The following is a 115,214-nucleotide window of genomic DNA, read 5'->3' as shown; positions in this document are numbered from 1 at the left end:
TAGAACAACTCTCGGCCGCCAAAGATAAGTGGCAACGAGAACGAACGAAATATCTAGATTTTCTCAACGAACGTATCAGAAAACAAAATGCCTCTAAAGAAACATTTTCCAACGTAGACCGAGCGTTGCGTTACTACAACGAGGTGAGTGGACAATCTACCAAACTACCCGTAGGACTGCAACGCGAACCCAAACTCGAAGATTTTTACGAGCCTAGCGACCAACAAATAGAAAGAGAACTGGCGTTTATCGCGGGAGGAACACTTTTGGTGGGTTTCTTGGCTTACAGATATCTTTAAATTTAAAACTCGTATAAATAAAATGAATGCGTACGGAAAAAAGCTCAATCCCAGCAGGCTATTAAAAATACCCAGATCTATCAAGGGTGAGAGAAAAGAGGTGGTCATTACCCACAATCCCAGTAGTATATCGGCGGGGCAAACGCTGAGAGTTAAGTTTCCTCAATTGGGCGTAGACGACGTGATCGTACCCGGCACTTGTAAACTAGCTTTTAGTTTAGAACTCGAAGGTGGAAGCGACGACAATAGAACCATTTTTAGCAATTTGGCCAGAAATTTAGTCAGCGAAATCAGCGTCAGGCTTCAAGGTCACGAAATCGTGAGTTATCGTCACGCCGACGTGTACCACAACTTTAAAGACAATTGGATCAACAGCTCGGCAACTCGAAACATGGCGTACTCGGGCATAGAAAAAGAAAACGTGTCTAAACTAAGAATTGGGGCTGGAGATGCTAACGCGGGCGCCAACAGCGGTAAAGATCAGGCTATCGCGGATGCCTATGGTAACAGATATTGTATTCCCCTAGACATTGACATACTGACTTCGCATCACCCTTTTTACCCCAGCGGTTTAAAACAACCTCTGACGTACGAGATAAAGTTTAACGATCACGAAAAAGTAGTCAACAGTTCAGATACGGCGGCGATGTATTCTATCTCAGACTTGTCTCTCGAATACGAAGTGGTGACCAACAGAGACCTAGCTATCACCATCAGGAATAAACACAAGGGGTTAATGCAATATCTGTTTGATAAAATCCACTCGCTAGAAGTTAGATCCGTCAACAAATCGGACACGCTTTGGAACGTCAGCGTCAATCAACCCATCAGGAGTCTCAAGGGTATTTTGTTTTTGTTTAAAGATCCCGCGGTCAAAAACCCGCAGCGATTTTACAATCCAAAAATAACCAAAACATCAGTGACCGTAGAAGGTAAACCCAATCAACTCTACAGTCAAGGCATGTTTCAGTATCAACACTGGAATGAAATTAGCAAGTTCTTTGGAGACAGCGATACCGAAAGCGGGCGCGGAGTAGCTAAAGACTTAAATTTGACGGGTTTTGACCTCGGAGACTACCTAAAAGACAAGTACGGTCTGTGGCTCGATTTTAGAAGTAACGACGACAATTCCGCTCACGGATCCGGTAGGAAACTCGGAGACGGAGGAGGCATCAACATTCAATTTAACAGAGAAGCCGAAAGTCAAGGTGACCTCACGATGTACGTATTTTTAGTCATGGATGCTCAATTGAACTTGGAAGACGGAAATTTTAAATCTCTGTTAAGTTAAAATGACACAACCGCATTGCGCTTTAATCGTCGGCAAAACAAATTCGGGTAAAACCAAATGGATTTTGGATCTGTTAGAGTCAGACTATAAAAATACATTTGAAGCGATAGTCATCATTTGCCCTACCATATTTAAAAACAAAACGTACATCGAAAGAAAGTGGATTCAAGCAGATCCCGAGGTATACCTCTGCGATCCGGATTTGTACAAGATGACGCTCAACGAAGCGATCGATTTTTACAGTAAAATATTCGAAGGTGTTGCCACGCTGTTTATCGTGGACGATTGCTCTTCGGATCAAGAGATTAAATATCGTAAAAAGACGTGCGCGCTAAGCAAGATGGCGTTTAGCGGAAGACACATAAATCACAGCTGTTGGTTACTGACCCAAAAGTACAACAGCGTTTTAAAAGATTATAGAGAAAACACGGCTTGGTTGGCGTTATTTTACTGCAAAGATAAAACATCGTTTGATCAAGCGTTAGACGAAAATGACGTCGTACCCATTGAAGAACGAGATTATATAAAACGACGTTTGAGAGATGTGAAATATAGTAAATTGGTCGTATACACCGAACCTCCAGTTAGTTACGAGCTACTTGAGTAGGTCAATAACATAGCTCATCAACAAATAGGACCTAGCTCATCAACAAATATGACCTAGCTGCTTAACTAAAATAACCTAGCTGCTTAACTAAAATAACCTAGCTGAGTAATAACCTATTCAACAAGCTACACAGGTATTACAATTTGTTAATCAACAAACGTCAACAAAATACATTTTGCTGTTAGTAAATGATAGCAATATTCGAGTATTTGCAGTTTTTGGCTATTATCGTCATATCGATTAATTTATCGTTTTACACCTACGAGTACCTTTGCCTTTGTAACAAAGTTGCAACAGCCACAACAAAATTAAACTCCTTTCTAATTAAATGGAAGACCTAAAACTGACTTTAACGAACGAACAAGATCACAACGCAGAACATAAAGATCGTTTGTGCGGTGTCGTAGCAGCTGGAAACTCTAGAAAGTACTTGGGAAAGGAATACACCGTTAAACAAATCGAAGCTCTTGACAGTAAAGAACTCGACAAATTATATCATCTGTACGAAACTAAATTTGGAAATGAAATTGTTAAAACCGTTGGTAAATACACTTTAAGTCTATTTTCGAGAGTGTTAGCCGTTGTTACACCCGTACAAGTTTTAGGCTATAACGTCACTATAGATTCTGAAGAAGAACTCACCAACGACTTGAGTTCTGATCCTATTATAAGCGCGAGTATGGCTGGTATGTTGAGCGACGTTTGTTACAAGTACGGAACTTTTATATCACCCCTAGTTGCTACGATTATCACAACAAAACATTTGAAATTTAATAAACCTAATATAATAAATGGAAGATCAACAAGCAGCGATCACAGCTCAACCAGCAGAAACAGAGACGCCCCAACCGATAAAAACAACGTCGTCACCGACGGTAACGAGAGTGACCAAGACTAAAAATCCTAAACGAATTCAGCAGGGTAAAGCGTTAGCCGAGCACAATAGACAGATGAAATTAAAATTAGCAAAAATGGACGTAACATCGGACGAAGCTACGAGCTCACCAGACTACAACTCTTGGGCGATGTGGGGTGCAATAGCGTCCATAATAGGAGTGGGGCTGCTGGTACTAAAAAGTAAGGCAACTGCGCCGGTAGTACAGCCAGTGCCGGTAGTCACACAACCCACTACACCCAGCGCCTCCAAAACGCTAGACATGGAATAAACCAGCAATTTAAAAATTGTTATATTAAAAACGATGAGTAACTTTGACACAAACGGAATAGCTAATACGATTTATCACGGAGCCGTCATATCGGGTCTTTCGATGGGATACGCCATGGTAGGAACTAAACTACTCAAAATGAAAGCGCCGGATTTAAGCAAACTAAGCGTAGAAGATGCGGCTAAATTGACGGGCATTATAAGTGGAGCTCTGGCCACGCAAAATTGGTTGGTGACACAGGGTATACTACCGGGCAGTATAATGAAAACGGCATAATTTAAATAGGTTTATTAAATAAATGGATGAGGGAGGATTTTATGATCCAGACTACGAAAGAACAGATGATTATGACGATGATGATGTAGCAGAGACCAATGTAGATGACGACTTTGATACTACTACACCACCGGTAGACACAGAAAGCGTCCTCGGCACGGGTACAATAAGCAGTTTATCTATAGAACTAATAAAAGAAGATGTTGATTCATTTTACAAAAAAAATAATATAGACCCCGCGTTTATCGACCCCAACGATTTTGAAATTGGTAAAGACAGAAATCTATACGTTAAAACATATAAAGGTCGAGAACCATTATCTTATAGACGAGGTGGTCAAAAAATATATTACAAATTAAGTACCTTACAAAGTAAATATGGTACCGCATTTATTCGCGACACCCTCAAAATCGCTGACTATAAACCAACACTACTTGCCAAACTAAAAGATAAACTCGAAAAAGTACAACCCGAGAGTATCCCCTTGACAGAACTACCCAGAGCCACCGATGAGGTAACCGAGATTATACACGATTTACAACGCGACACCGGTGCTCAAACGGAGGGGTTAAATTACAGAGAACTCCAGGGTTTAGACAAAAGTCTTCAGACGTTAAGAGGTAACCTAGAACTTAATTTAGCGCGTCTCACAGAACTAGACCAAGAGATATTTGATGCCGAACATGAATTAGGTGATCATAGGATCAGCGAAGAAGAACGACGAGAGTTAAACGATAAATTGAGCGACTTAGACGCTGAAAGATCCGCCAGATTAGAAGCTGCAAAAACCAACGAACGAGGGCTCAAAAGTCAGATCGCTAGAATCAAAGAAACGATTAATAAAATATTAGGCGACGACACGACTCTGGCGGAAAAGATTAGAACTCTGTTTAGAGAACAAGGTGTGACCGTAGTGAGTATTTTAGCCGCTTTGAGTTTAGCCATCAGCACGATAGTGAGTAGCATCGTCGCTAGCGTGAGAGGTGTGGGTGCCCCACCCGCGCCATCGCCAACACCTGCACCAACACCAACACCAACACCAAAAGGCGGTATCAAAGAGTGGATTTCAAAACAACTCGCTAATTTTGCATCTGCTCTTCAAAAACTCGGAGTGAGCGCGTTGGGTGCTCTGCCTGGTATCATAGGCAGCGTACTAAGTTGGATATTTAACGCGCTGAGTAAGACCGTATCGTGGTTAGCCGAACACGTGTGGGCTTTGTTTTTGGGTGTGGGAGCCTTGGTGTTTGCGTACCTGCAAAAACGATGGTAGTAATAGTTGTAATCAAGTTTAAACAAAAAAAATAAGCCTTACCAGCACAAAGTTGGTAAGGCTTATTTTTTTTGGTGAGATTAGAGTGTGACTTATCGCGTTGCCTCGTAAGCTAAAATACCCATGCCAACAATAGCTAATATTCCTACCGTCAACGATAATTTTTCGTCTTGGTGAGTTTGTAGTTTCGTGGGTTCTTGGGTTAAAACTGTAGGTGTTGGTGTTGGTGATGGTGATGGTGTTGGTGTTGGTGTTGGTGTTGGTGTTGGTGATACAACATCGGTCATAGGCTCTGGGGGTGTTGGTGGCGCGACGTCATCGGTGTCATCAAAAGAGTCGTCCGGTTGAGGTTGTGAGTTTAAATCTGGCACCAAACCAGTTTTCATAATCTGGGTAGCGATTTGAAGATTGTTGTTATAGCCGTCGTGCGTTCCAACCCTCAAGTTCATATCCGATGGAATTAAATACAACCCTGGTTTCACGACAAAATTTAAAGGCGTTCTGGCATACTGCAAAGAGTCTTGAAATTGATTGATACTCGTTTCCATGTCGTCTACTGCATTGATGATATCTTCAACGATGACGTTAAATTGTCTCTGAGCGTCTAATCCGGTGCCTGGTGATAATACGCTCGTTTTTGTTTGAGCCTGCGCACCGAGTAAAGCGTACACGTAAGATCTGATCGATTCGTTGATCTTTATGATTCCCGCGGGGGTAAACGAACTCTTGGCGGGTATAAAATCTAACCAAGCCTTTTGTACCGATTCATTTTGTTCGATAAAGGCTACGGTATAATCGCTGTAACGCCCCGAACCCTTGGGTGGATCGTCCAGACCAAACCCCATTTTAGTTCCACTCATCATATCTTTACGATACTCACTATACTCGAGATTAAGGTCGGTTGTATCATAATCGTTTCCGGGTACGGGTACGTAAGACGTGTCCCAGTAATAAGCTATACCTAAACCGTTAGAGTTTGTGTCTCTCGTCTGTTTAAAAGATTTATTTTGATCGATGCCAAACAACAAAGAGGTATCGGTAAATGCTCTGAGATTATAACTGTTGTCTAGAGCTTTAAATGCGTCATCTCCCGGTAAAGGAGCGGCAAAGTCGTACAGGATCTTTCTAACCGTAAAATATAAATGAAAGTTAAAGATGGCCCAAACGTAACGGTTGCTCGCGTTTAAAAGATCGAATCCAACACCGCAGCCCGTAGTAGCGCAGTAGATCGCAAAATTTAACTGATTTTGATAAAACGACATGGGGTGTGATTTCCAACGATCTACATCCTCATCCGTTGTGATGCGAGGCAATTTATAGTCTGAGGTTAAGTCGGGGAACAAGGTTAAAAACCCGTTGGTATTATTAACTATAACTTCCAGTTCACTGGGTTTAGTGCTGTTTAAAAACTTTGCTTGGGGTGCAGCTTGATGCTTTAGCTCGGTTGCCTTGGCTACATTTTGATTTACTTGTTTCGTTACCTGATCGGCTATCGATTGTATCTGCTTTTTTAACGACTTAAAATCACTCATTATTTTAGTTTCAGTTTTAATATAAAAAGACTTTAAAATAAATGCATTCGTTTCACTTGTTTCAAAATGAGCAGACGTTTAAATTAGAAGACGTCGTAGATAATTTAAACGGTCAAAAATCTGTACGCGTAAAAAGGCTAATGTTTAACCCCGGATATTTTAATATTTCCAGCGCCACGGAGATTGATTGGTTTACGCAAATAGATGGGAGACCCGCGTTTACCACAGATAAACCTCCCCCCATACCCGCGGAGTTTCTTTCAGATGTACACATAAGAACGCCAGATAGAGATTTTATAGAGCGATTGTTACCCGATATACCATACCACTTTTTAATTAACGATGAAAATGTTTTACAAAAAACTATAAACGATCTTATAAAAGCGTACGAAGACGATAGACTAGAATCCGTTTTAGAATCAAACAAAAGAAAAAGAGCTATTATAGCTGAACGGCGAGGGTTGATTTTAGCCGCCATGTCTTCAGAAATACCAAAAACTGAATTAGAACTTAATACGCTTCAATCTTTAGTAAGAATATTATATGTTAGAGAAAGGAAAATCTTTGAAGGTGAGGAATTGGCTTCAAAGTTTATTGAAGGAGAAATGGGTGCGAGCGAGTTGAGCGAGTTGAGAGATAGTAGAGAAGCAGGGGTAATTATAAGGGGAAGTCTTATCGTGACGGGTGATGATTTAGATTTTATTCCTCCGAGTCATTTAGCGCCGTTACCACTCGGAGTCACCGGTTCGGTCATCATAGCACCGGGGTGGTACGACGTCGATTGGTTCGATTTCATTTTAAATTCTATACCCGGGGTAAGTTTTCGAATATTTAGAGAATCTAAAAAGGTGACATTGGTGATAACCGACGTAAATCTCAAATTGCGCTTGAACAGAGAAGTATCTCGATTACTCAATTTACCCAAAGGAAGACTGGTACCCAAAGTGGTGTATACGGGGTCTTACGACGTTAATCCGTTTAAATTTTTGTTTATTCGCTGCCCGCAATTAAGTACGAGTGAAAACTTTTTTAATGGTCGTCCTTCTGACATCTTAAAAATCGTACCCGTGGCTACGCGCAAACCCGATATTGATAGAGCCGAGGGATTCAAAAATCTTAAAAACGGTATAATCGACAAACTGACATTTTCTATCAGCGGTGAAAAAGGACAGGTATTCAACAATAAGGGTGAGGGTATCATTATCGAGTTGGAGATCTTTTAATTTTAAAATCTTTTTATATTAAAAACATGAGTGTAGATGGTAAGGCGTTATACCCCGATATTTCTGGAGATGTACTCCGATTAAATAGTAACGAAGAAACAAAAGTGTACAGACTTAAAAAGATTGAAGAGATTCGATCTTTAATCTTGAAAGAGAGAGACCACCGAGAGCGCACTTATAAAAAAATAAAGAGAGTGATCGACACTATTAATTACGTAGAGATAGGATTAGAAGGATTGGGGGCTATAGCGGGGGCTGTCAGTATTCCCGCTCTCTTGGGTGTTATATCAGCCCCCGTTGGATTGGTGCTAGAAGGAACGTTTATAGGCGCTTTTGGTGTAGATATTCTGCTTAGAATCGCGTCTAAGCGATTATCCGCCAAGCTGAAAAAGCACGACCAGATTAAAATATTAGCAGACTCCAAACTTAACACGATTGAAGAATACGTGTCTCAAGCCATCAACGACGGAGATATATCGCACGAAGAGTTTATATTGATTACGAGAGAGCTCGCAAAATTTAACGAGCTTAAACAAAAAATTAGAACAAAGACCAGCACAAAGCTTCAAAAAATTAAAAACGATACAGACTTTGAAAAAGAAGTTAAAAAACGGGTAGACGAACGGCTGGCAAAAGAAAAAAAATCTCTTATCGAAAAACTTACAAGTTCAAATTCACGGTAAATAAACATTATGAAAGCGATCCGCCGAGTTATACCTCTATTTTACCTCTTGGGGTGTTACCCTCGGCCCCGCCTTTATTGTAGTGGTCATCGTATCTTTTTAGTGCTTTATTAAATTGATTTTGAGTCACTTTAAATAAATCTCTAACTCGTTCTTTGTCTATTCCAGCTACATAATAAAAACACGCCGCTATTAACAAGCGTTTTACGCATCCGTTTCCCCTCAATGTTTTGTAATTAACGAGCTCGTTATATTTATTGATTGTTTCTTGGACATCTTCTAAGTCTTGCTCTGGACACACCGACAAAATAAGTTTTTCCACAGTTTTTCTTTTGTTTCTTTTTAAAATTGACCAATTGATACGATCTTCTTGCGCATTTTCTGCCGAAAAATCAAAATAACATGAAACTATTTCACCGCACGTTTCACAAACTAAAAAACCATTCTCGATGATTATATGATGATCGCACTTATCCCCAAGTTGTGACGTCCCAAAGTATTCCATCTATTTAATAAACTTTAAATAAAAATGATTGCAATTTTAAATAAAGAATTAAATATCACCCTCTGTTCTTTATATAATTGAAATCAGATCTCTTAGTGCCCGTTAATAGCGCCCTCTGTTTTTTATCGGTACATGAACTCCTTATCATAAAATTAAATACCGCCCTCTGTTTATAATACCTCACCACCAATGAATGGCGCCCTCTGTTGATTTCTTTTATTATAATTGCACCTGGACTCGATAAATCGATCATTTATTATACCACCCTGTTTATATTATTTTGATATCCATCACCACACAGAAATAGCGCCCTCTATTGATTTTACATTATAATTGAACTTGGACTCGATAAAACGATCATTCATACATTCTCTTTATTTGATATTCATATATTATAATTTATACAGTAAAAAGCCACTCTGAGTGGCTTTTTTGTTGTCATTCAAATTAGCTCATTTAAATAGCTTTTATTACATCTTAATATATACAGTAAAAAGCCACTCCGAGTGGCTTTTTTGTTGTTATTCAAATTAGCTCATTTAAATAGCTTTTCTGGCATCTTAATATATACAGTAAAAAGCCACTCGGAGTGGCTTTTTCGTTGTCATTCAAAGTAGCTCATTTAAATAGCTTTTCTGGCATCTTAATATATACAGTAAAAAGCCACTCCGAGTGGCTTTTTCTTTGTCATTCAAATTAGCTCATTTAAATAGCTTTTATTACATCTTAATTTATACAGTAAAAAGCCACTCCGAGTGGCTTTTTCGTTGTCATTCAAATTAGCTCATTTAAATAACTTTTATTACATCTTAATATATACAGTAAAAAGCCACTCCGAGTGGCTTTTTCGTTGTCATTCAAATTAGCTCATTTAAATAGCTTTTCTGACATCTTAATATAAACAGTAAAAAGCCACTCCGAGTGGCTTTTTCGTTGTTATTCAAATAAGCTCATTTAAATAGCTTTTCTGACATCTTAATATATACAGTAAAAAGCCACTCCGAGTGGCTTTTTCGTTGTTATTCAAATTAGCTCATATAAATAGCTTTTCTGACATCTTAATATATACAGTAAAAAGCCACTCCGAGTGGCTTTTTCGTTGTCATTCAAATTAGCTCATTTAAATAGCTTTTCTGACATCTTAATATATACAGTAAAAAGCCACTCCGAGTGGCTTTTTCGTTGTCATTCAAATTAGCTCATTTAAATAGCTTTTCTGACATCTTAATATATACAGTAAAAAGCCACTCCGAGTGGCTTTTTCGTTGTTATTCAAATTAGCTCATTTAAATAGCTTTTCTGACATCTTAATATATACAGTAAAAAGCCACTCCGAGTGGCTTTTTCGTTGTCATTCAAATTAGCTCATTTAAATAGCTTTTCTGACATCTTAATATATACAGTAAAAAGCCACTCCGAGTGGCTTTTTCGTTGTTATTCAAATTAGCTCATATAAATAACTTTTCTGACATCTTAATATATACAGTAAAAAGCCACTCTGAGTGGCTTTTTCGTTGTCATTCAAATTAGCTCATTTAAATTGCTTTTCTGGCATCTTAATATATACAGTAAAAAGCCACTCCGAGTGGCTTTTTCTTTGTTATTCAAATTAGCTCATTTAAATAGCTTTTTGGTTTGTCATATATCAAAAGGTTTTTGCATTCTTTAACTGCTGAGTCAAATCTCCTATTTTGACCACGATCCATTCACCCACCGTGTTGACCATGCTGTTTGCCAATGTGACGAAATCTTGCCCGTATGTAACATCTACTACACTAGATGGACAGTTCATCTGAAAAAAAGGAGAAATAGGCCTGAATAAGTAAATGTTGTTACACACAAACATACAGTAATGATAATTTGGGGCCTAATCATCCTTACTCGCATCTGGCATACTAAATTGCAAAAGACGCAACTACAACGTGTTCGGGGCCGCTGACAAGTAAAGACGCCTATGGTTTTCGCCTTTTACACACAAATCACCCTGACATATTGGACACCTGATGTATAAAAAATACACGTTATAAGCGTATTATAATTACCTTTGAAAGTTGGTCTGTTGGTAGTTTAGCTGCTCGTATTCGGAAATGAAGCTATACAGTTCAGTGCTGTCGAGTCTGGATATGATTAGATACCACTGAACTCCGCCTTATAAATCCGACTGGCCATCCGCTGTGAGGGTATCTGGCTTATATAGGAACTAAAAATAGCAACCATTGTTTGCTTCTGACGTATGCGATGAGTCATATCCTGGCTGCCCCAACTAACAAAAGCAATTCATCACGGCCCATTGAATTTCAATAGATGTTTACCCCCAACTGCAAAAGTGTGTCACCGTGACCCTGAGTCACTTCATATTTTGCAAGTCAGGGTTGGAGTAGACTTGTACGAGTCGTATTTAACACAAGATCAAAAATGAAAAATATAAATATAGAGGGCCTGGCCTTATTTCGAGACTGAGATATTGAGAGAGAGATATTTGGGAGGGAGATCATTGGGAGAGGGAGATTATTGGGAGGGGGAGGGAAATCATTGGGAGGGATCAGGGGGTGGGGGCGTGGTCAGAGGGTGGCGGAAAGGGGGAGGGGTAAAGTCTGGTACCTGCCCCTCTCCCCACTGGCCCTGTACTACCCCCAGACCTATGGCAAAGTCTGGTATCCGCCCTTCTCCCCTACTTGACCAGTTTCATCTCGGCGAGGGATTCCGATCGATGAGAAGCTTAGAGCGATTGCTTCTTGCAGGGATGAATATAGATTATCTGCCAAATGATTCTTTCTCGGCACTGCAGTCTCTGCCGATTACGTATCTGGACCTCTCCTGGAACAGCCTCTATTTGATAGGTAACGCTGCCTTTTATCCCCTCACAAACCTTCGGCAACTAAGCTTGAAGAATACGTATTACAATGCCCTTGATAAGTTGCCGTCTGAAATTTTCCAGTTGGATTTAAGCGGGTCGTTGCCCGATGTTGTGCATAGCCACACTCTCTCGGTGCAAATCGTTCGCCGTCTATCGCAGTATCTGCCTAATGTAACCTGCATCTCATTCGCAAAACTGTATATAGGGCGAATTCAAGAGTTGGCACTAGGGTCATTGTCAACTCTCCAGAAACTTGACTTGAGCCATAACTTTCTTGGGTCCCGAACAAAGGGAGTCTTTAAAGGCTTAGATGATCTCCAAGAACTGGATTTGTCTGTGAACTTTTTTGAAGAAGTGCCTACGGATGCGCTGTCTGCGTTCAATGGCACACGCTCCCTCAGAATTCTCAACTTGGCAGGGAACAAGTTACGCAGGTTGAAAAAGGATGACTTCACATCTGTGACCCTTTTGACTACTTTGAATCTCGAGGGGAACCAATTGTTCAACTTAGCAGAAAGTTTGAGGTTACTTCCTAACATTGAGCGCCTGTACCTCGCGGTCAATAACTTTTATCGAATTCCCCCGAGCGGTTGGAGTACTGCTCTCCCGGCTCTGCGCGTCTTGGACATCTCACGAAATGAGGGCGGGGAGTATCTTACAAACACCCTCAGTTACTTGGCACCAAACCTCAAGGAGCTCCACGTCAACAACATAGAAGTCAACTTTGAACTCGCTGTTTTGCTGAATTGCACTTCTCTAGTCACCTTGGATGTTTCACACAATGAAATAATTGATGTAGCTTTTTATGATTCGTCTGGGTATGGGTGGACAGCGTTGAATCTGCCGCTTCTGGAGACCCTTAACCTTGCAGGGAACCAACTTACTTTCCTCTCTGCGAGTGTCTTTGACGACAACCCTCGCTTTCGAAGTGTCAACCTCAGCCAGAACGCATTGGTGACTGTGAGTGAGAGTACTTTCTCGAACTTAAACAGTCTTGAGGCGTTGGACCTTAGCTACAACGTCCTCTCAAATATTTCAGCTCTTACCCCTCAGCTCCCGCGTTTGAAAACGGTTACTTTCTCGGGCAACAGAATCACATTCGCGGACGTGAAGCTCTTCGCGGCTAGCCAGCAGCCGGCTTTGCGAGTGGTGGACCTGAGCGACAATGCATATTCATGCACCTGCGACGTTGAGGATTTCCGAGACTGGCTCTTAGAGGACACACGAATGCTTTTACCATCACCGTCAAGGTACAGATGCAGCTCCCCAGAAGAGCTTCAAGGGGAACTGATCGCACTCCTTACGCTGGACTTCTGCGTGTCGTACCTGGCTTTGTACCTGGGCGTGGGCTTGGCGTCAGGTTTGATAGTCATCGTTGCGGTTGTCACCTTTTGCGTCCGGTACCCCTGGCACATGCGCTACATATTCTTTTGAGAAAATGGTAGACACAAAAAAATGGAGGCTACTTTTAGTGAGTAAATTTGAGTAGCTACACATAACATTCTTTTCCACTCCAACTAGCACCCAGATTGTGCCAACCATATCTCTAAAAGGCTTACGACTTTATAGGGGTTCTGTTTGCAATTAAAACTGGCGCTGGAGGGGGAAATGTTCAATAGCTTTAACATTTAAAAACGCATTTATTGCCTAGTTTCCACCAAATTCTCGAGCGGGGTGCATTGAATCCTGAATTGACAATGATACTGCGGTTTACTTACTATAATAGGCAAAAACAGCAGCGTCGCACCAAATTAGGTGAAACTTCAAGGGGCACACTGAAGGCAGCCGAGGTTTGTTTTTTGGTGCAAGTCAAATTTCAAATGGGGTGCACGTGCATCTTCAACCCCCCCCCCCATAATGTACGCCACTGCAAAACAGTCCGAATAATGTACAAATTTCATTCTTGTGTTGTATGCTTTTTGATATGCTGCATTTATAATATGCACATTACTAACTATATGTGATATGATTTGCATTCAAATAAAATGACTATACATCGGAACCAATGAATTTTTGTATTATACATAGACCGTAAATTACACGTTTCAGCTCAATACTTTGAGAATTTTTTTTTTTAAAGCATCCTACATTTCGTCCCCGCTATAGCCACGGTATTCTTCTCCGTGTGTGTCGTAAGACGGTAGTCAAACCCAGTCCGGCCTTATCCGTCCTCTTTTGACCTCGTGGCAATACTTAACTTGATCATGAACACTTCCAAATAAGGACTGACATAATTTCTAACCAATCAGATTGCTCTTTACAAAAGCTGACCCAGAAGTGACCTCCTATAATACCAAATGAAATGGCAGCACGAAGTGCCGTCCAAAAATAAAAGCGCTCTGCTACTGGCTAACAAAGATGACCCTATAATTCAACATCACTGAATATTCAATGCGAAGGAAAACGTCACGAAGTCTACGCAGAGAATCTGATTAGCTGGCGATGAGTGTCAAAATAGTCAGCTAAAGAGGATGCCTACATCTCATCGGTAAAGTGTACATTTTGGTAATGCCATATATAATGAGCATTTTAACTTGTAGCTTTAATTTCTCGAGCCAGTACCAGACCTCTCAAAATCATGGGGGGCATAACTTCGATCAGTCAAATTTACATACCCAAATATGCAGAGATCCGTTCAATTGGACTATAGCGCCCTCACATAAAAGTAATCAGAGTGTTTCTTGTGTCCGAACAGAGTAATATTTTAATTTCCCATTCTGAAGAAAATACATCTACATTGATCCCAAATAATACCTGAACAGTAATGTGTACGTACTTTATTATTATGTACGGCCACTTTTACCCTAATAATTGGCCAATTTATGTGTAAGCCCCGAAACAATACAGATTTTTGTAGAAATACAAATGTAATTAACTCTTGGATGAGACGTTACACGAAAAGAAAAATTCGGCCCATGTTTAGAATAATGAAATAATCAGTCAATGAATGTCGAATCATTAGCGGCCCGAAAATAATTCAGTGCTCGCAATTACTATAGACTCTTTCCCGTCCATGCATATATCAGAATCGACAAAGTCGGGTCCATACTCTCTTGTTTCAAAAGAGTGAAAAGTCACTGTATAGTATCCGACTGAAATTCAGGACAAATCGATTAAGCGTGCAATTCATTCGAAACGAAAAGATCGAGTATCCCCTTCGAGTTTCGACTGGGCGAATCTGTTTATCCGAGAAAAACGTACCCAAAATAAAAGCGTTTTTTTTTTTTTAAGACGCCCGAAAATAAAAAGTACTTATTTTTTTGTCGAGAACAAAACAATTTGAAAAATCGTTTCGAAGAAAATATTCTTTTGTTAAACATGAAGGACGGTACGTCTGTAATCGTTTGTACATTCCTTGCAGCATATTCATGTATATTTGTCCCAAGTTTTGGATGGATTTACTTTGTTCAAGCATACAATGAAACACTGTAGGCCTACGGACCTCTTGGCTGATCGCGGGGTGAAAAGAAGAGCACACAATACAAAAACAGACAACAAAAAGTTGCATACCCTGTTTTTTTTTAAAAATCCGAAAGACTGTCCAAATTGTTTGTTTTGTTTTGTTTTAACGAAAAACAAAAACACCCATACTCATATTTTGGGAATCTGCAACCCTCTGAAAAAGGCTTTCCTTTCGTGCACAAATTCACCCATCCTATCAGCCAATGATTCCAATTTTGTGAAGAAATGATTCAATAACTAGACGTCGATGGATTTTTCCGTTCTATGCCTTATTAGAAAGTGAATAACTTTGAAATTTCTAGGAAAAAATAAACACAAATCAGATCTTAGTTTCTGAGATGAAACTCGAAAATAGCACGGGGAATGCATATTTAAATAAAACAGAAAGGATCATCTGCTCATAAAGCTGTGGAAATCGACAAAAGCAAAGACATTTCATGTGTAGGCCTAATTGTCGTATTTAGGTCTGTGAATGGGTATACTTCAGACTTCGAGATACACAACTCATTATATTGTTCGTCTGTGCAGATGATTTTAAATAAGGCTGGATGAAACAAGAAAAACCCTTTCCACCATTTTTTTTTTAACAAATCAAAGTTAGCCGGTATTCCAGTCGGTAGAGTACCGTTCTCAGATCATCAATTTGGGGGTTTGAGGTCCGAGCTTCAGGTTGTCACCAGCGACGTTTATGTGTTTTTTTTCTTGGAGCGCAGGAGGTGGGAGAGAGACTAACGGCAACACGTGAGTTTTGACGTCACCACCCTTTGCAACCGCAGGTTTGTATATATTATTAATTCCCAGCATATTAAGTGCGAGCCGGTAGCAAAGTCGGTAGAGTGCCATTCTCAAATCATCAATATTCGGGTTGGAGGTTCGAGCCCCAGGTTTGGAACCAGCGACATTTACTATTTTTCCAGAGAGCGCAGGGAATAGGTGGAGGGACTCACGGGGACTCACGACGACTCGTGACTTTTGACGTCATCACCCTTTGCAACCGGAGGTTTATATATATTATAAATTCCTGGCTTGAGTGCGAGCCGGTAGACCAGTCGGTAGAGCGCCGTTCTCAGATCATCATTCTTGGGGTTGGAGATTCGAACCCCAGTTTGTTACCAGCGACATCTATCATTTTTTCCTCAGAGCGCAGGGGGTGGGGGAGGGACTCAAGACGACACGTGACTTTTGACGTCACAACCCTTTGCAACCGAAGGCTTATATAATTATAAATTCCAGTCTTGGTATGTTTGAGCCGGTAGCCCAGTCGGTAGAGGGCCGTTCTCAGATTATCAATCTAGGCGTTGGAGGTTCGAGTCCCAGGTTGTCACCAGCGACATAACTTTATTTCCTCAGAGTGCAGAGCGCAAGGAGCGGGGGAGGGACAGTCGACGACGTGTATCTTTTGACGTCACTTACCTTTGCAACCAGAGGTGTATATGATTAAAATTTCTAGACTTGGTAAGTGCGAGCCTGTAGCCCCGTTGGTAGAGTGCCGTTCTCACATCATCAATCATAGGCTTGGAGGGTCGAGTCCCTGTTGTCACCAGCTACATACATTTTTTTCCTCGGGGGGGGTAGGGGGAACTCACGACGACACGTGACTTTTGACGTCACCACCACTTGCAACCGGAGGTTTATATATATATTATAAATTCCCGGCTTGGTAAGTGCGAGCCAGTAGCCCAGTCGGTAGAGTACAGTTCTCATCATGAGGTGGTTCGAGGTTCGAGTCCCAGGTTGTCACCAGCGACATTTTTTTCCTCAGGGGGTTAGGGGGGACTCATGACGACACGTGACGTTTGACGTCATCTCCTTTTGCGACCGGAGGTTTATATATATTATAAATTCCCGGTTTGGTAAGTGTGAGCCGAAAGCCAAGTCGGCGGACTGCCGTTCAAAGATCCTCAATCTTGGGGTTGGAGGTTCGAGCCCCAGTTTGTCACCAGCAATATTTGCTTTTTCATCAGAGTGGAGGGGAATCGAGAAGGGGACTCACGACGACACGTGATTTTTGACGCCACACCGGACGTTTAAATATATTATAATTTCCCGGCTTTTTAAGTGTGAGCCGGTAGCCCCGTGGGTAGAGAGCCGTTCTCAGATCATCGATCTTGGAGTCCCAGTTTGTAACCAGCGACATTTTTTTTTTCTCAGAGCGCAGGGGCTTGGCGAGGGACTCAAGACGATACGTGACTTTTGACGTCATCACCCTTTGCAACCGGAGGATTATATTATAAACTCCCGGCTCGGCAAGTGCGAGCCGGCAGCCCAGTAGGTAGAGTTCTCAGATCATCAATCTTGGGGTTGGAAGTTCGAGCCCCAGTTTGTCACCAGCGACATTTTTTTCCCTCAGAACGCAGGGGCTTGGCGAGGGATTCAAGACGATACGTGACTTTTGACGTCATCACCCTTTGCAATCGGAGGTTCATATATATTTTAAATTCCCGGCTTGGTAATTGCGAGCCGGTTAGCCCCATCGGTAGAGTGCCGTTCTCAGATCATCGATCTTGGGGTTGGTGGTTTGAGCCCCAGTATGTCACCAGCGACAATTATTTTTTTCCTCTGGGGGAGGGACACACGTGACTTTTGACGTCATCACCCTTTGCAACCGAAGGTTTCTATATATTATAAATTCCCGTCTTGCTAAGTGCGAGCCGTCGTGCTAAGTGCGAGCCGGTAGCCCAGTCGGTAGAGTTCAGTACTCAGATCATCGATCTTGGGGTCGGAGGTTCGAGCCCCAGGTTGTCACCAACAACATTTTTTTTTTCGTTAGAGCGTCAATCATGAGGTTGGAGGTTCGAGTCCCAGGATGTCACCTGCGACATTACTTTTTTTCCCTCGGGGAGGGGGGGGGGGGGCTCACGACGATACGTGACGTTTGATGCCACCACCCTTTGCATGCAAGCGAAGGTTATATTATAAATTCCCTGCTTGGTAAGTGCGAGCCGGTAGCCCAGTCGGTAGAGTGCAGTTCTCAGATCATCGATCTTAAGGTTGGAGGTTCGATCCCAGATTGTCACCAACAACAGTTTTATTTTCGTCAGGGCGAATGGTGCTGGGATTGGGGACTCAAAATGACACGTGACTTTTGACGTCACCACCCTTTGCAACCGGAGGTTTCTATATATCCAGTCTTGGTAAGTGCGAGCCGGTAGCCCCGTCGGTAGAGTGCCGTTCTCAGATCATCAATCTTGAGGTTGGAGGTTCGTTGTCACCCTGCGACGTTTTTTTCGCAGGGGGAGGGGAGGGACTCATGACGACACGTATCTTTTGACGCCACTTCACTTTGCAACAAGAGCTAAGTTGATAATTTATATATTATAAATTCCCGGTCTGGTAAGTGCGAGCCGGTATCCCAGTCGGTAGAGTATTGTTCTCAGATCATCAATCTTGGGGTTGGAGGTTCGAGTTCCAGGTTGTCACCATTGCTGATCGTTCGTTTCGGTGTTGGGTCACCCGACATGCAGGTTTTGTGCACAAACATGGATGCGCCCAGCAGGCACCACTTTGTACATGAGTCAGCGCTCTAGTAATTTAATATAGCTCTTGGAATTTGATCGACATACCTTCATCTGTTATTTTTATCGACACCATTCTTAACAAACAAGTCGTGGTCTTTTGTTTGTTTTTTTGTCGTACAAAAAACCTCTTCTAAAACACAATCGAATGTAAGCACTCAACATGAAATATAGTTCAAACAAAAACTAAGTTAAGTGAATAATTTAGACTCAGTAAATTATAGGCAGACTTCTTGGACGTATGGCATATTTTGTTTATTTATTTTTATGAAGCATGCACCTAGCTCCCTAAGACCATAGTTGAACTCCGTCTACATACATTGTACATGTGCGCCAGGGTACACGTTGTAAAGGAGAAAGGAAACATCTCAGCTTGCATTTCCCCTGTGTAAATCACGTGGCATGACGGTGCCTGCAAATCAAGGTGAAACTCCGCGGTAATATTGCGTGATCTGCAGAGAGCAGAGGACTGGTAAACAACTTGGGATATTTGGGGGGGGGGGGTTATGACGTGCAATTTAAAAAATGACACCTGGACAATATACTTTTTGGGGGCCGGATTTTTCCTGTATTTTTTCCTGATATTTCTCAGGCTTGCGCAAAACACTGAACAATGGGTGTCAGATCATGGGTCACATCGGTCACAGCATTGAGCTTTTATAATGGTCACAGAAACGAGCCACCTTTTCAGGCCATCACTTCCTCATTTTCTTTTCGCACAGAGAAAAGAGGAAGCGAAACTGAACAATCCACAGCAAGCTACCGTGTCACGAAACAGTTACAAAAGGCTTGCACAGGTGAAAATCCTTCCACTTACTATAACCGTTGGTGACAGTTGTAGTACGCGCCCAACCCCCGAGTTAGTGAGCCTCACTCAAACTGACCACGTACATTCTGACACCATATACTCATTATTTTTATGAACTGGTACAGCACAAACACAGATTTCTATCTGAAAGCACGTATATGCACTTTGTTGCATCACTGTATGATATCCAGCATGGCTGTCTCTTGTTTAAGTATCGCGGTGCTGCATTTGTCGGTGGTTTTTGGTCTACTTTGTGTGCCTCCGTCAGAGGGTGCAATCACCCAGCTTCCACCAAACACTGCAAGTCAGGTGCTACCTTGTAAGTTCTGGAACTATACCATGCTGGACTGCAGCGCGCGGAATCTGTCTTCAGTTCCAACCGAACTCCTACCAATCGCATCGGCTGTAGATCTATCTGCAAATGACATCTCTCAATTGACCGAACACTATTTTACCAACTTGCCACGTCTGAGATATCTCAATCTATCCATCAACGTCCTCCTCACTATCGGTAACAACACTTTCCGCAATCTGGTCTTGTTGCAGACTCTCGATCTGTCCCAAAATAACATAGAGTCGTTGGATTCCAATGCATTCGCTGGGCTTCTTGAACTGGAATATCTTGATCTTTCCAAGAATAGTATCATTTCCGTCCCTGCGGCAGCATTTCGAGACCTCGGAAATCTTCGCCAACTCTCCCTGTTCTACAATTCGATGAGCGTGCTACCATCTGACGCTTTGGTGCCTTTAAGGAAGGTTCATACGCTAGACCTGTCCTTTAATTTGCTGGAAATGACTGACAAGTTCCACCTCGGCGAGGGATTCCGATCGATGAGAAGCTTAGAGCGCTTGCTTCTTGCAGGGATGAATATAGATTATCTGCCAAATGTTTCCTTCTCGGCACTGCAGTCTCTGCCAATAACGTATCTTGACCTCTCCTGGAACAGCCTCTATTTGATAGGTAACGCTACCTTTTATCCCCTCACAAACCTTCGGCAACTAAGCTTGAAGAATACGTATTACAATGTCCTTGATAAGTTGCCGTCTGAAATTTTCCAGTTGGATTTAAGCGGGTCGTTGCCCGATGTAAAGAGTAGCCACACTCTTTCGGCGCAAATTGTTCGCCGTCTATCGCAGTATCTGCCTAATATAACCTGCATCTCATTCGCAAACCTGTATATCGGGCGAATTCAAGAGTTGGCACTAGGCTCCATGTCGACTCTCAAGAAACTTGACTTGAGCCATAACTGTCTTGGGTCTGTAACAAAGGGAGTCTTTAAAGGATTAAACGATCTCCAAGAACTGGATTTGTCTGTGAACTGTTTTGAAGAAGTACCTACGGATGCGCTGTCTGCTTTCAATAGCACACGCTCCCTCAGAATTCTCAACTTGGCAGGGAACAAGTTACGCAGGTTGAGAAAGGATGACTTCACATCTGTGACCCTTTTGACTACTTTGAATCTCGAGGGAAACCAATTGCTCACTTTAGCAGAAAGTTTGAGATTACTTCCTAACATTGAGCGCCTGTACCTCGCGGTCAATAAATTTTATCAAATTCCCCCGAGCGGTTGGAGTACTGCTCTCCCGGCTCTGCGCGTCTTGGACATCTCACGAAATGAGGGCGGGGAGTATCTTACAAACACCCTCAGTTACTTGGCACCAAACCTCAAGGTGCTCTACGTCAACAACATAGAAGTCAACTTTGAACTCGCTGTTTTGCTGAATTGCACTTCTCTAGTCACCTTGGATGTTTCACACAATGGAATACAAAATGTAGCTTTTTATGATTCGTCTGAGTATGGGTGGACAGCGTTGAATCTGCCGCTTCTGGAGACACTCAACTTTGGAGGAAACTTGCTCAATTTCCTCTCTGCGAGTGTCTTTGATAACAGCCCCCGCCTTCGAAGAGTCAACCTCAGCCAGAACACATTGGAGGCTGTGAGTGAAAGTTCTTTCTCGAACTTGAACAGTCTTGAGGCGTTGGACCTTAGCTACAACGTCCTCTCAAATATTTTAGCTCTTACCCCTCGGCTCCCGCGTTTGAAAACGGTTACTTTCTCGGGCAACAAAATCACATTCGCGGACGTGAAGCTCTTCGCGGCTAGCCAGCAGCCGGCTTTGCGAGTGGTGGACCTGAGCGACAATGCATATTCATGCACCTGCGACGTTGAGGATTTCCGAGACTGGCTCTTAGAGGACACACGAATGCTTTTACCATCACCATCAAGGTACAGATGCAGCTCCCCAGAAGAGTTTCAAGGGGAACTGGTCGCACTCCTTACTCTGGACTTCTGTGTGTCGTACCTGGCTTTGTACCTGGGCGTGGGCTTGGCGTCAGGTTTGATAGTCATCGTCACGGTTGTCGCCGTTTGCGTCCGGTACCACTGGCACATGCGCTACAAATTCTTCATGGTGTTTCGGCGTGGGCTAATCAGGAGAGAGGAACAAGACGAACCTGCCGAGCAAGGGAACAACAACAACGTGCCAAGGTTCGACGCCTTCGTGTCCTACAACGACCATGACCGGGAGTGGGTGATGCAGGAGCTGCTTCCTAATCTGGAGGATCACAGGGAAGATGTGGAGAGGTTCAGTCTATGCCTAACCGACCGGGACCTCCCCGCAGGAGACTCCAAGATGGATGTCATCGTGGAAGCCATCCAGAACAGCAGGCGTACTATCTTGGTGCTGACCGACCACTTCATGGAGAGCGAGTGGTGCTACTATGAGATGCAGATGGCCCACCTGAGGCTTTTCAACGAGGGCCGGGACGTGCTGGTTCTAATCCTACTAGGGGAGATCTCGGACCACAAGATGACCATGCTGCTGCGCCAGACCCTGTGCAGAAAGAGCTACCTCAAGTGGCCCAAGGACGGACTCGGCCAGCAGCTCTTTTGGGATCGACTGAGAGAGGAACTGAAAATATCTCCCACCGTGAATCATCGTCTGGATGTATAAGGTTGGAGTATAAACAAATGGTGTAAAGTAATTGAAGAAGTAAAAAAAACTTATTTGGCGCTGCTGTATGGGTATTTCATGCCTGTAAATATCCCTCTTACCAACTATTTTATCTCTGTTCATTTTAAAATTGCAAATTCGACGCGAAACGCTCCCCTCACCACAACAGCCTGTCATATAACCCTCGAGCTCTTGCATTAAATTCGTGTTTTCTTCCATAATTTTCAAACCTTTAAGTCCGTGTGTTAGCGCTGTATTGCAAGTGAAAAAAAAAACAATTCTTTGGAATGTTTCACAGTATCCATCACATTTGCAATATGACAGGCAGCCTATAACTTCACATTTTACCGGTTCTATCTTGAAAGGTCAATATTCAGATGCTACCGATTGTCTATAATCCTTCAGAGGACGAAAGATTTGGCACGCTATCTGTATAAGCTGACAGAAAAGAGAATACATGTCTTACATGTTATTTGGTAATCGTGTCTCAAATCCTAATAATTAATGAACTCGCTAATTTGGGCGTTTTTTTTTTTTTTTTTTTATCAATTACTGCTTGATCTTTTACGGCAATGTCCATGGAAAAAGTTCTCATGAGTTTACTGCACAGTTTAACTCGAAAGGAAACTCCGTGCGTGTAAACAAATAGGCGACATCCTTCGGAGGGTTGGCCCAAAACCTGTTGATTTCCCAGATGTTCCAGTAACGGAAATGAAACAATTACACTCGTACAGCTCACAATATTTTAACGACATTTAAAACGCAGACCTTGTCAGCTTTTGTCTATAAAATATGACAATGCTCAAAGCGTACCCGTGAATTTGCATGATGGGCCAAAAGGGGGAAAAACGCAATTGGCCACCCCACCTCTAGGGGTGGAGCTAGCAAGATTAAATAAGAAACGACCCAATTTCAGTGCGGTCACTTGGCATTGACAACCTAATTACATGTATAAGGACAATATAAATACAAGATGTCCCACAAAAAAAGTTGAATCGGGCATGTTTTCAGAAAAGTGTGTGTGTGTGTGTGTGTGTGGGGGGGGGTGGTATTCAAGATCGTGTCTAATATATTGCTTAGTAGAATAATTGGTCTTCCAAATGCTTTTTAGTTGGTTTCACTAGGATGTTTTGCTCAAAAGATACAGCAATCACAATGCGGGACTTGTAAAACTACTTGGGCCACTTTTTTTATTTACCAAGTTTACAGATCGAAGCCGGTAGAATGAGTCACACGTTACTCTTAAACAAAGGAAATAAATCCTTTGTGTGTTTCTCTAACTGCGTGTTCTCACTTTCAAGGAAAGTGACCCGAGACGAGTTTCAACCCTTGAGTTCGATGAAACACTGCGTTTGTTCCAATGCATCGATTTGAATGAAATAATTAGGTTATAAAAGGTAACTTGAAACTATTCAAGAAACCCACATGCAATGTATCTTTGTTAATTGATTTTCGACTTTTAGGTTTAGTGTGTGATCACCTTTAATAGCAGTGTTCACCAGTAGTTTTTTGCCGAATTTTCGGACTAGTTGATGAGCACTTCTATAATTTATACGTTCTTTACTTGCTTATTGGTACTGCGCAGCACCCCATTTTGTCTTTAATCATAATTGTATATGATCCAAACAGCAGGTTTGAACAAAATACAAAGTACATCATAATGTTTTTCAAAAAGTATCATATATTTTTCAAAATTTCACAATTTATTTTTTTACAAATGTCTACTTTTGTTCAAAATTACATTTACTTCAAAAAATAATATAAGGCCAAAACAAAAAAGTTTCCGGTTTCTGGTATGCGCGCGCGTCGCCGTAGCCATGCGCGTCGGCAAAATTAAAAAGTTTTTTTTTTCAATAAAAGATGATGTCTCAAAACCGCCAAACTCACTGGTTTGACTGAAATCCTGCTGCTGCACATTTTAACGTGTTTTTAGATGGGGTTATGATCGAGAATAAGCTTTATGTGGCCTCTCCGGACTCCCATATATTTGCACTAAGTTTAGTCGGGCACCATTTGCAGTCATCAGCCAACATTTGAAGCAAAAAGACAGGTAAAAAAAAAAAAAGCCGCGTCGCCGCACCACTTTTTGGGCAAGCTCCATACCAGAAACCGGAGACTTTTTTTGGGGGGGGGCCTAATACACTCAGATTACCCACTGAAATTGTTGGATTCCAATAGCAACGGTATTACTCGTGGAAGATTTTTTTTTATAACAACAAGTATAACCTTTGGTAGACACTTAAAGCGTCATAAGTTATACCTTTGGGAGACATGCGGAAGGGAGATATTTCAATGTCTCTGACCTGATGACCTGCATTTACTGACCTGCATTTACAGATGCATGCCCCGTGCTCTTCAAAAATGTGATTTGTTTTTCCTCCTAACGAATTTTCAATTTCTTTTTTTCCCCGAACAATACCCTACTGTATTCCGATTTTGGGCGTCCGTAATCCTTTGAAAAATGGCTTTCATTTTGTGCACAAAATAACCGACCCTGAAAGAGCTGAATCATTGTCCAGCAGCCAACAATTAGAACTTTGTGAAGAACTAATTCAACAACTAAAATCAATGTCGGTGGATTTTTTGTGTTCAATGTCTCATTTAAAAGTGAATAACTTTTACACTGCTACGAAAATAGCAAAGTTCTGAAACAAAAAATGTTATTTTCGAGGTGAAATTCGAAATTAGCAAGGGGTATACATCTTTAAATTTATGGCTATAGGACAAAGGACAGCCAACTGCTCACAATGTTTGGGATCAAAACTCAAAAATGGAAAACAAATATACTTGCTTAGTCGTTCGAGGAAAAGACTACTAAACTGAAACTCATCGGTGACGTGTTTATGTTTACACCTATTTTAAAAATAACAGATAGCATTATCGTTTGTGTACTAATGAAATTACTCATCTTGCTACATACAGGGTGAGTCCAAAAAGCGAAACCCAAATGTCGGGACTATTGTTTAAGTGAAGCACTTTCAAAATCCAGGATATGAAAGCCCAATTCATAAGCTTTCTTTGGTACAAGAATATTTCAAATGTACTTTTCAAGTTTAAACACAACCACTGTTTTAAAGTTCTGTCCACGGATCACAAAAAAAAAGTGTGCGTTCTTTCAGCAAAACGGAAACAATTCACACACATCCCTATGTGATTTGATTTCATTTTGCTGAAAGAACAATTACCTTCTTGTGATCCGTGGACGGAACTTTAAAACGGTGGTTGTGTTGAAAAACTTGAAAAGCACATGAATGATTTGAATGATTCTTGTGCTAAAAGAAAGCTTATGAATTGGGCTTTTTTATCCTAGATTTTGAAAGTACTACATGTAGAAATTCACTAAAACAATGGTTCTGACATTTGGGTTTCGTTTTTTTTTAATTTTTTTTACTCACCCTGTACACATTACTCACGATTGACCCTATCGAACAAATCTTACGTATGTGTATTCATTAGGAAAAAAAAACACTGTTAAAATGTACTTTTACATTTGTTATAAATCCTATAAAATAATATTAGTAAAGAAACTACAGTAGATTACATACATGTACTGTGTTTCCTTTTCAAGTGCATCTGTCTTCCAATTTCTCTGCTAGCTTACAGTATATATTAACTGCTTCATACAGTACAGTTTTGTAACGACACACAAGCAGTGCTCATGTTTATTCCATATTAATACACAGACCATCTGTTTACAGAGAGCCCACTTTTGTTGAACATTTAAAACCAGCTTATTCAAATCAAAATCCGCGCCCTGTGTAAATAAAACTGATGTTGAAACAAAGTCAAATTGAGGAGATAGGGCACAGAGGGAAAAGACAGTGCTTGGGAAACGAATCAAAATCAAAACCTTTAATTCGTTGGTTTTTTTCTTCAAAAGGACTAGGAAATGAAACGCTTTTCGCAATTCAACAGCTTTCGAGATTTGGTTTTCGAACAGTTGTAACTTTCATCATGGTAGTTATAGCGTACAAAATTAAAGTTAATGCACATTTGCAAACATCAAAAACCCAAACTAAAAAATTATTATGAAATACCTTACTTGACTGTAAGTGAATAATAGTCTCTAGCATTCTGTGAAATCATGGCACCTGGTGTGCTGTCATTTTCAAGAAAAGTGGAATTTTTGAACCAATTTCCAATGACGGTCGGTCGATTATCGTTGGAAAAAACCTGACTTGTTTTAAATACTGCCCCAATTTACCATATTTAGTTAGTTCACATTTTGTTTGCAATCGGTTTACACATCCGTGAAGTGCAGTGGTGCAAGCCAGCTTGTCTGGTTTCCTGACCTTACAATTCCCATACGACCATAAATTGCTTCGTTTCGTCTGAAGTATAGGGTCAGGAAGCCAGACTATCAGTATAGGAACACCATTTGTTGGTTTTGGGGGTTTTTTTCCCCCGCATCTATGATCACAAAACTTTAAACGGGTCAGTGTAACAATGTTTGCTATAAAATACTAACCCTCAAATCCATCCATTTCTGAAAATTGCAGCAAAAGCAAATGTTGTGTGTTCCTTTAACATTTTATTCCGAAATTGGAATGATCTCTTTTTCTACAAGCGTCCGCAACAGACATACATTTAACAGTGAAATCCTAATTTCTATAGAGGCACATGTATCGCTAAAAACAAAACCAACAAAGTAAAACAACGCAGTCTGACTACATTAACATTATGCAACAGTTAACTGAAAAAAAAATATAATGAAAATTCATGTCTAAACACAAGTTATGTCGTTTGGAAAGATAAATGACTACAACAATTTCAGATAAAGCCAGAAAAAAATGAGCATTTAAGGGCGCCATATTTGAAACATGAATGTTATATAATTCACGAATAAATATTTATGTATAAACATCCAAAATTTCTTATGCTTTAGCATACTTGCCACTTTTGTGGGATGAATTGAAGGCATTTGATAGGAAGCTACAAACAGTATATTTAAGTGACAACATTCCCTTGCCTTTGCGCTTGGTTCAATCGAAGTCGCAAACATGAAAAGTAAAAACTAGTAATAAAAATATGTGTACTGAAACAGCAGATTGTATCATTTTCTTCACAGATTACAAAAAAATAAATTAAAAAATAGGGCATTTCAGGACAAACAAACAAACGGATCGACATCATGCATACTTTTTCGTTGCATCCATACTGCCGGATCAATTACACGTCTACAAACTAGCTATAATTTAGCTAAAATACAATGTAGTAAAATCAGATAGTAAAATACGCTAATTAAACGCTAATTAAAAGAAAATCGATACGGCTTACAGCAGTGCAACGTGATTTAGCATCAGGCGAACACATGTAGTTGTGCGTATTAGCTATTTCATAAGTTTCAGGACAGCAGCATACAATCGTAATATTTGTAAATAAATTCAGAATTCAAGTAATGTAGGCAGAAAGTGAACTCTGTATATTACAAAGTAGCAATAGAGAATTGCTTTTACGTGTACGATACAAGGGACGCTTAAGGTTTACATTTTGAAATTTGGAGGCAAAAGCAAATACAAGATTTGAATTGTAGTACAATATGGTACTTGTAAATTACATGGGATTTAAAAACGGTAATCGGAAAGTAACGAGTTAAAATTGAGAACCGCCACAGTGGTTCCAACACATACTGTGGCTTTTCAGTTCCCTAGGAATACCTTACAAATACTTACATCCCGGCAATTATGGATGAATAAGCACCATTAATTTAGTCACTTGTGTCAGTGAAAAAAAACTTCAAAGGGTGACAATTAATTGAATTTGTAATACAAAGTATACATTTTGTTTTCTTTTACTCAAAACTCAGCAAGTTGGATGGTATTCTCACACATTCAGATATCAAAGTGACCCATCTTACATGTGAGAGATAACTATTTCAAACAGGGCCTTAATATTTAACATTTCAGAAACATGCACTTACTAACTCTTAGTCAATGTGTGCCATTTGCCAAAAAAACCCACATGTTTTCACATTGAGCCGAATGCATTGTTATTTTAACCCTTAAAAAAATATCAATAGATTTACATTTCACAATGTACAATGAATTGGAGGTTTTTTGCATATAAAGTTGCATCAAAACTTGTTATCCTTTCTCCTTCATAAGGATTATTCACTGGATTGGCAGAAATACATCAACATTTCTGTATTTTCGATGAACCTGCCTTAAAAACAAAATAAATGTGACTTAATATTTCAAAAACGCTATAAGCTACTGACTACGCAACACTACTAAACGCAAGTGTGTAATTCCTAAGAAAAGGGAGTTCTTACTGATTTCCTGGTTGAGTTTCAGTGAAACTACAGATGTGAAACGCAGTTTTCAGTTCAACTGTTTTTGAGAGTGCCCTTTCTTGGCATTGCAATAAAGTTGGGGAAGCAAAACATGAAGAACTTACAGGAAGTACAGTTTCCTTCCAAGGCCAACCTGCACTACCACATGGCATGACATTACTCGTACAAAATACATGTATATTGTTCTGAACAGTTGTCAACGCATCCTATTAAATATTCCCAGACGGAAACAGGAATGCATGTGTTAGTATTGATATTCTTTATCAGTCTGCAGAACTGTTTCATACCAAATAACTTGAATCAGCAGCAACCTCAGATAGTTTAATTAAAGGATAAACTTGATAAAAGAACTAAGAATGGATGTACTCAGTTTTTAAAATTTAAACATGTTCAATTTTTTTTTTTTTGGGAAGGTTTTCATCATGGGTGTTTCAGTGTCAATGAGTAAATATGTCCTCATTTCGAAGACTACTCTTTACATGTAGTTACAGTGATGATGCATTTTGGGTTTATTTTTGTTTTATAATTTTATAATTGTGTAATTTCTTATTTTCAGTGACGCCTATGGGAATAATCTCAGAAGTCATTGTTATAAACCAAACTGAATTGAATTGGATTGAATAAAGTGTCATAACATGAAGTTTTCCGAGTCTGCTCCTTTTATAAAACATGTGTTAGTTGTGGGCATGCTTATGCAAACCCAAGTGAGTCGGAACCAACTTAATCAGGTTTAATGCGATCTTGGTCAGAAAAGACACCAAGGCTGTTGATTGGTTGATACCTTGTAGCTATCAGCTACGTGTATCACCTATTGCCAAATGTAAAATATTTTGCAGCCTCTACATAGCTATTGACTTCAAGACATGTTGACAAAGGAATGTGTTTTCCGTCTTATCCAGTCCCTGAACACACATTTCAATGTTAACCTAAACTATTGGCTATATGCTGGCTTTACTCATCTCATGTGCACTATCTGTGCCAACCAATGCACTCCAAATCAGTCGAAATAGTACATACATTGTTCTACCTACAGTTTCTGCACCCAAGTCATGGTCATTACAACTAAATTGTATTTGTTATGGCGATAGCACAATTTGTGCCAAAGAGGTTTTTCAAAACATTAAATGTATTCATTTCACCCAATTTTGGCTAAAAGTTCAGAGAAAATGGGGTGGGTTTATTCATTAACATGTATATATAATGTATATTATTTAAAATACCTAAAATTCACACTCTCAATAATAAACTATTTCAATTAGAATGCACACATAAAAAGGGTTGAAAAATATCACACTATTCCAGAAAGTGGGTTTACATCTAAACGTCTTCCTTTGCATATCCTCAAATCACATGAAAACTGACATTCAAAATATAAATTTCTCTCCAGATTAATTTGCTACGGAAGCTTAAAGTGACCATGCATATTTCCCCTTTGCCAAAATAAATTGTCACAGAAATAAGATGTCTTTTTAGTTGTGAAGTTTCTTGCGTTACTGATAAATCCTCTTGGAAAGATGCTTTCCAAGATGTGTACTGATAGGTTTCAACATAAAAGATCGCCGAAACACTGAGATAATTAAGATGTCTTCTGCAGAGTTGATAATGACTCGAGTCAGTGACTCGAATGGAGTTCGACTGGAGTCACAATCTTTGGTGACTTGACGCGACTGGAGTCCCTTTAGAAAGGAAAATGACTTGACTCGACTCGAGTCACTGCTAGCAAATGACTCGACTCGATTCGAGTTCCTCATCAGAAGACTCGACTCGACACGAGCGAAGGCTAATAAGACCCGAGTCCCAAAAATAAAAGCAAAACTTTGCGAAATATACTTGCAATGACTTACAGTGCAAAATTTACGTTCATGTCACTTTACGAATACAGTACGGTACAGCGGTTGCTTGTCATGTACGAACATACATGTACAATGTGTCACAGACTCCCACCTTGTGGTTCTGGAACGCACAAAATACTATCCTGGAACCGGACTTTAGCACATTTTCCAATTTATGGTTTCATCATTGGCTTTGGGCCATTTCTTATTAAGCTCTTGGATTCGAACACCGGCTAATTGTGCCCTCCTTTTAAAAATTAAATAGTACATGCCCACTTTTAAATAATCAGAAACAGTTTTGTTTGATGCAATTTGGTTTTGATATTGTCAGCGATAAGCAAAAGAAGACAGCCTGTAAGATCACAGTTTCACTTCTTGTTTACTGTCAGTGATACAAATGACTTTCTCTCTTGTCTTTGTTTGTTACATAGTGTTCAAATATTCCAGGCATGCAACTGGGAATTTAGAAAAAATGAGGAAATTCCAAACTACACAAGACTTTGTACAGTGTTTTTCAATTTGTAATGGCATTCCTGAGAAATAGAAACGAGGAAATCAGCGGATCCAAGAAAAGTTGCATGCCTGATATTCGTGACTCGAAATTGACGAGCTAAATATTGGACTCGACTCGACTCAACTCGACTACACTGTGACTCGACTAACCCTTATTGACTCGAGTCACTGCTTTAAAATGAAATGACTCGAATCAAGTCACAAAAATCAGTGACTCATTACAACTCTGGTCTTCCGAGATAACATTTCAAAGAAAGACGTCTCTCTGAGATGTAGCTTCAGAGAAAGACTTCTTAAATTATTTCAGCATTCCTACCATTCCATCTTTACGTGATAATTTATCACGAAATCTCAGAAATCAGGATGGTCACTTTAAGCTTCCGTAATTTGCTGATATTAAATTACATCACTTCAAAAGTGTCAGATTATCACTAACTTTGGTAAGTTCCAAAAACAGTTACTCCAGCCATGATATTTGCATTACGATTTATATCCAATAAGGCAAATGGTGGGAAAGACCTACACGTACAGTCACCAGTAACAAAAAAAAAAAAAAATCGATTCTCACATCACATTTCAACCTTTTGAACAAATATTGCTTCCACGGAAGGTTTTCGAATTTGACAGAACTCAGTTCAGAATTCCAACTTCGCATGTGTACATCAAAATATGACAATATTTTAGCTTACGCTAAAATACGACAGAAAAAAATGTACATGAGTTTATGTCGGCAGTAGTGGCCAAATATGCAGTCTGCAATTTTCCTTGTAGATGGAATAAAGTCCCTACATAAGTGGAGCAAGATTTTTTAGCAGTTTACATACGCTGGAAGGAATAAAATTGTGGGGTCTTGATGTACACATGCGCAGCAGAACTGATTTATGGACTCGGTGCACAAGCCACTTCCCAACAGTGACAGAGGAAGTAAGACAGGCTCTTGCAAGCTGGGTACAGTTCATGCACGGAGCCCTTGGACGGTTAAAATTGACAGTACCTGAAGTACCTCTGCAGAACCGCCCCTCGCTCGTGATAGCAGTGGCCTCTGTACAGCCCCTCATTAAGGCTTTGGTAGGTGGTAGTCTGGAGGCACGTAGCCCATCCTCGTCTCACCCAGCGCAGCACAGATGATGTTGACGGCTGCTTTGGATGTCTTCTCCTCTTCCATCTGCGAGCCCAACTCTGGGTTGACCTCCACCACGTCTATCATGTTCACCAGACCTATTGAAAAGATATGGAAAACAGGAAAGGGGGAGGTCTTTATGATGTTGTTCTATTTGGGGGGGGGGGGTTAAGGGATTGTCAGGGTTTTCAATGGAATAAATACAGGGCGAGTAAAACAAAACCGAAACCCAAATGTTGGGACTATTGTTTTAGTGAAGTTCTGCATGTAGCACTTTCAAAATCTAGGATATGAAAGCCCAATTCACAAGCTTTCTTTTAGTACAAGAATCGTTCAAATCACTCATGTGATTCAATCCCAAACCAGGCAGACACGTCGATTGGGTTTCAAGTCCCTTTCTGATTCCATGGGTTTCCATAAAGGTTTCATCCCATCTCTGAACAATTGTTCATGGTCATCTCCCTCTATCTTCTTCAACGTTTGCGAGCTACACATGTAGTAATCCTTGGTGTCATTACCAGAAAGAATTGAACTAAATCACTCCCTTTTATCCTAGTGCAACTGTGCTTCGATATGCATGTAAACACAACCAACCTGTTGTTCCTAGCTCCTCTGCAAGATACAGGCCTTCCCTGTATGTCAGACCACCAAAACCTGAAAATGTTGAACAACAAAATCACTTCAACTGATCATGAAATATTATCATCAACATCGTTACCAAATATTGCCAGTATGACCATTTGAACTCATGCAAAAATACACTGCACCAAAGAAAACTTATGGGCAATTCCACGGTTACTCACGTTACATTTTTGATGTACTTTTGAGTTTCCTTGGGCTGTAATTACCTTACTGAAAAGGTTTAATAACTGTTATCCCCATGGTAGATAGAGTAGACCTTGACCTACCTAAGCACCAAAGATGACATCCAGAAAAATGTGTTATGTATGATACACAAGACGCACAAAATCGGTTACTCAAGCTACGAAAATGTAACGTAAATAACCGTGGAATTGCCCTTATGACAAACTATTGATGAAATCATTCTGTTTGACATACTGGCTGACTTTGCTTGACTGCAACAATGAATTCGTGTAAAAAAAAATAAGACCGTTGCCAAAGACCGATAATGCAACTATCAGACAAAACAGCACAAAATCATGCACTGTACAAATGAGTGTGATGCTGGATCCGTCCCATCAGCGTGCTCATGCATCAGCATAATTCCACATGATTTACATTGGATGTGTACTTACATGGTGTTCCTGTGCTTGGAGCTACGTGGGGGTCAAACGAGTCAATGTCAAAGCTTAGATGAACTGGTCGATTACCCCTTAAAATATAAATAAAGCATACATGTACAAAAACTTTTACCAATCTCAGAAAATATTCAATCAGGATACTTATGACCCAGCGTCTGACTCCAATTGTGATTACATCAGAATGTCACATTTGGTGTGGATTTGTGACCAGCATGGAGCTATATTAAAATTACTAGAGCGCTAACGCGTCATTCTGCACGCGGAGACGCATTGAAGCCGTCTTGGGCGCAGACATTTTGAATTCATGTGCGTGTTTGTAGAACATGTAACATAACGAAATTAGATGGATTGAATTTTGAAAGTGTACTCTACATGCAATGCGCAAGTATAGAACATGCGCAAACAACTTAAGCACGTCATTGACGGTTCAAAAAAACGTGACAGCAAAACGCATCTGCAGCGAATACGCGCACGCGTTGCGCTGTTTGCGTACAGCAAAATGACACGCTCATTTGCTGATCGTGCGTTTCGGTTTTGGGCGTATTGGCTTCGAAAACACACCGGTATGGAATACAAACGCAGATATGCAAATAGCCTTACAAAAGCCGTACAAAATTTCTATGTCTCCATAGGTTTGTGCACAAACATGGATGCGCCCAGCAGGCATTACTTTGTACACGAAGTTAGCGCTCTAGTAATTTAATATAGCTCTATGGTGACCAGTCAGAAAGAAGTGAATGTACATGAGTATGATGAAGTCACAGCAAAGCTGTTACGATGTCCTCACAAGTCATCCAGTCTCAAATCATGTAAAAAAAGTAACAGTGACAAAGGCATACTTTTGTCAATGTTCATCTTGTGTTACTTATGAACTTACTTGTGGTTTCCTTGTAATATAATAATACTAATTTGGGGGCCAATCATCCTTACTCGCAGCTGAGAAGTTTAATTGCGAAGGACGCGGCTACAACGTGGTTGAGCTGAAGGCATGTAAAGGCACCTTAGGCTGCAGCCATGCATGTCTGACCCATGCTGTATGGAACATCGTACAGCGGCATGGCTTTGATGCCGTCCATCACAAATGCGTCAAAATATGGCTTTTTCGTCAAGATTTAGCGTGTCAAGATGAAATAATATCGTGTGTATATAACCATTATATTGTGCAGGTAAATGGCGTGTGTAACACATGTATTATATTGTGCGTATCGGGGGCTGAAAAACTATACTGCGTGAATCATTATACTGTACTGACACAGCTGGATCGGTTACTTCTCCCACGTGGTCTGGGTAAAATTTCCCGTTTCGCAAGTCCAAGCACGGACGGGATCACATTTGACCATTTTTCAGTTTACCATCGTCTCAGTAAAACCTTCCAAAAAAAAGGCCAGTGCAGACACGGCTTAAGACTCGGTTTCACAGATTGTCACCAACATTTATGCTTTCGTTAGTTGTTGACAAATGATGATCAAATAGATTTAGTATGCTAAAAATGTTGCATTTACATCCAAGTTCAAGCCTCAAACACAGACATGACAGAGGGCAGAAAAAACCTGAATGACCATCACATATAAAAAAAGGTTGCCCCTGAAATTTGAAATGGAACTGTTTACCAGTGTTGTAGTCGAGTATTTTTTCCAAGTACCGAATACTGCCGAGTACTTAGGTTGCCGAGTAACTGTACTCGCATATGGTCCGAGCTGGGAATCAAACCCAGGCCACATTGGTGGAAAGGCAAGCACTTTACGCACTAGCCACCCATGTCACCTGTGAATACTTCAACTCGGTTTCACAGCTTGCCTCCGACATTTATGCTTTTGTTAGTTGTTGACAAATGATGATCAAATAGATTTAGTATGCTAAAAATGTTGCATTTACATCCAAGTTCAATCCTCAATGCGGAGTGGAGGAGCTATGTGCTGTGAGGGGAGCGTGGCGGAAAGCAGTCCATGAGGGAGCAGATGCGGCGGAGAAGAAGTGGCGCAAGGAAGGACGGGCGCGCCGAAAACAATCAGCCCAAGGAGCGGTAGCATGATCCCCATTGGATCTTATGCGGCCAACGTCGTAGTTGTTGACAAATGATGATCAAATAGATTTAGTATGCTGAAAATGTTGCATTTACATCCAAGTTCAATCCTCAAACACAGAGGGCAGAAAAAACCTGAATGACCATCACATATAAAAAAAAGATTGCCCCTGAAATTTGAAATGGAACTGTTGACATGTCCAACCCTTTTTTGCATAAAAGTCTGCAAGAGCCAGACATAAAATACTAATATAGGTATGATGTGTACTTCACTCAACACTACATTGATCCAATTGGACATAAACTGGGATTCTTTTCACATATGTGACTATTATTGTTATCAGGTATATTTGCCAGTGAAACCAAAATACTTACTTTGGGTTGATTTTCTCTAAGGAGCGACTTAACGTCTCTGCCACGCCTATCTTCTCCACGTCATGCATGGTGAAACATGTGATTCCTTTCTGCTTCATGATGTAACTACAAACAAGGACAAATATCGATAATGAAACATGATTTCAGATTCTCCATGCATTTTGGGTTTTTTTTCAAGGGAGAGAGGAGCTGGATTGACTTGCTCTGGGGCCGAAAGTTATCTCTATAGTGGCTCTGTGGTAAAGCCCCTGTCACATAGTAGCGAATAGGGCTAACTTATGCCTAGAGTACTGAATTTTTTTCTCGAAATTTGGCAAAGTCCAGATACGCTCAAATTCTCGGCCAATTTTTTTTTTTTTGCGAACTCCTGACGTATAAGACAAATGGCCAACAAATGAGGAACGGATGCTGAGCATATAACTAGCGTCCATAGTAACGAATGACAACACATGCGTAGCGTCCATCCAATGAATGCTGAACGTACACAACGAATGGCCAACGTATGCCTAGCGTGCTGCAGCTGGTCACATGACGTGTCTCCGCTGACCCATAAATACGCTCTCCAAGTCCACGTCGTCACACTCGTTAGCCATTCATTAGACAAACTCTATACATGTATACGCTGGGCATTCGCTATTATGACAAAGATCCTTGGGTTGGATGTACATGTCCGAACAGCTGACGAAGAAGCAACCTACACCCAACGCGCGAAACGTTCACACAGTGAATGCTCAACGTATACATAGCGTATTGATCACTACGTTGTCGCCACTCAAAATTTTCCTAGACCCCAGCACACCTCTGCGAACCCCTACGAACCGCTAACGAATACAACTTATGTCAAACGTGTCACGAACGAATGACAACTTACACGAACGTACACCCAAATTTCAAAAAACGTCAGGGCACACGTTAGCTGTATTTGCAGCAGTGTGACAGGGCTTTTGATGTCAAATGTGAGGCGTTCTGGCAAAATGAGACAGAACTGGGCAAAGGTCAAAATGAGAGTTTGCAGGTAGCAGGAATGAGAATAAAATTCCCCTTCCAACACCATTTGTTGCACTTCAATCTGACATTCAGATGACAAGTTATGGCTGATTAAAGTTTACATTTATCGACGTGTAAAAACAAGTAAAATACTGAGAAAAAGCCTACAAAGTCTTGAGTTTTGGAGTCATGAAAATGAAAGGTTTTCTTAAAAACACTGAAATAACACAATTTTAATACTATTTCTTTACAATGTGTGTAGTAGATATATCAAACATTACAAATATCAATAAATGTGATGTCAAAAAAAATCATCCCCATTCGGATTGTTTGCATATTTTTCCACTACGACCTGTGCCCAGTTCCGTCTCATTTTGCCAGAATGCCTCACATAAATGTACATGTATGTTTATGTCATCATTATCCAGGTCGAGCCACTCCTGAGATATTTGTCGAATGTGAAAAGGCCTTCAAAAACATGGTCCAATTGCTAACTATTTAGCAACTGTTTTGTCTCATATAAAAGTTGATCAAATGAGGGCTCTAAATTCACCCTGCTTTCCTAGGCTTGTGTGCCTTGAGGTAATTTAGAACTGAATAGAATCATTTCCTAATATGGAGTGTGAATTGCAACTCAACAGCGGATCTAGAACGTCCACGATTGAAATTTGTGTACAAAACCAATGCAAGCTGTTGAGTACAAACAAAGGAATGAGGATTAGGAACAATGGGGGGTCCACGATTGCCGGTGTTTACGAAGATGGGTGAACGTTTAAACACTGCATTATGGGGTACCTGAACAACGGGAGGTACCTCACAAGGAATGCCCACCGACTTGCGGGGTACCGTTTTGGTACCCCACAAGTTTTTCACGAAAGAGATATATGGATTTTACTCAAAAACTAGGAATTTCCAAGGTGGGTTGATCCGTCGCAAATGGAAGAGTTTTAGAAAAGGGATATTTAGTCCAAATTTCAGCCCAGGAAATTAATTCTGGTTAAAATAAGAGCATTTTGAAATTAGTGTGCCACATTGCAAAATTTTAGTACATGAGAACAAAGGAAATACCCCTCTTCTATGCCTGTGTAAGGGTGAGTATGTAAACACCGGCAATCGTGGACGTAGGACAAAAGAATTTGGGCGCAAACAATACGTCCACGATTGACCGAACGTCCACGATCTCAAATCGTGTACAAAACCAATGAGAGCTGTCGCTAAAAAGTTAGAGTACAAACAAAGGAAAGAGGATTAGGGACAATGGGGCGTCCACGATTGCCGGCATTTACACACGTGTGTGTGTGTTGGGGTGGGTGTATTTGTTTTATGGCACACTACGGTATTTTCGTAGGCCCTCAAATTGTTGGTAGGCCCCCTATTATTTGTAGGCCCTATGCACAGTGCTTACTGTGCCTATAGGATAATCTGGGCCTGCCCAAATGTTGGAGTCACCCAATTCGACCTGCCTTTTTTTACATCTTACCTTTCGCACTCGTCCAAGTCTCGGATCCCAATATAAGCAATGTCGTTGACCGACATACACGGCTTGACCCATTCAAACCCTGGTATGGTAGGCATATAGTCCCTCAACTCATACACCAGGAATGACAGCACCATACCGTGGAGATTTCCCGAGGGGGATACCTGGGGTAGGTTGATGTCGGCATGGGCGTCGATCCACACCACGCACATATCGGGCTCGGCCTGGGCGTGGCCGTGCAGCGATCCTATCGTGAGACTGTGGTCCCCGCCCAGCGCCACACAGGCCTGGTCGTGGTCTTTCATGATGCTGTAGACAGTGTCCGAAAGCTGGAAAGGTAAATTGTTGAGAGACACGATGGTCACACTAACGCTGTGTGACAAATCACCTTGAGCAAAGACTATGGCACCAAATATAGGTATTAAAAGATAATTTGAAAGTCGCGTTCCCTGTGCTATTTTTGATTATCATTCCAAAAAAAGATTCCTTTTCTAAATTTCAATTTTTTCTAGCAATAGGCCTACTTATTGGCTTTCCAATGAGACATGGACTGAAATGCATATTCAACAAACGCCGGTCTGAAATGCATGTTCAACATTAATCCAGTTGAGCATACCGAGTGCCACCATAGCTGATGTTGAACAGTAATGTACATGTATGGCTGGGGCAACCAACTCTGCTCAGCAGTCGAGGGTCCCCCACCAGGCACCAGCCATTTACAGTGTATCACTCAAATGAATTTTCACAATATTGGCATGTGAGACAGAATTAAAGGGAATGTACAACATTTTCTTTTGCTGCAATTTTCAGAAATAAATGGATTTGGAGGATTAGTATGTTAAATAAAATATTGTTAAACTGACTTGTTTCATGTTTTGGGCTTGTAGACATGGTAGATGTTGGAAAAACCAAGAAAACCTATCATGTTCTTGTAGTCTGGTTTCCTGACCCCACTTAAGATGAAACGAAGCAATTAATACACTTTGGGGAATTGTAAGGTCAGAGAATCAGTCTAGCAGGCTTGTACCCCTTCACAGGTGTGTGATCAATTGCAAAGAAAAGTCAGAATAACTAAATATGAAAAATTAAGAACAGTTTTTGAAAAAAGCCAGTTTTCTCCAACGCTGGTCGGCAGTTTTTCTTGAAAATGTCCGCCCACCGGGAGCCACGATTTTAAGGATGCTTTAGACTGTCAGTCCCTAACAATTCAGTAAGGTATTTCGTGATAATTTGATCATTTCGTTTTTTGATGTTTGCAAATGTTGTATTTTCCCTTTAAAGGGAATATACATCATTTGCTTTTGCTGTAATTTTCAGAAATGGATGGAATTGGGGGGTTGGAAATATAAAGCAAATATAGTTACACTGACTTTTTGGAGGTTTTGGGTTCGAAAGTGCTATAAAAACCAAGAAAAACGATCATTTTCCTGTAGTCTGGTCCCCTGACTCCATATAAGAAGAAACAGAGCAGTTTACACACATTGGGGAATTGTAAGGTCAGGGAACCAGTCTAGCTGGCTCGTACCCGTTCATAGGTTTGTAATCGATTGCAAACAAGTGCAATGGTCAATTGGGGCCAGTATTTGAAAAAAAAAGCCAGTTGTTTCCAACGCTGATCGGCCGATCAGCGTTGGAAATTGATACAAAAATACCACTTTTCTTGAAAATGACAGTATACCAGGTGCCATAATTTTACAGGATGCTTTAGACTGTCATTTACCAACATCCTATTAAGGTATTTCGCAAAAACTTGGTAGTTTTATTTTTCGATGTTTGCAAATGTTGTATATTCCCTTTAAGTGATGCACAAACTCTACCACATGCTTGTGAATACTGAATGCATAGAATAGGTTTTCAATATTAATTATACAGGGCTCTTTGTGTGTGTGTGTGGGGGGGGGGGGGGGGGGGCTGTGCGAGGTCATTTGAGGACAGGGAATTATTTTTGGCAAATAACACTTGAGAAAGTTGTCAACTCCTAAATGCAAGTACACATTAGTTTCTACAATATGTTGAGAGCAGTCAAAACAGTGTCATAGGAATTTATCAGCCCTTTCATTGATGCTGGCAAGTGACTTAAGGCAAAGATGCCTCAGGCACAAAAGCAAGTTGTCACTCAACAGCACCATCAACCACATCACGAACCACACTTGTTTTAAATCGAGATCCCCTGCGAACTTTATAAGTGAACCCCTGACCCTAGCAAAGTGCATTCCATTCCATTGACCAGCAAAGCCCATCAGACTGAACATGCGCAAAAGGCTTGATTGTGTTCTGTTTACCAAAACCATCACCATGAATGCTCCATAATATTATGATCCACAAAACTGATCAAAATAAGTGAAAAAATAAGTTGCATGGTGAATTGATATTATCAGGTATAGAACTGGAGAGTAACAAAAAGAGGACATTCCAAGTACAGGTGTATGAGACATTACACAATATTTTTGTAACGACAAAATCAGCTGAACCGAGGAAAAGCTGCATGCCTGTATTATTGGAAAACCTTATGTTTAAAGGGAATGTACAACATTTGCTTTTGCTGCAATTCTCAGAAATAAATGGATTTGGAGGATTAGTATGTTACAGAAAATATTGTTAAACTGACTTACATGTAATTCTATTCTATCATATTCTTGTAGTCTGGTTCCCTGACCCCCACTTAAGATGAAACGGAGCAATTAATACACTTTGGGGAATTGTTAGGTCAGAGAATAAGTCTAGCAAGCTTGAACCGCTTCACAGGTGTGTAATCAATTGCAAAGAAAAGTCAGAATAACTAAATATGAAAAAGTAGGAACAGTTTTTGTAAAAAAAGCCAGTTTTCTCCAACTCTGGTCGGTCGACCAGCGTTGGAAAAATACAGGTTTTTTTTAAATGACAGCACACCAGGAGCCACGGTTTTAAAGGATGCTTTTAGACTGTCATTCCCTAACAATTCAGTAAGGTATTACGTGATAATTTGATCATTCCGTTCTTTGATGTTTGCAAATGTTGTATCTTCCTTTTAAACATGAGGCTCATAATAAATTAAATTCTTGTTTTCTCTTGTTGACTTTATCATTTCCTCAAGTTCCTTTTTGGACAAAACCACATTTATGATACCTAACCAAAAGAAGAATGGAATTAAATGTGGCAATATGCCACACTGAATTAGACTGAGACAAATATAAACATGTCTTGGACGCAAACCTAAACGAAATGTATTAGGCCCCAAAAAAATAATCGGTCTCTGGTCAGACCTAAGTTCCGGAATTGATGCGGCGACACTTTTTTTTTTTTTTTTTTTTTTTTTCAAAGCTTGAATTGTACAGACAAGGTGGGTACTATTTTGCTTTTTTGTGTCCTCATTATACATTGGTGTCCTCCATAATTTGCCTTGGTGCCCTTTATCATTTGCCTTGGAGCAATTTCCCCATTCCTTGGTGCTCCTTGGTACACAAATTTGAGGTGCGGCAATAAAGGGTGCTGTTGTTGCTTCCGTGTTAATTTGAAAAAAAAAAAAAAGGTTGACGCACATGATTAAAATCAAGGCGCGCGCTGACCAGAGACCGAGGTATTTTTTTTTGGCCTTAGCTTATTATTCAGGATGCAGTCATCCAGTTATCCTTCGCATGCCAAATTTCAGAGCAAAGAGGATGCACGGCTGATTTGATGCCAGTACATGTAACAAGTATTGAGAACTTTATTAGCAAACATTAAAAATGAGTGGAAAAAAAAAATAAAAAATCCCCCCCGCCCCCCATTAAAAAAAGACATGTACATGTTTGCTGGAGGAATAGCTTTTGATTAGGCTTTCCAAATTTGGAAAACGCACAGACATCAGTATTATAATAGCTTTTGGTTTTGAAATCATATCCGATTAAATCTGATTCCATCCAAGGTTAACTGAATTGGCCAATATGCAATTAGCAGCAGAATGAGTAGTACATGTGCTAGTCTGAAAATTTGGGACTCTCAGCACTGTGTACTTAAGAGAGTCCCAAAACGTCAGATAATAAAAACATACAACACAAGAAAATAGACTGGCATATGAAACAACCAGTCCAACACACCTTTAGTACTGCATCAATCAACTACGTTAAAAGAAACATCCGGTACCTTGTCTCTATTTCTACACATTCTCCACAGTCATTTCACCAGACTACTAAAGGGTTTATCTTTTCAAAAAGTTGGACATGCACCAGTCTAGTCTTAGGCTTCAAATTGAAGTCACTTGGCTGCACTCTCAGGTGCAAACAATTGAAAAAAAGTCTCCTTTAAAAATTGAATTGAGACCTCAAACTTGGCGGTGAAATACTGATCACCCTTGTCTTCGACTCATGAAAATTTGTCAGAATTTTATCAGCTAAACAGTGAGTAAAGTTTGGCTGAATTTGTTTTGTATGGTTTTTTTTGGCACTCAAGGTCCCAGTCTGGGGTGATGCATACCTTGTGTAACGCTCCTCCTAGCGTCCTATTACTCTTCAAGACTCCCGTTTGGACCTTGTCTTCTTGGACTGACTCGTATTTCAAATCACCATGATCTACAACATTCAACCCTGGCAAACACAAAGAAGAAATAAGAGGCAACAAATTTAGACATTGAAAGATTGAATATTTCACTTAATGCGATATAAACTTGGCATTCATATTTTTTTGCTAGGTATAGGCCTAGTGGAGCTGCTAAGCGAAAAATCGTGCACTTTGTGGTAAAAGCATGAAATTTGGCATGTGTGGTCAAAATGGGCTAAAAATCATTTTAAGATCGGGACCCATCCTGGATCTTGCCCATTTTGGGGGCGGAGCTTGATTTTTCAAAAAAGGGGGTGCAAACAATACAAACTCATGAAAACTGTATTTAACATCAAATTTCCTTGTTTTTTTACGCTTTGAAATAAACTTAAACATGAAATAAGACATTCTAGCATTCTAACACCTGTTAATTTTCCACCCATTTTGTGGGCGTGGTCTAAATGTTAAAAGAGGCGGTATATATTAGCAGTTTGGTTCTAATATGGAAAACGTCATTCAGTTTGGTGGTAAAATTCTGAAAATTGGCATGTCCAATTGAAATGGGCGAACATAATTTTTTGAGGTGAACGCATCTGGGATCTTGCCCATTTGGGGGGCGGAGCTTGATTTTTCAAAAAGGGGAGTGCAAAAAAAGAAAACTCAGAAAACTGTATTTTACATTCACTTTGTAAATTCTAACATTCTAACGTGTTATTTTCACCCTTTTGCGGGCGTGGCCTAAATATGTAAAGAGGCGGTACATTAGAGCAGCTTGACTCAAACTAGGGAAAATCATCATTTTTGCTGGTAAAAACACAACTTTTCTATCGGTTAACTATGTTTACCATACACTGTAAAGATAAGTTTAAACGGTTGCAAGACTAATTGTTGCCCTTTAGGGGTGGAGCTACATTTTAAAGTAGGCGGCTATAAAAAAAATCATATCTAAATTGGTATGATTGTCTACAAGTAACTTACACAGGATGAGTCAAAAAAAGGAAACCCAAATGGCAGGACAAAATTTTTTAATGAAGTTCTGCATGTAGCACTTTCAAAATCAAGATATGAAAGCCTAATTTATAAGCTTTGTTTTAGTACAAGAGTCATTCAAATCACTTATGTACTTTGCAAGTTACAGAATTTTAAACACAAACACCGTCTTAAAAGTTCTGTCAGCAAAACGAAAACAATTCACATATAGGGGGATGCGCTGGAATTGTTTTCGTTTTGCTGAACGAAGACACACCATTTTTTGTGATACGTGGACAGAACTTTAAAACAGTGGTTGTGTTTAAAATTCCGTAACTTGAAAAGTACATATGAGTGATTTGAATGATTCTTGTACTAAAAGAAAGCTTATGAATCGGCTTTCATATCCTAGATTTTGAAAGTACTACATGCAAAACGTTATTAAGAAAATGGTCCCGTCATTTGGGTTTCCTTTTTTGTTCACTCACCCTGTATACTTACAATGGCGGCATTTCCTAATTGTGCATGTATTATAAACACTATGGGGATCACAAGGAGAGGGAGGGGAACTAGGGGCGGCCCAATGAAGGATTTCTTGAAAGTGCTCTTCTAATATGTTTAATATATATATATATATATATATATAGGCATATAAACATAAAAATGTGCACAGAATATACGTCCATTCAGGCGCGGTTCTAGAACCAATATTTTTTTTGGGGGGGGGGGGGGGGCTAGCACGGTGGATCCAGAACTTTTTCAGGGAGGCGTGCTGAAATGTTGAACGGTTATTTTTTCCAGACACTTAGGCCTCCGAAAATCAATAGGTGGGGAGGGGGGGGGGGGGGTTCATGCCATATTTTCAATGGGGAGCGCCAATAAAATCCTAAAATCATTCACGCTATATTAACTAATGTACCCTTGTCACAGCTATTTCTTCTTTAGGGGGAGACCGTTCGCATGTACATCACAATCCTTCTTTATGCTAATGCAATTTCTTTTTTTACGGAATTTATTTTTGGGGGGCTAGCGTCCATTCCTTGCAGTGTATACTGTTGGATTTATATTAGATGGATGTTGGGACTTGGGGGAGTAATGTGTTACTGACTGAAAAGGAGGGAATAATGTTGGGTTTTTTCGAGAAATTATGTAACTTCTTAAATAATGCATTAGCAATGTCACGAAGCCTCACGAAGTCATTATGTTTTTCTATATAATATCTAAGGGTAAGTTTGGTAAAATTTGGATGAATGGTTTTTAAATTAAAAATAGTCTAACTTTCTTTGACGTGCTAGGGGGTGCCCTTTCAGGCGTTTTTATGCCCCGTGGCGAAGCCGAAGGGGCATACTGTTTCCGCCTTGTCCTTCCGTGGGTGGGTGGGTGTGTGAGTTTGTCTTACATTACCTATGTGGACTTGTGAACAAAAGATGTCCACATAATGCAGGTTGTGTTAACGTTATGTGGACTAAGCCGTGTCCACATAACGTTTTGCCCTTTCTGGAAAACAGGTTTAGAGGCATTTTTGGGTTAGGTTTATCCGTAGCAGAATGAAGAGAAACACTATAGGGAATCATAGAAAAAAAATTGGGTTGAAAGAGTTTTCACAGTTTAAGTAAAGTTATTTTTTGTACCGAGTTTTCTTAACTACACGAAAACAAAGGAATGTCCACACAAGGTATGTAGCGTAAACCTGGGTGTGTGTGTGTGTCCGGACAAATCTTGTCAGCGCGATACCTTGAGAAATACTTAAACATATGAACTTCAAATTTGGTTCGTGTATTGTTCTTGGTAATCCTAAGAAGCCTATTGCATTTGGGACCAAAAGGTCAAGGGTCAATGTCACAGTGGCTGAAACAATAGAAATTTTGTCAGCGCGATAACTTGAGAAATACTTTACATATGAACTTCAAATTTGGTTTGTGGATTGTCCTTGGCAATCCTAAGAAGCCTTTTGCATTTGGGGCCAAAAGGTCAAGGGTCAAGGTCACAGTGGCTAAAACAAAAGAAATTTTGTCAGCGTGATAACTTGAGATATACTTTACATATGAACTTCAAATTTGGTTTGTGGATTGTCCTTGGCAATCTTAAGAAGCCTTTTGCATTTGGGGCCAAAAGGTCAAGGGTCAAGGTCACAGTGGCTAAAACAAAAGACATTTTGTCAGCATGATAACTTGAGAAATACTGTACATATCAACTTCAAATTTGGTTTGCGTATTTTTCTTGGTAATCCTAAGAAGCCTATTGCATTTGGGGCCGAAAGGTCAAGGGTCAAGGTCACAGTGGCTAAAACAAAAGAAATTTTGTCAGCGTGATAACTTGAGATATACTTTACATATGAACTTCAAATTTGGTTTGTGGATTGTCCTTGGCAATCTTAAGAAGCCTTTTGCATTTGGGGCCAAAAGGTCAAGGGTCAAGGTCACAGTGGCTAAAACAAAAGACATTTTGTCAGCATGATAACTTGAGAAATACTGTACATATCAACTTCAAATTTGGTTTGCGTATTTTTCTTGGTAATCCTAAGAAGCCTATTGCATTTGGGGCCGAAAGGTCAAGGGTCAAGGTCACAGTGGCTAAAACAACAGAAATTTTGTCAGCGTGATAACTTGAGATATACTTTACATATGAACTTCAAATTTGGTTTGTAGATTGTCCTTGGCAATCCTAAGAAGCCTTTTGCATTTGGGGCCAAAAGGTCAAGGGTCAAGGTCACAGTGGCTAAAACAAATGAATTTTTTTCAGCGCGATAACTTGAGAAATACTTTACATGTGAACTTCAAATTTGATTTGTGGATCGTTCTTCGGTCATAGGCCTATCGCATTGGGGGTCGAAAGGTCAAGGGTCAAGGTCACAGTGGCTAAAACAATAGAAATCTTGTATTTATTCTGAGATCATAGGGATTAGGGATTAATTCATATAAAACCTACACGAACGTGTTTGCTTAATTTTCATTCATATAGATGCGAGTAAATGCTTCAAAATTGGAAGTAAAAGCAAATGCCATGTTTTACTCATACGAACATGGTATCATTTGTACTTTATGAACTTTGTTAATATTGTAGCGGAACAGTTAATATTGGCGCGCTAGGTTCACCGTAGTTTAGTTGGTTGGTACGCGGACTTCTGTCCGTTGTACAGCGCGCGAGTAGCGTGGCTGGTTGGTACCCAGCGCGGGTATATAAGCGCGTGTCGCGCGCGCACTCACTCTCTTCCATTTCACTCGTCCATGGATTGCACTCTCCCATTGCACTGCTCACGTTGTGTGCTTTAGCTGTTAATTGTGGCGCGAAGCGTAGCACAGTTCCCGCTCAGAGACTTGGAGTTGCTGGAGCGTGTGTAGTACAGCTGTGGTCAGTCTCTCACTCAGGTTGGTTGGTACGGGAAGCATTCCAGTTCTTGACGATTATTGGAAAGGGGCCAATTCTTACAATTGAGCAGGACACACCTAAGTAGGACGCACCTAAGTAGGACGCACCTAAGTAGGACGCACCTAAGTAGGACGCATCTTATTGGGTCTCCAAGTGGTTATAATAAAGCAGTGAAGCCCTAAATACCCGAGTGTCTGATCTATTCATTGGACGTTAACCCTTCCCCAAGTGTGTTCGTGAGGTTTGCGGGAGAGCGCGAGTGAGTGTGTTCCATGAGCGCCTGGCGGTAGACTGCCCCAAAACGGACCTGTTCCCCTGGCCTTCCCCACAGCCGCTCGTCGGGTCGGCAGAGAGCAATATCCAAGGCATCGTCGACACAAGACCGCCACAATATTAATTTTTCGCGATTAACATATAATAAATGCTGTAGCTTTTGCGCAGAATTATTTGCGCAGAATTATTATAATTTCAAGGTTGCCCCAACCCAGCCTTGTGAATGACAAGTGCATATTTAAAATCTGAAACATTTACTCCTTTATATTCATACGAAACGTACAGATGGGAGTAATGCAAATGCCAGTTTTTATTTATACGAACTACCGTATGGTATTATTTGTACTTTTTCACGATTAACATTAATAAATGCAGTAATTTTTGCGCATAATTATGTGCTTTTATATTTTCAAGGTAGCCCCAACCCAACCTTGAAATATGACAAGTAAATATTAAAAATGTGTAGCATTTACTCCCTTTATTCATAAGAAACGAAGTAAACGCTTATAGTGTAGCAAAAGCTTAAGGTAAAAGTAATTATTTTCAGAATTTAGCAAACGGTTTTTAGTAAAAGTGTTTGCTTAATTTTCATTCATACAGATGCGAGTAAATGCTTCAAAATGGTAGCAAAAGCAAATGCCATGTTTTATTCATACGAACATGGTATCATTTATACTTTATGAACTTTAATAAATGCAGTAATTTTTGCGCAGAAGTATTTTACTTTATAATTTCAAGGTTGCCCAAACTAGCCTTGTAAATGACAAGTGCATATTTGAAATCTGAAGCATTTACTCCTTTATATTCATACGAAACGAAGTAAACGATAAATAATTTTTTTCTGGTAATGAAACCAAGGATCCTCAAAAGTGCATGCCCCAGGCACTGTAGCTCGCAAACCCCCCCCCAAAAAAAACGTAGAGAGAAGACAATGAGAAGAAATTACAGTTTTAGAAGTGGGAGGAAAACCCCAGAAGAATAGTCTGGGGAAAACCCACGGAATCAGGTAGGGACTGAAAACCCAATCCACATGTAGACCATGGGTGCCGATGCACAGCGCATTGTGCACGTAAACGGCATTGCGTTCGTCGCGTTTGATGCGCTTTTTTTGTATCTGTCCTCCAGCACGTGACCCTCCCCGGTGCCGCTTTCCGTTTCGGTTATGATAGTTTTATTTTCTGCAAACTTATAAACATGTAAAGCTTTACATTTTGCAGGCCATTTACTCAAGAGCAAATGGTTTTTAGTAAAAGTGTTTGCTTAATTTTCATTCATACTGATGCGAGTAAATGCTTCGAAAGTGGTAGAAAAAGCAAATGCCATGCTTTATTCATACAAACATATATGGTATCATTTGTACTTTATGAACTTTAATAAATGCAGTAGTTTTTGCGCAGAATTATTTTGCTTTATAATTTCAAGGTTGCCCCAACCCAGCCTTGTAAATGACAAGTGCATATTTGAAATCTGAAGCATTTACTCCTTTTTATTCATACAAAACGAAGAAAACGATTATTAGGCCAAAAAAGGCTCTGGTTTCTGGTATGCGCGCGCGTCGCCATAGCCATGCGCGTCGGCAATGTAAGATGATGTCTTTCAATGTAAGATGATGTCTCAAACCACCAAACTCACTGGTTCGACTGGAATCCTGCTGCTGCACAATTTTAACGTGTTATTTCTCATAAAGTTATTTCTCATGTCTAAGTTTATTTCAAGCATGAAGAACAAAGGAAAATGGATGTTAAATACAGTTTTTCTGAGTTTTTTATTTTTTGCACTCCCCTTTTTGAAAAATCAAGCTCCGCCCCCCAAAATTGTGCAAGATCCCAGATGTGTTCACCTCTTAAAATTATTTTCAGCCCATTTTTAACTAGACCTGCCAATTTTCAGGATTTTACTACCAAACCGAATAATGTTTTCTATATTAGAACCAAACTGCTAATATATACCGCCTCTTTTGTACATTTAGGCCACGCCTACAAAATGGGTGTAAATTAACTGGTGTTCGAAAGCTAGAATGTTATATTTTATGTTTAAGTTTATTTCAAACCATAGAAAAACAAGGAAAATGGATGTTAAATACAGTTTTCATGAGTTTGTATTGTTTGCACCCCCTTTTAAAAAAAATCAAGCTCCGCCCCCCAAAATGGGCAAGATCCAGGATGGGTCACGATCTTAAAATGAATTCTAGCCCATTGGGACCCCATCTGCCAAATTTCATGCTTTTACCACAAAGTGCACGATTTGGGCCAAAAATGGACCTAAGCAGCTCCACTAGTAGTAGGCCTATTCCTTCATCTGTAGTGTAAGCAAATTAAAAACTCAACATTTTGTAGTGTGAATCATAAGCATGAACACTACTTGCAGCGACGGATCCAAAGGGGGATGCAGCCGGAAAAAGCCCCCCTTTGTTTTTCACCATTTTTTTTTCTTTCTTTTTAGGAGGTACGTCTTGTCTTTTTTCTTTGTTTCCAACCTTTCTTCTGCTGTCAACTGGTTATTTAATTACTTCAAAGACGGAAAGTTTCACCCACATGAGCAAATATATTCTCCGCTTGAATGTTTAGGTTTCGCCTCCATTTTCGGCAAACAGCCCCCCCCCCCCCTTTTCCCATAAATGCTGAAGATTTGAAGTGTTAGCACAATGTTCGAATTATTCACTACAGTACAATGCTGGACAGAGCCCACTGATTTGAAGTTCCTTATTTGTGGTCACTTGTATCAGATGCTCAAATTGAATGGTAAAACCAAACAAAATGTTAATCTTTAAGAACTATTGTTTATATCGGTTTTTGTTACCGCATTATCTTTAGCAATAAAAGGCCCATGTTCTTCACTTTACATTTTAATACCTTTTCAATTCAAACAGCAAATAATTTTAAGGTTTTGTTTTTGCACCAGTCATGGAAAAAAAATTGCTTTTGTAGTTATACTTTTTGATCAAGGGAAAATGAAATCTAGGTAGAAACTTTCTTGAAATTTGAGCATTGAAGCATCTATAGGCCTACATCATGAGTCAGCGTGATGCTAAATATGTGGACTGTGTACTCACCCATCTGCTTAAATCTTGACATCAAGCCAGCCTCTCTTATAACTGATGGTCCGTACATTACACCCATGTGGCCCTACAAATATAAAAGTCAATGTAAAAATTTCATTACCCCTCAGAATTCTTTTCCTTTTTTGTTTGTTAAACATTATGCTTATGTTGTGGCTCAACCAAAATTTATGTCCATCATATGGTCTCTATATGCACCCTGCAAAATGCAACAAGATCCAACAGAAGAGAATAAGAACCCTGTTGAATGCAACAAATATGCAATGTCCAGCACCTTTTGTTGCATTGTGCAGTAACCCTAACTGCCCTGAATCCTTCAAAATCCTCTTTGCAAAAGTGGAGGAATTTGGAGGATTGAGGTTACATGGCAAAAGTGCGTTACTGATTTTGTAGGATGAACTTTGTCAAGGTCTAGGGCCGGACCTTGTGTTGTTTTTGCTCAGCCATGCATAAATGTAGGCCTGGATTATGTTTGAAATCCTCCGTACTGCTCCAGGATGTCACTGCAGGCCAAGCCTCAACATATTGACAGTCACTGTCAATATTTTGCAGGATTCAGGCAGTGGTCTCCCATCCACGGACCATATTCAAGAAATAATGGAGGAATTTGCAGGATTGAGGCTACATGTGTATGTTATTTTTCCATGAGGCCAATTGAAGGAATTTGCAGGATTGACTCTATATCCTAGCAAAAAGGACTAGGGAGTTAGGGTTAATAATTACCGCACTTTGTACAATTGTAGTTTAGGCCTATACATCTACCCTGCATGTACTGGTGTTGGCTGGTACATGAACGTAGCTTGAGTAACACCAGCCCTTACGCTCCCGGCACTTGGAAATACCTACTATACTCGCTAATTTCCAAATGCCACGAGCACGATGAGTGTTGGAGCTAGAGTTATTTGGTTACACAGGGCAGAATTGTTGGGTTGGGGTTTTTTTTGGGGGGGGGGGAGGGGAAGTGGTATTGGGAGCCTCAGATTTTCAACGATAAGTAGGATGTTAACAAGAATTTGACCAAAAGTAAACCCATATTTGGTTCGTGCACATTCCTCACAATTCATGTGACACAATTTGCCAATTTACCATAACATGCATAAGGCTAGCTTGTTCTGTTTCATGTCGATCATTTGCTTCGTGAATGACTGCTGCATGGTACGAGGTATGTTTAATCTCATCTGGGTTTGGCTAATAGGGGACAGGACCATTTTAGTGGAGGCCAAATTTGATGGCCTCGGCCGTTTTTGGACCCTGGATACAAAGTAGATTGACCTCCAGCTCTAAATGTCGAATTACCAATGAGCGTTGGAGCTGGAGTTTCTCAAGCTACCATAAAATGGTCACCTGACCAATGTGGTCACCTGACGAATGTGGTCACCTGACCAAAAGTCATGCCTCAATTGGTCAATGCGCAAAGTTTGATTGACAGACACACATGAAAGGGTCCATCCTCTTATAAAACCGAAGATTTTTGCAAAAGCCGCTAACCTGTCCTTCATGGATGGGCACACCAACAACCCCGATGTTCTGCCTGGTAACGTAACCTGAGCTCAATCTTGTCGAGGACCGGAAGACATTGGAGTGTATCTTTAGACATCTGTGTTTCAACCCAGTACTTTTCATCAATGCAGACCTGTGCATCGCTGTCTTGATGCATGTGGTGCTGCAGGTTGCACGGTTGAATGCTGCGATAGAGATGCTGGCCATGGTAGTTACAGAGTCCTTCAATTTGGTATCTTATTTAAGTAGCACTGATAATCACTGGGGAGAAAATCAATACCCAAATCAAAAGTGCAAGATCTTATCTGTTTTAGCTTATTTTTTAATGTGACTGCGCTCTTCATGAAACTCAACAGCTCATTTAAATTAAATACAGGCCCTTGTAACCCTTTCTAACCCTAACCTTCCCAAATCCTCTAAAATCCTCTTTGCAAAATTGAGGATTTTGCAGGATGAGGATTTTGCAGGAAGAATACATATGGCAAAAATGTGCAACTGATTTAAAGGATGCGCTGTGTCAAGATCTTGGGCCGTACCTTGTGTTGTTGATGCTCAGCCTAGCTGTGCATATATTTAGGCCTAGATAATTCAATATTAATGTACTTGAAATCCTCCGCACTGCTCCAGGATGTCACTGGCTCTGCCTCGACATACTGACAGTGGTTGCTGGAGAATTTTGCAGGATTGAGGTAGTGGTCACCCCTCCAAGGACCACATTCAAGAAATAATGGAGGATTTTGCAGGACTGAGGATGTATTTAAGTTTTACATGGAGGCCGTTGGAGGATTTTCAGGATTGAGGTTGCATCCTAGCAAAAATGCCTGGGGAGTTAATAGGGTTAATAAGAAATACATGTACAAAGTTTTGTCAAAGGCAGCAGGAGCCTGTGTCCAGTTCCTTCCCCTCAGATTCATAGTCATACATGTGGGTCGGGGTTGGGCTTACGTCATCCGGTGAAAATATCCATGTGTATTCATTTGCACACCACTTTTCATCGGTTGCTATGTTTTACAATTTCGGACTTTATTTCCCTTTAAAAAAAATCCTCCAGAGCCACGAATCAGAAAAAGTAGATAAAATACTCTGCGATTAACTGTAAGATTCGATTTAAAACAATAAAAGAAGACAATTTTTATTTTTGGGACACAAAAAAATTAAGTTTCAAAAACATCAGTTCACGCTGGGACTCGAACTCGAGCAGCATTGCTGCGAGGCGGGTGCGCTATCCACTACTAGCACTACGCCATGCATTCGCCCGACGAGAAATGATAATTTAATATCTTATAATGGTGTAGGCCTCCTCGATCGTTCACATGAGCAAGGGTGCTATACAATCAATACAATTTTCTTTTTTAGGCCTTGTTTATTTATCAATTTTATTTTAACATTTAGTTTTGATGAACCCCCCCCCCCCCAAAAAAAATCTAACCTCAATTTCAAAATTTTAAAGCTCCTATCTAATACTAGGCTTAGCCAGCTGCACTTGGTAGCTCCATGGAGGAAACAATGAATTCATAAATTAATCACAACCTTGCTTGAGGCTTCATTTACCAATGTTTACAAAAAAACAAGCTTACCAGTTTTGCAGCGCACCCTACGCAATTACGACTCACTTGATATTGCATCACCAGACATCACGATTCACATGTCGCTGTGTAGTAAAAGACATGAAAAACTGAGTGAAAGAGACAAACTAACGAACTCTGTTGCAAGTATGAAACTGAATTAAATCACCAACATTTTACACGTTACTTATACCAGTCGCAATTTTTTTTTTGGAGAGTCACGCGATTCAGAACATGACCACACACCTTCATAAATTGACCAATGAAAACATCAAAATGTGACGAGCCTCTTGCCTTGGCTATTATAAAAGTAAACAGATAACGAATAAAACAATGCATGTATACGCGGCGACCAGGGTGACCGTAAGGTCATGGCAAAAGTCTGCTAAATGCACTTCAAAAATCTGTCAGATTTATAAAAAATCTGCCAAATTCCCCAGAATTACTCGAAATACACAATAAACACTTAAAATCACATGCAGATGTTGTAGTATTGCCTTAATTAAGGTTCAAATTACAGTATAAACAATCTATAGCCACAAAAAAATGATGTTATGAAATTATTGCGTAAATTTCAGGCAAAACAGGCGTCGATCAGGACGAGGTCCGGTTCTCTGTGAACCTCAGCACCTAGACCAGCCAACCTGTCCCATTATGTATAGGGTTTGTTTGAAAAGATTAAAAGTTTTTTATACAAATGTACCATTTTTTTTCAAATTTGCTATGGTTTTCTGTCAAATATCCATTTTTGCAGACTTCTGCCAGAAATCTGCCAAAAATATCCATTCTGTCAAATTTTCTGACAAACTCGTTTTTAACCAAAAAAATCTGTCAAAGTTAGCCGAAAATCGGCTAAAACGGTCACCCTGGCGGCGACGAACCGATGGAGCGGCACCTGTCTGATATGAATACAAGTTACCTAAGTGAACGCGAGAAATTGTGGTCTGGTTCCCAGTACATAAAAAATAGTGCACGTTCAACGTGTTGGACAGGGTGGCGATATTTTTTTTTCACAACTATCTGGGGTACTTTGTGCGCTTTCCTATGGGGCTTGGTTTTTATAACCAGGCTTGAGTGCAGGCTACTATTTTTCAACTTGGTACGGATTTCGGACTTTATTTCCCTTTTTAAAAAAATCCTCCAGAGCCTCAGATCAGGAAAAGAAAAAAGGAAATTGCTGCTATACAAGTAGTATCCGACTGAAAAATAACGTTTTTAAGATTCATCTTAAAATTGTTGAAAAAAAGAGCAAAATCTTTATTGGCAGAGCGAGGAATCGAAATCGAGACCTCCGATCTAATATTAGCCAGCATGCCTAACCACTAAAGCAACGGCGGTGCTCGAAATATCCCTGCAATTCATAAATTATATACTTTCACACATATGTGGAGAGAGTATACGCGCGCGCGCGTAGGTAAAAGGTAGAGCGCCGCTACGCGGCGCTCTACAATCCTATAACCGTGATTCAAGTCGCCTGAAAAATGGGTACCCCAGATAGTTGTGTAAATAAAATATTCGCGACAGGCGGTTGCATGTACTAGTCTTCATCCAAGACGAGCATTGCGCAGAACGACTTTAGTGTAAATTGAATTTTTGACCTTTGAAGATAAAGTCACTTTTGAGATTATTGGGGCGTTATTTCCATGGAACGCTCATGTCCGTAGTGTGACCCTCCGTATCAAAGATAGCGGGATGTACTATAGGCGCTATCTCGTGCACGTTTGAATCAGTTATTGAGCTGAGATGGTGGTACAGCCTGCGTAAGTGTGCCGGACGTAAAGGATAAAGCATATGCGTCTTTTTGCCATCTCATCATAGAGTTACGTTTTGCGTTCAACGTCAAAGTGCCATAATATTGCATTTGCAGACGTTATCTTAAGATGCACCCTTTTACTGAAATAACTTTTTTATCATATTTGTGATATATATCATGGTAAAATGGTGCACCTGCAACTGGTTTAAAATTCCTGTTGATTTCAGAAATCAAAACAGTACTAATGACATGAAACAGAAATCATATTATTTACAATCTGTGGTAGAAAAAAATTGGTTCCGTAAAAAGGAGAATTAAAAAAACAGGTCTTCAATTTTAAATCTAACTTTTTTTCAAAACTTTTTTTAAGATAGGCCTTAGTACACACCGGCGTGACTTGATCGCTGCACAATGAATGTAGGCCCTCAGTCAACGTCAAACTACTTTCTTGTGACGTCCAAACGGCGGTTGGTTGGTGACGGAACCGCGGGGAAAACCGCAAAAAAAATTAACACTGGGATAAACTTATTAAACTTGTATGCATAGGCGTGAGTGCTTAGTGGCAAAAGTGCAAATACAGACACAGGTAGGGTAATACGAGATAATCGACTATACTAAGATTTAGTTTAGATCAAGGGAGTCGTGCGCCCCTTTTTTAATTGTTTACGGAGATGGGGTTCACAGGCGCGGTCGACCCCCCCCCCCCCCTGCTGTGACACCCCCCCCCAACGGAAAATTATAACAATTAAGTGGTTTAGTTAATTTTCATATTTTTGCCTTTGTTTGCCTTTTCTTTCCAACAAATCTGAACTAGAGCCAACAGACGTGTTTGTGATAATCGAGAAACGGCATTTACCACAGCAGTCTCTGATGAAGGCCATCGATGTCTTATAAATTGTAACAAAAAGCAATCATCGTTATGTTGAATTTTTCCCCCATTTTGTTTTGAACATGCTGTCTCGATTTAAAGTATATTTAATCCTGTAGTAATTGAAAACCAAGTTATCAACATATGTTTTGGAGCATGCTGTCTTGATTTGAGTTATATTTAATTATGTAGTAATTGAAAACCAAGTCATCAACATATATTAGTTTAAATATGTTGTCTGGACTCGAGTTATATTTAATTCTGAAATAATTGAACACCAAGTCATCAACGTATTATTGTCAGTTGATCAAGGGAAACTTTGCAGATTTAATTTTAATCATCTCTTTGGAAATCGTATTTTAAGAAGATCATTATTAAAAAAAAGTCTCATGTAGCGTGATCAACTCCCCTTTAAATGCTTTAAACAGTTTTGCTCAAAAGTTTGAAGTTTAAAAGTGTTCAAAAGTTTGCCGTGTTGGATGATGATGTTTGTAATAAAATATTAAAAAGTAGTATTATTTAAAGGTAGGCCTATCCCTTATTTAAGCATTCAGGCGCAAACACCAACCATTGGTCAACAAAATTGCCCTAAAATTGAGCAAATCTATATAATATAGTACCCAACATAATGACTCTTCTTAGTAACCAATAATTGGGAAATACTAACCAACAACTTGTCAAAAATTATTGACCATTTTTCAAATGATGGCTTACCAACAATTGGTTCTTAACATTTACCCAACTAATGGATGATTAAAAGTACCCAACAGGCTTCCGTCTGTAATTTTTCGCAAGTTTCAGGTAAACGTGTTTGCCCAAAGGCCGCTGGGCATTTTTCGCTCGAAAGATGTGGATGTTGACTATTGTATCATCGTTGGGAACAAAGTTGGGCAAAATTTGACCATTTCTTTTGCAGTGTATATAAACTGGCTATCTCATAGTTGATCCTCATGTTTGAACTCGCGCAGGCGCATCTCCTTCCAAAAACGGCGGCAAATTCGATCCTGACAACGAAACAGCAATGATTTCCATCGCCGTGCACTGATAGCCTGATCGTCTGTGTGTAGCATCCCATTGTGTTGTAGGAATTTGTCCAGGTGTATTGATCATTCTGTAAACCCAGCTCCTTGTTGGTATAAAACCTGACGCCGGGGTATCTTCACGCATTTGAAATACAGCGGTCCATGCAACACTATAATCATCGAGATGTCGCGTGTTTTGGTAGCCCATCGGCCATCAGGAACATGGGCTGCGAGTAAGATTGGAGGATATTCGGTCAAGATCGTCAAACAAGTCCAGGAGAAATCCGAGGTAAATCTTTTTTTCGTGTAAAGTCACCATGTAGTTATCACATTTCATGTGCTTGGTATAGTTGGACAAAGGTCTATACATGTAGTCTATTATGTGAGGGGTTGTAGTTGGATAGTTGGAGGGGCTAGGTCCACGGTGTAAAAAAAACCTCTTTCCAAGACCAAAACTGATACACGCCGGCGTTTGAACTGAAATTCTGCGCGGCTTTGAACCGCCGGGTTTCCTCAGTAATATAAACTTGAAAACACTGAAATTACGCTGGAGTAGACTAGTTCTTGAGCTTTAGGAATACGAGGGTCAACTTGTCCTGAGCCCACGTACTTACAAATGATTTTTATTTTGCATGCATCAAGAAACTGCAGAAGTCCATTCTCTCAGTTGCTACCAAACGTGACAGTGAGTTGAATTCGAACCAATAATACTTGGCCTTCTCAGCATCATCTTTTCAGAGACGTAACCAATCTTCAAGCGCGAGATGCGAAACCACTAGACACCAAAGAGCGCTCCTTCAGAAGCACCAAGGCCTGTGACATCCGGGCAAACCCACCCAAATGGTGCTCCGAGAATGTGCCACCGTGTGTCAGTGATAAGACTAACCATGGTAAGCTGGTTGGCCGAGCAGGTAAGGTAGGCAAATCGAAGGAGGCAACGGCACCCGCAGTACGACGGGGAAAGAGAGACGACATCCAAGATACAGAGCACCATGGCTGCTTGGCACCGGCACGGGAACAGTGCGGTGCGCCTCCCTTCGGACTGCACATTGCACAAGATGGTAAGGCCATAATTGAGCATTAAAATGTTCTTCGTAAAGCAAGCTTTTGCTAAGAACAAAGTGAGTTTAGGTAGTGGTGGTGGTGGTGGTGGGGGAGAGGGTTAGTCTAGCCCCAACCTGCATTGTGTCCCCTCCCGAAAAAAAATATATTCGTTATTTTTCGAGAATGTATCAAAGGTTGTATTTTAGTTTCATCAACTTTCATGTGGTTTATTATAGAACATAATGTAGAAAAAGAATGTTGCATCCTGACGCCACGTTTTTCATCATATTTTATCTCAATGAAGGTCAGTCATTGCAAAAAAAATGTTGAAGAGAGATGAATCTGGGACTGAGAAACGTTTCGAATTTTGTTACAAAATACTTTGAAAATGCACTCAACTTTCCATAGACTTTGTACACAAAAAGAAGCGGCGTTACATTCTTTCCATCCCCCCCCCCAATCGAATCGCGCTCCCCCATCCATGGCATCTCTCAATTAATGAAAAAAAGTGTAACAATGACGAGGTCCTTACAAAAACTGCCAATATTGTTTTGTTTCAGTCGAGCCAATGGAATTCAGTGCTCTCAAGCTGGAGTTGGATTGCATGGAGGAGATTGCTAGCTCAGAATGCCCAGAAGCAGAACCAGAGAATGATCCCATGCTCATGTCCGAGTATTCCACAGAAATCTACAGATACCTACGGGTAAATGCATTTGAAGTCTGAACTAAAACAAACTCAGTGTCGTGACTGTGGAACCAAATAATTATACAAATGTATACGATTTTGAAACCCAAGGACTCCATGATAATTTATAAAAAGACTTTTTTTCCGGATGAAAATCGATCAAGTATTTTCAATATCAGAGACGGATCAAGGAGAGGGTGCTAATATTTTAGATCAATAAGACGATTATTGCTTTGGCACGTGCTCAACATTCGGGCGTGCGTAGCGCACTCATCACAGAGGCAAAGTAATGTCACAAATTAAAGGGGTGGTTTTCAGCGCCCATCTAGATCAAAACAGCGCAGCCCGGCCTTATACGCAGTAGCTAGAGTTCGAAAGAGTTTCCGTCCTGAACCCAGAGTGTGCTTTTTGTTTTATATGCATCGAACTATGATCCTGCACTAAATTAATTGAAGCCACTATCGATCGAGTATAACATTGCTTTGTTTTCCGAAACAACCATGCATTTATTTTCAAAATGAACTATTATATAATAACAAAAATACCTCGCTGGGGTCTATTTTCGACTGAATCAGTGAAGACCGAAATCTAACGAAAGCCATATCTAGGGGATTGAGCGATGAGGCGATTTTTAATCTAAAAATTATAATCCGGATTACTCGACAGCTCGGTTAACTCTCGACAAGCGTTTATTGCCAGGTTAATTAGCCCTGAGACTTCAACAAAATTGAAACAAACAAGTTTGAATGTTGTGTTGCATTCCACAGAGCATGGAGTATAAATGCGTGGTGCCAACCAGCTATCTAACAGGACCTGCTGTAACCCCAAACACCAGGGCTGTCCTTATCAATTGGCTCGTCCAAGTTCAGGTATGAAAAGGATTTTCTTATCAGTACCATATTTTAGTAGCTCATTTTTGCCAAAAGGACCTTCCATACTATAAGCTCTGAACTTAATTACTCTCTAAATTCCAAAGAGTGAAATTAGGGACAAGACGTTTTAGAGTGAAAATCACTCTCATGTTTGATTGAAATAGTCTGAAAAAAGAACCACTTCAGACGAAGCTCGAGTGAAAACTCGATCTTTACAATTGAAGGAATTTCACTCCAAAACGTCTAGTCCCTATATTCACTCTTTGGAATTTAGAGAGTAATAGGTGTAGGTCGACTATATAATTGGCTCGTGCGAACTGTAATAATAATTGATATACCATTGAGAACAAAATACAACAATTGAGAACAGAACAAAATTAAAGACAAAAACAGTTAAAGTCTTGGAGGCGCTTGTCTTATTGTTTACGTTCATGAGTGACATAAAAACAGAGGTTATTTGATAAATGCTTGTTCCACAAAATCAAGGACTAAATTGCACCACGGTTCTGTGGGAGATAGCAGTGATGTAGTGCCTTGATGCTGGGCCTTGGCCTTAAGGCTGCCTTAAGGCTGGATTTTAGGGCCTTGGCCTTGGCCTCGAGGCTTGAGGGCAAAGCCTTGGCCTTGAGGGATCACGGCCTTGCAATTTTGAGTCAAGGCTCTTCAAGGCCCATAGAGTTTTGCATTTTCCAGATAAATCTGTTCGAAATTTTGCTGTTACCATTTTAATCGTATTACCATGGAGGAGGGAAACCCCTTGTAGATTTGTGTGTTGGGCACACTTCCACTTTGATAGCATCACATGTTGTTACCATTGTAGTAGATTTGCTGCAAACATATTCTGTACGCTTGTGGGGCTAATGAGATGATCACTTAAATTGCATACAATTATGGAATAGATCTGATTGGTTGTATGTCTCCCTGATAAGTGCTAAAGATTTGCATGTATCTGTTTTAGATAATGCTGATATTTCTGACCATGTTGGCCCAGCAAATAAAAATTTCCCAAACCAGTTTCTTGGATCCCCCTTTTGTTACACTCGGGAGAATTGTGCGTCAATAGAAGTAAATTTTATTTTGTTTTAGTTAAACCATATTGAAGACCTGAACTTATACTTTAATAGATCTAATGCAGTCATAAAACGGTTTATGCGAGCATGTTGATTGCAATTTAAGACATGTTGTTCTTCTTAATGGGCGATTCGTGATGATGTGTCATGTGACTATAATTAGTTCTATATCAGTGGTCATTTTATTAAACAGGGCCTTGGCCTTGGCCTTAGCCTTGAGGGTTAAGCCTTGGCCTTGGCCTCGAGGCTTGAAGGTCTAAGCCTTGGCCTTGGCCTTGGCCTTGATGGTCAAAGCCTTGGCCTTGAAGGTTTAAGCCTTTGCTCCAACACTGGGAGATAGTGATGAATTATTTCACATTCTTATTTCACATATCTGTGTGTAGGTTCACCTGGAGCTCTCTGAAGAAACCCTGCACCTGACTGCCATACTCCTAGACCGGTTCCTGTCCCAGCAACCTATCGGTCTGAACCTTCTCCAGCTGCTTGGGGTGTCGTGCCTGTTTGTTGCAAGCAAGTACGAGGAGCGATCTGCACCCGAGGTACATCAACTGAAAACGATATATCACAACGCCTGGTAACCTGTCAATACCTCTTTTCTTATGCCAACCCAAGACTTTCTAGGGTCCGGACCTTTCTGAAAAAGCTGACCAGGCACTTAACCTTTGCTTCCTAAATGAGCTATATAGCGTGAGGTCGCAGCTCTGCGAGTTTTACAAGAAAGTGCAAGTTAGTCCGGATCTCGTGATATTTAGTGTTTCATACTGTTTTCTTGCCTTATTTCAAGGTCTAGATCACAGAAAGCCCCATTTGTTTACGTCAGACATCTGTTTTGGGTTTTGGTTTTAGCTCTAGTTCTTGTCCACTATACACCCACGAAAAAAAAGATACAGAAGGATCAAGCTTATACTAGAGCCCCTGTCACTGCCACACCTAATTTAGCGCGCAGCAAATAACACTTGGTTTCGCAACGTGCGACGTTGCGTCCGAAACCAATGGACTTCGCCAGGCAATTGATGATGTATTAAATCCAGAAAAAGATTCATTTGATATCTCGTCTTTACACTACTGGATGTCTGAGAATATACATCAAAATTATGTTAAATTAACGCTTCGGTTTGTCTGCGATTTTTTTTTTTTTACACCTGTTCAGGTGGAAACCCTGTGCAAGTTGACTGACTACACATACACCCATGATGCCGTGTTGATGATGGAAAGACGTATTCTCCATGTCCTGCAATTCGATCTCTTCAGCCCCACACCGATGACGTTCTTGGAACAGTTCCTCAAGGCGGACACTGATGAACAACGGGTAAGGTTAAAAGCAACAAAACAAAAAAACCTAAATAAATCAAAATTACAATGTATACAAAACAATGGGGAGCCTCATTTTTTGTTTTCCGGGGTTATAAATGTAATATTCGGAGTAACCAAGTTTCCAAATAAAGTCAAGATGAGACAGATAATGGGTAGTGAATGCTTCTAGGACAAAAGTGCTCCGCCAGGTACTCGCTGAGAATTGTTTTGGGTCTATTGGTATTCGTTTCTTTACCACACCAAACCAGCCAAAACGTGGTAGTCAAGTATTCAAATATAATATTGCTAGCTTACTGCTTGTTTCAAGGACAAAATGCGCAAAATGCATCTCAGTCTGATGAAATCGTATGACATTTCTACGTTAATTTGTAATCATAACAAAACTGCATTTTCGATATATTATGACTGGAGATTTTGTTCTATTGCTAGGTTGAATTCCACTTTGCCAACTACATCCTTGACTTGGCTCTGACCGACGCCTCGCTTCTCAAGTACTACCCGTCCGAGCGGGCCGCGGCGGCAACTTGCCTAGCCCGCCACCTTGCGGGTCCGTGGGTCGATGAGGACTGCTGGACCGCCGATCTTGTCCAGAGAACGGGCTACACGGAGCAGCAGCTTACAGCGTGTCTGGCTGGAATGGCGAGGCTTGTCAGTGAAGCTAACAAAAGCCCGTACAAGGTGTGGAGATGAGTCGCACGAATATCTGACTTTGCCTTATAGGGGCTAGGGATGGGCGCAGCAAGCATGGGCGTCGCGAGGGGGGGGGGGCAAGGGGGCACTTGCCCCCCCCCCCCCCCCCCCGGAAAAGCAACCAAAAAAAAAAAAAAAAGGAGAAAAAAAAAAAAAAAAAAAAAAAAAAGAGGCGCGAAGACAAAGTGGTGTACATTTAATGAGTTGCCCCCCCTCTAAATCGAGAATGTGTTGAGAAATACAAGCATTTTTTGGCAGACAATTTTTTTTGTGAAGGGTACAGCAAAGTACTCATATAAGTGACCCTTCAAAAGGACGAAATGATTCGTGCACGCGAAATTATTTATTTCCAATATTTATTTGAAATTCCATTCATGCACTTTATGTATATTGCTACATCTCTCAAAAAAATCTGGAGTCTAGCTCATTTCATTCGACTATGTTAATAAAACTTGCCTTGAATAATTATGCCAAGCCATAGTCAACTGATTAATAATTCTATATTTTTTTGCAATTTCTTATTCAGGCTACAACAGAAAAGTTTTCCTGTCCAACCTACGATTCTGTGAGCTGTATTCAGGGGCCGTGCTTGATCAAGGCAGAATTTCTCTCCGATCTGTAGCCATATAACGGGTTGGTTCAACTGGGCACCGTAGACCCGTTTTGTTGGAGCCGAAACGCTATTTTCAAGTCACGGTCGAAGTTTCAACACAGTGATTCGATACAATAATACACATATTCCACTGGCAATGACCATGAGATGGTTAATTTTGTTCATCTATGGATGCGATTTCATTTGTCGTGCTGTTCTTTTTTTTTTAACTTGACAGGAATTTGAAGGAAAGTTAAAATTACGTCGGCACTGTTCCCCGAACGGAGATGATTGATTTCAACAATAGTTTTGGGACATATAGAAATGTCTTTTGCCTTCAAACTTTAGAACATCCTTTCTCAAAACATTCTTCTTTATTATTATTCTAAATTATTCTTTAAACAAATGTCTTTCAATGGTGTAGACATAATTTGCCCCGAAGGAATATACATGTATTAGTTTTGTGACGATGAAGCTGTTTTGCTACAGTTGCAATACAAGGATAGAGTGAGGATGGAGTGAGCGAACCGTGTTTTCAATTCAGATTTTGAAAATGTAGAGTATTTATGATTATTTTTTCGAGATTATATTTTGTGTAAAAGATAGTTCCAGATATATACTTGGTGTTTCGGGGAATGGGGGATGTGATCCCTTGAATGAGGCACATACAATCGGGCTACACTGCCTTACTCCCTAATCGTGGGCCGTACTGTGACGGTCAGCACGTGTTACACGCACGGGAATCATTTAAATTAAGAAAATTATAATTTTTGTTGATCGTATTTCGTTTGTTATGCTACAGGCTGGACCTGTCCAAAAATAAAACAAAACAAGAATTGTTTACAGTGGTTGTTTATAAAATGGATTACATTGAATTTGCTTTAATGTCTATCAGCAGTATTTAATGAATGTTTTGACCTACATTTAAAAATCCCTGATCAGCCTGTTGATTTAGAATCCCGGTTCTGTTTGGCTTAATAATTTTTAGGGTCTAAAATACATTTTTCCGGGTCGACATGACCCATTTGACAAAAAAAAAAAAACTTGGCAAAAGTGTCACTTTGACTCAGAAAAATTGCTCTGAAAACTCGGATTCCGGGTCAAATCTACCAGGAACTTTTTTTCCCAGGCCCAGAGTTTACAGCGCGTCCGAAAACTACAAAAAAAAATTGAGGAGGTTCTACCATAGATTGCGACCACTTAAAATCGAACAAGGAAAAAACCTTTTAGAGAATAAGTTTCCCTCCAGCTCCACTAATATTTTGAACCTATAAAACTGGCAAGGAAAATATCAAGAACTTCATGAAAAAAATACGTCCTCGCAAAAATGTTCTCCTCCACTGCAAATAATATTTAGTGGGACATCGCAGGAGTTATCTATGGGAACGATTTTGCTGTAACGGTAGTACCTGGATAACTGCTCAGCGGCGAACCCAGTAGGAGACAAATGGTGATATCGTGGTCACCTACATGAAGAATAAAAGGGCGCATACTACGGGCCTATTATGGTGCATATTTTGGGTATAATGGAAATGTTGACCTTGGATCATATGCTTACTTGTAGTTCAAGTAATTATCACATCACAGTATTTCTCTTTCAAGTTGGCAAAACTATGTAGGACACGCGAAAATTGTTTTTCGCGAGCGCCAACTTAAGTAATGCACGCTTCTCCTGGTTACCTGGCTCTTATGAAAATGCAATAGCGCCATCTACAGTAATCACAAATTTGTTACTGTAATATATAAAGCGCGCAATGGGCGCAAAAGTTAACCTGAACCTGGTTCATTTCACTAATACCTTTTGTATCACAGACTTTTCAAAGGGCAGGAGGTTGTCACATAAAGTTCCAGCTGAATCCAGGATTTTCCCGGGGGTTGAGTGGATGAGGTGTTGAAGTCAACAAGTTCAGCCAAACGGTAGCAGGTCATCTCGTACCTTGGACAACTCGTACCTTGGACAACTCGTACCTTCAACTCGACATCGTTATACCGAGTCGTACCTTGGACAACTCGTGCCTTCGGCAAGTCGTACCTTCAGTTAAGACGACTCGTACCATCACGAGTCGTAACTCATTGAAAGTGGACTGCTTATTGTTAAAATAAAGGCGAATCTCTTTTTGGTGTGGGCTCTCTTCCCCCCCCCCCCCCCCCCCAAAAAAAGAATTTATTTATCGCGAAACTGCCGGCCGCTGCGGCAGGTTACTCGCACTGTGTGCGCAGCATGCACAGGCCCACGCGGTACGTTTGCGGTCAACCTACGGTAGCCATTCGTGCAAAGTGACACGGTTCTTGTTGGGCCGCGCTGACCTGTCAATATGGACGTCTGTGCACGGTGACATTGATGCAGTCTGCCGATACATTTAGAGACTAAGGCCGTGTCCGAAACGGGCTTCCAGAGCTACGGCTACGTCTATTGTCAGCGCGTCTCCGCGTATTTCTAATGGAGCGAAGACCTAGACCTAGCTCTAGACAACAGATTCGGATGCAGCCTAAGGCTGCATCCGAATCTGTTAGGCTGCGTGCAAATATTATGGAACTGATGTTTTTATCCAAGATTCACGTCTTACCATCATTTTTGCAATGAATGACCTTCATTGAGATGATATATGAAGAACAAAGTGGCGTCAGGTTGCAACATTATTATTATCCCAAACTATGTGTTTACCGCAAAAAAGAAGAAACGAAACCAATATCCTGTTTGGTGTGGTTTCAGCGGTAGCATAAAATGGCACGACAGTAGAGCGCGTGATGAATATGCATGACTATGACGTCACTAGAAGCTCATGAGTAATATATCACGCACGGTACTGATAGATATACATGTACATGTAGATGCACACTGTATGTGCTGCATCCCACCGATGATATCACATTTAACAAGTCCTCTTTCTACTGTCGCGCCGCCATCCTCTAGTGTCGTCCCACTCACCGATGATATCACATTTAACAAGTCCTCTTTCTACTGTCGCGCCGCCATCCTCTAGTGTCGTCCCACTTACCGACGATATCACATTTAACAAGTCCTCTTTCTACTGTCGCGCCGCCACCCTCTAGTGTCGTCCCACTTACCGATGATATCACATTTAACAAGTCCTCTTTCTACTGTCGCGCCGCCACCCTCTAGTGTCGTCCCACTTACCGATGATATCACATTTAACAAGTCCTCTTTCTACTGTCGCGCCGCCTCCTCTAGTGTCGTCCCACTTGATGATCATCGGTAAGTTATGCTACCGGTTTCAGCGGTTTCAGCGCGTTGAAACCTTCGCTCGTACACCCCGCCCTGTTTGCAGGGCGGGGGGGGGGGGGGGGGGGTACGAGCGAATTAAGTTGAAACCATGGAGGAAGGAAACACTGACTGCTTTGTCTTAGCGTGAAGATGAAAACTGCCATATTTGTTAGTGTAAATTCTCGTTCACTAGCATTAACATTTTCAATGATAACGAGAGTTTTTTTCGAGTTACAACCGTAACTCAAATCGTAAAAATTATTTTCAACCTTAGGTGGAGGAAAAAAACTAGTGCACAAACAACCAAACAAGTGGCTACAGGTTGTTGTCGTTGCATTGGGCTGTGCAATATGTCACGGTCACTCCTTATAAAAGGGAAGAACATATTCTGAATTTACAGCCACTGAACCTTGCTCACAGAAGTAATATAACACATTCTGTAACAAAAGTACCATTTTTTATTTGATTTATACCAGTATGATAATTTCATATGAAGAGATTAATAGTTTGGGACATATATTTGTATTGCCGACCGGCGATAACAAAAACAGTAAGTGTGATTGATGTAACAGCCAAGCTCCCTGGAAACGGTACGCTGTTCAGTGTAAAATGGCGCCGGACAGTACATTTGCAGACAGATGATCATGATGGATGGGCAATATTTGTCTTGTTACTTGATTCATTGCTTTCATCTGGACATAGCCTGTGTGGATTTACAGAAATAGAGCTCGTCACCATATAAATCACAGACATGAAACGTAAGTAACAAAAGTTAGATCTTTCTTAATCTAATTTTCGTCAAGTTGAGATTGAGAAGTTCGCTTTTTAATTTCCCAGCCATGCATGCCAGCTGAGCTAGCTGAGAACGAATGTCAATCACTTCGGGTCGCTTTGATGTGTTTTATAGCTCCATGTTTTGATTCACACTGGTTTTATTATGCAGCACAAACATTTGCACGAAATGGATACCTTAAGTTTTGGGACTCCAGTCTCATACACAGTATTGAGAGTCCCAAATTTTTGGACTACCCTTATCTCTGAACCCACACAGTCAACCTCATTAGCATAATACTGTAAATAAAATGTTTCAAAAAAGGCATTAAGGCATTGTCTAACGAAGCACAGTGGTGCTATTAATTGGAGAAAAATCTGCTTTTAAAAATAATGTTACATATCTGCATGAGTTTACCAGGAAAAAAATTAGTTTGGCGGCTTTGCATGCATGGGAAAAATCTATGTAGCGCGCAAGTTTAAGCTTGCGTGCACAATTTGTAGCAAGGAAATTAATGCACGCGCAAGTTTAAACCTGCGCCTGCGTGTGCGCAGGTTTAAACTAAACTTGCACGGGGACCCAAATTGTGCTCGACAGGTCTTTTCCTCGCAAGTGCCAATTAAATAACCGTGTGCTTTGCGCGGAGTATAGTGAAACCATCCACCAAATTGTGGGCGAATCGCGCCGCCAGGCTTCACCGTGCGCGCGTGACACATGTATACACCGGCACAAAACTATTTAACCGTCCAACGGACGGTCACGTTGACTGGCGGAGAGACCTGTGCGTACTCCTAGAACTATGAGGCTCCACGTGAGCGGAGCCTCATAGATGTAGAAGCCCGCAAAATTGTCTGCAGCACAAAACACTAATAAAGTACAAAAACGTCCATCAAAATTGCAGACATTTCACACAGAACCGCTGCACAGTTTGCCCCTATACTCCGTACTTTACCTCTTGACATACTCACGTATCTGGGGCACAACTAACATAAGTGGATTCTGTCGGTTTTTAGGCCAAAATGATGAAAAATATGCCCTTTCCGCACTGAGCCAACCGAACACTTGAAACGTGCACGCATATGATCGAGCGATGATTTTCGGTTCGCTCGGAGCGCGCCGCGGGGGGTACGGTACATGCACTTGTACGCATGCACATACTATCATTTCGCCTGTACCGTACCCCCTGCGGCGCGCTCCGAGCGAACCGAAAATCATCGCTCGATCATATGCGTGCACGTTTCAAGTGTTCGGTTGGCTCAGTGCGGAAAGGGCATATTTTTCATCATTTTGGCCTAAAAACCGACAGAATCCACCTATGTTAGTTGTGCCCCAGATACGTGAGTATGTCAAGAGGTAAAGTACGGAGTATAGGGGCAAACTGTGCAGCGGTTCTGTGTGAAATGTCTGCAATTTTGATGGACGTTTTTGTACTTTATTAGTGTTTTGTGCTGCAGACAATTTTGCGGGCTTCTACATCTATGAGGCTCCGCTCACGCGGAGCCTCATGGTTCTAGGAGTAACCTGTGCGTACAAGCCTGGTCTGCTCATGTTCCCTAAGCTCCATGGTCTGCAACACACGAAAACATGCTGCGCTTTATCGGTCAGCGGCTAAGTGCAACATTCTCGTCAGGCACTATTCTTAGGTGCTGAGTTGGTATTTTACAGGTGTCGAGTTGGCGGGTGCCGAGTTGGCAAGGTGCCGAGTTGGCAAGGTGCCGAGGTGCCGCGTTCCATACTGAGGAACGGGGAGAAGTTATGCGTCTATCAATTGTTTAGCTCCCCCCCCCCCCCCCCAGGCTGCCCCAACTTCGGACCTGGAGTAGCCGGGGGGGGGGGGGGGGTCATTACATTCGATAGGCGCATAAATTACCAGAATCGTTCCAGCAGCAGGTGTGGGCTGAGTGGATGGTGAGAGATCCCGGGTTCAAAACCCTATTCTGATTTGTGGCATTGGACTCTTGTGGAGGATTTTTTTTAAGGAAATAAAGTGCACATGTTTCAGTGCTGTTGTGGCTTAATCATTTACTAAATGAAAGCTGGCGCCAGCCAAATATCCATGCCTAATTTGAATGAAAATACAGTATCCTGACGCAACATTTGGAAGTTACTTTTAGGGTCCCATTCCTATAAAAAAAAAAAAAACATTCTTATGTTTTGCACTCATCCAATAAGCTGGCGAAATGCTAATCTTATGTTTTTAGAATTATCTGGACAGCTGGCAGTGATATCCCATAATATCAACAGAATGTATTGTGTGGAAAGAGGGCAGGGTATTGATTTGTGAGGGAAATTAGGGGGTAAACCACAGCGATGATGACAAAACATGACTTGAAAAATGGAGTTGACGATAACGTTTCAAAGCACTTCGCTGATTAGCAAATGATTTTGTGACATGATCTCTGATTGCATGGTTGAGAAAGATGGGGGTTATAATGTAGGCTAGTCCTACAAAATGGTCTTAAAGGGAATATACAACATTTGCAAACATCGAAAAATAAAACTACCCAGTTTTTACGAAATACCTTACTAGGATGTTGGTAAATGACAGTCTCAAGCATCTTGTAAAATTATGGCACCTGGCATTGCCTGGTGTGAAGTCATTTTCAAGAAAATGGTATTTTTGTATACATTTCCAACGGTGGTCGGCCGACCAGCGTTGGAAAAACCTAACTATTTTTCAACTACTGCTCCAAATTAACCATTTTTTTTCAGTCCAAATTTTGTTTGCTATTGGTTACATGTTTCATGAACGGGTGCAGGCCAGTTAGACTGGTTCCCGTGCCTTACAATTTTCCATCATCTATAAATTGATCCATTTTATCTTTTGTGGAGTCAGGGAACCAGACTAATTAAACATTTTTGTTTTTCTTGGTTTTTCCAACCTTTTCGAACACAAAACTTCAAAAATGTCAGTGTAAGGCCAAAAAAAAAAATAAGTCGGTCTCTGGTCAGCGCGCGCGTCGATTTTAAGCATGCGCGTCGATCTTTTTTTTTTCAAAAATGTTCCGCGGTAGCTCCAACAGCGCCCTCTATTTCCGCACCTCCTCAACTTTTTTTTCCAAAGAGCACCAAGGAATGGGAAACTGCACCAAGGCAAATGATCGAAAGCACCAAGGCAAATTATGGAGGCCACCAATGTACATGAGGACACCAAAAAAGCAAAATAGTACCCACCTTGTCTGTACAATCCAAGCTGAAGAAAAAAAAAAAAAAAAGCCGCGTGGCCGCGTCAATTCCGGAACTTTGGTCTGACCAGAGACCGAATATTTTTTTTTTTTGGCCTAACACTATTTGATCTATATACTAACCCCTCAAATAGTTCATTTCTGAAAATTACATCAAAAACCAATGATGTACATTCCCTTTAATTGGCAAAAGTAATAACACCAAAACAGGGTGTATCAAAAAAAAGAAAACCCAGTTGATGTGAAAAAATCTAATAAATATTTTCAAATAAGTAAAAGATCATGTGAGAAGCCAATGTGTCCTCTTTCCAGTCAGTGATACCTTGATTGTGTGTCTGTGGCCACGGATGACTGAGCATTCGTTGTTTATCTTTCAGGGGTCAAAACCACATACTGGGCCAAGTTTTTTTTTGTACTTTACGTAGTAAGTACTGATTCATCCCCTTGGAAGATTTTTTTTAAAAAGGGAAAATAGCACCCTCTTTTATCCCTTCCTGACTCAGTCCTACTTCGTATCCCCTCATGTTTTTGCCCCGTATCCGCGTAGCCACTCCAGGGGAATTACTTTGGACTTAAGACTTTTTTTCTAGCTCCTTTAACTGCGTAGCCACTGAATTTAAGGGGGTGATCTTCAAGTGGTGGGGTATAACCAGGGTGACCGTGAAGGTAATGGTAAAATTCTGCTTGATGCACTTCGAAAATCTGCCAGATTTAGCAAAAATCTGCTAAATCATCTATTATTACATGATGTACATTGTAAACACTTATACTCACATGCAGATGTTATAAAATTTCCTTAAACAAAACAAAAATCATACAATTTCCTTTAAAAAAATTAAATAATAAAAAAAAATAATTTGCATATCTCGCTATGCGGCACTATAGGATCTTTCGTAGCTACCGGTAGCCTTGGTCAATGCTCTCGTCGTTATTCGTGCCGTACGCGGTCAATCGTCGGCATATATCCTCACGCGCTATGCACATGCATGTAAAAATACAGCGCGAACAGCGACCTCACGCGGCCACTATATTTATGCAAATTAGTTGGAGACGATGTCGAGCCTTGGTTCAATCGTCGGCCAAAGCTTATGTTTTTCTTTACTTTGCGCTAGATTTCCAGCGCACGACCTCGTATGCGAATACAGATAATGTAGGCGGGGCTAATATGTGGAGTGTCCAATCACACCTTGGTAAATCTGGACGTCATCAAATTATTTGCAGCTATTCCGGCTTTTGCGGACGTGACAGGAACCACAGTTTTTGTGCATTGGTGCCGTGTGCAGAGACACACAATGTGGACGCGGACGCGTGTATGGATTACGTACGGTGCCACGTTTCACTATGCAAGTTTCCACGCAACGATCGACCAATAAGAAAACAACATTTAAGGTCAGCTAAGGCTATTAACATAATGAGCACCACCCCCAAAACCTCACATGGACGATTGAACCAAGGCTCGACATCGTCTCCAACTGATTTGCATAAAAATAGTGGCCGCGTGAGGTTGCTGTTCGCGCTGTATTTTTACATGCATGTGCATAGCGCGTGAGGATATATATGCCGATGATTGACCGCGTACGGGACGAATAACGACGAGAGCATTGACCAAGGCTAAGCTACCGGTAGCCTGGCTTGCAATGGTCTAAAGTACTTAACTTTGTTCTAATACACTTCAGGGAACCTGAAATTTAAGCTTTTTTCAAAACTAAAAGCTATATTTTTCTGCTAAAAAAATGCATTCTGCTAAGGTTTCTGTCAAATCTTTTTTTTTTTTTTATTCTGTCAAATTTAGCCGAAATTCGGCTAAAATTGTCAGCCTGGGTATAACTGCAATTACTCCATGTGATGCCTCTATCTAGCAAAAGTTCTTCACAAGATAATCGCATTTGAAGTTAATCCTTTTTTTTCAAAATTACATTTTCAACCAGTTTGCAGCAGATTTGAGAAATGTTTGCATGTCCAATAACTTATGATTTGTTTTTGCTATAAATGCATGCTTGTTTGTAAAAAAATATATCTTATTTAAACAGTAATTCATTAATAAAAGTTGTGAGAACATCAATACGCTGAGGCCTTCATTATTTTTCCATTACTTTATACACAGTTTTTGTCACTTCCTGGGAACATACTATATTTTTGTTACTTTGTGAGAAATAGTTACTTTTATGAGTCATACATACTGTGTACAACATAGAGTAATTTTGTTGAGCATCTGTTCTTCAACATTGTTCGCGCACGCACGTCCACACACACCCATCCTGACACATGAAAATCCATGTACATGTACATGTATGTTCCCTCTGGCCCTAGCGAGGTGAATTTTGTCACTTTGTAAATTTGTTTAACACTTCGTAACCCCCCCCCCAAAAAAAAAAAAAACCCAGGGGAAAAAAAACACATTGGCCGGGTTTTTGGGTTTTTGACTAATTACAATAATTAAGAAAGTAAACAATATTTCCTTTTGAAATTTGGTCAAAATGTTCTTTGAGACAAATATAATAAAAAGCTAGCAAAATTCAAAATTGAAAAAAAAAAAAAATTTCTAGTTTTTTGGCATTTCGTGAGATAACAGCGACGATGTATAGGCCTACATACGTGTAGACATAATAAATGGAAATACAGCAAGCAGTGAGCAGTTGTTTATTTTGGAAGAAATCATGGATGTTGCACAAACAAATGTAAGTTTATCATGTTTATTATCATGTCACTTTGCAACTGATGGTTTTTGCCCAACAGCAATCAGATAGGCCTATTATTGTGGAAAACAAACAACGACAAAGAAATTGTATACAAAACCATACATACCGGTATACCGCGGTATTAAAATCAAATTTTGTCTGGAAAATTTTGATAAATTATTGTCTGAGAACTCTTGATGATGCAGAAAAATCACTTGCCAGATGGAAAATGCTGATTAAACTTCTTTGTACAAATGTCACTTTTCACAAGGATAACAATAATTCTATGTACTGTGTAGAGCCTGCATGACCACTTCCCATTCCAACTTTTGAATTCAAGTGCAGCCAGCTCAGAACACTGGAGCCCACAAGTACAAGTGCAGACATAGTTGTGTCATTCCCTGGCAACTGCCACAGACACCTGTCTCTATTTATTAAAAGTTCACCCAGTTTTTGTGCACCTGTGATTGCACACGTTTTTAACTTTGTACTTTGAAGTGCAGAAACGCACACCTCAGCCTAGCTATCAAATAGCTATATCGGTATCTGCATGTAATACATTAATGCACCGAATACCACTCGAGTTCCGTCCGGATAATTAGCAACGGAACTTCTTGAACCGTTTGCACAAAGTGTTGATTTTCTTTATCACGAGATAAGTGATATGCGCACTGCAAAACACACGGTGAATCGGAAAAATGGAGTTAACTGAAAATACCACATCACCAGCAACTGCTGTCTCGTCAACTTCAAGTACCGGTACATATGTCCTTGTTTTTGTTTTGTGTCCGTCGTGTTTATGTGTGGTAATCTACTGAACTCTCAAAATATACCAACCTCCAATTGATGTAACAAAGCAAGGTTAGCCTACACCTGTCTACACCTTTTTAATTGATATTGTATATACAAAATTTGTTAACTTGTTTAAAATTCTTTAACTATTGTTTGATTGACAGCCATTGAAGTGAGTGAGGAGAACTTTGAGGCTCTTCTTGTCTATGATGATTTATTCCTGGACTACTTCAATGCTTTCCTGCAACTACCAGTAAGTTTCAAGTAACATATTTTAAGAGTACAGTCGAGTCTCATTAATACAAACTCGTTTGGACCTAGCCAAATTGTTTGTTATATCGGAATTTTGTATTAAGAGGAATATCAGTGCCATTCATTGTGCACATACATGCACAGTCAGGACCGAGGCTTTATGTTTGTTATAACCAGAATTTGTATTAACAGAGTTTGTACTAATGAGAATCGACTGTATATGACTTACTATTTTCGGGGTGATTTGAACTTTAAAACTAAAACACAAGTCATGTAACATGTCTAGGCTATAAATGTGTATGTATGCGTAATGATCATACCAGCAATATTTCTTTTCTACATTTTAATTTATTACCAGTTTGTCTTTTATTCTGCAATACACAATTAACTTTGACATGTACACTGCATTGTTGTAGTCGAGTACTTTTTTCCGAGTACTGCTGAGTACTTAGGTTACCAAATCAAGTACTAGTACCTGTACTTCCAAGTACAAGTACAGGTCTCCGAGTACGAGTACTTGTACACAAGTACGAGTATGAGTACTTGTATTCCGAGTACGAGTATGGCATGTATGAGTACTTCTATTTCCGAATACGGCCATACGGCAAATGATTCATTGTGCGTAATTGGCCCAGACCGAGATATAGACCCACTCACGGCTAGCTGTTAAATGTGTTTGTCCGGACGTGCACAGAGAAAAATCAGGAAACTTTTATTTCTCTGCAAGCCAATCAACCATTTCGAACTGAAAGTATCGATAATAAAATAAGGCTGTGGTAAGTCACGCTATACAAAATTTTTGTACTGCTATTCGAGTACGAGTACTTTGATGATCGAGTACAATTTCATCATGTCGAGTACGAGTACTTTGCTGCCCGAGTACGAGTACTTTGCTGCCTGAGTACGAGTATCGTCATCTCGAGTATGAGTACTTTGACATTCGAGTACGAGTACTCTAAAAAAAAAGGACTCGAGTAGTACTCGAGTACCAGTACCGAGTACGACAACACTGGGACACTGTATGTGACAATTTTCTTTATTGACATTAATTGTGTTATACAAGTTCCTTTAAAGCCTCACGTTTCTTTTTTGTTATTTTTTTATTCTTCAGGCATTTCCTCAACCACTGTATTACAATCGTCTGACGGGAACCTTTCAAGAAGTGGATGACGATGGCCAAAAGACAACTTCTGCTCTGGCGTCCATCGAAGAGGGCATCCCAGGATCACGGCTGCGATTGCGTCACGTCGCGGCGTATGCCCCTGGAGACGAGGAGAGAGAACGAATCCTTGACTGGGCCAAAAAAGAGAGGCTACCACTTTTTTTAAGGTATGTGGATCGAACTGCTAAGCTTGCCCATTCCATTTGCTTATCACAATAAAGTGCTACCTATCAGCATGATCAGCGACTTGTACCAGACAAAAATTACCCAAAACTGGGAGTTACAAGTAATGTCATTCCAACACGCTTGCAAGATTTCAATCTAACGAGCACAGCAAACCTGTTTATCTTGTGCCAAAAAAATTAGAAACTGAAATCTCAAGTTACGGGTGTAAACAGCTCTAGATAATACTGGTTAATCATAATTTATCAACTTCAAAATATGTTTGCATATTTTACTCCCATTGAGATTTGTTTGAGTGCGGCAGAATATAAATAAGGGACCCTCTGCCTGATTTATGCCCAATTTAGGACCAAATTCCAATGAATTTTCCAATAATTTACTCTCAAAGTTATAACTATCAGAAAATAAAACTGAATGAGTTCAAAATTCACCAACAAACATGTCAAAGATTTTTGGCAACAGTAGCATTTTCACATGATTTGCACATTGAGTCCATATGAAACCCCCTCTGATTATTTGTAACCTCCACCTACAGAACAAAGCTCTTCCTAGAGTACAAGCTATGCAAGCTGCTGCTGCGGCCGTTGGATGAGCGCCGGCCGGCCAGCCGCCAGAACTCCTCCCGTGACCTACGAGGTTACAGCCGACAGACTACCAGCTTCACGTCCACCTCAGCCAGCTTAGCCCAGAGCCGTGAGCCGTCCATGTACGACAACGAAGGCAGCGAGTATGCGTACTGGCTGGATGAGAACGAACGCATGGCGATGTTTAGATATCTGCGACCGGGCAGTCGGTGCATCAGTCTGCCACCCATGTTAGACATTGGTGAGGCTCGATGCCATGTCATTGTTTTTACAACAATTGAGCAGATAAACTTGCGTTCAAACGTTAGATTTTTTTTCTGACCTCTTACCAAACTCGTCCAAATAAAACAGATGTGCCCAGTGAGAATTTGATGCTCTGTATCTGACAGCTAAAACTTGATTGACCTCAACGAATGGGAGGTTTGCGGTAACACCATGTGAATAATATCGCTCAGTGAGTTGTGTGGTTCTAAGAAGAACCAGTTGGTTTAACTCGACGTTTCAAACAGTATGCTCTGCTCTTCATCAGGAGACTGGTGATTGATGGGGCCCAGGTTTTTTTTAGGAGAAATTTTTGTAAGGCCAAAAAAAAATAATATTCGGTCTCTGGTCAGACCAAAGTTCCGGAATTGACGCAGGGACGCGGCTTTTTGGGGTTTTTTTTTTGCTTTTTTTTTTTTCTTCAAGCTTGGATTGTACAGACAAGGTAGGGTACTATTTGCTTTTTTGGTGTCCTCATGTACATTGGTGTCCTCCATAATTTGCCTTGGTGCTCTCGATCATTTGCCTTGGTGCAATTTCCCATTCCTTGGTGCTCTTTGGTAAAAAAAAATTGAGGAGGTGCGGCAATAGAGGGCACTGTTGGAGCTACCGCGGAACATTTTGGAAAAAAAAAAGATTGACGCGCATGATTAAAATCAACGCGCGCGCTGACCAGAGACCGAACTATTTTTTTTTTTGGCCTTATCTTATTTTATCCACTGACAAATGGTTGAACATAAAATTTGACTGGTATGGGATATTAATTTGCAACGTCTGTAACACTGGAAATCAAGCTCTAGTCATTTTGAATTCTTTGTGTTAATCTATATTTGTAAGTGGGTCATTCTATAAATTGAGAGTCCAAAGTGTGACATTATTCCTGTCCCTGTGACCTTGGTACTTTGTAATTTGCCGTTCAAGTATCATTAAAATTACGTCAAACTAATTTTTTATTTTGTTGAATAGTTTGTTTGCTTCACCTGATCACACTTGGGGGCAGAAATACAATTAAGGAGTGCGTCTAGAATTACAAAATCATAGATGTCAGATGTTACAAGGACAGGAAGAAAATGGACCCAGATTCATAGAATGACCCATGTGCAATTTAACAGTTTCCCAGTATGGTTTATTTGAAAAGATACTGTTAAAAAAATAGATTTTGATGTTTCAACATTTGTTCTCATAAAACATTGAGGTGCTTGCTAAGTTAGTTGTGTCTCTTTACATTTATAAGACAATAGAGACATTTCCCGCCATTTTTCTCCACAGGCCCAAGCAGTCCTTTGTGGAGTAATGAAGTCCACTCGGACGTCCCTGCTGCAGTCAGGAACGTCGGTCACCGCGATACCGCCGTAACCAAACCATCCAGTAAGTCGGCATCAGGCCGGCGCTCAGTCAGCAAAGTGGTCCAGCTACCTCCTAGCACTCAGCCAGAGCCAACTGAGAATGGCTGGGTGGCAGACAACATGTCAGAGTTCACGGAGGACGTCCAGCGGAGGTTGAGTCTCAACGGGGATGCTGAGAGTAGCTCGAAACACGAGGGAGGGGCAGGCAAGTTGCACCTTGTCGCTTGTGACGTATGCACATTTAATGGAAAAATAATCAAAATCTGTAGAAAAGTGTTCACCAGGACTACTTGCTACCACACAAATATTAGGCAGCTGGAAGCCTTTGTAAAGTGTTGGCTTTGTTTAATGTTGCATACAAGTAATTGAATATTTACCATGTAACTTACTGAATTAAATATTTTTTTTCACATCTTTTGGGGCTTTGGAAATTTATGATAGAAATTATTGTAATCAAGTCGGTCATGAGTCAAGTCAAGTCAAATGTTACGGATGATGACCAATACTTTTGTCAGTTGATAACAGACAGGATGACTTGTAATTGACTTGTGATGACTTAATTTCAACTAAAGGTTGCCAACAATTTTGTTGAGCGTCTGCATGCCTTAAAACCAAAATTACTATGCAAGAACATTTTCATTTAATTTCTCTTTCCTGACATCTTTTATGACTTTAATAATGACAGAAAGTGCAAATAAATGTCTTCATTTCCTTGTCTGGATTTTGTTATTCACGTTCTTAGTCAGTAGAAAGAGCGCCCTCAGGAGTCCAGGAATCAAAGGACTATCACCGAAGAAGAAAACCACCATCATGATCCCAAGTACAGACGACACTGTCAGCCATACGCTGGAGGAATCTAGCAGCACCTTCCAATTCTTAGACAGGTACGACAATTTTGAAATAAGATTAAGTTTGTAAACTTTGTAAATCAACACTATTGTACCTATCGTGAACTGTATATTGTTATGGTGCGTCAACTTGACAAGTATTTTGTTTGATTTCAAAAGGGCCAATGTGCTCAATGTACCATTTGCAAGCAGTCATTATAGGAGTTTAATCACTCATGATTAATATGCATATTAATCAGCAACTGTCATATCTCTGTGAAAAATTGAAGTGCCGCTATACTCTATTTATATTGGTTTATTTTTATTCAACTCGTGGCCCTCAGACCAAGAATGTTACAATATAAAAACATTAAATATTACACAACAATGTAGTTCAAATATGAAACAGAAAAATGGGCAAAAGTAATGGTCCATCCAAAACAAAAAAACATAATGAAAACAATTGCACACACTGGAATTAAGTAAGATTGATTGATTCAATTGACCTTAAAAGATGACACAGCCACCAGGAATAAGATATCGCATAATTAAAGCACACTGTAGACCCAGACATATTATGAAAATCATGTACACACTGTACTCTAAGTACAGTCTAAGGCTCGAGATTCCACATATGTATCTTTTTATTTCACCTTTGCAGATGCCGGATTTCAATATGAAACCAGATTTTAATAAGGGAAACCTATACTTGGGATATCTCGAAAATTGGAGTATATTATCCATCGAGTTGAATTCAATAAAACACAGGTCTCATTAAAGTAAGAGGTTGTGTCTGTGTCCCAATAGGCGTATTAGCAAAATGAGTTAATAATGCGAGTTGTAAGAGTTGTGATCAAGTACTCACAAGTCATCACAAGTCAGTCACAAGTTATCCGGTTGTTCGTACGCTGTACTTGTCACCTGACCTGTGGCTTGAATTGTAATTTTAACTACTAGTGATTGACTCAATTCCAACTCTACTGGTAAATGACACAACAAACTAAAAAAAAATTAATCCTTAATAAAATAACTCAACTTGTTGTCAGGGTTCCTTCTCCTTCTGACGATTTCCCTGCCCAACCTCCGGCCCGTAGCCCCACCTACCAGACCTCATTAGAGCAGAGCCTGCTGGCTGGAGATGCTGAAGATGAAGAAGTAGATGAAGAAGAAGAGGAAGCCACGGGAACGGCAAGTGTGATTGAGTATGATGACGAGGAGGACGAGAGGACAGAGTCTGAGCTGAGAGAGATGGAGGGACGGCACCGAGTCACCTTTCAGCAGCTCAAGGATCACATGATTGGCAGTGTGAGTCTGCAAGCTGTGTGATGTCATATACAGGGTGACCCAAAATAAATGCAACCCTAAAACATTTGCCTTTTTATTTCAAAAACGTCATCGGTGAACTTTTATGTTTTGGATATCAGATTGAAACTGAGAGCTTTTTCTTTCAAATACTGCAAAAAATCATGAAATCGGCACATTGGGTTGCTGACAAAATGCTAATTATGTATAAGAAGTGATTTTTTTTCATCCTTTCCAAAAGTGCTTCAAACAGTTACAAATGTTACTGTAAGCCCACTGTGCAATTGGCTTTCATTTGGATAATTTCTTTAATTTTTTGACATATTTATGATGCTGAAATGGTTTAAAATACAAACTAAAAGGGATATTTCATTGTTTTTTTCAATATTTTAAAGAAAAAGCTCTCGGCTTTAATCTTATATCCAAGACATACAAATTCACAGATCACGTTTTTGGAAAAAGGCAACTGCTTCAGGGTTGCAAATGTTTTTTTGGTCACCCTGTATTTTTGGAGACGTTCACAGTACTGCACTCCACCATGCATTAGCTAGTCTTGGATCAGGACATTGTTGTATATTAGATACGCAATCACCTGCCGCAAGAGGGCGTAATCACATTGATTGAGTATCTCCCACAAACTGCTATCACAACAACGTCTTGGGAATCTTGTAATATCTCCTGAATAATTGGGGGAACTAGTGCGCATGCGCTGCTTCTGCAGGCAAAGGGCCGTCATGAATATGCACAAAAGTCATGGTAGCATGCTACTGGCTGAAGTTTTGGAGTTTGGTTCACAGCTAGTATTCAAGGTGTTGAATGCGAGCTGCATGCGTTAGGCAAAACAGGTGTGCGGACATGACACGACCAGTACAAGATTCCCAAGATGTTGTTGTGATAGCGGTTCATGTGTGAAAGCAGTTCACTTTGATACACCCTCTTTCAGCAATGATCGAGCGTCCAATATAATACAATAACACCTTGACCAAAACTAAGTATTTGGCATAAAGGGACCACTTTTCAACTTAATCAGTTAATATGCACGTATTATCCTTGAGTTAATCACTTGTCCATTCTTTCCTTGCAGTGCTAGACAAACACAAAGGCAAATGTTGCTGTTCACAATTAAAAAAAATCTGACTTAAGTCCATTGTGCAAAATGAGACTATGTCCAGGGTTGTCGATATGGACTTTTGTGCTGCAACCTTTCACCCTATTCACTGTTGACAATTTTCATATTTTGGGTGTATCATAGTCCAAAAGGCAACAACATGCATGTAATTTGTTCAATTCTTGTAAAATATTGTGTGTATTTGAATATTAAACCTTGTTCTTCTTTCTCCACCAAGTTGGAAGGCATGGGATACTTCAAGTCATTCCTGAGTGGCACAGCTGGGGAGGACATGATGAATTTTTGGTTAGACTGTGAATTGTACAGTGACAACGTTCAAGCCATACACCTCGGGGAGACCGCAACAAATTCAACCATGACCAGGTTATTTAGGTATGCATAAAATAAGTGAATCATTCATTATTCCTTACTTGTGCCGCAAAAGCAAAAAAACATAAAAAAGCACTATGTAGTAAAAAGGAAATTACATCAAAACACTGTAAATAAGTTTTTGAAATTAATCGAATAAAGGGGATATTCCTTCTTTCTTCTCTTCTAACGATTACTTATTTGAGTCTAGAGATTTAGTTTTTGTAATGGGGATAGCACATTTTTAGAAGTTGACATATTTGGGTTTTTGGTTTTCCATTTTTCCACTTGGGTGAAATACACCTGTCAAAACAAATTCTGCAATGAAGGGTTTTTGCATTGAAGGAAAACAGACTTTAATGTCAAAGAATTGATCTTACAAAATCAGTTCTTGGTTGTTGGTGATTCTTGTTCAAAAACGATGTACTGTATAGCTACTTTGAAATTTCAACTGCAATATTCCAGGCTAATTCATAACTATTCAATGCATTATCTATTTACAAATTTACACACATTGTCTCGGTATTATAGTCTTGTTTATGTATTTTTAAGACATAAAACGTTTGCGATGACCACTAGACACGTCGTAACTTGCGACGTGTTTTAAGCTGTTGTCAAGGAACTTACGACGCGTTCAACACATGGCAAGTTTCATGTAATGGATCATATGAAGTATTACACGTGGTAACTCGGGTTGCGACGCATCGCAGCGCTTTGTGAAATCGGGTGCTGCCTGTTGTCAGGAGACTTAGTTTAACAACAGCTAGACATGTTAAAATGTGAATCCCTGCCCCTTTTCTTTATAGACCATTATCATGTTTTGGCCATCTTGATTTTTTCCCATTCAAATCAACGAAAGCGAGGCTGGAAGGAAAAATAGTCTGGTTCCTTTTTGCACAAAAAACATCATTCGGTACTGTTATTGCATACCGGGAACATGACAGAGATGGTGGCAGCATGATAAAGGTCTCTACAGAGACAGGTTACATTTTCGTCAGTGGTGAACATTTCGAAACATTTCTAGTATTGAAATTAAGTCATACCAAATTAAACTCACACAATATGTAATGATTGATACCGACTTTATGTGAATAATATTGCAGGGACATACAGGATAAGTACAAGTTCAACTTGACTTCCGACGCCAAGGAACAAATCAAAAGAGCGCAGGGTAACACGGGGCTGAGTGAGTCGGTCTTCACACGGACCCAGTATGATGTCCTGAGGAGGATGCGCTCATACTGGGTGGCTAGGTTTGTCCTGCACAAGGAGAGAACGGGCAACCTAAGGTACTTCCATTGGTTTGCTGTCATGTGTAGCGGGTTCGACTGGGTTAATTCTGGGTGCTAGGTTTATCTTACAGAAGGAGAGGTGGGGAAATGTAAAACACTTTTAGTTGGGTTCTGGGTATGGGAGTGAAGTTGTACTACTGGGTTAATTTAGGTGGCTAGGTCTTTCCTGCATAAGCCATGATAAGGAGAGAATGGGTAACATAAGGTACTTTCAATGGTTTTGGGGTATGTATAATGGGTATGGACTGGGTCGTCGGGAGTGGCAAGAGTTTTATGCACACTGAGTGAATGGGTAACACATGGGTACTTACATTATTTTGCTCCTTGTAATCTGCATGTGTACAAACATGTATCGTTGGTTACCTCTTCAAGAGTCTCTCCCAGTGGTCCCTCCCAACTGCCTCTTGTGACCATGGAGGAACACGTGTGTTCCTCAATTATCCAAAACCTTTCTTGACTTTGCAGCTCTGAGAAGCACCGTTTGCAAACCTCCGACATGGACAATGATCCCAAGAGTCCCCAGCTCTCCTTCCTGCCCTCCATCTCCCTGGTCAACAGCCTCCCTGTCCGTCCGTCCTCCTGCGTCCGACTGGCTTCCTCTAGCCGAGACTGGAGTAAAGTGGCCATGGGAGGGCGCCGTATGGAGGATGTGGTGCAACCGGGTCGTCTTGTAGACCTGAATGCGGTGCCGTACGTGCCCAGGCCGCTGTCAGCCAGATTTCACGTCGGGCTGGCCTGCGACAGAGAAGCGGGGAGGCCCTTCCAGCGCCACTTGGAAAGGTGAGTTTCACGACTGCCTCTATTTTTGATTAACCCCTATTTATATAACCCCTAACCCGCTTAAAAAGATCTGTTAAAAAGAAAATGTTGAAGTATGTCAGAAGGATCAACGTACACATTTTGTTCTGAGCAATTTAAGTCACAAAATTTAATTAAAAAAAACAAGATATTATCTGTATTTATTCGTTTCAGGCAAGTGGACATGAAGCTACTTGCCAATCTTCTCTTCTGGCAAGATGTGACAGATTACGGAGCTGCAGAGGACCGTGCTGCCGATAGACTACTGCGCATGGGACACGCGTGGTCTATATTCAACAAGTTTATCATGGATGGGGGCATGTGGAACATAGGTATGTAATAGCTCTGTTGGTTGTACACTACTTCAATGCTCTGGAGGTCACAGGTGCAGCCCCACTTCAGTAAACGACTCCTTGGTTAACTTCTTAGATGTAAATTTACTGTTCTGCTCTGCCCTCTACTTGGTAGCCTCTTTCACGGATGGATCAGCCGGTGTTCTCATTGCAGCAGTCAAATATCAGTCGCCCTGGACAAAATGAAAAAGCGGCACTTGTTTTCAATAAATATTTACCCGATTGGAAACATATTTTTCGTTGTTGACTGCTAATGAACTATACTCTTCAAATATGTATCGATATTTACGATGTATTTTTTTAAAAGCTGTGAAAAAGAGGGCACTTTAAGGGTTCGGGTTTTTTTTTGAGGGGGGGGGGGGGACACCTTGTTCATCTGACATGGTCAGCTGCCAACCTTTGTAAAGGTGATAAACACCCTCTTTCATGCACTCCGTTTTCCCAATAACATGGCCTATCCCCCCTACCCCAACAGGTTTAGATCCTTATGAGAGAGACAACATCCACCGCCGACTCTTAATGACCAGTGACTTTGTGGAGGCGTCCACCTTCAACCGTGCCAAGGAATATGCAGTGTTGATGCTCCAGAGGGAATGGTTAATGTACCTGAAGGAGGACCTTAGGGAATTCTTACAGTAAGTCTTGACCAGAGCTGGGTCGTAGTGAGGTCGTCACAAGTCGGTCCCAAGTCCATCACCTGTCATCCAGTCTTAAGTCAAGTCATAAGATATTCAAGTGAGCTGTAATATGACAGCAATCCCAAGTCATTATTTATCCTGTACTACTTTTGACCTGATGAGTTTTAATGGAGTTGTGATTTGACTTGTGATGGACTGTATAACAGCAACTCTACTCTGAAATAAAACACCCCAATGGAATGCCTTTGTCAAAACTCATTGGAATAGCTTGTGATTTGAATTGGGATTGGAGGACTTGTGAGGAACTTGCAAGTACTTGTGGTGGACTCGACTACATCCCTTAAAGCTATAGTCCATCATTTGTAATTAGTGCATTTTGTTCGTTTGAAGCAACAAAAGTGTTCAAAATCTAATGAAGGATACTGAACAACTTACTTGATGAAGTTTCAGCTCAGCTTCAGCTTCATATTCCGAGAAAAACAGCATTCTAGGATCTCAATTTAAAATCAAAAGTTGCTAAATCATGTTTCAAATTGTTTTGAATTGCAGCTTTACGCGATGTTGCGCACTGATCCAACGAATTATAGCAACCGCGCGCGCCTGTGCGTCGTTCCAATGCTTGTGCGCGCTGCGCCGAATAACAAAACGAACTACTAATTTAAATTTTCCTACGGTGCTTCTTAAGAAGCACCGTTGGAAATGCCTTCTTTCATTGATTTCTTCAAAATGAGAGCTTGCCAGAAAGGATAATTTCACAGGGAGTTTAGTCCCCTTACTATCTTTCAACCAGTATGTTTTTCAACAATAATTACGCCGGTTACTTTTTTGGATAGCTGCAAATGATGGACTCGGGCTTTAAATGCCTGTTCATGTTTTGTTAGGAAGCCAGAGACAGTATACATTAACCCTTTGACACACATGCATGACAGGGCAGTCGTTAGCGCCCCCAAAAATATAATCTGTACATTATAATGCAAATAATCTGTGCACCAAAGTGTTCAAACAAAAAAGGTGTCCCCGGTACAGTGTAATGATACTGTATTACAGTTTAGCCCCTTCTGAGAGCTTTCGTGATAACATTCATGTTTCAGTGGCGCTGACATGGTGATCCACTTTTGAAAGTAATGATTTCTGCACCCCCCCCCCCCCCCACTGCACCTGCACTACCAAAGTGGAAAATTCATGTTTGTAAATCTGAAATATAAGAAGAGCCTAATTTAAAAATTCAAAATGATGATGCATGTCTGCGTTATAATATACATGCAAAACCATCATCTTTGCACATTCTGTGTATAGGTGTAGGGCCAGGCCCGAGGACAGGTTTTCCTCCAGAAGTTCCCACCGTTCATCTGCCAAATCCGCCGTTCTTGAGAAGGCACAGTCTAGTCGGTGAGTTAACAAATGTCACTTGACCTCTGACCTTATGATTTGGGACTGAAGATTTGTTGGTGCATTGGTAATTTATTCAAAGAAGAAAGGCTCCATTTTCACCACGTCAAGTTTGCTTTATATAGGGGAGCTTTTAAAAGAATTTTTTTTTGACAGTTGAAGGGAATAATGCAAAGGTATGTATTTAGAAAATGTAAAGTTCCGTTCCCCGTGCTCTTCAACAAATTCAATTTTTACTTAATTCGAAATTCGAAAAGTTATTCCAATAATTCAGTGACTGAACTTGGGCCAATTTTTTTCGGTCGATGTCTCATTCAAAAGTGAATAATTTCTGTATTGCTAGAAAACCAGCAATTTAGAAAAAAGGAATCTATTTTTCGGGATGAAACTCAAAACGAGCACAGGGTACCCAAGTTTAACACTCAGGGACTGCTAATATTTGCACTTTTCACTGTTAAAAAACTGAAGACTATTTTGATGTGGATCGAGATGTATGCCCTACTTGTTCATGCAGCACAGCTATAAATATTGTAATAGCAATCATGTATAGGATCTTAATCACATTGGCCAAAAAGGTAGTTTTAGACAATTTTTTTTTCTCATATCCATTTGCTGCTCTTCACAATAAGTGAGCTTATTTATAGATTTGTACTGCACAAGCATGAAACGCAAAGTAATGCAGATGAAAGTTTCCTTTACATAAATACACCAGCTGGCATCAGCAAGCGACATGATTGCGTAATGAGTGCGTAAACGGCAAGCATAAACCATACAATTTATCCTCGGAACATGGCTTCTCTTAAATGCATTTTACACTTTTACACATGTACTTGATCAATTTTTGTCTTATATTCTTTTACATGTAGAATTGTATACGCTGTGAATAATTATTTCAGATAACTGTTTTCTTTTACCAATTTCTCTGGTTATTTTTAGCCAAGTCCATTTTAGGTTAACTAGAGCCAGGTAAACGCAGTCTTGTCACATCGGTTTCAAATCTTGTTACAGTTCCATGTAGATATAGTGCCACTCATTCATATCATTTGTGTATACATGTATACAGGTATCTAACTAGCCTTTAGTCAAGTCCCACGGGCCTATACCCGGACCATCCGGACACATAACGCACCCCGGATGCTGGCACGTAAAAAGACTAGCACGAGCGGCGAAGCCGCGAGGGCCTTTACTATCTCGTGGAACTAATCACTTATTCATTTATTCACGTAAATATAAATCAATCAATATAAACCAATCATCTAACGGTGGTTGGCGGTTACCAGCAACAGCACCCGCTCCATGGCGCGCGTGCTGTCTAGCGCCAGCGGCAGATTTACGTTAGTAATTCTGCATTTTCATTGGTCAATTCACAATGGGTAAAGCATTATGCATGTCTACCAAATCGGTAGACAAATGTAAAGAAAAACATAAGCGTTCTCCACGAGATGGTAAAGGCCCTCGCTGCTTCGCCGCTCGTGCTAGTCTTTTTACGTGTCAGCATCCGGGGTGCGTCACGTGTCCGGGTAAGCGCGTGGGACTTGACTAAAGGCTAGTATCTAACAGGCGGATGTCCGACTTCATTTGCAGGAATCTGTTGCTGGGTGTATAGCAGAGGCGGCTGCTAATCATTGCTGCATTATAACGTGTGGCAAAAATGCAGTTGAGCAACTATGCATAAAGCGGGCATTCTAATACTAACAAAGAAAATAAATCACGCAAAATTCACAATCAAATAATTCACAAAACTAACAACATTCATTTCAGCTGGGATAAGTGTTGCCAGTTTGTGGCCTCATATTCTACATGAAAATGTGACGTATATTATTTTTAAATTGTCTAAGTATACATGGTATATGCCCATTCAGTATTTTTTATCGTTCATATTTCCTGACCATTGTAAGCATGCATATCTCTAAAAGATACCTTATCTGTAACAGATTTATCAGTATGACCGGAAATGAGTACCTTTTAGACAAAGAATTAATCTTCGAACCTTATAAACTTACCAAATTTTGTCTTCTTTCAGGAATATTCAAACTTTCATAAATATATTTCAAGCATACATCATGTACATGTACATGTACATGTATAAAAAGAGAAAGCCTCTTTTATGCTCTTTTCAATGAACTGAAAAACTTCCACGTTCAAGTTTATGACATCTAACTAATTTACGAAACCGTGTGGTGTATTTCAATTCAGTGATTTCCATTTTTCATTCAAGTCATATTTTTGTCTCATCCTTCGCAATGATTCATTCATCAGCTCCCTCCCTCTATGTGATGTTGTACACCATTCTCTCACACTGTCTCCATTATCACTCATAGACCAAGGTATTAAAACGACGATCCATCGTGGTAAAACAAATGTGCATGTTATCTTCACTGCATGAATCAATGTTGTTTTGTGAACCACACATAAATGTTGCATGTGTGTTACTGTAATTGGACTTGAGTCTGTTTGAAGCCACATTATCCAGAAACATTGTTTAGTTTTGTTGTTTTATGAAAAGTACGCACTGAACATAGACATCAAATGCACAGTAACTGAAACCGGCCGTTGGTGTAGCTACATAATGAACATGTACAGTTGTGTTTCATGGGTGAAACAGATATGTACATCTAGCTGTTATTGTCCAGTTTTAGACATGGCTAATATTCTCAGTTTTGTTGAATGTACTCATTTGTTTTAAGGTTAGAGATAATAAGGTGCAAGTTGCAGAAATTGTGAAACTCGGTTTTATGTGTCCGAGACTGCATTTGGTATCATTGCAGTTAATACGAACAAAGTTTGGATCATATGGCCAATCATGCCAATTGTAACCGGTACTAATAAAAAAAAAGGTGGTGTTAATTCATCCATGTCGAAAATGCAGTGTTCTCAATTTTTGCAACTTGAGCCTAGTTGTCTCAGACGCAGGAACATTTTACAACATGATTAATTCATTTTCATTATTCAACTGCTTCTTAGTTGTGTATTGTGCTGCTGCATTTATCTAATGCTGTTTTGTTCAGCATGCTGCTTCTGCAAATTTTTTTGCATGTGTTTGAGCGAGCTTTTGCATAGCTTTGCATCAGAAATAATACACTCACCCACGTGAAATTATTTTGAATTTGTCGATTATCAACTGAAATGGGAATAAAATGATGTTGCAGTTCGCTACATCTATAAACCCAACATTGAAAGTAGATGTGGTAGGTATTGTTTCTGATGCGACATACATACTTGTATGCTGCCATGGTATTATTTTGTGACTTTCCACTGTGCCAGTGGACAAATAAGTGCTTATTCCAGATGATCTTTTCCAGTATTTGCCAGTTGTGCATTTACTTTTGCAAGTTGTATTACTACCAAGGTGAAAATTCCAGTTGAAACCAGTTGAACTGGAAATTAGTGACTGGTTTGGAACTGGTTTGACTGGTTTAAAACTGGTTATACCAGTTCCAGCCAGTTCATCCAGTTCAAAACCAGTCACCAATGTCCAGTTTAACTTACACCAGTTGAAGCCAGTTGAAACAGTTGAACTGGGTCCAATTTCACGTTGCTGCTAAGCACAAACATTTACTTAGCACAAAAAAGTCTGGCTTATAAAAGCAGGTTATCAGCCAAAACTCCTTGTGATTTTGATGCTAAGCAAACAACAGCTGAATACTAATCACGAGCAATATACATCACGACACATGGTGTTTATGCGGGTAACCTGCTTTTATAAGCCAGACTTTTTTTGTGCTAAGCAAATTTTTGTGCTTAGCAGCGCCGTGAAATTGGCCCCTGCTTTCAACTGGAATTTTTACCTGGGATATATACAATCCTACAAGTAGCCTTTGCTGCATTAGTAGCCCGGTTACATGTGAGGAATTGACATTGTAAAATTGTCCACTGGGATAAGCTCTTAATGGTCCACTCACTGCTGCTTGCTTCATTCTTGGTTGTTTTATCTCTCTCCTTCCTGGCCTTGTGTTTTGTAGTGATGAGGACAGTTACAGTGAGGAAACAGAGTCCAGCGATCATGATGATAGCAGGTGAAATGATTGCTGCAGTTTGTTCCCCGTACCCCTTCACTCACCCCCTCCCCCAACCCCACCTGGCACAATCTTCCGGAGTTCATGTCCAAACAGCAGGCAACAATTATGTGTTGTCTATTGGAGAGAAAAATCTACAATGCTAGTGCTACAGAGTACTAGTGTGAAGTATGAAGTCGGTTGACAAAACCACTTGCCTTTCAAATTAAAAGAAAATAGTGCTGGGCATTGTGAAAACAGCTGCCTTGTGTTTTTACAGTGTCATTTTTAACTGGATCAATTTGCATGACAACTCTTAATATGGTTCTGAACATACGCATTTTGTACTTCTGTTACCATGAAAATAGATGTAGGTAAAGTATAACAATATTGTATCGCAGCCTAGCCCTGTTCCTGTGTCCTGTCCCCATGAATATGCTTGAAGGCCATGATGAGCCATGTTTATCACACATTTAGGTTATGAGTTAAATGTATCCCATGAGTACAAGTGGAAAACAGAATATCCAAATGTCTCAAGGCCAAAAACTGAGTGGTACATGGAACACAGATACACTTCATGTTTTTCGTGCTCCACAAGCGAGAGTAAGATAACAAATTTATCTTCAAGCAAACTTGACGCACAGTACAGATGCGAAGTGTACGCTGTTGTAACATTTCAGCTGTTATTCATAAGATGGAATTTTGCATCGGGGTGATGTAGATCAATATTAGGTTTTGCCCTTCACCGACCTTTAAACACTGTATACTTGGTGGTGTAACAAAAAATCAATTGTGTGGGACTCAAACCCACGACCTCCTGCTTTCTATAGTGCAGACGTCTAACCACTCGACCACCGAGATTCAAAATTTGAGATTCAGATTTGAACCAGCTAACCGATCCTGTAAGCTCAGTTTCTGCACTAGAAAGCAGGAGGTTGTGGGTTCGAGTCCCACCCGAGTGATTTTTTCCAACTTTCACTCGAGAGGTAACACACTGAGTATACGGTGTTTAAAGATCGGTGAAGGGCAAAACCTAATATTGATTTCAGCTGTTATCCCAAACCTGTGTACCTCAGAATACTGGTAGCACGATACGTGCAGTGCGATGCCATGGATTGACCAATCAGAATTCAGAATTCAAGTTTGCTTGAAGATGAAATAAGATAAACCATCACTGAATGTGGCCTCGAAAGTAAAAAAAAAAACACCCCACAACAAACGATGGAATGAGTTGGTCTGTTGTAAAGTTAATCATGCTTTTGGCAGTGGAGTGGGAAAGCATATAACTGCACGACAGGTTTCTTAATAAAACATTTGTTACGGCAAGGATTTAATTCACAAGATAAAGTAGATGATGGACATGTTTGAGCATCAAGTTGTTCTGTAATCTACATCATGACAAATATACGGTTGTTTCATTCACTGATGGTATATCATATGATGCCAGTATGGCACTCTTGTCTTGAAGAGAATGATTGAAACTAATCTAGTTGCTGTCTTGAGATTAACCCCAAAATTTGACTGAGCGCAGTGATTTTTTTTTCTAAAAGTTGGACAATACCTTTTAAGAAATTCATTTCTAATTTTGTGTAATCGACACGAAGAAGAGTTCAGACAAAAGTTCTGGTTTTGACTTCAACTTTAAAAAATGCGTGATGATTTATACTAACTCTTTACACGTAGAACTATATTACTTGCATTTACAGCATGCTTGCATGTCAAAATCATTTGTAGACGAATCTATCTTTACGGACCTTTAGTAGACGTAATTTTTTTTACAGTGTTGCCTGATGAGGGCTTACGAAAAACAGTTTCACAAGCTTGCTCGGTTAATTGGGACTAGAACCCAAGACTTTAAGAGCAAATATCAATATCCCCAGCAAACTCGGATTTCGAGCAGTAAGACATGTGCACTTGTAATCAGTAAGTCGTGGGTTCGAGTCCCACCGATATAAGCTTATGAATGATTTTTGCAAGCCCTTGGACAACACTGAGTATATATTGTTATTGAAGTTACGTTGGTGAATGGCTTACCCAGTTGGCATGGTTGGGTTTGACCAGTTTACCTGCTGAATAATTGATAAGGACTGACTTCTTTCTGCATATTGAAATGCTTGTAACAGCACAACTGATGCAAAAAATGTTGGTACTAATGCATTATATGAATAAAGATATAGCTTGCAGTTTCCTCAACTGTGTAGGGCCGTAGGTGACTGTTTACTTCTAAACATGTTAACAGTATGTACACCGGAACACTATCACTTGCTTGCTTTGAAATGATTTTGATTTTACCTGGGTACGGTACATCGTTGGTCATAACTTGATTCATTGGTTGAAGTATAAAAAGACTTATTTTTATTTCAGTTTTTTTTTTGCATGTCACAACTTGAGCAGCGTTGAGAAGAACGTGTTTTCTCAGTTGGTTTGCTGTTCCCACTTTGTATAACATTGTTGCACGTGCATGGTGTTGTAATCTGATTTCAGAATTGTTCTTTAGTAGCCTTGGAAAAAGGAAGTTTTAAAACATTGGCATATGTTGTTGTACATTCCCTGCTTTCAGTTCAGACCGAGTCTTGTGCTAAGACACGTCAACAAGATTACTGTATTTTTTGTATTTTTGTATTGACTCATGTTTTGAAAACCACTTTGGTTGGGCATGGTTTGCAGTGGTATTCTACATGTATTTGCATGCTGTTGCAGTGATATCCTATTTGCATGTGTTTCGTTTTCTCTGCTGTGTGCCTTCTTAACAAAAATATATCATCACAAATAATCGCAAAGGCAAGGAACTGTTAGATATACATGTAACTCAAACTTTGTTCTTTTTTAATAGTACCCCAACGAAAATACCCAAACGCCAGCCGCGTAGCCAGCGCCGTCAGTCCAAGGCCGGCCAAGCCCGTCAGAAGAGTCGAGAGCTCAGCCCTGCCTCCAAGAAGAAAGCCCAGCAGAAGAAACGCAAGGAGCAGCTAGCCATGCAGAAGAAACTGCTCCGGCAGGTCAAGAAAGCAAGAGCCGAGGCCAAGAAGAAACCGGGGGTGAAATTTCAGACCGACCAGGACCAGGGGAAAGGGGACGGGGCGCGGGCTGGGGGGAACAAGGGGACCGGGGGCAAGGGGAAGGAGGAACAAGGGGGCACCGTGCCACAGATACAGACCTACCAGCCGCCGGATGTGAAAGTGTCAGAAGAGAGCAGAGAGGATGCCACCTTCAAGAAAATGGCCAAGAACAAACAGTAATAACAATTCAATCATGTATTGTGAATCTTTAGTACAACATTAGGTTGGGCAAAGAAAGTAACTTTGTAGCAGTATTTAACCCTACAATGCAAACATAAATTCTGTGCCAAGTTGTCCTTGCAGTTAAAATCAATCGAGTGACTGTTTTCAACCTGTATGAATTCCCAGCCCACATAAAGCAGGATTGACTGGCTGGGACTGATTAAGTAACTTGATACAGCTATGCTTTGACTCCCAGGTGAGTGATAAAACAGCAGTGACCACAACTTGCCTGCTTTGTCTGTTGACCCAGTGTGACTAGACGCAGTGCTTGCTTGACATATGATCTGACTGCTGGTGACTAGCCTTTGTTAAAAGTTTAGCAGGGGAAGTGGAAGTGAAGTTTGACTGTCCGTGACTGCTTAAATAGCAGGAGGGTTCTTGTAACCTGCACATCTTTTTGTCTTAATCACTTTGACAATAGCCCTCAAATACAACGAAGAATGTAAACATGTCCCCTTTTCCACACAACTACCATAGTCAATTTTAAGCATACCTTAATAATAAGTTCAACCTTTGCTATAATAGATGCTGCTGATTTTTAAGAGTCTCGTGAAGAAAAAAAAGTATTTACTTTATTGTCTATTCGTTGTGTGAAGGCTGATGAACTTGTTCAAGAATTACATGCAAGAGATTGAAGGCAAGGAGAACCTGAGTGCATTCAACATGTACTTTGACATCGAGGCAGCGCTTCGTCTTCCAGACGCCCACGCTGAGAAGCGATACAACCTCTCAAGACAGATCTGCAACACCTATTTTGATCCCTCTTCAAAGAAGTAAGAATTCTTCTGCTGTGCAGTCTTTTTTTCTTTTTATAAATATTGGTTGACACTTTTTTTGCTAGACCTGACTTATTCATGTCGAACAAAAAATGAGAAAATGTCAATGCCCTCATAATCTTATTGTCGCTATGCAATTTAAAGGGCCCATGCAATATAATTTTTTTGTTTAATGCAATCTTTGAAAATGCACCTTTGTATCACTTTTAACCTTATTTTAAATTTTTTCGTTTTGCCATTTTCAAGGGTATTTTGGTGCCTTTTTATTTTTTATGCTAATGTGTATTTCCATATTCATGAGCAAAACTGTGATGTCATTCCGGGCAGAAACCTCAGTGTTACAAGCCATTTCAGCACAAAAGTTGGTAGAATTTTGGATATTTTGCTGTCATAAATGTTCTATTCTCTGGTGATTTGTTGTGTAAGTACATGGCAGTAGGGCAATAAGCAACCCTTTCCATGCTTTCTCACAAATGTTTTCAATGAGCAAATTTTGGGTTCACAATTTGAACAGAAATCCCCTAAACTGAACAGTGTCTTTCTAAAATGACATCACAGCTACAACACCCTCCGTTGGCTTGAAAAGCATGGACAATTTTAAATGTTTAAAGAAGTGCACTTTTCAATAAAATTATCGAAAGGGGATATCAAATAGTTTTCATACATTTAAGAGGAGTAGAAAGTTAAGCAAAATGTGTTCCTGAGAATTTTTTTTATCGCATTGACCCTTTATAGTGCCTCCTCCCTTCTAGTTTGATTGGTGAGTTTGCCCAGTATTCTTAAAATGGCTTCCTCCTAAACTGTGTTGTGATGACTCTTGTCTAGGGCTGTAGATTTATCCCACGACATCTTGAATCGTCTGAGTAGCGAGGGAGACAGACCCAACGTCAAGACCTTAGAGGCAGCCCAGAAACATGCCATTCCCAAGCTGGAACAGGTCTTCAGTAACTTCTGGATTGTAAGTTGACTTCTGTATGTTCTTACCCTTGATTTTCCTTCTTACCATGGTATCCACTCAGGAAACTGATTCTGTTAACTCTAAGTCAATTTTTGTTGGTTGCTGTCGTGATTTAATTATGATGAGTTAATTGTAATCTTTCAGAAGCTAACAGTTAAGTGTGGCATACAGTTGGTAGAAAATGAAAATTGTCAAGAGATACATGTAGTCTAAAACTGGAAATTGCGTTAAAGATCTTCAAACGATTATTGTTTTATGTGATCCTGTCACGTTTTGACAAGACCCCATCTTAGAATTAGTACCTGTTAAAAAATTTCAAAAATAACATTCCCTCTTAAATGCGTGAGGGAAAAGGAGACAAGGACAATTCCGTTCTGCAGCATTGAAGAGACACACCTAATGTGTTAGATAGTTGATGATTTTGGAGGCAGTGTTGTAGTCGAGACCATCACAAGACCAGACACAAGACCAGCACAAGACCATTCACAAGTCCAGCCACAAGTAACAGGGCACGAACAGTAACAAAGGAATGCCTTTGTTGCAGTTCATTTGAATAGCTTGTGACCTGAGGTCTTGTGATGGTCTTGTGATGGTCTTGCAAAGTCTCGACCACAACACTGTTTTAGGAAGCACCTTTTTTTTTAACAGGTAAGGCAAGAGGTGGACACATAGTACTCAGGTGCATTTCTTAGGTACATCATTCTTTTGGTGACTCCATCCATGTTCTGGTGACAATTTAACAAACCATTGAATCCCCCCGCAACAGATTTACCGTTCCACTGTCTATCAGACTGAGGCAGACAGTGCTGGTAAGACTTACCTCACTACCGATGAGGTACAGATGCTGATGGTTCTTACTTCAAAGGTATTCAAGAGAGAAAAGCTCTGTCACCTGTCACCGCATACCATTGATCTTATGGCAGACTTAGAGTATACGGGCATTTAGTATGAAAGACACAAGAGTCATATGCTGCCCTTAAAACAGGATCTTTACAATTTCAGTAAAATTACTGCTTTAAGAATATTACAAAAGATCAGTGACTTTTTTCTGAGACACAGTCGAGTCGGGGTGGAGAGGGGCTGTGTATGGTCTCTGTGCGCCAAAACAAGAGTGCTTTTTTACCACTTTTGAGAGCACTGTGGATAGGACACTGCGTGTGCGTACTGGTTTGCACTCGTTGTAGTGCGAAGTACACACAATTTGTTTCTCCTCTATATGTGCACAAAGCCATAATGTCTTTGCGTGAGCGTCATCAGGCGTTGTTGGCAATGCATTCGAATGTTTCTCCCGATGGTCTCTCTCAACTCTTCTTTTCTTGCCGGTGAGGGGGCACTTGTACGCAGAGCCCATACATCATGTTTTCATTTATGACAACTTTTGGCATGGGAGCAATAAGGGGAAAAAAATTTGACACTGTAACTAAAAAGTTAAGTAAAATTCAGTAAAAGAAACTCCTTCAGAATTTTAAAATTTGCTTCATTTCTGACACTGTATCCTCCTGGTGTCAAATTTCAATAAAAAAAACCCACAAAACTTTTTCAGAGTAAGTAAAACTGGCAAGACATGGACTCTTGTGTTTTGGAACGCTTTCATAAAGTCATTTCGTTTAAAACAGCTGCATCTGTTGTACTCTTGTTGGCACTGTCGCACCATTTTTCATTGTGCACTTTTCGATACATACATGTATGAGTTGCAACATAATACATGTAGACTTCATTAGAAACAGTGTTCGTCAACAATATGTGTGATTTTGTCTGTGTATCGGAAAATGTTTTACATGTTTTAGGTAATGTAATACAAAAATGTATACATTACAAATAAATACATCAACAATTGAACTTCATTTTGAAGTTGATGCCTTGCATACAGCAACTACTAAAGGAAGTAGAAGTTTTCCCTTGGTTCTGGTAGGCCCAAAACTTGTCGCTTACACTTAATGTTTAAAATACATGTTAATGTCAATTTGCAACATCACTGACGATTATTCATACTCCTGTAGATCATTGTTAAAGATAATATAATTGATAATGCGTGTATACATGAAGAATTATATAAAGTTATGATGACACCTATACACATAATTCACTTTAAAAACAGTCACCACTGTTGAAGCACTAGTTAAAATCGAAGGGGACAACCACAAACTATGTACCATATACATTGTTTGTACAACTGGATGTGTAATAGGTTTGCATAGTTACTGCAAACAAACTTTGTTGTGGTTCAAATCATGGCACAATAGATAGAATTAGATAAGATCAGCTTGTTTGAATGTTTGTTGCCACCATTGTAGTTTTCTGTGACCATAAGTAATTGTAATTTGAGTTTTGGACTTGGTCCACGACAGTCATATTTACCATACTGGTCAACACCATAAATTCATCAGATTGTGGTGAGTATATGCCCATGGTTGCCTAACTACTTTGGCAACATATTGAATCATTGTCAAGGTCATTTCCAGGAAAGTGAAGTTTCAAGTGTTTAAGGTTATCTCTGAAGTTAATAGTTCACAGGTCTCTTGCGTGCTACGTACCTGTACATCTTGTCAAGTCCAGTGTCAATACTCGGGGAAAGTCCCAAGTCATACGGGCTCAAGTGTCAAGGGTGGAATTGATTCTCAAATTTTGAGACTTGGCCAGCCAACCCTGCCAGGGTGGTCGATGAATTTCATACACAGTAGGTAGTTGGTCTCATTTCAAAAGTTGAAGTTCCATTTGAACCAAACTGGGTCATAGATGCAACATGGGAACCTTCACGAGATAATGATGTCAAAGGTCACTCACACCAAGGTCAAAGGTCACTCTTTAAAGATAGTCGCAAAAGCAGGCGAGACGCGCAGTTCGAGAAATGACTTGTTATGTAAAGAAGACATCCATTTTAATATTGGGTGTTACCATTCACGAATACCACAAATGTCCAACAGCACTAAGTATATATGCTTTGTTTATAAACAAAATCTTAAAACATACTTTCGTTTTTTAAGATGGATGTTCCAAAGTCAGATATTTAATTCTTAATGTCAGCTGCACCTGTAGTATACTACTGTCATATACTACTGTCATTGTAATTTTAGAAGCCTCATTGCTTATTATAGACCATCACTCTTTTCACTTCATCCTCATTGCCATCTTGTCATTTGCCTTCCCCCTCCCCTCCCTTCCCCCTCCCCTTCTATACACACTTTATCCCCTTACCTAGGCCCACACAGAGTCTATGGATGACCAGGGTGGAGGGGGCGGCGACTCCAAATTTGACCAGGCCCTGAGGTCGGGAAGCACGCAAAGCTTGGTGCTCGCCTGGAAAAGGCGTAGACGCGGCAAGGGTCCGGTAAGACTACCAGTTTGTGATTCAGGCTTGGAGTGGGTTTGCAGTGAGTTTTGGAGTCCTTCATTCACACTGGACTGTATTCAACAGAACAGCACAAATCCCCCAACTGAAGATAGTCATTTTCAAAATGTAAAGGGGACAAGGATCGAGTGTGCTGTTTGAGAAACATTCAGAAAATGCCAGTCATGAATTACAGAATCGCAATGGCATTGGCATAGTTGTGATCGATTGCAAGTCATCACAAGTAATCACAAGTCATCACAAGCCATCACAAGTCAGTCACACATCATCCAGTCTCGATTCAAGAAACAATTATTCTAAGTCATTGCTCATCCGTTGTAATTACTAGTGAACACTTGTGATTGACTTGACTACTCGCTCTGTATAGGCTCATGGAATCAATTCCTGAGTAGTGTTCATCCTCTCACATGTCATTCAAAGATAAGGGGTTGTTAAAGTGGATGGGTAGATTTAAGGTGCAGTAGGCAAGGAAGGGGACAAAGATTGTTTTCTCCTGAGTAAGGATGGGAATGTTTTTTATTGCATTTGTGGATTGTCCATGTCCGGTAAGCAAAGATACAATGAGTATCATATACATCATACAATTCATTTTCCAGTTTCGCATGTCACTCATCAGCAACCTATTTTTCAAAACATCTTGCACAGTTGTTATTATTGTGTTGTGTTTTCTATGTGCAGTCATATATTTGCAATCATTTATACTCAGTCTTCTTGTCATCAGTTGCTTAAAAGTATCATTGACACAAACAAAAAAAGTGTTTCATGTGTTACCTGATCATCTGCCACTCAATTTTGCTGTGCTAAGTATAAATGAAGATCAGAATTTCATTTACAAAATTTTGTTCGGCTGAAAGAATAACACATCATCATTGGGATATATGAAACAGGTTGTTTGAGTTGCATTCGTTTGGAAGCATTATTCTGGAGAACAATTTCACGGAACAGCTTCACAGAAAATACTGTTTAGCAAATTGATGTGTTGAGCAGGGCCCAATTTCATAGTGCTGCTTAAGCGTTAGCAGAAAATTTGTGCTTACTATAGCAGAAAATCATGCTGCTGTTTAAGCACTATTTCATGGCGTGGATGTGCTAACGGTTGCACTTGCATGGAGATTTCCATTGTTACGCACGTCACTGATTTAAGCAACTTTTTCCTCTGAGGTTAATAAGCATGCTGTTGCTGTGCTTAGTCCTTACGGTCTCTATGAAATATATGGAGGCTCGGTAAGCACAAAATTGGCTGTTAAGCAGCGCTATGAAATTGAGCCCAGAAGTCATCCGAGAATCTGTCACAAGTAACAAACAGCACATGGCATTATTGATATCTCTGCTGAGCAAATAGTGTCTGTGCTTAGCGGCTCTTGATTTCTGTGTCGTGACTCCCTAACCTTTGACCTCAACCTCCTAAACCCCCCCCCCCCCCCCCAGCACTCTGGCCAGCAGATGCCTACATCCCAGGATAAGAATGAGTTCCAGTCCTTCCTGCTCAAGTCAGCCAGGGGAGTGCCTCCTGCGAAGATGATGTACTTCCACCGATACCTGATGGAGTACGGGGACAAAGACCAAATGCCGCTACTGGAGAAGGATCTGGTCTTCTATCTGGAAGTACAGAGGTTTAAGGTATGTCCAAATAAGGCTGCGACAGAATGACTCGGGTACGGCTAGCAATACACATGTGCCTATTGAAGTGGTTTAGCCACATCCCATGGACAAGTGGTTACCACGAGCCATAGCCAAGTAATGCGGACAAGGCTTAAAGCTTGTTTGTTTTGGGTGGTGTATTGTAGGAGGTTTTAAAGAGGGGTTTGGCCTTAACTAGTCAATAGCCCATAGTAATTTTCTTAAGGGATACTGGTATGTTTAGAGATCTGAGGAATGACATGCAGGTTTGCAGAGTTGAAGTCAACTACTTGTCAATCACAAGCCCATCACAAGATCTGCAAGACAGTAATGTCAAAAGGAACAGAGGATAACAATGTACATTCATAAATACCTAAGACAGTTGACCCATTCCCATTGGTCGAGAGCCCGTCATGTGGCCGGACTTAAACGAATGATAAAGACATGGCTAGTTGGTCTTAATACTTTTCCAGTGTCACATGAAATTTGGACTCCTAAAATCCAGTGCCTCTTAACGTTTTATTGGTTGAACGTTGATAATCCTCGCGTATGCATGCGCAATACTACCAGTGAGTCAGTATTTTATAGTCCTAAATTCACAACACAACGCCCCATGTGCATTCTGCATCTTTTTATTCTATATCTATGATTCCACGCGCAAATGTCCATAAAAGGAGTTGTTTACATCTTATTCGCGAGCTGGACACTCCATTATTTAGCCAGAGGGGTGTTTCAAAAAACATGAAGTGAACTTGTTGTACAAAATTGTTTTTTTTTACCAAAAAGTTTTGAATTTTTTTTACCAAAAAGGTATTTATGAATGGGAATAAATATGTGCTTGGTCAGTATTAATCACTCTGTTTAAGACCGCTTGGAGTCTGGGTGCTGATAATACCCAGACGCCAAGCGGTCTTATACAAAGTGATTAAAACCTCCAAAGCACACATTTATTCCCTTAGTAAGGAACGAATGTACCCTTGTCGTAACTCATTTGAATAGCTGGTATCTTGACTTTGGGTTAACTTGTGCTTTACTTTTGAGATGACTTTTTATAAACTTGTCTTCAACTCTTGGGGTTTTGTTAAATTTTGTTCACTTATTTAATTGATGAGCATGTTAATTTTGCTGTTAAGTAATATTTTTTCATTATAGCTCATGAATATTAGCCCCAAAATCACATTTTGCTTTAGTTAGCATGCTTTAAACACAGGGTAGAATGTTACAAAGAAATGTTAATGTAGCAGTCATCATGTTTTTATCTGCCACCAACTTGGCCTGTTGGCACTTTGTTCATGCTTAGCAATTTGCTTGAGCTGGAGCAAAACTTGATTTGCTATAAAGCATCTGAACCCTACAAAGAATAAACAAGTAAAAGTCAGTTGAATTGTCTTCTTTCTGCAGGAAGCTCATCATTCCTATTCAGACATGCTCATGCTGAAGCGGAAGGTTGAAGTGATTGTTGATTGCTTCATTGACTCCCCGGTTTCGAACCCAGGACTCCAGGCAAGTACACTCAGTTTCAAGATTGTAACTATACTCCATAGCATTGGCTATTCCCTCACACTGTACATGTAGGTATTGGCATTGTGTGAATATGTCCAATCAAATATATTTTCCCATGAACATCCAACACTTTGACAAAATTGAGAGACCACCAAGAGTTAAGTTTGTAGTGTGCTAGTTTAGTATTGCGAGGGTTGCAGGTTCAAATCCCGCTCAATTCATTTTCTTTGTTAGTTTGATTGATATAGCTTTAACATATTGTTCAAAGAGTCACTTGGAAGCAAGATGTGAACTTGAACAAGAGGTTTTGGGCAACTTAAATCAAATCACAGTCAGTCTACCTTAACCCTGGTTGACATGCTCTCTTGCATGAAATGAGCGCGCAGCTTTAGTTTGTATAACGCCTATTCCCCTGTACCGTCCCAGACTGGCCCTTGTCTGTTGCTCCCTGTACTACTCAAAACCATCCCAGCACTGTATAGTTTTGTGGATTCATCGGGGACAAATACAATGTAATACACTGTTATACAATGTAATACACTGTTACACAATGTAATACACAATGTAATACACTGTTACACAATGTAATACATGCATTCTGGAATTTGTATTCCTGTGGAGACATTTCTTTGTTCTCGTGTAGTAAAGTTTTCGAGTTTGAAATTGAAGTTTCAAAATGCTCTTATTTTAACCAGAATTAATTTCCTGGGCTGAAATTTGGACTAAATATCCCTTTTCTAAAACTCTTCCATTTGCGACAGATCAACCTACCTTGGAAATTCCTAGTTTTTGAGTAAAATCCATATATCTATTTCGTGAAATTCTTGTTGAGACGTATTCATCTATAGAAATGTTCTTCTGGAGACGTATACAATCTTTTGTTCCCTATTGTGTTCATGTCTCCGTAAGGTAGTAAATTCCAGCACACTGTTACACAATGTAATACACTGTTACACAATGTAATACACTGTTATACAATGTAATACACTGTTGTGCAATGTCATACAATGTCATACAAGGTATACAATGGATTAAAGCCTATGACATTCTCTTTACAGGTCGATGTACCACCAGAGGTTGCCAGCAAGTTGCTCAGACTGACAGACAACTACCTGAAGGACAAAGGCAAGGATCCTCACAACCCAACACTGTTTGATGACGCTCAGTACACGGTCTTCAAAGAGATGCTTCCCTATTGGTCGGCCTTCACACGACGCTTCAAGGAATACCACGACAAAAATCCTAGACTTCCTTGTGAGTATTGTGGTACTAATGTTTTGTAGAAATTACCCTTTTGACCACATCGGCCATTACCTACCAGAACTGAAAACGCCCACTAGTGGCTCCAGATTGCAAGCATTTAATACTCTCTATTGTTGACAACATAACAAAAAAATCCTTGATAGTTTTTGAATGTAATATAACAGGTATCAACTAATCTGTCAAGCTTAACTGAACATTTACTTGCTTCATTTTTGAGTCAATACTGTGATGAAAAGCCCAGGAATAAGTCTTTAGTTTGCACATACAGTCCTAAGATGCGAAGCCATCAAAATCTTAGAATAGTTTCTGAACACATTGGAAGGTCCAGTATGAATTTGTCTGAGACACTTTTGATTGAAGTAGTGAAAATGTTCCATGTAATGATTTTCCTGCAAATTTAAACTCCTTCTCAACAGCCACAAAGGTACAGAAGCTGACCAAGCAGCGACTGAAGAAGTTTATTGACATGAAGGAGCCGCGGCGAGATTTCAAGCTTCCGTCTGTCTCTACCGCACCCCAGAGCAGAACAGGAGGCACCGGCATCACCTTCTCCATCAGCGAGGGGCTGCAGTGGAAGGTATGGTTGAGGGACATCACCAAAAAAAAATGTGTTATTATTAAGTCCTTGGTAAAGAAAAAAACAAACAATTTGAGCAGATTGATTAGTGTATTGGGATCATTACCATTGAGATCAGCATTAGTTTTGCTTTTAAGCATTCACTGAACAGCTGCGACATATGCAAAAGTCATCGTCTGTATATACAATGTTTAATGATTTTACAGTTCTTTTAAAATTCACTTTGAGAGAGCTGTAGTTTCTTCCTGTGAAAATGCCTTCTGTGCTTTCTGCATTGAAACTACTTTTCACACTGTTTTCCGCATTTTCTCTGAATGATATAATTGTCTTTTCATCGCTGGATGGTGCTTGTATTTTGTTCAATTTGAGTAGGAAAAAACCAGTTCAAAACCACAGTTTCAAAGCATTTTTAGATGTTGATTTAATTGAAGCGTAGAAATTGTGAGACATCTGGGCTGGTATAGCAGAAAGTCTCCCAAGCAAACTTAACAATACTAGAAAAACAGTGGCCATAAGTCACGTTAGTGAAGTGCAAACCCCAAAATCAAATTAAAAAAATTGAAACTCCTCGAAGCAAAATCTAACACAAAGCTTCCTCTGGTAGTGACATGTCAGAATGTTGCCTGCATGCCTCCGTCAGTTCCACTGACTTGCCCCTCTGGTTGACATTGGCTTTGCTTATTAACTCCACTCTCTCCTCTGCCTTTGCTCCCTCCAATTTACCCCCTTTGCACGCCATCATCTGTAGGAGTGGAGAATTGATATACCTGCTGATGGTTGGACTTCCCCATAAAGTCAGTTTGCCTGAAATCTCTTGCCTGTTTTTTTCTACTAACCTTGGACATGCACAAGTTTGATGGGGGGGGGGGGGGGGTTGTCTGTGAAAATTGAAGGAGGGAGGGGAGAAGGTTAAATTTTACCACAGTACATTTTGTGACATTTACACTCAGAAAGGTATCGGGGAACAGTTGCTTTCTCTGCATTTTTTTTTTCATTTTGAAAGAACAAAATTGTTCCAAATCTTAACAAGGTTGCATAAAACTATTAGTTGTTGAAGTTTCAGTTCAGTGGATACTTTACATTCATGACATTTCTGAGAAATCAGAGAAAACGTATGCACAATTGTGGGGGTCTCGTAATTGGATTCTGTTGCTAACAACACACGTAGAAATCTGTGCCCACAGGCACATTTTCTAAAACCACCTTCAATTGTTGTTTACTCCCAAATGCTACCATTTCAGGCGGAATAATTTCACTGGGAATTCCATACCAGTCCTATCTTCATTTTGAGCATGGATTCTCTTGTTAAAGAAACTTCAAATTTAATTCGAGCCATTTTTAAGTGTAGGTCACAATTGTTTGAAACGGCAGAGGATCGAGTCTCATGGTGTTCCTATGAAGGAGTTTGGTTTCTACCCTTCAAAAATGTTGCAACCATGTACAAACTGAAGCCGTGTTCAAAAACGGTTTCTGAGATCTATGGCTATGTCTGTGGTCAGCTTGTTCCCACATACCATTAGCTGTGGACATGAGATTACACCACAGCCTTACAATCTAACAGGTTCAGTAAGAAATATATGAAATCTCAATTATATGTTTCCGACGACATTAATTTTCACCCTCCCATGAAAACCAAAAACAGCAACAACCCTTCTACAGATTCCACATTTATTCCTCAAACATTATTTGTTGGTGCAATTTAAGATGGCAATTTCTCCTTTTTTAAGCATGCAGCTTTGTCTAAGATAAGCTGTTTTCCTTTTTCCTTTAATTAATTCCATGAATGCCATCAAAAGTAAAAAAATGCAGTTGAATTTTTTTTCAGCTGCATGCCTGCTTGCCACCAGTTCACTTTTCATGATTTGCATGCACCAGAATTTTTTTTATTAAGCTAACTCCTTTCTTCTCATTAACTCATCATTATTTTGCGGTCAGGTTTCAGTGCAGAAAACACCACAAAAATAAATCCACTTGCCTGATCCTTGTAACAATCAGAGCACTGCACTTCCATGCATTCCTGGATATGTATTGTCATTGTTTTCGAATATCACAACTTTTTGTCCCAAAGTCATAGCCCTTTTTGTGCTCAACTTTCCAACCACAATCAAAGTTTTAGCAGTTCTGCAGCCAGCCTCTTTTTGATAACCTTAATATGTTTTGGTGTCTCAATATGTATTCAATCATTAAGCCTAACATTCTTTCTTTCCCACGGGACTTAACACTGCATTTCCATTCATCCTTACCGTTGGCTCAAACATCTCATCATTTTAAAAACATGAATGAGGTTTATTAACATGTCCAGAGATGGATGTTTACACTGCAATTTTCTTTCATAAAGGAAAAATTGGACTTTGCACCTAGTCTGATCCAAGTCACATGAAGAGATTTGATTTGATTTGAAATGGTTTATTTTATTTAACCATGGCAGCCAAAAGCTGAATTGCGGTTAAATTACATTAAAAAAACATTAAGAGAGTTACTCATACTCATAGAGCTATATTAAATTACTAGAGCGCTAACTCGATGTACAAAGTAATGCCTGATGGGCGCATCCATGTTTGTACACAAACCTATGGAAAACTCGAAATTTTGTACGACTTTTGTACGGCTATTTGCATATCTGCGTTTGTATTCCATACCGGTGTGTCATCGAAGCCGATACGCCCAAAACCGAAACGCACGATCAGCAAATGAGCGTTTCATTTTTCTCTACGCAAGCGCAAACAGCGCAATGCGTGGGCGTATTCGCTGCAGATGCCTTTTGCCGTGACGTTTTTTGAACAGTCATGACTCGTTTAAGTTGTCTGCGTATGTTCTACTTGCGCGTTGCATGTAGAGTACACTTTCAAAATTCAATCCATCTCATTTCATTGTGTTCTACAAACACGCACATGAATTCAAAATGTCTGCGCCCAGGACGGCTTCAAAGCGTCTCCGCGCGCAAGAATGAGGAGTTTGCGCTCTAGTAATTTAATATAGCTCTATGCTCATACTAAACTAAATGATGAATACAAATAGAAAGGACATAATGATATATAAGAACAAACATTGATCATCAAGTTAAACTAAATCTTTTGAAAATTAAAAAGTTTTACTGCACCAGGCAGATTTACAAGGGTCAAAATCAAAATGAATCACAGTTGTTGGTAAAATGCATACTGTAAAAAAAAAAAACACTATAAAAACCAGATTGTTTTCTATTTTTATTCACAGGGAAGTATGAACCAAAGATTTTGAAACTCGAAATGAACAACACTCATCACTGATGATCTTTTTTTCTTTGTATTTTCTTTTTTCAAACAGAGCTTTGAGTATTCTGATGTGAGTGATGGCACGGTCTCGCCTAGCCAGAGCCGCCGGCCTAGTTCCATCGATTCCAACGTGGGCCCACAGGTCCACAGGCTTAGGGTCGGGACAAACCGCAGTGGGCTGACGTCTCAGGAGTCTACTAGCACCAGGGCCTCACGTAGTACTGCATCCAGGCTGGGGGTAACTGCATGATGTCTATATAGGGGCCAATTTCTGCTTTAAAGCAGAAATGTTTTGTTAACACTCTCATTACCAGTGGTGATTTAAAGGTACATATAATTGTTTGCATTTGTCGTAATTGTATGAAATGGGCCTATTTTTAACCAAATGTAGTATATTGTAGTAGCTTGTGCATGTGCACTGAAAGAACAAAGAAACACTGCAGAAACAGAATCGGCAAAAAACAAAATCTGCTTTTCAAATGTTTTTAAGTCCAATAGATGCTGCACTTGATTATCTTCCTAACCTGGTACCTCTGTTTCCTAAATTAAAAAAAAACTTGACACACTGTCACAAGGGCAAAAATCAATCAAAAAATATGCCCAACTTTTATATATAATATACATGGGTACTGCCAATTTGTATTAAATGTATCATTATGCAAACTGTATGAACAAAGTTCAATGGGGTTTTTCAAAGGTATTTGTGGGACTAAAATATTATTGTAGTCAAATATTTTAAGTGTTTTAATACTTAATGCCCTGAAATTGTGTGCAATGTTTCTTTTTTACTTTGTACATAATATAACTATTAACTACAGTGTTCTCATAACGTTTATATTAATAGGGTACAAAGCTTTCTTACTTGTCCAGTTATTTTTTTCAACAAAATCATTTGAATGAAAGCGGAAATATGAGGACAGAATCCTGGTAAAGGAAAAACAGGACCATTTGACTTGATGGGGACACACAGGCATTGCGCCCGAGCATCCAAGTATTATGTTTCAGGGTTCCCATGGTCAAAGGAAAATCATGGAAAGTCCTGGGGAAAAAAGTTGTCCTGGAAAGTCATCGGAAAAAAAATTAAAAAGGCATGGAAAAATCATGGAAAGTCCTGGAAAAAAGTTGTCCTGGAAAGTCATCGGAAAAAAATTAAAAAGTCATGGAAAAATCATGGAAAGTCCTGGGAAAAAAGTTGTCCTGGAAAGTCATGGAAAAAATAAGTAAGTCATGGAAAAATCATGGAAATCAAGATCATGTAAGGGGTATTTTTGATGGGCCTCTTTAAGAATGGCTGTAAGGGGAGGAGGCCGTCATTAATTACAACTTATTTTCAGAAGCTAAGAGATTGTTAGCCGAACATCAGCGGTTCATCAGTATCATAATACCAAACAACTTGTTTTCCCGCAAAATGGTGTTAAATGTCATAGAAATTTTCTTGTTTTAGTCCTGGAAAGTACTGGAAAAGTGATGGAATTTGGTTTTCAGATTTCTGTGGGAACCCTGATGTTTGTATTGGGCAACTCAGTCACATGTATGGGGCAGGGCATGTCCCTAATTTATCATCGGATTCTGAATAGGCCATTATGTATTGTGTGATGTAAAAGCCGCTTGTGAATGCTGTATGTACGCTTCCAGTTTTTAAAGAAATTGTAACAAAACCAAAGTATTTATTCAGCAAATGTGTGATTTCAAGGGTAAAAAAGTAACCAAATAAAAGTAATAATGTTATTTTGAGGAATGGATGGTGTGGAGAGGATTACATTCTTGCCACATTTGTTAGATAAAAAAAATTAATATCAAATACAAGTGCCTTGCTGAGCCAATGCTAAATCTCATGACTACATATGCAGTACCATGCATGTACATGTATGTGTACAGTACAAACATAAAACACAAATCAGAAGTAATCAACCCGTGTAGTGCCATATGTTGGAAGTTGATTTGCCAAGTCATTTATGCTTGAGACTAACTTCTTACTGTTTTTGAATTTACAAAATGTATAGCCTTAACCTTTGACCTGTGAGGACCCAGACAAATGGACTTCTGAGGGAACGTAAGACCAATACACATACCAAGTTTGAAGTTGATATGCCAAGCAATTCTTGAGATATCCTGTTGAAACCGTTTTTATTGTTTGAACCGTAATGACCTTGAACTTTAACCAAAGACCAACTCTCGTGCCAAGTTTTAAGTTGATGTGTCAAGTTGTTTAGTTATCCTGATGAAACTGATTGCGTGCACAAACACCTGGACATGGAAGGACAAGGCAGAAACAGCATCCCTCTTTGGCTTTGCCAGCGGGGCATTATAATCTGATATGCTGGAATTTTGCGGCTCCAGGAGTGTAAACAAACTTTTGCTAAGAAATCTTATCCATGTATTAAAACAGCACCATGCTATGACCACATACGGTTTAAGTACAGCCAGCCAATTAACGCGGAACATGTGATGCACAGCAATTCCAAAAAACCAAACATTCCACACCAAATTATTTGTGATGATAATTTATTTAAGTGAAACCTTTAAACAACATACAAAATAGAAAATGTCTGATTGTGAACACGACAGGCTTTCGATTGATTGTTATTTCTTATTGGTCATCTAACTGGCTCATACAAGGTACCTGTGAACGATACTGATTAACACATGAGATGCTTTAGTTAAGTTTGAGGGAATGGAGGTGAGAATATACATACCCACGACAACAGCAAACAGATCTAAATACACAAGCAGTACTTTATGTAAGGAGTCTGTCTCTTAATGCACTACCTTCAAATTTAAGTGCTCCAGTCCCACCTAGTGACCATTGTGCTTTTAAGGCATATAATCTGTACTCTACTGCTCCGTCTTATGTTTTGAGACGCTTCCTAAACATGTAACATCTACACCAAATGTGATAGTGCTAGTACATTTCTACTAAGCATTAACAAAACAAAGACGAAAATGTAAACATCAGTGAGGTAGTTCCCAGACTATCAAGACCGCAGTCTAAAAACATTTTGCTGGGACCAAAAGGGTCAGCCTACCGTCCTCTTGACTGACGCTCACTGACTGACTGACTCCCCGAGTCACTGAGTATGAATAATGTCCTCAACTGAGACTTTCGAATTCAGCTCAACTAGGCAAGCCTAATTGACTGACTGAGTCACTGAGTACAAATACTGTCCTAAACTGAGACTTTCGGGTCCAGCTCGACTAGACAAGCCTCGTTTTGTTTAAAGTCTCGGTGGTTCATAGTCTCAACTTTTGAGATTTGGTCCCTGCCTCAGAGTACTAGGTCTTAAATTAGTTAAATGTGAGAGATACCATTTGCTGCTCTATGAGTCTCCAGACTGTCCTGATGACAAACTCATGGGCCATTTGCCCATCCTGAATGCTACGCTGCAGCCCAAGCTGAAGGCCCTCTAGAGGTAGGTCGGAGGTCACCGAGAAGTCATCTGGACTGCATCCAGGAGAGCCTTCACTGAGTCGTCTGCAAGCAAATGGGATCAAAAATATAAGATTTGTTGGAGTTGAACAAATGAGGTATATTTAGGCTCATGAAAAAGGTATTCACTGTATTACATGTAGTTTTACTGCAATTCCCTGTTACATGTACCTGACAAAATTTCACCATAAACATTTGCGCAATGGTTCCAGGGCAAATACTCGAGAGCGGCTTAATGCACACTGCATAAATAGAGGAGTATTGTTTAAAAAAGGGAAAGTTTCACAAAAAATAAAACAGTTAAGAAATTGGAACAAATAATGGTTTCTTGATTATGCGTTTGAAGTGACTTTCTAAAGAAGACTTTCAGAAATGACTTTTTCGGTTAAAATGGTTGAAGTCAACACGTGTGAAATGGACAGTCAGAAATACGTACATGTATGCTTCCTGAATGGAAACATGTGTTCCTTGTGATATTTTCATTTTGACTCAATGTGCACTGTATTGCATAATGTTTTGGCACTTACATTGGTGCTGCTATACATAGTCGCAGGCATATCCCACAATGCCTTGTGGAAAAGCGTAAAGTACGACTGCCAACACTGTTTGGCGACATCTCATACTTTGCCCAGTAGAATACACGGTCTTTCTCTATGCAGCTTCCTGTATGGAATCAAAAGGACTCCGTAAGCCAACTGACAAAACACTTTCGGATAAAATATCTATCCAGACTGGCAAAAAAATAAACTAATTGTAAAGTTGAACAAAGAGATTGACTGAAGCGGGTTTTGAAGCTGCAACCTCCGGATTGCTGTTCCTGTATTTTACCAACAGAGCTTTCCAGCCCTATATGTTGGTAGTTCCTTTGTTTTTGTCAATGTCTTTGTTCAAAATGTACTGATTAACATATATGATTTTCAGATATAGTGGTTTATCTACAAGTAATATATTTCAAATTAGGTTTTGCCCCTCACCAACGCTTATACACTGTATACTCAGTGTGTTACCTCCCGAGTGAAAGATTGAAAAAATTACTCGGGTGGGACTCGAACCCACAACCTGCTTTCTAGTGCAGATGTCCCTCCACTCGACCACCGAGCTAACGGGATTGAGGTGTGGATTCCTTGCACAAGTACAACCCCCCCCCCCCCCCAGCACGAATGTCACTTCAAGTTGTCTCCCCCAACTCTCCTCCCTTACTGTTGAGGGGGTACTTGTGCACAAAGCCCATACAGCATTTTGCATGCATGGTTCTTTATCTGGTTGTCATGTGTACATACCATCCTTTGATGTCATCGTCAGATTTGTGTCTGGGTCACTGCCATTTTTCACACAGGAAATTTGCTGAAACCATTCACTCAGTATACACGCATGGTCATCGTTGCTGTCTGTGCTCCTCCTTTTCCTTTCACATGAACCTTTATTAAAGAAAGTAAGCAAATTAGTTTCATTAAATTATCAAGGCACTTTGCAGAATGGTTACACACCTATGTTCCGACACACCTATTTTCCGACACACCTATGTTTTGACACACCTACAGTATGTTCCAACACACCTATGTTCCAACACACCCATGTTCCGACACACCTATGTTCCAACACACCTATGTTCTGACACACCCATGTTCCGACACACCCATGTTCCGACACACCTATGTTCCGACACACCCATGTTCCGACACACCTATGTTCCGACACACCCATGTTCCGACACACCTATGTTCCAACACACCTATGTTCCAACACACCTATGTTCTGACTAAACATGCATGTATTCCTATCCCTAACCCTAACCAGGAGGAACACAATCTTATGTGCGGGTTGTCGGAACATAGGAGTGTAACATAGGGGTGTCAGAACATAGAGCAGTCACCTTGCAGAATCACAGTTGATCACATCTCTCAGTCTATCCTAGGCCCAATTTGATCATCCCATTCAATGTTCACACCCAAAGCTTTGATACAGTAGGTGTTCGCTCGCTGTCTCCTTGGGCAAGATGACAAATAACCATTCGGAAGGTGAAATTATGGTGAGACATCAGACATTTTAAGACCATTTCCCATCTCTGTCCAAACAAAACAGATGAGCTCAGTCACACTTTGTACTGAAGAATTTAAGCAGAGTAAAAAAAAAAAAAAGTTCCTCATCCCGGCTTTTTGAAAAAGGGAGAAGGCGACCTGCTGTTTTTTTTTTTTTTCAAGATAAAATATTTTCCAAGATGGATTTTACCATTGTCTTGACTCTTTTGCTGGTATTTTTGTGCCAAAGAAGCTGTCACCCTATCTGTGACCAGATAGAGTTTTCATACATTGCTACAATTTTGCTGAAAACACATAGAAAGACAATATATATTGCAAAAATATTATTAAATAAACCAAAGAAAAAAGAAAAAAAATGAGGCGAGCAGGAAAAAAAGAATGCGGGTGGGACGAGAAACTGGGTTTTGTTTTTACTTGGCCTTAAGTTACATTTCTGTGACAACTCAAAAACGGATTGCACTCATTCACTTCTGAAAAATATTTGTAATTTCAACCTCTGAACAAAATGTGGTACATATCACAATACGATTCATGTTCACCTTTTCTGAGAGCATTTAGAATTCTTTCCTCCTCTCTGGTTGCCTTGGCAACCATCAGTCGCTGCTTCAACTCGAGCAGCAGTAGCTCTAACTGGTAGATCTCATCGACTTGGGAGTACAACTGGTTAAACCTGCAATTAAACCGGTTGAAGTCATTAACCAACTGCATGATGCTTCTTGTCAAGTGTGATACTGATTAAAAAATTCTGCTTCTAACTGAAAAATGTTGTGATTAAAAAATTGTTTGTTAAAGATTTTTGTTTTGAAACAGTGCCTTTGTAATTATGCAGTATTACAAACCTTTTTCCATGGCAACTGCATACTCTGTGCACATGATTCAGGAAGTGTTATTACAATTGATTGTGAGTCCTAAACAATGAAACACTGGCATAAGGACAAACTGAAAATAATATCAAAGCAAATTACAATTTTCTTGAGGAGGTTGGTAATGTCGCAATGACATCTTCGACTGCAGCCAATCTCGTCTGAATGGAAACTGCTTTGAGTTCTTTCTCCTTCAACAATCGTTCTTTACATCTCTGACACGACAACTCCTCCTGCTTGGCCTGTTGAAGTAAGAGCAAACAAATATCACTCAAGACAAACTTAAGTCCTTCTACCTCCATGACCTTAATTTTAAAACGATTTTTATCGTTCCAAAATGACGTTTGTATTCTCTAGCAACCTTCCCCTAGTTTTTGTACTAATTGTAGCATACATAGGAGCATGCTATACGAGGTCGTGCGCTAGAAATCCAGCGCAAAATAAAGAAAAACATAAGCTTTCGCCGACGATTGAACCAAGGCTCTCGATCGTCTCCAACTGATTTGCATAAAAATAGTGGCCGCATGAGGTCGCTGTTCCCACTAGTATTTTACATGCACTGCATAACGCGCGAGGATATGTCGCGGATTGATTACCGCGTACGGGACGAATAACGACGAGAGCATTGACCAAGACTAACTCTTCATAGACTTTGTACACAACCAAAGAAGTAACGTCTGTTTGTTTACCATGCACTTTATTTTCATCAAATAAAAATGATCTCAATGAAGGTCAGTCATTGCAAAAATGTTGAAAAGACATATCTGGGACTGAGAAAATTTTTCAATTTTGTTAGAAAATACTTTGAAAATGCAATCGACTCTTCATAGACTTTGTACACAACCAAAGATAAAGAAGTAACGTCTGTTTGTTTACCATGCACATAGTACTCGGTCATGTCGGTCATTACTCCTAGAACTATGAGGCTCCATAGTTCTAGGAGTAGTCGGTCATTAAGTTGATTAACTAGTGACTCGAGGATTCTTTCCCTAAAACGTACACCGTAAATTTCAGCTGTGACCACTACGTACTCATTACCTTTTGTAGGTCGCCGAACATGTCATCACTTTGCCTTCTTAACTTCAAAACAGCACCCTCAATTTTCTCTATTTCATCGAAATCATTTCCCATCTTCTTCAAAGTGCATCACAAAGTGATTCATTTGGGCACTTGCGCGCGACAATAAACAGCGCCCCCAATTTGCCCTACAGCGGTTCAAAACTTCCGCATAGATCTGGCATGTGGCCATTTTTCAAACCCTGGCTTGGAATCCGTATCTGGCTCCACTCCAGCTCGAATGCATGGCCAAGCTTCGCGCATAAAGCCAGATCGGAGACAAAGCCGGGGTTTGTAAAACGGACCGATGTTCGGCTTGATCCATAGCTGCTTGGCTAGCTCCACCGTCAAGCTTATTATTAGCCAGAAACTTTTGAAGTTGCTCCCGTGCTCTTCGACAAATTCGATTCTTTTTTCTTCACTTTGTATGGATTATTTTAAAGAGAAAAAATCTCTGATTTTTGGCATATAAAATCCTTTTGGGAAAACAAGCTGTCGGTTGTACTCTGCCTCTATATTCTAGAAATACAAAAATGTGCCTCAGTGATTTGATGTCGGGCCGCAACTAGTTCTAAATTCTTAGTCAGGAATCCATAATTATTAAACGCCTAGCTAAGCGGATCTTTTTGATATTGGATCAATACTATCTTCCTAAATACTCCATATAAAGAGTTTTCACTGGAGGTGGGTTGGGGGTGGTTAATAACATTTGTATGGTTTTCAAAGCAGATTGGAAGGATGGTGTAGGTTTTTTGTGAAACGATGGATGGTGACAACTGACCAGTCTTTGTTGTTCTCTGGAAAAACGAAATTGTATTTGCATCTATCCTGGTAGAATTAGGCCATGGAATTTCCCGCAATGGGATAATAAAGTTTTTATTGTATTGTATTGTATTGTATAATAAATTTGGAATTCAGTGTTTTTTGTGTCCTCTTCTTGTCCTGTCTGTTTTGGGGTGTTAATATACTTGTTGTAGTCAATCAAGTCGATGTCTCCATTGAAGTCTGTTCAAACGGCGGCGCTCTCGGAGTGGTGGCCAGCTAAGTTTATTTATGTGACGCTGATGTCTTCGAGTTGCCAGAAAATAATGCAGTTGTATTTGTTTCGGGGTGAAACTAGAAAAGTAGCAAGGGGACGGGATCTCCTCGATGTTCCCCAATACCGATGTTCCCCCAAATCCTTAAGATTAGGGTTAGGGTTATATTGGTAGGGATTTCGGGGAACATCGGTATTGGGGAACATCGGTATTGGGGAACATAGGTATGCACCC

The 115,214-nt window shown here is 40.1% G+C and overlaps 5 protein-coding genes across 11 annotated transcripts; 3 read left to right on the top strand and 2 right to left on the bottom strand.

The window, feature by feature from the left end:
• Positions 1-11,493: 11,493 nt before the first annotated feature.
• LOC119741435 (toll-like receptor 4) lies at positions 11,494-22,449 on the top strand. Its single transcript, XM_038217182.1, has 3 exons — positions 11,494-11,692; positions 12,062-13,126; positions 19,763-22,449. Exons 1-3 carry the CDS (start codon positions 11,494-11,496, stop codon positions 22,447-22,449), a joined length of 3,951 nt encoding a protein of 1,316 aa, XP_038073110.1.
• An 8,757-nt stretch (positions 22,450-31,206) lies between these two features.
• LOC119741760 (arginase, hepatic-like) lies at positions 31,207-53,868 on the bottom strand. 3 transcript variants are annotated; one of them, XM_038217644.1, is made up of 10 exons: positions 53,805-53,868; positions 53,571-53,644; positions 51,982-52,254; positions 50,488-50,560; positions 42,762-42,871; positions 38,334-38,659; positions 35,867-35,971; positions 33,463-33,539; positions 32,801-32,860; positions 31,207-32,304 (listed from the first exon to the last, which is right to left on the bottom strand). In XM_038217644.1, exons 3-10 carry the CDS (start codon positions 52,198-52,200, stop codon positions 32,144-32,146), a joined length of 1,131 nt encoding a protein of 376 aa, XP_038073572.1. In that variant the 5' UTR covers positions 52,201-52,254; positions 53,571-53,644; positions 53,805-53,868; the 3' UTR covers positions 31,207-32,143. The 3 variants fall into 3 exon arrangements, with proteins under 3 accessions (XP_038073572.1, XP_038073573.1, XP_038073571.1); XM_038217645.1 differs by having other exon boundaries at positions 53,607-53,644; XM_038217643.1 differs by having other exon boundaries at positions 53,571-53,868.
• Positions 53,869-57,192: 3,324 nt separating this feature from the next.
• On the top strand, positions 57,193-64,333 carry LOC119740370 (cyclin-A3-3-like). The gene is made up of 8 exons (XM_038215644.1): positions 57,193-57,490; positions 57,926-58,262; positions 58,806-58,948; positions 59,698-59,799; positions 61,256-61,411; positions 62,023-62,181; positions 62,616-62,864; positions 63,403-64,333. The coding sequence occupies exons 1-8, from the start codon at positions 57,386-57,388 to the stop codon at positions 63,496-63,498; spliced, it is 1,347 nt and encodes a 448-aa protein (XP_038071572.1). The 5' UTR covers positions 57,193-57,385; the 3' UTR covers positions 63,499-64,333.
• Positions 64,334-67,171: 2,838 nt separating this feature from the next.
• On the top strand, positions 67,172-108,296 carry LOC119740369. Of its 5 annotated transcripts, XM_038215643.1 has the most exons (25): positions 67,172-67,452; positions 74,286-74,374; positions 75,485-75,702; positions 76,254-76,543; positions 77,833-78,114; positions 78,652-78,793; positions 79,783-80,041; positions 81,385-81,539; positions 82,619-82,804; positions 83,273-83,587; positions 83,780-83,937; positions 84,434-84,593; positions 85,893-85,985; positions 86,922-86,951; positions 89,948-90,001; positions 92,814-93,215; positions 93,858-94,034; positions 94,863-94,995; positions 98,195-98,323; positions 99,773-99,964; positions 101,366-101,467; positions 102,526-102,721; positions 103,147-103,307; positions 104,056-104,101; positions 106,611-106,749. In XM_038215643.1, exons 1-24 carry the CDS (start codon positions 67,446-67,448, stop codon positions 104,098-104,100), a joined length of 3,975 nt encoding a protein of 1,324 aa, XP_038071571.1. In that variant the 5' UTR covers positions 67,172-67,445; the 3' UTR covers position 104,101; positions 106,611-106,749. The 5 variants fall into 5 exon arrangements, with proteins under 5 accessions (XP_038071571.1, XP_038071567.1, XP_038071568.1 ...); XM_038215639.1 differs by lacking the exon at positions 104,056-104,101 and having other exon boundaries at positions 106,611-108,296; XM_038215640.1 differs by lacking the exons at positions 86,922-86,951; positions 104,056-104,101 and having other exon boundaries at positions 106,611-108,296.
• Positions 108,297-109,827: 1,531 nt separating this feature from the next.
• On the bottom strand, positions 109,828-114,079 carry LOC119740217. The gene is made up of 6 exons (XM_038215433.1): positions 113,926-114,079; positions 112,990-113,129; positions 112,564-112,694; positions 111,266-111,403; positions 110,513-110,648; positions 109,828-110,030 (listed from the first exon to the last, which is right to left on the bottom strand). The coding sequence occupies exons 1-6, from the start codon at positions 114,016-114,018 to the stop codon at positions 109,844-109,846; spliced, it is 825 nt and encodes a 274-aa protein (XP_038071361.1). The 5' UTR covers positions 114,019-114,079; the 3' UTR covers positions 109,828-109,843.
• Positions 114,080-115,214: the final 1,135 nt, after the last annotated feature.

The sequence above is a fragment of the Patiria miniata genome, unplaced genomic scaffold, assembly GCF_015706575.1.
Source record: "Patiria miniata isolate m_02_andy unplaced genomic scaffold, ASM1570657v1 HiC_scaffold_5, whole genome shotgun sequence".
Lineage (NCBI taxonomy): Eukaryota > Metazoa > Echinodermata > Asteroidea > Valvatida > Asterinidae > Patiria > Patiria miniata.
The sequence above is the reverse complement of the archived record's forward strand: the minus strand, read 5'-3'. Positions and strand labels throughout refer to the sequence as shown.

Coding starts and splice junctions, on each gene's coding strand:
- LOC119741435 (XM_038217182.1), top strand. CDS start 11,494: ATGGCAAAGTCTGGTATCCGCCCTTCTCCCCTACTTGACCAGTTTCAT. Junction 11,693..12,061: donor GAACAGCCTCTATTTGATAG/GTAACGCTGCCT, acceptor ACTTTTTTGAAG/AAGTGCCTACGGATGCGCTG. Junction 13,127..19,762: donor CCGGTACCCCTGGCACATGC/GCTACATATTCT, acceptor TGCCTCCGTCAG/AGGGTGCAATCACCCAGCTT.
- LOC119741760 (XM_038217643.1), bottom strand. CDS start 52,200: ATGGCCAGCATCTCTATCGCAGCATTCAACCGTGCAACCTGCAGCACC. Junction 38,660..42,761: donor TAGGAGGAGCGTTACACAAG/GTATGCATCACC, acceptor TTACCTTTCCAG/CTTTCGGACACTGTCTACAG. Junction 35,972..38,333: donor GACTTGGACGAGTGCGAAAG/GTAAGATGTAAA, acceptor CCTTGTTTGTAG/TTACATCATGAAGCAGAAAG.
- LOC119740370 (XM_038215644.1), top strand. CDS start 57,386: ATGTCGCGTGTTTTGGTAGCCCATCGGCCATCAGGAACATGGGCTGCG. Junction 58,949..59,697: donor AAATCTACAGATACCTACGG/GTAAATGCATTT, acceptor TGCATTCCACAG/AGCATGGAGTATAAATGCGT. Junction 61,412..62,022: donor AGGAGCGATCTGCACCCGAG/GTACATCAACTG, acceptor ACACCTGTTCAG/GTGGAAACCCTGTGCAAGTT.
- LOC119740369 (XM_038215639.1), top strand. Junction 76,544..77,832: donor GCCACCCATGTTAGACATTG/GTGAGGCTCGAT, acceptor TTTTCTCCACAG/GCCCAAGCAGTCCTTTGTGG. Junction 78,794..79,782: donor ACCTTCCAATTCTTAGACAG/GTACGACAATTT, acceptor ACTTGTTGTCAG/GGTTCCTTCTCCTTCTGACG.
- LOC119740217 (XM_038215433.1), bottom strand. CDS start 114,018: ATGGGAAATGATTTCGATGAAATAGAGAAAATTGAGGGTGCTGTTTTG. Junction 113,130..113,925: donor TGTTCGGCGACCTACAAAAG/GTAATGAGTACG, acceptor TTACTTCAACAG/GCCAAGCAGGAGGAGTTGTC. Junction 111,404..112,563: donor TCTAAATGCTCTCAGAAAAG/GTGAACATGAAT, acceptor TCTTTAATAAAG/GTTCATGTGAAAGGAAAAGG.